At 40.0% G+C, this 128,452-nt stretch overlaps 1 protein-coding gene across 2 annotated transcripts; it reads left to right on the plus strand.

Moving 5' to 3' along the window:
- The first annotated feature begins 59,190 nt into the window (after window positions 1-59,190).
- LOC134225485 (GATA-binding factor C) lies at window positions 59,191-121,166 on the plus strand. Of its 2 annotated transcripts, none has more exons than XM_062705593.1 (7): window positions 59,191-60,415; window positions 87,730-88,554; window positions 102,283-102,434; window positions 105,119-105,253; window positions 118,429-118,600; window positions 118,686-118,876; window positions 119,188-121,166. In XM_062705593.1, exons 1-7 carry the CDS (start codon window positions 60,175-60,177, stop codon window positions 119,209-119,211), a joined length of 1,740 nt encoding a protein of 579 aa, XP_062561577.1. In that variant the 5' UTR covers window positions 59,191-60,174; the 3' UTR covers window positions 119,212-121,166. The 2 variants fall into 2 exon arrangements, with proteins under 2 accessions (XP_062561577.1, XP_062561586.1); XM_062705602.1 differs by having other exon boundaries at window positions 59,192-60,415; window positions 87,730-88,209.
- Window positions 121,167-128,452: the final 7,286 nt, after the last annotated feature.

A 128,452-nucleotide genomic window follows, 5' to 3' on the forward strand; every position in this document is an offset into this window, starting at 1 on the left:
GTTTGATTGATCTTTGGTTATTCGTGTAGGCCTTAAGGCATTGCTCCAGAAATTCCTCGCTTGACTAAGAACCTATTCTATACACACTTTCTATTCAATGTATCTTAAAGGACTTGTACTATATATGAAACAGTCCGAATGAGCCTCGTGTAGTCCTTAAGAACATACTTACTTGATACTTGATGGGCTACAACTCTTCGATGAACCTACGCCGAATGGAGTATCCTTCTCCACTGGACTCGATCCTGGGCCAATCGCTTTCAGTCGCCTTAAACATTGAGCGCCCTCAGGTCCTCTTCAACTGCAAAAAGCCATGTGTACGCGACCTTCCGCGAAGCCTGCGGCCTCTTTCGGGTTCTCTGCTAAATATTATCTTCGCTTGACGTTCTTCCGGCACACTGTGGTCGGATATCATGAAATCATGGCATTAATAAATAACTCCTTAGGGTTGCCTCATAGAAGTTTGGTGTCTTCGACAAAGTTGTTGCATGATAAGTAGGCCTTCATATGGTAATAACAAAATAGTTCAGAACTCTCCCGCTAGGGCGGCGCTTCAGCTAACTTTTTATATGAGCATGACAGGACGATGGTGTCTTCGGCAAAGTTCAAGAATTAAGTATTTTGAACAACTCTTGCGAAGGAACCTTCTTTGAAAAGGCTTTTGATTCGGAGATACAATGCCTTTTTTGTAAAAAATGGGTTTTTTTTTCCCAAAAGTTGATTGTTTTTAGTTTATTGTTGTGGCTTCGAACAATATTTATTTTCGGATAAACTTTCTGTATCCCGGAGAGTAATATATGGTAGTGCCTGACCCGATTTAACCGACAAACAACCTTAAAAACGCCTTAAATATTGTAAAATATTTAAAATATTTGGAAAAATCGGTTAATTTTCCCACTCCCTCCTCATCCCACCGAGATTTTATCTCGGATAGAATCTTTGGTTTGTAAAGAATGAAACGGAGGGGAATTTGGTTGCAGAAACTTGCCGTAACTCTCAACCGACCTACTTTTATTTGTTCAACTGAATGATTTTGAGCTCAATTTAACATACGCCACAAATTCCTTGGATGTAGTCCTACCATTACTACCATTTATAGTACCATGCAATAGAAATTTCATGGTAATATTTTTTTCTTATATAATAGTTGTAAACATTTTAATATTTATTTAACTTTGGCATACGAACTGTTTTTGTTGAACCTAATATAAATACAAAATGTTTTGTATATCATATATCAAGAACATAATTATCTTTGTTCACAACTAGGAGCTGTTTCACAATTTCTGGTGATGTTTTATGAGAGCCCAATTTCAACGATTTAGTTTTTGAAGATGAAAATAGAATATCGCCAAATATACTGACACCAGATGGTATTTCTGACGAATTTGATCAAATACACATTTTCTAATTTTTTATGATTTGCATACTCCTCGAATTAGACATAGATTTACCGAAAACGTTAATTAATTTACGTTTTGATATGAACTAGTCAGAACTTGTTCGGAATATGGATTAAATCAAACCTTCTTGTTACGAAATCCGTCCAGAGTGTACTAACTTTAACTTCAAGGGAACCAAATCTGTAGTGCCATTTAGTGATTTCTAAGCTAAATTCTAGAACAATATATTTTAAAATAATTAAAACCAAACCCAGAAAATTTATGTGCTCATTAAAAAATGAATTTTACGGCCTACTTTGATTGAATAAGTGGCAGGTTTCCGTCAAACAAATGCGGAACTCAATAAATATTATTTATATTAGGAACGACCAGGGTAGATAACGAAAAATCCCTCTGTTTTGGCTTTTCTGGTCATAGAATTTATAAAGCGGAGTGATTCTACAACATCCGACGTTTCGACCCTTGGTTTGGGCCTTCTTCAGGGAGGTTATAGGGGTGCTAAATATTATGGCACCGTGGCAGATTTACGGCAAATTTCTGCAACCGAATTCGCGTCCGTTACATTCTTTATAACCCAAAGATTCTATCCGAGATAAAATCTAAGCGGGAAGTGGTGGGAGTAGGAAAATAAATCGTTTTTTCATCATATTTTTGAATATTTTACAAAAATTAAGGCGTTCTCCAAGTTATTTCATGGTCAAATCGGCTCAGACACTACTATATATTACTCTCCGAGATACAGAAAAAATATGTGAAAATAAATATTTCACATAGATACAAAATTAACTGAAAATAATCAAATTTTGGATATAAACTCTCATTTTTTACATAAAATGCATTGTATCTCCGAATCAAAAACCTTTCGAAGATAGTCCCTTCACAAGAGTTGCTCATAATACTGAATTCTTGATTTTTGCTGAAGAAATCATGTTCATATAAAAAGTTAGCTGAAGCGCCGCCCTAGCGGTAGAGTTCCGAACTATATTTTTATCACCATATGATGGCCTACTTATCATGCAACAACTTTGTAGAATACACCAAACTTCTATGAGGCAACCCTAAGGAGTTATTTATTAATGCCATGATTTCATGATATCCGACCACAGTGCGGCAGTTCTCCTGTTTACCTCCGAATATTGTCCGCAGCACCTTACGCTCAAACACTCGGAGAGCTCTCCGATCAGCCCCCTTTAACGTCCATGTCTCATGGCCGTATAAAGCCACCGGAAGAATCAGAGTAGTATACAGCGCGAATTTTGTTTTCGTTTGCAGACTACGGGACTTAAGCCCTATTTGCAGCTGCAATACGCCTTTTCACCTCGCGGGTAACATCATTATCGCACGTCACTAATGTTCCAAGATACACAAATTCTTCCACCACTTCAAATTTTTCACCATCCAGCACCATTTCGCTACCACCACCACTAATAAACCCACGTTGATTGCCAGCGAACATGTACTTCGTTTTGCTGGTATTGATCGTGAGTCCAATCCTCGCTGTCTCCCTCTAAAAAGGCACAAAAGCCTCTTCCACGGCACGGCGATCAATTCCGATAATATCGATATCGTCCGCAAATCCCAGGAGCATATGCGATTTTGTGATAATGATACCGCTTCTTTGACCACCAGCTCTCCTAATCGCTCCCTCGAGCGCTCTATTGAACAGTAGATTCGAGAGTGCATCACCCTGCTTTAATCCATCTAAGGTAACAAATGACGTCGATATTTCATCTGTAACCCTTACACTTGATTTCGATCCGTCCAACATTATACGAATCAGCCGTATCAGTTTTGCCGGAAAACCATGTTCAAGCATAATTTGCCATAATTCATTCCGTTTCAATGAAACGTACGCCGCCTTGAAATCAATAAACAGATGATGTGTCCGCAAGTTGTACTCCCGGAATTTATCAAGGATTTGTCTCAGGGTAAACATTTGATCCGTCGTTGATCGGCCCTCACGAAAACCTGCTTGGTATTCACCGACGAAGGACTCTTCAAGCGGCCTCAGCCTGTTGAACAGAATACGGGACATAATTTTGTACGCCGAATCAAGGAGGGTTATTCCTCGGTAATTGGCGCACTTCAGTCTGTGCCGTTTCTTAAAGAGAGGGCAAATGAGGCCTGCCAACCAGCTAGCAGGCATTTCCTCGTCTACCCATATGGTGCAGAACTTCATAGAAATGCTCACTGCCATGTTTGAGAAGTTCAGCCGGGAGCTGGTCCTTCCCCGCAGCCTTATTGTTTTTCAGCTCTTTAACAGCTTTTTTAACCTCATCTAGTGTAGGTGACTCCACAACTTGTCCCTCGTCGCTAATATTTACTCGGTTCACCGATGCACCGTCACTTCCTCCATTCAACAAAGTCTCGAAGTGTTGCTTCCTCCTGGCAGCCACTTCAGTTTTATCTGTCAGCAAATTCCCTTGTTAGTCGTTGCACATGACGGGAGATGGCGCTGTCTTTCTCCGCACGCCATTGGCAGACTCATAAAACCTCCGCATATCGTTCTGCTCCATTTTTTCCTATGCCTCACTAATAACTTGTTCTTCGTATTTTTTTTTCTTCCTGCGCTGGGTTCGTTTTTCGGCTGCTCTTCCTTCCTTGTACCGATCTCTATTCGATCGGGTACCCGACACCAACATCCGGCTTCTGGCAACGTTCTTCTCGTCTGTCACTCTCTGACATTCCATCGAACCAACCCGTCCTGGCACTATGGGGCGGCTCCATACAAGTAGGTGGCCGAAAATATTTTCATTTCATTTCTGCAATATTTCACACTTATATCGTAGATTATTGTCTAAAAGATGTGAAATACTTGTTTTGCAGGTCGTTATTACTTCTAAGGTCTCCAAACTCCGTGGAATACAGACCTTTGATCTCTATGGAATATATCCCTTTTATCTACGAATGTCTCATGTACACAGCAGTCTATAGATGTGTATTTTATTGCAGCGCAGACCTGTAGAGTTCAAACTAGAAAATTGTATACTGTTTTTATGTGAATTGAGTTGTACAGATGTTCTAAGTTGCACAAGGACTCCGTCAAATACAGGCCATTGCATCTACATACGTAACAAGTTGTCTTTGTAGGATTTTTCAGATTGGTTCAGGCTCTTAACCCGTAAAACAAGTAAAGGGAATACAATATAAAGCTCTATTAAAGCTAAACGAACTCCATGCAATAAATGCTTCAAGATATATAAGTATACTGCAACAACATTTATTTATTAATTATGTACATGAACATCCTCAACAAAATCATCATTTATTTCTTCAAGATCGATTAAAATATCTGCTATGGTCAGGGCTGGTAGCGATGAATGCCGTTCAAAATAGTGACTTTAGTGACCAACGATGACGAAAAAAGTGGCCGAATAGTGACTTTTAATTGCAAAAAAAGTGACCAAATAGTGACTTTTGTATGAAATTGTGAACAGGGTATAGAGCAACAAATTGCATTAGCATTGTTTCGGTATAATTTGTAGATTGCAAACTAGTGTCTAATTTTTGAAATCTTTATCTAGAATGAATAATATGAATGAATAATGAAAAGGCAAAAACAACAAAAGCATGAGGATTACTGCTACTGGCCACGCCCATCTTCATCATAAGGAGGGATGGAAGCAAGAGGCCAGTGATTGCGACACTCTAAGTACCTCGGAGTTAGATATAGAGGATGGTATTCGTTGGATCAGCCAGAAGCTAGCAGTGTTGGAACCTCATATTACGTAACACACCACCCGGCGTCATGGGAACGGGTAGTTAGTTACAAGTTGTGTCACAAAATTATGTTGATAATTACATCAATTAATATGAGCTCAAAGTTTTCTGTATAACAACCAACGAATGATGTAAAATGATCTAATTGATTCTTAGGCGGTGAACTATTTGGACTCACAAATCTTTTAAATCTTTGGTAGGACCATTTGTTTGAAAAATATAAAATAATTAAAATAATGGCTGAAAAGTACGATTTTACCTGGTTTTACTATGGTTTAATAATAAATTTAAATGAAGTTTTTAGATTTTAAACTCTGAATTTGGAATTCTGAGGAAAATTTCGAAAATCCAATAAAACCATTATTAGCAATCCAGCTATTCTAATGAACTTTAAATTTCTAAACGGCAGAATTTGGTATTTAGGTTGATTAAAAATGTGTGAGTTAAAAAATCTTTCAAATCTAATTAGTTTTTTGTTTTGTTTTAGATTTAAAAAAATCGATAAATTTATTCACCTTCACACTAGTTTTTTGGGTATCTATTCTTAATTGTTAATAATCAAAATCTTGTTATAAAAATTTGATATTTCTAAAATAATTTCAATCAAAAAGTTTTGAATTTAAGCAACTAAAAGTTTTAAATTTAGTGGCTTGTGCCAGATTTACTTCTGACATAACTTGTGTGGTGATCTACCACTACATTGTCCTTTACCAACTACCCGTCGAGTTAGTTTAGGATGATAAAAACAGGCAGCTCATTGACGGGTAAATAATTATGAATATTTACCTCTCGATAGTTACCTGACAATGTATATATAGCACGTAATTAGAATTAATAAATTAGAGTTAAGGTAGAGCTTGTTCTTCTCTCCACCGACCATATCACATTCCCTAGGAGCTGGAGATGGCTGAGGCCACTCCAGAGAGGACTCGGCTCGCTTCACTTGTTCAGTAGCCGTTCGATAACTGCAACGTATTTTAGATGTCAAACGGTTGTCAATCGACGTCAGATGCACTAAAAGTGAATCTGATTGGGCAGCGCAATGCAGCTGTCATAGAGGTTGACTTTTTTTAGATTAGCGGTCCGATAACTGCAAAACTGTTCCAACTATCGAATTGCAATTAAAAAGCATTTCAGTTAAATGACTTGCAGTTATCGAACGTCTACTGTTATTTAACAATCATAAACGGATTTAACAATCATAATGTACTTTCTGTCATCGACGCCCTTGTCGTTCATTACTCTCCCTGACTCTGCTGTCAGATTCACGTTTGATTTGATTGATAATAATAGTTAAATAAGATTTTTATTTTGAACTTTTTTACAACAGGCAATGCAAAAATAGTGACTTTAGTGACTTTTGGATGGAAATAGTGACTTTTTAGTGACTAGGCTCAAAATAGTGACCAAGTCACTAAAAAGTGACTCGCTACCAGGCCTGGCTATGGTATATATTTCTGTACTCGAATCTGTTGTATTGCAAGAAGTTTCAGTCACTAAAAAACTTTGAACATCAACATTCTAGATTAGATTTATTTTGAAGTCGCTTACCTAAGTTGAGGAAGCTTATCAAAGGATCCGACGAGTTCATAGCACGAATGAAAACGTCATGTAAATTTTCTTCTCTTGAGGCTTTCCTGGCATGATGAGTCCGACTTTTTTTTAGGTGCTCAAATGCAGATTTTTCAATTTTGTATGGAGTTGACTCTTTTTTTGTTTATCCACAGCGAAGCTTTGGCAGATATATTCCAAAGCTCTTTCAACGCGATCTACCTGACGTCCCTCGTGAGCTCTAAATACTTCAATGAGTTGCCTATAATTCATGATTCACCAAATAATAAGTACAAACACTTCACACGATTTACCTTCGCAATCACAGCTCACTATGCACTCAGATAGACATTCATAAATGTTCTGTTTATTTATTTCACCTAGGTACATACCAATAATTATCGAAAGATGTCCTTAGGTACAGACATTTTTGCTTCTTGTATTCACATATTGGATTTTAATTAATATCAAAATTTTACTTTTTATGAAATAATTTCAAATGAAGCCTAGAGTATTTTCGTAACCCCCAAGAGTATATTGTTTTTTTCATATTTATTTGCTTGATACTTGATAGATAATGAGTTGCCTCCTCTTGGTGAGCCTACGCCAAATGGAGTATCATATAGCTGCATAAGCTATCGTGTACACGGCCTACCACGAAGCCTACGACACTTTTCGTGTTATCTACTATCTCTATTTTAACTGTTCTTGATGCTCTTTTGTCATACGCATGGGATTTGTATCCAGCCCATCACAGTCTGCCGTGTATTATGAGAATAATTACATTTAATGTTTCAAAATTAATGACTTTTTTTTCGAAAAAGTGATCGGAATCGCAGATTTGCAGCCATAAGCAGCTGGAATTTGTTTTAATGCCTTCTGGGAGGTCCAAAGAAAGTCGTAGTGGTAGTCGCTAAGCGAAACTTTGAGAAACTTCTTTTGTATGGAACTTTTTGCATGAAAAAAAAAAAAAAAATTTTTCCTCGGGTCATTTTCGGATGTTTCACTACCTATTTTCCCATAACTAACCCGTTCTTCGCAAGTCCATGAAACAAGCTTTCAGAAACTTTTTAAAGAGTTGGAAAAGAGCTACTGTAGCCGAAGATATTGACAGTTGAATAATGCATTGATTTTTCAAGAACTAAAAAGTGTCTGGCTCTAATGCCTATATCTTGATAACCATATGGCTTAGAGTGCTGATATGCTGGGGTTTAATGCTCCAAAGCATTAGCATTTAGTAGGTCAACTTGAATTACGAATCAGAGAAAGTCGATTTTTTTTATTTTCGGCCACCTGATTCCCCATAGCGCCTGGGTCGTCTCTGTGCAGTGCCTACCATTTATCGTGCTGTTGTGCTCACCGCTCCATGGATCGACTCCCATAGATCGTTGATGTTGTCGCTAACGTTGATTGCACTTATCCGTTCGAGCTTCTGGCGGTACTCAGCCGATACTCCTTCCGCCGACAATCGCTGGATATTGTAACGCATCGTTCGCTGTGATCTTTCGTTCGATACAGTTGACAACCGTGATCGAATTTTACTGACAACGAAGTAGTGATCAGAGTCAATGTTCGGACCTCTGAATGTCCGCACATCGATAACATCCGAGAAATGGCGCCCATCCACCAGAACATGGTCTATCTGTTTACAAGTTTCACCATTTGTGTGTCTCCAGGTGTGCTTTCGGATATTCTTTCGTGCAAAGTAGGTGGTACTGGCCATCCCTCTGGCAGCAGCAAAATTTATTAGCCGTAGGCCGTTGTCATTGGTAACGGAGTGAAGGCTCCCCCTACCAATTATGGGACGGAAAAAGTCCTCTCTACCGACCTGAGCGTTAGCGTCTCCGATAACAATTTTCACGTCATGCTTTGGGCACTCTCCATAGGCTTTATCAAGACATTCATAAAACGTGTCTTTCACGTCGTCGGATTTATCGTTTGTCGGTGCGTAAACGTTGATTAGGCTGTAATTGAAGAATTTGCCCCGTATCCTCAACACACAGATTCGTTCGCTAATGGGTTTCCACCGCATCACTCGCTTCATCTGCTTGCCCATCACTACGAAACCAACTCCATGCTCTGCTTTTTCGCCGCCGCTGTAATAGATGTTATACTTGAATGCAGTGTTGGTCGTGGGGTCCACGGCTCGGAATTCAGGTTCTCCGGATCTGGGCCATCGAACTTCTTAACGTTCACTCCAACCTTCTGCAGTTCGCGAGCCAGAAGGCTCAATCGTCCAGGTTCATTTAGGGTCCTAACATTCCAGGTACCGAGTTTCCAATCATAGTCCTTATTTCGTTGCCGGGTCGGTTGCCAAAAATAACGTTCTCTTTTTCTTCTATCTCCATTTTTCATGGTATTTGAGAGGCTTCAGTAAGCTACCTTACCGGGGTCGCGTTACCTACATCGCGATGATGAGGCTGCCACCTTAGGTATAGCTGACGCGATACAGCATTTCGTTAATCAGCCGCTGAGTACAAGGCAGACGCTGTTTGAGCTGCACCTCCTAGTGAACAGACGCTCGAGGCGTACCTTTTCACTCTAGCTGATGTCAGAAGGACAACAGTGCCCAGGCTGCACTACCAGCTAAGTACACAACCCTTAGCTGGCGGTCTTTTGCCATCGAACGACCCGTGGAAGAGTGAGATAGGGACTTATGGGGACCAGAGCTCTGTTGGGCGCTCCTTCCTTGATGTCAACCCACCATTTTGCAGCCCTTAAGAACATATTTCAAGTATTTCTTGGATGACCAAGAACCTTTACTTCCAAAATGAACCATCCACGGTCTGAAAGTCTCGTAAAAAACAATAAAAAATAACTTATACACCCGATTCTGATTTTACACGGATTTTTTTTACACGGCCGTGTAATACAAATTTTTTGCAAAGTTGCTCCATTTTCCATGATTCGTCGAGAAATCATAAAACTTTTTTTACACGGATTTTCAAATTTTGAACTGAAAACTCTTTTTACACGAACGCATCCCCCGTGTAAAAAAAGAATCGGGTGTACTGTGAACGCATTTCTTTCTATGCATTATAAAGGACATATGCTATATTTGAAAACGTCCGATTGATCATTGCATTGGTAACATGTGTTGACCTCAAAGCCTTATTCCTGGGATTTCTTGGATGACTAGGAACCTATGCTCTACACCCAATCTATTATATGCATCTGCTCATCTCTAATTCTTACGTAATTAAAAATACATTTTCAACTATTATGTAGTTTTCATAATCGCATACGAAAAACCCTTTTTTTTTCAAATGTAAAATTATGGAAAGCAGGTATAATTATTTTTAATTCTGGACAATTTTGCTCTATTATTATTAACATGCTCTTGTATCAATAATATTCGCAAAGGGGAAGATTTTGGCTTAATTCGTGTCATTTTTGCTATTAACTGTGGTAACTTCATGAAATCTGTTTACCCATCAAACAAATTCATGTCACATCCTTTTGTCAAGCCCAAGGTTCAAGATACTCTAGCATTTTTATATTCTTCAAGTCCGGACAGATCGTTCATATTGTTTGATTGATAACCAAACAAACGATCCCCACGCAATCCTCGAACCCTCAATCGTCTAATCCAACGAAGACGATAATGTTGAGCTAAACGGAAACGCTCGAACGCGAGAGGCGCCAACCAGAACCAATCGCACCAAATGAGGCGTGCAGCTTTTCCGCCTGAACGGCAGAATCAAACCTGCAGCAGTGCCGCACATAGCTGCTGCCCACCCGGCGACGAATAATGGGAGGTTCTTAGTGGCATTTAGTTTTCTGGCGAACAATTAAAATTTTCAACCTCATTTGATGCGGTGTCAACATTTGCTTCGGATGCACTCCGTTGTTTAATGCTGCTGCTGCAGCCGTTTGTGCAATGCGTCTTGGCCGTAATCTCCAATTGAAAGAGAAACAACGAAAACTACGCGTCAAACATGCTGTCTGACTGTTAATTAGGGCTTCGACTGCGGTAAGTCACCGTGGCCGAAGCTGAAATGAATCTCAGCCGTCTTGAGTTTTAGTTCGTTTGCCTTCACTATACAAACGCAACAATTAAAACGCAAATTGAAAGTTTAATATGTCTGCTTCCTTGAGAATAAATTATTACGTTTGCGATTTATATGAGAACGCTGCACAGTAAGTCTTATCGATAAATTCGACTTTTTTCCGAGAACACTCTCCCGTGCAGCGGCAGGAAAATTTCGTACGGATGAGGGTTGATGGCTCACTTAGCGCTGTCGGATGGTTGGCTACATCGGATTTGGTATGCCCGGTTTGGAGAGGAAGTTTTACGAATGCACACGGCGTTGCATTCTAGCAGTGGTGGTACTGGAGGACTCCTTGCTACTGTAGCCAGCCACTGAGTGGCTGCGTGTGGGCTAATTAGTATGGCTACACGACGACGCATCCGAAGTGATGCATTTTGTCATAATATAATTGTTGTGTCGATTTATATTAGGTACACATGTTCAATTTGTGCAGCGAAACGACTTTGCTTTGCTAAGCAGCAGATTTTTCATTTGCGATTGGGAAAATGCTTAAATAAAGGAGCTGATTGCTGTCCAAGCTGCTGCAAGACATCACGGTCTATTATTCTAATACGAATTCAATTGCTTCAGCTCATTTGTGTTTTAAATCTTCATAACTTTTCAAGTGTCAATTGGTTTTACTTAAATTCATAATGAATAGTCAAATTAATTTATTGTTTTTTTTTAACCTGATGCCATAATTGAAGCATTCCGCGTGGAGAACAGCCTTGTTGTAATAATAATTCTTGTGATGAAAGAAAATGGCTCATAATGCGAGTCTGAAATTATAGTTGTCACATTTTGGACAGCGGATAAACAATTTCGTATCCCTTATGACTATGCATCCAAGGGCAAAAGTCTGTTTAGCATTAGTTAGCCTTAAAAGCTTAGCACAGTCGGTAATTGAATCATCTTGTCATAAGACGAGTTTATACAATCCCATTGAATTCCACCACTTAATTGTATCTCGACAGATACATATTTCGACCTCAACAGTAAGGCCGTCTTCAGTGTCTTGTACTTGTATCGACTTAAGTGGTGGAATTCAATGGGATTGTATAAACTCGTCTTATGACAAGTGAAAACATTCCACTAAAAAGCTCAAAATAATTTTCTTATCAAAATTGAATCATTTCAGACATCAATTAATGCGGAGGCAACATACTATCGAATTTCTGAATACTGCAGACCTTCGGTGTGCGCCACCGCCGGGGATGGTTCTAGACGTTACGTCACTGCTAACCTGTTTGCATAGGCACGCTGCTGATTTATAATTTCTCACACCAGTTCATATTTGTGGGAGTCTACATTATTAACATGTTTTATTACAATTTTCAATAATGTTTGTACATAAATAATATTCAGCACGACAAATGTTGGGTACAGCGTACCATTGGTACATGAAATAGACTCCATCTCGCGGTCTATAGCCTCTTATCCAACAACTCCTATCCCTAGCTCCTCATGGCGCTGGCCGGGATACGAGCAACCTTGGGGAAGATCGGGCAACCAACCCCGGTGGGAGCTATGGTCGTAATGCTGACAGGGAAGGGGGGTTCGCTCCTCTCCGGAGATGCAAATCTTACTGAGCTTCTATTCTCCATGTTAGGAGCGGCTCACAACAGCGTCTGCTCTCCATGTTAGGAGCGACTGATCATCGTCCGAGTGCCAGCGAGGAACTCTAAGTGAAACTGTGAACCATAGTCCACCAGAAATTAAGGGGGTTTGGTGTCAGGCCCTGCAAGCCAGCCTTTAAAAAACTTACGCAACTAACAAACAACAAGAGTACAAACAATCGGTGAAGACCACTGCGACGAAAAGGGACTAGCGATTGGAAACTCGGTTCGTGGAACTGCAGGTTGAGAATCAAAGGCCGGTTGTTCAACTACATCATAATCCGTCCATAGCCCACACTCCGGAAGCACTGATGATGATAGGGACGCAATCTAGGCGCCGCTGGAACGTGAGTACGAATGCTGGCCAAGCCACGACGTCAAAATCATCATAGGATATTTGAACGCTCAGGTTGGCCAAGAGGAGTTTAGACCGACTACAGCGCTCACGACTAATTGATTTCGCCACCACGGAGACGAGCCAGCCTAGGGCTGTTTGTTTGTTTGTTTATTAATGACACTTCACACCAGAAAGGTGCATTCGTGTCAGGCTGCGGGGTTTTGAAGTACAATTGATATGGCCGGTTGTTTCCTCGACTCGTTCGCTAATCGATCAGCCTCGGTATTTCCAATCACGCCGGCATGTCCAGGGATCCAGCAGAATCGAACACGTTTGTTGCGGACCCTCGCTTGACTTCCTGGATCCATAAAATGCGGCTTCAACAGTATCTTCACATTTCGAGCCGTAGACTACTGTCGACCTATGGAACCGGGTCGAAAGCAGCTGTTGAACAACTGGTCGGACTCTATCCGGCGGATCGCCAGCTCGCACACTTCTCTTCACATCCCACACAATCGACGGTTTTTCGTGACTGCCACACACGGTCACTCTGCCTCACTAGTTGGCCAATAGCGGGAAACGCTGTTCTCGTAAGTTCGTGTACCCGGTCCGACGCTCGTCGGATTAACGGTAGAGTGCTGTTGTTGCTGTTTTTAGATAAAATCCGAATGGCCATCCTGGAAGGGTTCCAGCTTCGGCCATGACCGAGATGATCGGGCTGGTCACGAACGCTCCGGAAGCGTAACGAACCATTTTGTTGTATACAGGAGCGAGTGTCTGCAGTGTGTCTGGCCCTCCTCGGCTCACTAGTCTCACTCCCTACGTCAACTTCGAAGTGACTAGCGCCGAGCAGACCGAACTTTGAACGATTGCCACGCAGCAGTTTTGTTCCGATCATCTGGAGAATCCGTAACCGGGAATCGCATGCTTTCTTCACCGCTGTACAGTGTGGCTTGAAGGTTAATGTTCGGTCAAGAGTGACGCCCAGGATTCGCAGACGGTTGGTTTTCGGAATGACAGTTCGATCAATGGTGATCTGCTTCTCTGGCGCTCGACACGCGTTGGGGCTACAGTAAAACGTCTGCGACTTCGTCGCCCATATGGAGAAACCAACGCTCTTCGCCCACTTCTCCACACCTTTAACCACAGTTTGCAGTTTTCGGCATAAGCCTTGTCCTTTTGGCCCTCGTACCACGAGGAGGATGTCGCCTGCTTACACAAGGATTTCGACGCCCACCGGAAGAACTCGAAAAATAGGCTGCATCGCAACGAGGAACAGCGTCACGGATAGAACGGAACCCTACGGTACTCCGTTCTCTAGCTTAGCTCAGCTTAGCTTAGACTGGGAACCCTACGGTACTCCGTTCTCTAACGGATATTCTCCGGACATGTGTCCTCCTATAGACACCTGGAAGGTGACCTCCGAGAGGAAGCTTTGCAGTAGGTTAAGCATCCGACCACGTATCCGCCAAGACTTTAAGGTTCGCAAGATGCCGTGTCGCCAGGTGGTGTCGTAGGCCTTCGATAGGTCCAGGGACGCTATCAGACAGTACTCGTCGGTGGTAGGCAGCGACCTTTCAAGCTCGGCGAAATATGTGTCGGTGCCGCGTCCTGTCCGGAAAGCGTGCTGGCGCTTGTCGAGTCGTCCACTCGGATCGCGTTCGGTGATCAGTCGCCGGTTAATGATTCGTTCAAGAAGTTTCGCCCTGCAGCTGGTGAGCGAGATAGGCCGAAAAGCATTCGGACCGGTATCGTGGCAGTTTGGCTTCGGGATGGGAACGACGATGGCATTCCGCCAGCTGGCGGTAAACTCGCCACTGCGCCAGATGTCATTCAGCAGATCAAGGAGTGTCATTTTCACAGAAATAGGAAGTCGTTGCAGCAGCGGGTACCCAATCGAATCTGGACCTGTTGAGGTACATCGCCCTTTGTCGAGGGCCTAGAGAAGTTCGCTCAGGGTGATATCGATGTTATACACATCATCGTTGTTATGCGAAACATCTATGGACCTTCGTTCAGCTGCCGCTTTCGACATCTGGAACGATGGTGGGTGTAGTAGATTAGAGATTCGACGTGAATAAAAGAAAAAAATGTTATAGAAATTATTACGGTTTATGGAGGGTTATGATCATCATCATCACGGTAATAATGAAGGCGAAGGCATTGATGATCGGGCGTATAGGAAAAAATTGATTCTATTAGCGATTTTTAGTGCGATAGAGCGTATCTGGTTTTTCGCGCGGTTGGTGAAATTGATTACCAGCCGAAGTTCGGTTACGACAGAGGGTAGCTGAAAGTCGCCGATCTCTCGCAATAGACTTTTGCCAGTTCTTCTGCCACTTCTTCGGGGTCGTCCGTAAACCCGTCCGCTCGCTTGAGCACTACCGGACGCTTTTGTCAGCTGCCACGCAGGGTATACACCGTCCGCCATAGTTCGGTCGCCGAGCTGCTTGGTGATATTTTCGCCACAAAAATTTCCCACGACTACTCCTTCGCCTTACTAATAGCTTTTCGTGTCGTTGCTCGTGCCTCCTGAAACTTCACTAACGCCTCGGGTTGGTTCGGATCACCTTGCTGTAGGCGTCGGAGAGATTGAAGGCACTTTCGCCGCTTTTGCTTCGGGGCACCACCACGGTACCGCTTTCGGTCCAATTCGCCCGCTGGTACGTGGAATAACCTTTGTCGCTGCTGCTACAATACTCTCTGTGAAGCTCTGAATATCCCATTCGGCATCTGATCGGATGGCTTCTGCCGTAAGTCGCTCATATAGCGACCAATCAGCGTGATCGTAGAGCCTTTTGCGTCGTGTCGTTCGTTGATTCGACCACCCGGGGATGGACACCGTGATCGGGAAGTGATCGCTGTTGTGCGTTTCCAACATAGTTCGCCAAATGAACCTACGGGCCAGATTCTGCTAGCAGATGGTCACATCGTTGGCCGAGGTATTCCCGGTGGCCGGGTCGATGCGGGTGTGTGAACCGTCATTTAATATGACTAGGTGGTGCGTCAATGTGTTTTCGGATATATATCGGCCGAGCGCGTTCGATTGGTGAGACCCCCACGTGAGATGGTGCGCGTTGAAGTATCCCAGAAACAGCACCGGACCTTCCAGCTGTTCAAATAACTGACCCAATGCGGCCTGAATATGCGTAAAATTCGGAGGGATGTAGACAGACACTACCGTTACTTGGAAAAGCGCGTGGATGCGTGCAGGGAGGTGCAAGGTGATGTCGATCAGCACACGCTCGAACGGTATGCCTTCTCGGATGGCAAGGCCAACCCCGTGTTGCCAGTAGTGTACACTGTTCGATTCCAGAAGCAACGTGTAGTGCCTGCCGACGAAATTTGGTGGGACGACCGTTTGGTTAACTTTCGTGTCCTGCAGTGCCACGACGCATGGCTCGAGATCGGCGATGAGGAGCTTCAATCCGCTGATGTTGGCCCTGAGGCCGCGCAGGTTCCACTGTAGGGCGAAAACGCCGCCGGAGCGGCTGTCTGTGACATAACAAGTGATGGACGACGACGTGGATGTTCTTTATGTTGGCGGGTCGGCTGTGGTAGAAAAGGATGGTGCGATAACCTCGGCAGAAACCTGAGCGATGCTGGAACTTGCCTGTGGGACGATTTGCCCCACAGTGCCAGCAGCTATCGAAACCATTACACTAGTTCTACCAATACCAACAACTGTCGGCGCTTTGTGTAATATTTCTTCGACGCGACTGGCCTTCTCCGCGTGAGGTAACTGCTGCGATGTGTTGTTGACCTGAAAGGGTTTTCGGGAGAGTATATGCACACGGGTAGAAAAAGCGAGTATTGACCTGTGGGACGTCTTGCCCCACAGTGCCAGCCGCTGCCGAAACTACTACACGATTGCTTCCAGATCTGCCGGCAACAGCCAGCACTGGGGAAAGGCTTTGTGAAGTTATGTCTACTGCTTCGTTGTTGGGTATGCCGCTTTCATCGGATGCTGGATGCTCCATACTTACTGGTGTAGGGTGGCGGCCAGGGCATAGGAGGGCTACCCCTCCTTCCTGCCGTCTGTCCCGGAATGTCGATGTCGTGATGCTGTTTGTGGTTTCAGTTCTTATGCTCGCTATGGTCGTTAGTGTAGGGCGGCGGCCAGGGCAAAGAAGGGCTACCCATTCTCCCTGCCGTCCATCCCAAGTTTCCGGTACCGTGGTGCAATCAGTGTTTCGATCGGCTACGGAGGTGAATTCGCCATCAACGGGTTGGGGTAAGACGTCCCGGATGACTCCTTCAACCTGCCGTACTTGCGTCGGAAAAGGTACTACACTTTCCCTACTTCCAAACCGATTAGTCTCGTTGTCCGTGTTCGTGCCGTGGTCATCATTGGAGCCGTACCGCATCCCCGCGGATAACGGGAACTGGCTAGCAGACGGTATATGGAGTGTACTACTGCAGCTGCTATGCGCCGCCAAGGTGGCCAATAGAGCTATTCATCCAGATAGTCGATCGGCTGACATCAGACCTGGCGGGTCGCAAGCCAGTGCAGGGCTTCAATGACTTCAATGCGTGGGCGACGGAGTGGGGAAGCCACCTTACTAACCGGAGAGGGCAAATGCTACTAGAGACCATAGCTAAGCTGGACGTTGTACTAGGAAACGCATCGAGCGATTCAAAGCAGCGAGACTGGCTCTAAACAAGGCCATCAAAGAAAGCCAGCTTCGACAGATTGTGCCAGAGCGCCAACTCGAACCCATGGGGAGACGCCTATAGGGCGGTGATGGCCAAAACAAGAGGAGCACTGGCACCTCCCGAGCGATTCCCAACAAGGCTGAAAACGATAATTGAAGCACTACTCGGGCACCACGGCCCAACCCATTGACCGCCAACAGCGAAGGTAGGAGCAAATGATGAAGCAGTGGCGAGGGTGACGGTAGAAGAGCTAATGACGGTGGCAAAGTCTCTCGACCCGAGTAAAGCACCTGATCCGGACGGGATCTCGAACATGGTGTTTTTTTTTATTATTATTGACTTTATTAAGGAGACTTTCAGCCCGAGGCTGGCTCGTCTCCGTCTCGAACATGGTGTTGAAGGCAGCCATAATGACTAATCCGGACATGTTCAGGTTAGCCATGCAGAGGTGTCTGGACGAGCGGAGATTCCCGGATATATGAACGAGACAGCGTTTGGTCCTGTTACCGAAAACTGGTAAACCACCAGGAAACCCCTCAGCGTTCAGATCAATCTGTCTAATAGACACGGTAAGGCAGCTACTGGAGAAGTTGATCTTGAACAGGCTGTCGCCGTACATGGAGGAGCTAGGAGGACTATTGAGCGAGCAATTCAGTTTTCGGGAGGAAGGTCTACTCTGGGTGCCATTAAATCGGTGGAGGAAACTGCAAAGGTCGCCATCGAATGCAAGCGACGTGGTATACGTTACTGCGCAGTAATAACACTTGATGTGCGGAATGCATTCAACAGTGCGTGCTGGATGGAGATGACGAGCTCGTTGCTTCAGCTGGGAGTACCGGTAGGGGTGCAGAAGATTCTGGGAAGCCACTTTCAGAATCGAGTATTGATCTACGAGAGAGACGAAGGCTTGGCTAGCGCCCTCATCACGGCAGGTGTCCCACAGGAATCAATTTTTGGGTCCATTGTTGTTGTTGACGCTTTAGTAATGCCTGGTACACAGGCTACAGGATTAAGGAATCCGAACCGAAGGGTGTAAGGAAAACGATCCGATCCACTTGATGATTTATTACGAACTAACTTTTCTACATAGTACGGTACAACCCAGAACAATGGATATCGGTCGCAAGAGCGACGTCCAAGATAGCTGACATCCTACAACGAAGTTGGCGAATAGAGCAGCAGCAAGCAGCCTTTACGGATAGCGGACCATGAGTACTCCACTGCGGAAGTCATGAATATATATGTCGATAATGAATGGAAACGGCAGCGTCAGCTACCGCGGGTAGCCGGAGAACGTGGCGAAACGGCTGGTTTTGGAGGAGCTCCCGCTTTCTGGGAACTTCTCGTCGGAGTAGGTTAGATCCGCCTTCGGGAACTATTCGAGTCGTTCGCGATCGTGACCAAGGAGGGAGCTGAATGGCTCAATGAATAAGGTGACAACTGAATGGCTCAAGGCAATCGAAACTCTGTTATCGGAGTAGGCTAGGCCTATCGCCGGGGACCAGCAGAGTAGATCGCGGCGTGCAAATGCACCGGCTCTGGGTCGTCGGGCACCATTGAACCGGAAGTTATCTCCACTCGGAATCCTTGGGTTGACCTCGGCATTTGTCCGGTTACCCGTTGAGACAGGTCGTCGGTTGCGAGGGAGCTTCCGGCGTCAGAGAACATACCGCCGGAGTAGGATTGATCTACCACCGGGGACTATCCGAGTAGTTCGCAACCAAGACGTGAGCTATATGGCTCAATGGTTAAGCAAGAAGCTAAAAGGCGCAGTGCATGGGAAATCGGTTAAGTAGGCTAGGTCCACCGCCGGGGATCAGTTGAGTAGATCGCGGCGCGCGAATGCACCGGCTACGCGTCGTCGGGGCACCACTGAATCTCCACCCACGTCGGCACTCGTCCGGTCACCCGTTGAAGTGAGAATGTGCGTAGGACTTGAGCGAATCTATGAACTTGCTGACCAGATGAAAGTGTAGTGTTGGTAATGTAACAGTCTTCCACGGATGCGGGTCGTCGGTATCGGGGGTGCTTCCACCGCTGGGGGACTCCCCGTCGGAGTAGGATAGATCCGCCACCGGGGACTATCTGAGTAGCTTACGAGTATGTTGAGAGCTAAATGGCATACTTGGGAGTATCGGTGACTAATAAGAAAATTCAACATCTCCAACGTTATACATCTGCAGAAGTTGGAAAATGGAAAACTCCACGAACTGGTCAAATGATATTTCGTGGTAAAGAACCTGTCAGTGTCCGCAAAGTGTGTGCAAGAAGTGGAAGAAAATCGATGAGCGAAATAAATTCTTCAAAGATCGACGGTCAAAGGAACTGGGATGACCACTATGAGACTGGATTGCTGTGGCAGAGTGATGTAATGGAGATTCCGTAAAGTTACAGCATGAGAGAGTGGCGTCTGATCATCTGGTTTGAGAGCAAATTGAGAATCAGGCGAAAATGCAGGCGAGCTAAGAAAAACAGGTTTACACCACGGAAGTTAGAGGAAAGTGATCCAAACCGGACATGGTATCTGCCACTCGGAGTAGTCACAAACCCACGGAAACCTGGGGCGGCTGCAAAAGAACAGTCACTAAACGACATGCTGCTGTTCAAGAGATCGCACTTTCTTTAGTTGTTGCCAACCGTAGTGCAGCGCTTCGCTTGCATCAGCAGCAAGTAGCGATTGCCGGTGACATTCACGAAGTGTTTTACAAAGTTTGATGTGGAGTGGAACGTCGGCAAGTTCAACATTTCAACAAAGGCAGTCAGTTGTAGAAAACCACAGGATGGCTACCTAGACAATCACGATACGGAAGAGGAAATGGCAAAGCTGGTATCGGAAGTAAAAGAAGCAGCTGAATTCGAACTACATAACTGGTGATCGAGCTTGAACAATGTTTTGCAGGTCCTGGGAGAGGAAGTGGCGGAATCATCGAAAGAATTTAATGTAGACAATAAGAACAAAATAGAACGTTTTCTATGGCCTGGTTGCCGAATGAAGACATTTCGTGTATTCTGTAACGTTACTGAACGAACTCGAGCGTAAGGGTATGCGATAAGACACTTTTTCCTAACGAAACGAAACGAAACGAAATTTAAAATGTGTATGTTGATTCGAAACGAAACGAAACGAAATATAAATTATTTCCGCAACTTCGAAACGATACGAAATCAAGGTCCATTCAATTCGAAATTTTACGAAACGAAACGAAATTTTATTTTTTTTCCGCGGAATTTTTATTGAATTGATTTTAAAGTTTACAAAATTGGTTCACACGCAATCGAGATGTATATCTCCAAAATTGAAAATTTTGTATGAAAAACTGCAAGTGGGTTTTCTATTATCCTGGTCACTGTAGTAACAAAATAAGCAGTCTGAGATAAATCGCCGCTTCTTCGTTCACAATTGGCGAAAAGGCAATACCCCAGCATTAGTGCAGTTCCTAATTTCATTTTATTATCATACTAGCGAAAGAAACCCAGCTTTGACCGGGTGTTGAAAATGTCACAATGAACTATTTGCAGCACCGCACTCTAGATCAATTTCCGTGCGTTTGTTTTGTTTTCCTCAACATCTGACCCAAAATAGTATTCTAATGATTTTTTACATTTCCCCGTTATATTCATCAACTTTTTGTATATACAAACCTTGCGGTTCCCAAAACGAATCGATTAGGGAAAAAATCTTGCAAATCGGTCAACCCGTTCGGGAGTTAAATCGTCAGGAAGGAAATCTCAACTCATTTTTATTATATAGAAGAAGATTTAAGATGTGATTCCTTCTTTAGAAGTAGACATTTTGCCTAGACTTGTAGATATAATGTCTTCAATGAAAGCAAAAACCTATCTAGGATCATTTAAAGTGATATTATCCAATTGTAGATATGATTCAATTTTTGAAATGAAGTCTGCGTCTGGAATGGGACAAAGAAATATGATATCCTTTCGTAATCAGTTTGTTTGGTATTAGACTAATATGAATGTAATTTTTTTGATAAATAGTATCCATCTTTCTGAAAATTGTCTAATATGTTCAATCGTCCTTTTTATGAACACAGCAAGAAATTTTGAAACTTCAACGACGTGTAAATTTGCAGCTTACCGCATCAAACGAATTAACATTCGATATTCAATTAAATTTGACTTAATTTTACAAGCAAGCACAGCTTAAATTTATTTCGATTTAAAAGAATAGTGAGATCGATTGAATGTTACGTTTATTTGCATGCTCCAAATATGTGCATGAAATAAAATTTAAAATCACAAAATAGTTTTATCTGTAAAAAATAATTACAGTATACGCTGATCCGACAAATGTATCGTCGGATCACAGATAACAGATATTGAGGCTGGCATCCGATACGTGTGTAAACATCCGCAACCGTTAATTCAATTGTATTTAAAATGGGAACCGCGTTTTGCAATCGATTGGAGATGGCGCAAGGATCATTTTTATTGAAAACGCAGCCCGAATGCAGCTGTCAAATACATTGGCTGAATTCGACGGTTGCTAATCCGCTGCGTTTGTATGTACTGCCGCAATCATTTGAGTAGAAGGCAGGAGTGGGCCAATGTATATCAATTCAAAAGTTTACACAGGATTTTCAATGAAATTTGTTCTAGCCTAAATACCGTGCGGGACCGAAATCCGTACAGCACCGAAATCCGTCCACCTCATGAGATATCAATAAATTAAAGAGGGTTAAAGGTAATTAATGTAGAAATAATTAATCTTATCCTGTTCAGATTATTGGCAGTAAGCTTTCAGGGCACAGAATTGGAAAGAAGGCTTTGAAATTAAAACAACAAAAATCAAAAACCAATCTCCACCCACCAAACGCGGAGTTTGTGCCGCCATTTTGTTTTCGGGTAGAGCATAATTGCACCAAAAGTAACTGTGTTTTAATTGCGAATTGCGAATCATTACATAAGATAAGCGGATTACAAATCAAAGGGATCGCTTCTCAAGGTGTGTATGGAACTATTCACAGTGGTAGTTCGGTCAATCAGACTGTGTCAATTTAAATATTTAGTTAACAAATAGCTGTACGGATTTTGATCCTTTGATTCGAAATCCGTCCACGGTGGACAGATTTTGAGTCAGAAGTAGTTGATTTAATTCATTATTTTATCATGTTTTTCGTAGTTTTTAATTAGTAAATGTGAAACAGTTAAAAAGTAGAAGCCTTCATGCTCCTGTGTCGATGCCAAATGTTTTATTTACATTCGATTCCTATTTTCTAATGACTTTTTCATGTACTAAGGTGCTTAAGTGTACGGATTTCGATGCCCCACGGTATCTGTTATCTGTGGCCGGACTAACGCGGTTTCTGTCGTTAATCCGACTGTCAAATCCGTATAAATGAACCAAAACAAAATCACAGCACAAATTAGAAAACTGACAGTATAATGCATTTAAATGGGTGTTGATTATTTTTATTCCGGAAAATTCCGAATTAGCGAGATCCGAACTAACGAGTCGTCGGATTAGCGAGGTCCGAATAAGCGGGGAGATACTGTATACAGAAAATCCTTTCATTAGTAAATAATTCCAAATCCACGTTTTACAAAATTACCTTCTTTATGTAATACTTTTCCTATAGCCACCAACAATAATCGGAATTCAGAGTTTTACTATTTCTGGGGAACTGTACATTCTGGCAAATTACGTTCTGGCAATTGGTCAATTCTGGCATATGATCCATTCTGGGGAATGGGTTTCTGGTAAAAATCATTGTGGCAAATGCCATACAATCATTGAGCTAACTCAAAACCAGAAAATGATAGATAGTAGATAGAAAATTGTTAATAGCATACATTTGCTCGCTAGACGAATCCTCTACACCTTTCTAAAACCCACAAAATCGCAAAGTTTTTACGGCAGCAGTTTGCCAGGTATGAAGAAATATTGTTTCCATTCTTATACAAAAACTTGTTACAAAAGGATATCATTTACTTCTAAATTCAACCTTTTTATATGAAGCTCGGAGAGTCTTATATACAGTAGACGTTCGATAACTGCAAGTCATTTAACTGCAATGCTTTTTAACTGCAATGCGATAGTTTCAACAGTTTTGCAGTTATCGGACCGCTAAACTTCAAACTGATCTCAGACTCAATGACAGCTGCATTGCGCTGCACATTTAGATGCACTTTTATTGCATCTGACGTCGATTGACAACCGTGTGAGCTCAGTGCGTGATCTCTCATGTTTCGGACAGCAGAACGATCGCGCGGTCGGCCAAATTATTGTGTTCTGCATTGCGCGGCCGGTAATAAAATTAATCAGTTCAGTGCGTGGTCTCTCTTGTTTCGAAGCGGGCATGGTTGTCATATGGCTACCGCTTCTGCCTCATACGCAGGAGGTCGTGAATTCAATCCCAGGTCCGTTCCATTCTCCTACTTTGTATCTTTCTCTTTATTTCTCATGTTCTAGCAATCGCTAGAACTGGAAATGGACTTCCATACCGTTTCCATTACTATTCCTATACCTTCAATTTGAGTATTCTAACAGTAATCTGCTAGAATTGGAAATGAACTTATAGAGCTCGTTTCCTACATCCAATAAGAAATTCCATCAGTTACCTTCTCCTATCTATCACATTGGCAGCTCGTTAACCAAGACGGACCTCTGCCTCTCCAACCTAACCCAGAAATTCCAACAAATTCCGCATGAACTCGTGGCAAGTGCAGAGGTATATTCGGCTTGCAGTGGGCGAGTGATTGCATCATCATTTCCTCCCCTTCCCTACATTGACTTGCATTCTGACGTGGCAGGCGCCAGTATGACCTAACAAATGAGATCACCAGTACTTGTACATTGAAGATGTGTGCTAGTCCCAAGCAAACATCTGTTGGTTCCCTGTGCAAGAACAGCTGATCTGGTCATAATGGAGTAGCAACTACGAGCAGTCAATCAAGCTCAAGCTCAAGCTCAAGCTCTGACGTCGATTGACAACCGTTTGACGTCTAGAATGCGTTGCAGTTATCGAACGGCATTCGTTAACTGAAAAGTAAACATTTTGCAGTTATCGAACGGCTACTGTACAATCAACTCGACGAACCAAGTAATAGTCTGTTTGTCCTTGTTACATATGTTTGTGCGTATGAGGCATGTAAAAATCTTTGTCAAATTAATGAGTAATGGTATAAGCCGTTCACGCCCTTACGATCAATTTGGGATTAGGAGAGGGAAATTTGTTTGACAATTAGAAGAGACCGAGGAATGCTCTGCATCTCAGTGAGCGCCACCGTAAAGGAATCTTTAGTTTGTTGAAAAGGTAATTCATGTGAAGCCTTGGTAAGCGACTAAATATTTATAGTAAACGAAGTTATTATGAAAACTCGAAGACGAAAACCGTGTTTCAAATCAATCTAACTTCGTTTAATCAATGTGCTTCCTTTAATAATAATGTTTTCATTGGGGCCTACTTAACTATTAAGTGGTGCTTAGTGAACCGCCTAAAGCTAGTTTGAGACATAAGAGGTGAAGAAGTCGGCCTTTAATAAGAAAGAGGCGCTTTAAAAATAATTCACAAATTCCATAAGAATTCACGCCATGGCTTTGCCTCTTTGACAAAGTTGTACTGATCAGATTCGTATCTGATTACATTTATACTCTGAGCCTGACGTCTTAAATATTGAGGTAAAATAGTTAAAGATATTTTTCGTTTTCTGTTTGACATTTCTAACAAAACACTGAAGACGTTTTATAGATAAAAACTAAATACGTATTTGTCGACTCAGAATGGGATTATGCAGTAACCGTTAATATGAAAATTTGTATAAAGTTAAGTTTTAAAAGCAGCTTTATGATTTTGTTCAGCGGCGCAGCCAAAATTTGATAATACAGTACCGTACGAGACAGTATGGTTTAAGTCTAAATTTGTTTCGAAATTCCGCGGAATTCCGTTAAGTTTCGTTAAAAGCTAATTTTTTCTAGCGAAATTTTTGTGATTTTACGAAACGAAACGAAATTAAGAAATCAAATTTCGCCACGCTCAGATTCCGCGAAATTCCGCGGAATTTCGAACCACCTGAAACGAAATTTTTCGAAATACCGCATATGCTTACTCGAGCGATCAATGTCAACACAAATAATTACAACTAAGCGAAGCATTTTGAGATATGTAATGAGCATCTCCAATCCACAACACTAATCAATAATGCTCATTGTTTTTTTATTGTCGGTCTAATAAGTTGTACTTGAAACATGTTCTGGATCACTCATGCAGGCTTGTTCAAGCTGTGTATCGCTAGAAATGTTTTTTCTCCGGTGTTGTAAAAAATACAGAGATTTCACTGATCGAGATTTTGTGACCGCAGAAAAGATGATAGCGTCCTTAGCCGAGGAAATTTTAAATGTCGTTGACGAGCCTGCGCTGTTCAAAACCCTCTGTTGTATATTAATTATTGTTTGAAGGACAACCCTTCTCCTTAGGAATGATTGTATCATAAAATTATGTTTACTTAAAAAAACGATCGGAATTTTATTCCAAAATAGAAAGATGACATGAAGATATCAAGCAAACTGAAATCGGATCAACGTACAGAGCCACACGCAAAGTTCAGCTGATTGCAAGTAGCTTTCGATTTTTCCGATGAGAAACCGTGTACCGTTTTTCCAGAGTTCAAATCTCCAGCGGCACATCTGGCGCAATGGAAACTCAACGGAAAAACGCAATCTATCGAGTGCAAGAAAGTCGATTCCAAAATACAGCTCGATTAATTACGTTCGAGTCGTCGTTTCATCACATCGTTCGAACACTCCAACTAAAAACATGCATTTGCTTATAACCGATGTACTTTAATCTATCGTGCGCGCGAGTGCAGTGTTTGCACTCTGCACCCAAACCGGGCGGAATGAACCTCCGCGTGTTTCCCAGATTGCATATTAATCATTTAGCTAGAACTGATACGTCGTCGTCGTCGACGTCGTCTACCACCTAAATCCGAAATCGGCGGGAAAGGAGGTAAAACATCGCCGTGGGTCCACCCCCTCTTTTCCAAAACAGCCCAAGCTGACAGGCTGCCGTAGCAGCTCCCCACGGAAAACGGAGCAAAGCAACACCCATAGGTTTGAATTTAAACGGCTTGATCAGAGTCGGATCTAGGTTGGTAAATATAAATGGATTGTCAGTGAAGAACTCATTAAATTTTAAAAAATAACGTTAATAAAGAAAAATAGTTAAACCTTTGTACATCTATTAGTGGGTGAATGAGTGAACAGCAAGGACCTATGCAATTATGCAATTGTAATCCAGATACATTGTCGAATCAAAGTGGGTGAACTTTATACCAATTACCTAAGCTCTACCATTAACTACAATACTGAATTGGATATTTTCCATTTTCAATCTTATCGAAATAATACCAGAACCACCCCTGACAGCATCAGCAGAAACTACAGCAAACGGTTCGAAGAAATCGAAAGGAAATATAAAATATTCGTCACGAAAGTGCATCTGCAAACGTAACCAGCAACATAGCGAGGTTGGAATACACATCGCCGTCGTCATCGCGGGTTCCCCATCTGTTTTGTTCGTTTGGCGTTGGTGCGCTGCACTGCTGCTGCCTGCCCTATAGCTCTGTGGGCTCGTGTATCAACAAACCACTCCACGCTTCCAGGAAAGTTTTACAAGATGCTGATTAAAAGCACATAAAACATGCAATCATGCATAAGTAATGCGCGATAAATGATTTCCCAAAGTTCCAAGCCAGCCGAGCGGGCGAATGGGAGTTTTGGATCATCGCGCTTTGATTCGTTTCGTTTCGCGTTTTGCGCGCGGATGTTCTTCATTTTGTTTTCTCAATTAAATCCGGAGGGGATACGACCGACCGGCAGCAGGATGTACGAGAAGGTACTGTACTGATGCATTTGGGGATGAAAGGATTGCACGGGATGAGCGACGGGGTATGACTACCAGGAATGGTAGTTTGGTAGATGGAGATTTGAATCCCAAGAAATTAACAAGATTCGCTGCCACATTCGTTACCGGGTATTGATTTCACGAGTGTGTTACAAGAGATTCTAAAATAGATTGAAAGTATACGTGTCGTTTAGTTCAAACAGCCAGTTTAGAATATATAAAAGTAGGGGAACTGTCCCGATTAGACCTGTGCGCCGAAGTATTTATGAACGGCGGCGGCGTAAGGCTATTTTTACACCGGCGGCGGCGGCGTCGGCGGCGTCGGCGGCGTCACGCCGTAAGCAATGTTCGGCGGCGGCGGCGGCGGCGTGAATCGGCGTGAATAATTTTGAGCTGAGAAAAAAAATTCACACCGTGAGGCATACGATGTTTTTATGAATTTTAGGGTTTTTTGTACAATTGCAAGCTAAAGTCAGACTGATATAATGTGGTGAACATTAGGGTGGCTCAAAAAACACTTATACAAATTTTTTGATGGGCCGCCCTCTCATTCGGTTCTATTTGATGCCCTGATGCTCTGGACAAAATTTCAGCCAAATCGGTCAACGTTTGGGCGGTGCTAAACTCGTTGGAAGTTTATATGGAAAAATGTATGCAGAAACATCGAAAAACAGTTATTTGCAGTTGGACGGCACAATTTACAATCTAGAATCAGGATACTCATTCAGTTCTTGTAGAATTAAATACAGAATGTTATGCTGAAAACCGCGAGAAGATTAGAGTTTATTAGACAAAGATATTAGCATTTTACTGAAGTGTTGAAGGGGTGAATTTTTTTTTCAAAGGTAAAAGAAACGAAATTTGCTCAAACTGCTATATATTATATATATAAATTAGCCGAGCAAACTCTAATCTTCTCGCGCTTTGCTGCATAACATTCTGTATTAAATTCTTCAAGATCTGAATGAGTACCATGATTCTTGATCGTAAATTGTGCCGTCCAACAAATCACTGTTTTTGGATGTTTCTGCATACATTTTTGCATATAAACATCCAACGAGTTTAGCACCGCTCAAACGTTGACCGATTTGGCTGAAATTATGTCCAGAGCATCAGGGCATCAAATAGAGCCGAATAAGAGGGCGGCCCATCAAAAATGTTGAAAAAAGTTTTTCCCATACTAATTTGAGCCACCCTAGTGAACATCCTAATAGCTATATCATGTAAATCCTCAGCAAAAGTATACATTACATCCTCCACTAGACATTGCCGCATCACAGCGCATAAATTAATTAAAGAGTAATTCGGACTTAAATCCAGAAGTTCGTTGGGAAATTTATCAAGATATTTCTCAGAAAATTCGAAAAAGGAATTCTAAGAATTAATTGAGAAATTCCTTCATTACTTTTTCGAAGCATTCCATGATTTTTTTCTGGGTATTTCTTCGGAAATTCGTTCCGAAATTTCTCCAAAAGTTTCTTTAAGAATTTCATTAGAAATTACTTCGAGGATTGCTTCGGAAATTCCTTTGAGGAGTCTTTTGGGAATTTCTTCAGAAATTCATTTGAAAATTCCTTCAAGAAATACGAACACTATTTTAGGAGTACATTCAAAAATCTCTTTAGGAGAAAACCTCCGGTTTTTTTTAAGAATTCCCAATAAAAATTCGTCCAGTAATTCCTCAAAGAGTTTCTTCTGAATCTCTAGGAAAATATTTTGATATTCTTTCGAAATTTCCCTTAAGTAAACAAATTCCAACTTCTCCAGGAATTCTTTCCGAATTTCCTATAGGAGTTCCTACGGACATTATGTAGATCTTCGAAAATTTCTTTAAAAAATCCTTTAAGAACTCTTTCGGAAATCTTTTTCTGAAAATCTTTTGGGAAATCTTCGGAGATTTTGTTTGTAAATTCATTCACTTCATTTTTTGAACCGTTGTTTAAGTGTTTTATTTTTCAATTGAAAATAGGTTTAACACTCAAAATCCCTTAGGAATTTCTTCGAAAATTCCTTTAAAAGTTCCTCTAAATTAGAATTCGTTCCGGAGTTATTCCTGCAGGAATTTTGTATGGTTTACTAAAGGAATTTACTAAGGACATTATGAAGGAAATTCCAAAGAAATTTCTGAAAAAATAAAGGCCTTTCCGGAGGTTTTACTGAAGGAATCCCTGAATGAATGTCCAAATTAATTCATGGTGACTATTCTAAAGAGATTTTCGAAGAAAGGAGGAAATCCGACTCAATTCTTGAAGGAATAACGGAAAGAGAACCTGAAACGATTTTCGAACAGAATTTTCGAGTGAATTTATGAAACAAACTCAGTTTTTACTCCAGAATCAAGACTACATGTCAAGAAAAACTCCCAAAATATCGAGATTGCGGATATTCGGATTTTCTGCTGTAGTTCCTTCAACAATTTCTACAGATTTTTTTTCGTAAATACCTTGAATAATTCCCTATGGAATATATTCAGGAATTAATTCGGTAAGTCATCAAGAAACTCATTCTAGTATACTTTAAAAAATTCCGTGAGGATTTCGATCGGGAATTTCTTCAGGAATTCCTTAAAAAAAGCCTCCACAAATGAGACCAGGTTTTTCTTGGAAATTTCCCTAAGAAATTGCTTCGGAACTTCTTAGGACCTTAGGAATTTTTTTCAAGGAATTCTTCTGGCAAATCTTTCAAACATTCACATTCACAAGATTAATTCTGACAATTCCATCAGGAATTCCTTCAGAAATTCTTTTGGGCATACTTTTAAAAGCTTCTACACACGTAGATGGGTACTCTTCCACACAGTTGTAATGGATTTGGTGCGTCAGCCCTCGTAAAGCTCAAAAAGGATTGCGAATCTATTTATTAGTCTATTGGATTACACTCTTGAAATGATCCCTCTATCTCGCGGGCTTTGCGTAAGTGTCTCTGCTTATGGGTCCGCCACCTCCGTTTTTTGCCCTTCATACACATTGCATGGAAAGCAGAATGGTAAATCAATTCGACTGTACTATTGGGTGGAGCCGTATGATGAGCAAGACACAAGCCAGGATTGTAGAGAACTACATACATATGCACATGTATACTGTTGAAAATTTCTACAAAATTCCACTGGAACTTTTCCAGGTATTCTATAAGAAATGCCATTCCCTCGGAAGTTCATCTAGTAATCCCTTCCCAAAATTCTAGGACGAATCTTAAGATATCAGATATAATTTCCAGAGGAATTATACCGATATTCTTAAATTCTTAAAGAATTTCTTTGGACAGTCCTCCAAGAACTCCTTCGGAATTTTCTCCAGGGATTCCTTCAGTAAATCCTCCAGAAATTACTGTGGAGGTACTCTAACAAATTTATTCAGGTATTCCTTCAATACTTCCTACAGCACTTCATTCTGAAATTATTTCAAGAAAACCAAGAAATTTATTTGGGAATTGTTTATCAAAATAAAGTATTGCGAATTTATTTGTTGGTCTGTTGGATTAAACTGTTGAAAGGTGATTCTCTCTATCCCGCATGCTTCGCGTAAAGAGCTGAGCAGAATGGATACGTTTGCGTGCGTTTTGACAGTTTTGCCATGTTTTGCTCCGCTCTTAAGTGTCTCTGCTCTGCATCGGAGATTCATCTAGTAATTCCTTTGGAATTTTCTCTTCCATTTCTTTCCAAAATTCTAGGATGAATTTTCGGATATCTCCGTACGAATTCCTAGAGCAATTTCCAAAAGAACTCCTAAAGGAATTGCCGACATTCTTAAATTTCTTAAAAAATGATATGAACATTCCTTCAAGCATTCCTTCGGAATTTTCTCCATGGATTCCTTCAGAAAATCCTATAAAAATAACTATGATGATAAATTCAAAAATTCCTCAAGACTCTAAAAGTTTTCTTCAGGTATTCCTTCAGAACTTCGTCCTGAACTTCTTTCAGACATTATTTCAGGAAAACCAAGAAATTTCCTTGGGAGTTGTTTATCAAAATAAATCGAAACCAGTTTTTTAGAACTATTCTGGCAATTTAAGTACAAAGAGAATTGAAGGATATGTTCAATTTAATGGGTCACGTGTCCCATTGTGCTCCAGCTCCAGAAGCCAAGTTACCATTTTTGCATTCGCATATCACGAGGCTATCACAATGATACTCCGTGCTCAAGGAAGCTTAAAAAATCCTACCAGACTGGGAATCCAAATCCACCATTCATAGCGTTGACTTGTAGCCGCGAATATAAGCACTAGACCAATTAAGACATGTAACATTCGAACCTTTACAAGGATGTCAACGATCATTCAGTAATTTGCGTTCGATCATTTAGTAGTTTGTCAATAACACATTCCAGAAGCTGAATTTCAAAATATGTTGTATGGTGGACTTCTAGTGCGAAGGTTTTTCTACAACTCTGCCCAATGGTTCGTTGTTTGAATTCCACTAGTAACGAAGTTATAGCTAAAGTTTCAGTAACTTAGACTAAATGATAACAAAATTCCTATCATTCAGTTTAAGTTACCGCAACTAGCGCTTTAACTCCGTTATTAATTGAATTCTAATAACGAACCATTGAGAAAAGTTGTAGAAAAACCTTCGCATTAGAAGTCCACCATACAAGATGATTTGAAATTCAGCTTCTGAAATGTGTTATTAGAAACTACTAATTGATGGAACGCAAATTACTGAATGATCGTTAACATCCTTGCCTTTAAAAAGATGATGAACCACCCAATGCGACCAGAATAAGGTTACATATGAGATTAGAAGTTCATCGCTTCGCTCGTTTATTTGTAAGTATGTAGCCAAGATATTTGGGGATGACTTAATGACTTAAGGTACAATAGCTATTTAATTAATGCTTGATAGGTTGCCTTGGTTCGTCAGATGCAAACGCACTGCATACTGTGATTTTTGTGTTGGCTAATCATCGGCGTGAAATACGCAATTCGGCGGCGTGGAGCCAACCGGCGTATGGCGCGCCGCCGACACCTTGACCAGCGTCGGCGTACGTCAATAAGTGTCGGTGGCGGCGGCGTGGCGCGGCGGCGCACAGGTCTAGTCCCGATCTCCAGCTCACTGAACATATATTCATCTCATCGCGAAACAAAGAAATACAGCACCAATTTTGTCGCTTCTTTTTGTCAACATGCGTGCTCACTACTGAAAAAAATCACAAAAATAGGAGAAAAAAATCACAAAAATAGGAAAAAAATCAAATTGCTTTCCATTGCTTTGTTTTTGATGTGATGAGTATCGGAGCCATTAGATGAATTCCAGAAGCAGTTCCCCTAGTAAGATTTCTGTTTTGGAAAAAAATGTTCACAATTCGTTGGAACTGAGAAATAAGTTTGTTTTTCTTCGATCGCTCTTCACAGCTCATTGGTAATTGAGTACTTCCGAAATTGTAAACAGCGATGTTTCCAAGCAAAGTTACTATTTCAACATTAGTGTATTGTATTATGGAGCTAGGGGACTCTGTTCAAAAGCTTGACAACCCCTCTTTTGGCCAATTCGAGTTATAAGGATCACCAAGGATGTGATTTTCAGACAGTGCACCGTTTCCAATAATAAGCAAATCTTAAGTTAGGTTGGGAAATTTTATTTGCTGAATTCCAAGTATTTTATCAAATTTCTTTCTCCGATAATGCCGATGATAATTTTGCAGCAAAAGCTATACCCAAGCTTTGAATATGTATACGAATTTGTCTGTAGGTACCGAAGACTGAGCTTGGCTAGCATAACCCAATGACTTTCCAAAGTCCATGGGAAATTTAATGAATGAAAACGGATCTTGTAGAAGCTCGATCAAGGACCATAGAGGAGAACAAACAACAGAACATCGAGTCGTGATAGCAGCAACAAAAATCTCAATAATGTCAATCTCTCTCTGTCAATGTCTGATCTCGAAAAGCATCTTTCATCCGTACGCAAACGTAAATAATCTGCAAGACCAAAATTTACGAGCTTTGGAGGGTTCTAAAAAAAATTGAATAGAAAAGCGACTTTGAAACAAGTGAGCAATTCAATATGAAGTACGTGAAGTACGTGGAGAGACTTGATTCCCTTTTCCTATATCCGATGTATTACAGCCAAAAATAAATAAACTTACCCGGTTTTCGCACAGACTTTCTAAGAAATATATAAATTAACTTTTCTGATGTTTATTCATTTAATCAGACTAAGGCCGAAGTGGCCTGTGCGGTATATAAGAGTCGTCAACCACGCAGTCTACGGAGGGTCCGCAAATCATCTTCCACCTGATCGATCCACCTTGCCCGTTGCGCACCTCTTGTACACGTCGGATCGTTGTAGAGAACCATTTTAACCGGGTTACTGTCTGGCATTCTGGCTACGTGCCCGGACCACCGCAGTCGTCCGATTTTCGCGGTGAGAACGATAGATGGTAAGCAGCACTTTCCACTTTCGAAAACTCCAAGTGCGCGATGGTTCTCCACTAGCATCGTCCAGGTCTCGTGTCCGTAGAGGACTACAGGTCTAATGAGCATTTTGTAGTTTGTCAGATTGGTACGGCGGCGAACTCTATTCGATCAGAGATTTCTGCGGTACTTGGCGAATGGCGAACACCTGGTCCGTGGCAAAACTTCCCGCTCTCAAATCTTGGTAATGACCCAGTGCAGCGCTCCAGCCAGTGCCTCACCACCGTGTTGCAATAGCTCTCCTAGTAGTTGGTCAACCCCAGGGGCTTTGTTGTTCTTCAGCCGGTCAATCTCCTCCTGGACTTCCTGGAGATCCGGAGCCGGTAAAATTATGTCCTGCGCGCGATCTCTCAGGTCCATCACCATACCACCATCTTCGTCTGCCACATCGCCATTCAGGTGTTATTCGTAGAGCTACCGCCACTTTTGGATCACCAAACGCTCCTTCGTATCCCGTTTATGTCCCCACATATATCAGGCTGTGACAAGTGGCCCTCATGTGAACGGTTCAATTTCTCATAGAACTTTCGTGTGTTATTAGCGCGATACAGTTGCTCAGTCTCTTCACGTTCTCAAAATTCCTGCTGGCGCCTAGTGCAGCGTTTGCGGTGCTACCAATGGCGAATCGAAGATCTCTCCAGCCATCTTCAAGAGACGCTGCGCCTAGCTGCTATTCCGTTGGGAGGGCCACTTCCAGCTGCTGCGCGTATCCTAGCGCTAGTCTACCGTCTTGTAGCCGTCCAATGTTAAGCCGCGGCGTCCGGCTTCGACGCGTGTTGTACACTGTCGAGAGTTTTGAGCGCAGGCATACTGCAGACTATCCGGTCCGATGACCGGTCTATACATTTCCTCCCTTCTTACCTGTGCGTTCATGTCACCGATGACGATTTTGACTTCCCGCAAATCCATCATATATCCACTCCAGCTGTGCGTAGAACGCTTCTTTCTCGTCATCGGGTCTCCCTTCGTGTGGGCAGTGCACGTTGATGATGCTATAGCTGAAGTAACGACCTTTTATCCTCAGCTTGCACATCTTTGCGTTGATTGGCTGCTACCCAATCACACGTTGGCTCATCTTACCCAGCACTATGAAGCCGGTTCCCAGCTCGCTTTGGCAGCAGGTAGCCGCTCGATGCCCGCTTTTCCACACTTTCTGTCCTGTCCAGCAAATCTCCTGCAGCGCCACGACGTCGAAGTTGCGGGGATTTAATTCATCGTAGATCATCCCTTCGCAACCTGCAAAACCTAGTGACTAGCAGTTCCATGTTCCAAGCTTCCAATCCACATTGGTCCAGGGAGGAGACAAAGTGGTAATAAGTTTTTCAAGCCGAACATAGCAGAGATAGAAAAAAACTTTGTTCTACAAAGTTGCTCCTAACGGTGAGGGGCTTATTGATGGTTTCATAAAAATTAGGGTGGTCCACTTTTGAAAAAAATGAAACATAAAACTTTTTCATTTGCAGAGATATGGCTATACAATGTTTCGCGAAGTTAAAGTTCAGCCAGATTCCAAGAATTTTGCTAAAAAAATTATTTCTCTAGCTCGTAAATTGACTGATTTAGAGCAATTTTCCCTAGTTTACTTAGGGTGACCCTTAAAAAAACAGTTTTTTTGCTCTAACTTTTTTGTTTCAAATTTCTCAGCAATGTGATGTTCAGACCACTTTTTGTGGACTTAGCGTTGCCATATCTCATGCGGATCAAAAGTTATTGAGGTTTTTCTTCGAAAAAAACGTTTTCTTCTAACGGCTGTATCTATGAATGGGGCAAACATTTTTTCAATCTGTTTTCTCGACCTTATTCTACTACTTTCAGGCTTCATTTCAGGGTGTTTAAATCGAGGGGATAATTGAAAATAACCCCATATTATTGCAATGAAAAATTACCGTTTTTTTTTTTTATTTTCAAGCACTAATTTGCTATTTTTTAGTGTTTTGCTTCCATGCCTTACTTCGTGATATGACAAACGCCACACCATTTTGTTAAAGAGCCTGAGCAGAAGCTAATATCTTGAAAACAGCAGTTCTCATGAACTTTATATGAATAAGAGGTAACATGACAAAAAATGATAACAAAAATTAAAATCCAAAATAAATACTTTAAACATAACATTATCAGATATTTTAATACAAAACGAAAAATAATTATGTTTTGCCTTTGATATTGTAATAACAACATATGTTATGCCTTGAATATTTTGTATATTACTTTTTGTTATTTCGTATCTTATACATGTGAGTAATTCTCGCTGAGACCGGGCCACTATTTACAGGAGGTCTTTGAAAATGCCCAAATTTATGTTCATTCGAATGCTTTCGGCGAGTTTATTAGGGATCCGAGTTAATTTTTTCAGAAAGATGGACCCCTCGTTAGTTATGGACGAAATCACTTTTATGGACCCCTCGATTTTTGTCAATTCTTGATTCACCAAAACTGTCATAACTCCAACATTTCTCAACCGATCTTAGGGATCAGCATATCGTTGGAAAGAGGAAGAGTGTATCCTCAATTAGCAATAATAACAATGGGACAGCCATATTGGATTTGGTATTGAATTAAAGTTTTGAGCCTTCCAAATAAATTAGTGCTGTAGATATGCTCTTCATTTTCAAAATATATTTGGCGTAGAATAGTGTATGAAATCAATTAACTGATGTCGTAGTCTCATATTAACCATAAAAATTATGTTCTTTCGTCAGATGGGCCTTAAAAAATAACTTGGTGAATCGCACATAACTTTTGATGGAAAATACATACACCTGAGATTTTTGAACACAAAGCTCTATATATAAGCTAAGATTTCCATCGATGTGGTGATATTCAAAATCGGTGATTGCAAATCTAGCGGAAAAATAGTTTAAAAAATAAATCCAAGATGGCAGCCAAATCAAATATGGCTGCCCCATTGTTATTATTGCAAATTGAGGATACACTCTTCCTATTTTCAACGATACGCTGGTCCCTAAGATCGGTTGAGAAATGTTGGAGTTATGACAGTTTTGGTGAATCAAGACATGACAAAAATCGAGGGGTCCATAAAAGTAATTTCGTACATAACTAACGAGGGGTCCATCTTTCTGAAAAAAATAACTCGGATCTCTAATAAACTCGCCGAAAGCATTCGAATGAACATAAATTTGGGCATTTTCAAAGACCTCGTGCAAATAGTGGCCCGGTCTCAGAGAGAATTACTCACATGTATAAGATACAAAATAACAAAAAGTAATATACAAAATATTCAAGTCATAACATATGTTGTTATTACAATATCAAAGGCAAAACATAATTATTTTTCGTTTTGTATTAAAATATCTGATAATGTTTTGCCCAAAGTATTTATTTTGGATATTAATTTTTGTTATTATTTTTTTGTCATGTTACCTCTTATTCATATAAAGTTCATAAGAACTGCTGTTTTCAAGATATTAGCTTCTGTCCAGGCTCTATAACAAAATGGTGTGGTGTTTGCCATATCACGAAGTAAGGCATGGAAGCAAAACACCTAAAAATAGCAAATTAGTGCTTGAAAATGAAAAAAAACGGTAATTTTTCATTGCAATAATATGGGGTTATTTTCAATTATCCCCTCGATTTAAACACCCTGAAATGAAGCCTGAAAATAGTAGAATAAGGTCGAGAAAACAGATTGAAAAAATGTTTGCCCCATTCATAGATACAGCCGTTAGCAGAAAACGTTTTTTTTCGAAGAAAAACCTCAATAACTTTTGATCCGCATGAGATATGGCAACGCTAAGTCCACGAAAAGCTGCGCCCTGCCAAGCACAAAAAGTGGTCTGAACATCACATTGCTGAGAAATTTGAAACAAAAAAGTTAGAGCAAAAAAACTGTTTTTTTTAAGGGTCACCCTAAGTAAACTTGGGAAAATTGCTCTAAATCAGTCAATTTAAGAGCTAGAGAAATATTTTTTTTATCGAAATTCTTGGAATCTGGCTGAACTATAACTTCGCGGAACATTGTATAGCCGTATCTCTGCAAATGAAAAAGTTTTATTTTTCATTTTTTTCAAATGTGGCCCACCCTAATTTTCATGAAAACCTTAATAAGCCTCTTACCGTTAGGAGCAACTTTGTGGAACAAATTTGTTTTCTATCTCTGCTATTTTTGGCTTGAACAACTTATTACCGCTTTGTATGCTACCTGGACCACTGTGCAATCGTGATCCTTTATTCGTCGTCGCCTAGGTCTTTGCCGATTATATCGAGTCGTATTATCTCTTATATTGCTCGTAATTATTGGTTTTTCAGGCGGCTTCTTGCCCCTGCGCATATGCTGATATGCATATGCATTGCATATGCAGCTGATATGGAGAGCTGCCAAACATCGAATTTAAAAATATTCGGGGGGAGTTGATCTCTCTTCTCGAACTTGCTTTGATATAAGTAGAACGTTGCCCTCTGATTTTTAAAATATCCTTCAAAATACGCAGATTTTACGATTTGCTGTGCGTACTCATGAACGATTTTTGTTATGGAATTCGACAGCGCATGCAATCTTAGGATTTGGGGAGACTTGATCCCCTTTTCATTATATCCATTCAATAAATATTTTTTCGAGCCAACCCTTCATCAGATCTGTCAAATCTACGAACAATTAGCCACCTGAGCCTAAATTTAAATTTTTTTGAATTTTTTCGACAAATTTTTGTACGGGTGACTAATGAGGGATCGAGTGTCCCCATACTGAGGTAATAACCTCAAATCCAAATATCCTAAAATTATGATGGATTATTCATGTTTATATCAGTACGGATCATTTTTGACTTTGTGCTGTGAAAAAATAATAGCATTTGGTCAATGTTAAGAGATTTTTAGAAGGGTTTAAACACACAAACCGTCTTGGTTAATTTGTAACGTTGTCAATCCAAAAAAATAGTCACTACGTAATAATCGTTTGTGACCTATCCAAAAAAATTCGCTAGATCTAGTTAGGGATCAAGTCTCCCAAGGGAACTCTGCAGTCGAAAGCCAATTATTTTGATGCCATCTAAAAGATGAGCTGGCGAAGGATTTTCTGGCCACTACATTCATGTCTCCGATTAGGACGCAACAGTGGGCACAGACATGCAAGTTGGGCGGCTCTACATAGGATCTTGCATTATTAGTTGAAGACTATGTAGCGTTTTGGCTCAAATCCCGAACATGGCTCATATTCTGAACACTGGAGTTTTAACGCCTTAAAACTGAAAATTTCATCAGTTTTCAGTTCTGAGGATCAAGAATACAAATAAATATAAGACCATATGGAAAAAAAATACACGAATAAAGGTAAAATGGCCATTTGAAAGCGAGTGTTCGGAATATGAGTCATGTTCGGAATTTAAGTCAAAACGTCCATCCAAGGCGCGTTCTAACTGCTACAGTCTAGTGGAGCTCCCCTTCCCAACTCTCTAAAAGGGCTGTCCTACGTACGGCCAGTTGCGACCCTTCGTTCCGCCGTAGCAGAAAATACTTCATAACAGGCCCACATCTGGCTCGAGAAGCTTCTTTTTTAAATAATTTGTTATTAAAAGGTATGGCATGGTTGCAAAACTCTCCGAGCAACTGAAGTGGAGAACCAAACCTAACGATAAACGCTCGGGTACTTATTCAAAAGGACGTATGTGATTTTGTAAACAATGATTTAAACGTCGATTTGTCCAATCTTATGGCACTCCCACGCAAATGCCAGTGGAGGCGATGGCACAAATCTCCCAAATTGAGCTAAAATGGCCATTTAACCCTCTCTTTCCCACGACTATTTTCAAAAATTTCAATTGGAAGGAATCATCTATGGAAAAAATGCTAGAACAAAAGTTGTTTGGCATAGCTTAAATTAGTGGAAAACGTAAAAAAAAGTTTTTGATTGTAAATCAATAGTTACTTGATTGTTTTCAATAGTTTCACTATTTTTACTTAAAATTGATTATACTTGCAGTCTAATGAAACTGTAAAGTTGTGCCTAATACTGTTCTTTTTATTAAAATAATTCGATGAATGTTGGACGGGGCAAAATTTGATGGAGCTCTACAGCTACCATGGCATGGGAAGGAAAGGGTTAAAAGCGAGTGTTCGGAACATGAGTCATGTTCGGAATTTGAGTGAAAACGGTACCATACTCCGTCCATCCAAGGTGCGTTCTAACTGCTACAGGCTTGTGGAGCTCCCCTTCACAACTCTATAAAGGGGCTGTCCAACGTACGGCCAGTTGCGACCCTTCGTTCCGCCGTAGCAAAAAATACATCTGGCTCAAGAAGCTTCTTTTTTTAAAGAACCGAATCTAACGATAGACGATAGACCTTACGACCTTTGAGAAAGACCAAAACCAATCGGCCGAAACGTCGGGAACGTTTACAAATAATCGTTTTTAAGTCAACAGACTGAGAAAGACAAAATTTGAATAAGTTTGTTATTAAATACTGTATCATGTCACTGGCTTCTGCTTTTGTGTCCTTTACTTTAATTGTGATTCAATGTTACAGGTGATACGAACTTTATATTCAACACGCAGAACGAATGTTTTAAAATATACGTTTGATCTGCAAAACCATTCATTTAAATTTGGAACAAAAAATTGTATTATGCATAATTTAAAATGGCTATATTGTGTGACCCCAAGACACAAAAGATTGCGCTTTCACGGCAAACAAAGGAAAGCCTTTTTGCTGTATTGACGAAATATGATCTGAAACGACATTACAAAACTAAGCATTCTACGAAATACGACATTTGTACACTGGACCAGGAAGAAAACAAAAGGAAAAAGAGTTTCAAAAGTCAGGTGCTGATTTAAATTAAATTTCCATTATTAAATCAAATTATTGATAGAACAGTGGCTTATTGAAGCAACAAAATCTCTTCACTCTGACAAACACGAAGTCGGAAAATGCAGTACGGGCCAGTTTTGCTGTTCATTTTTTGTTTTAATTATGTCGACTTTTGAGTTTTCGAGATTTTGTTTTAATTATGTCGACTGTTAGCAATGTACTTATATAGACTTAGATATGGCTTTGGTGCAGGAACCCTTATTTCGCATAAGTGACTTCTACCCCTACATCTATTGCCTACTGTTGAGCATTTCGATGTTAAGCATTTTTTAAATCATATTATGATAAAATCATGTTACAACATTTGAAAGATACCCGACTAGGAGGTCATATCAAATTTATATCAACATATGTTATTATGTTATACTAAATTTTTATAACAAAATTTGTTAAAAACATGGTGCAGGATGTTGTAAAAATTTATAAATTTCTATCAAAAATTACCCGACTGGAAACAAAAATCTATCAAATTTTGATACAATTTTATCATAAATATAACATATTTTGTTAGAAATGTATAACAGAATCAGTTACAAAATATATTACTTCTGTGCAGTTGTAATTTTTTACAGGTCTTGATAGGTCTCCAGATTGTGATCGACAATCAGAAATTTTCGTTTTTGTCTGAACAAGAATATCTTTAAAGAACATGAAACTAACAATATTACAAATTGGGCAATCTTTTCAAATTATATCAACCTTCTGAGGCTGGGAGACTTTGCTACATCTATTTTAATTGTCTACTGCTGGGGAATTCGGTGTTAAGCATTTTTCAGATCATATTATGACAAAAACCTGTTACAACATTTGAAAGACAATAGCTACTAAGAACAAAATTGTATCGAAATAAGTTATAAATATCATAATATGTTAAAATTGTGCTCAGTTTCTGTTATGCTCTTCTAGTCGGGTCAACATATCGTTTAGAGGCGGGTTAGGGTCATTTGGCATTCGGTCGAAGGCCATTGGGCCGGATGCCATTTGGCCGAATAGGTGAAATATGTTTCCTCATTAAGTGTGTGAAGTATGAGAAGTGAGATGTTTGAAGTGAGAAGGGTAGTGAATAGTGAAAAGTAGAAATGAGAAGTGAGAAATTAGATGTTCGAAGTACGTAGTAAATAATAGGAGGTAAGAAATATGTAGTGGGAAGTGTGAAGAGAAAAGTGACAAGTGACAAATGAAAAATGTGTAGTGCGAAGTGATTGATGAGAAGTGAGATGTGATATGTGAGAAGTCATAAGTGAGATGCGAGTATTGAGAAACACGAGAGATGATAATGAAGAATGAACAAGGAAAAAAACTAGAAGGGAGAAAGAAGAAGTCAGACGAAAAACCCTATTTGGCCAAGATACCAACCTTGTATGGTTCGATACACCATTTTATTTATAACTTTCAAACGCAATAGTCGATTATTATCACGTTCAAAAATGATCAACTCGGCTTTACCCCCTGTTGAACTTATTGCGATAAAATCGGTTAAGGATAACTGTATGAAAAGTTTGTTAATGTTTTTCCTAGCTTTTGTGTACACACAAAAATGGAGTCAAATGATAGACCTTCGGTATAACTTTATTGTACGAGAAAAGCAAAAAGGAAGAAGAAAGTAGTACAAAGATGGAAAAAGGAAAAAGAAAAACGGAAGTAGGAATTAGGATGAAGGAAGAAGGAAAAGGGAAAAGGGAAGAAGGTAAAAAGAAAAGGTAGAAGGAAGTAGGAAAATGAAGAAATAAGAAAGAAGGTGGAAGAAGAAATAAATAAGCAAGAAGATGCAATGCCTTCTAAAAAAGGAAGAGGGAAGAAGACAGAAGAAGAAAGTAGCAAGATAGAAGAAGAAAAGGAAGAAGAAAGAATAAGGGAGAAGGAAGGAGAAAGAAGGAAGAATAAAGAAGCATTAAGGAAGAAGGAAGAATAAAGAAACATGAAGGAACAAGGAAGAAAGGAAATAAAAAAGAACAAGAAGAGAAAGAAGGAAGATAGCAGAAGGAGAAGGGAGAAAGGGGTAAAATGAAAGAAGAAGAAAAAAAGGACGAAGGAAGAAGAAAATGGAAGAAAGAAGAAATGTGGAAGAAGAAAGATGAGAGAAGGAAGAAAGAATAATAAATAAGAGAAAAGGAAAAAAATTAGAAAAACGAAGAAAGAAGGAGGAAGAATCAAGGAAAAAAAATGAAGAAAGCAGCAGAAAGATGAAACGAAGAAGAAGGAAGCAGGAAGCATTAAGTGGAACGAAGAAACAAAGAAGAAGGACTTTTATGAACGAGAATAGAAGTAAAATGAACGAAGGGATGAAGAGGAAAAAAACAAAAGAACGAAAAGATTAGATTCGAGCTCAATGACAGCCAAAGAAAAAAAAAGAACGAAAAGATAGAAAGAAGGAATAAGGAATAATTACTCCCTTTTCAATACTTATTGCTCATTTCTCTCATCTCTTATTTCGTAATCTGTGGTATTTTTTTTTCTATTCGAACAAACGGCATAAGGAAAATGGAGTTCGACCAAACGGCATTCGTTCTGACACCTTAAAAGCAGTACGTTTTGGCAATCTCCTACCAAATCAACACAAAATCGCATATGCTAGCGAATAAGTGTACAAGATGGAGCTGTTATAAGCGCATACCTCCATTTGACTGTATGCAAAGTGTACGAATATGGTCTCTACTTTGTACACTTATTAGCAGGGATCGTAATTCTTACTTCTTTCCACGAGCAGAGAATGTTCCCTCACGCTGATTTTCGCCGAGAAATCGGTTTGTGGGAAAAGAAAAATGTGTGATGAGAGATAACCATTTCTCCCTCACTACCAGTGCCGCTAAAAGTTGATTTGCTCGTTTTCTCACCCCTTTCTTCTTTCTCGTGCTATTACCAATCACAAAAAGAGTAGCATTTATGGAACAAACAACCTGATCCCTACTTACAGTCGATATGGTGGTATGGCTTAGGTGACCGCATCCCATCACCATTTTTATTGATATTCTAGGCAAATCCCGTTGCGGTCATACATTTTTTGTAATTGCTAATCGAAAATTTTCGCGAAAAGTGAGTGAGGCATAAAAGTGATGAAACGAAAAAAGAAATTCATCAAGTAGGCACGATTTATGCTTATCTTCTAGCTTCGCTCTAGGGTTGGGAGAAAGATGGTTTTCACTACAAAATCCGAAAAAAGATCCTACTTCGACCCGAAAATCGCTTGATTCCGTCTCATCGAAACGAAAAGTACGAACCTTGATTATTAGCTATGTCATACGATGTTGTGTTTCCTGGGAAGAAGTATTCCCCGAGAGATGATAGAGATAAGTCGATGTTCAGCATCAAAAACCAAAAGGATTCATCGAGGATTTTGGAATGATTAACAGCATGCATAAGAAAGTCAAATTACTTCATCCACGAGAAGGAAAAGGACCTCTCTTGGATCTATTGATCATCAAGAGAGCAAATGCAATATTGGACCTCGAAATCCACAGAAAGCCCGCCAACACCATGAGAGTCACCCATCCACAACGAATCATTGATATCAACATAAAATGGTAGCATCTCATCACATGATCTACAGGATGCAGACGGTACCCCAGAGCGAAGAAAGAAAAGTGAAAAAAAAACAAATTTTAAAAATAGCCAAAGGCCAACGGAAATAAGGAAAATATATTATTTTTAAATTTTTGAGAATGGAAAAGAAATTTCTGCGGAAAGAATATTCCAAGAAATATTGGTGATGATGATGATGATGATGATGATGATGATGATGATGATGATGATGATGATGATGATGATGATGATGATGATGATGATGATGATGATGATGATGATGATGATGATGATGATGATGATGATGATGATGATGATGATGATGATTTGAGACATTCTTTCTTGTACAGCTTAGAGTCCATCGTCTTAAGGTGATTATACAATCAAGCCATGTGGTGAATTTCAAATTCACCACACGTTTTTCTACTCTTATTATCAAAAGTTCAAAACCAGCGTAATATTTTTTGTACAATGCTGAAATTAAAGTCGATTGCTTAGTATGAGTAATCAAACGATCTATAGATGTTGCGATCCACACGGACGTTGTTGTTCTTTCAATTCGTGCTTATGAAAAATCACAAGAAAAAGGACGTGGTTTCCAAGATGGCCGATTTGTGGCTTTGTTGTATAACCACCTTAATCGTCACGAACACTTTGGTCTTTGATCTGCAGCTGCATATCCCTCGCCAAACTAATTTTTTTTGGCAAATTTGTCCATAAAAGCAAACTCAATCTCGCAGGAACAACTCCTCGTGCCGTCGCCATGCAGAATTTTTGACCAGAAAGCTATCCTAAATCCATTTTTACGTAGGTTCCACCGTCGATGAGCAAGATTATCAACGGGAGTGTGCAGATTTTTTTCTCTCCTCTTGGCTTCTATCTGGAATAATTTTTGACTCGCTGCACGAAACACCATGAAATTTATACCACAGAAAGTGGGCGCCCAGGTGGACATGGACATACCACTGTAAAATAATTCTTGCAGCGGTCTCTTTTCGTGCCCGCTGCAATACAATAAATGATTCCGGATTCTAACTGGACAGAGCTTTAGATAAATGATTAAGATAATGAATTGAAATACATTTAATCGAATTTCCAAAAAGAAAAACGATCCGATTTCTTATCATTGATATAAATTTAAATATTTTCCATCACTATACAGCAAAAAATATAAATTAAAAAAACTGATCCTTCTAGAGCCACAATCTTGCTAAGGCATTGGTAGTGATATATAGAGCTCTATTAAAATGCAAAACATGTGATACCGCACAGATTTCAAAAGTTTCACTAGGCAACTCATATGTATCTATAGTATTCATGATTCTCGACAGCACAGGCAACAACACTCTCCGGCGATATCAAAAGTTCCAGTTTAATCGCGAAACAATCTACTAGATAGCTATACCGAACATTCAAAATTATTTCAGTAGTAACCATACAAAAGTCATTCACTACACCCAAAAAACAAATCTGACAATTATTGCATAAAATCGTGGCATACACAATTCTGTTAGCTTTTTACAGTTTCTGTGAGGATCTTATGCAGATACTTGATACTTGATGGGCTACAGCTCTTCGATGAACCTACGCCGAATGGAGTATCCTTCTCCACTGGATCTTATGCAGAACTGTATTAAAATCTGCCATCCGCTGGTTGGGTGTGCTAATCATTCAAACAGATTAAAATAAGTAATATTTTTCCAGCGAATTTTATACAACGCCTTAGTCACACACCAACAAGTTGAATTGACTTGATCGCATGGTAATGAAATCTCCCAATATCTATAGTCTTGTGTCACGGGAAAAATAATTCACACACGAAAGTCGTTCCCTTACCTCGACCATATCCCACGAGGATATTCGAAACATATGTAAAATAAATCCGATTTCGACGCATCATCACCGGAAGCTCAACCACGTTCTTATTCGACGGCAGTGATGCTCATTTATCCTGCAACACACCCTCCACGGTCTACTCGTTTGCTCTCTTCGACCCCTCATTTTTCCAGCATTAGATTTTAGGCACGCATAAATGCAAAAGTCAAAAGCGTGGGTTCGCATCTATCCGGCCAGCCACAGGGGCTAAGAGAGTGCTAAATCTTTCCATCTAAGCGTAAGCTAATAAACCATTGACACGTGTTAACTACCGCTTCTTGCTGACTAGCTATCACAGACTGAATGACTGAATGCTTCGCTTTGAATTGGATGGAAGGGGAGGAAGTCAGAGGGGTGCAGTTTTTACGCGCCTCTTGCTTTGCCACGGACACCAGGCGGATGACTTCCGCTCGACGCAAGTACCACTTTGAATTGTTTTAATCCTTTTAATTATGGACGGTATTTACGGGCAGTTATGCTGGAATCTACAATGATTTATGATTCCGTCAGCGGGAATCAACAACGAACTTCTCACCTTCCATGAATGACTGGGTGATTTTTCGACGATTTTCTTTTCGGTTTATGCCGTGCGTGCAGCGACCACCGATCGTGAGAACTCGTACGGCAGAAGCGTCCTTTCCAGCTGATTGAGCAGTGTGCTCACATAGTGCGTAATAACGAAACCATAAAATTCCAGCGTGTGTCGAAATGGTCGTTTACGATTAACATAAATAACTTATAAATTGTCACCCTGCCTGGAACTTGATGTCAAGTGCATCCCGGAATCGCAAGCCTCAACATTATAATCGATTCGGCAGTGGTTCTAGATTGGGCCTGGAATTCAAGCGTTTTAAATATTAAAATAATGTTGTACCTGAACGACAAGCTGCTACCAGAGTTACGCATAAAACGAACGATCACCCAAGGAGAAAAACACTGGTTAGCGGAATAAAGAGAAAATAGTTGATGTTGCTTTTTCCCTTATTCGGAGATGAAATAGTTGATACATTCTTTTATTTTTTTACGAATAATTCAGATGTGAAGCAAATTAATTCATGTTAAGAATACTTATCATTTGGCTTTGTATGTCTCCATACACGAGTTCAAATAGCAAACTATGCAAGCGTTGATATGGAAATAATAAAATGCAAATTGATTCAAAACATGTTACATAGTCGAGAACACATGTATGAACAAATTAACCTACAATCAAAAAAGTAAATTAATTCACACTACATGACAGAATAGCAAATTAACTAAAAAATACTTAGTTTATCGAACGCAAAAAAATAGTGCACTAGTGTAAAAACACTCGTTCTCGAGTTAAAAATGGCTCCCGTCTAGGAATTTTCCGACCAACATTTCAAACAAACAAACATAAGTCGAAAAGTTGATCGAATATTCATTACGCACCGGATGGATGATGCATATTTTAGAAGGTCCCCCCTTCTTCCCCTCCCACGTAGTAGCGAGAACCGAAAAAGTAGGTACATCGCAGAGGGATGTCGCTCAGACGGTGTGGTCCTAATTTGAGTTTCCCGGCACGCCCCATCGGCACACCTCGGGCCACGGTTTGGGAATCTATCCATTGGTTGCACGCCGGGCGTAAGATATGAACCGATGATGCGGGACGATAGGAGAGGTTCACATTTTCGGAATAAAAAAGTATATATTTTGAATGTTTTATTAGTTGCGCGTTCCTCGGGGCGGATTGATTTTGGCTAGGATGGGTGCGCGCGGTGATGGGGTTCGAGGTATTTTATGACGCTTTATAGCGGTAGACAAATTTGTCTAATGATGTCATTACTTGATCATAAAGTTGTTACTGTTTGACGGTGCTGACAAGTGAATAGTTTATGGACGCAACTCGGTTGAATCGAATTGATTATAGTGTTTAGAACTAATAGAAGTGATTTTGATTGTTTCATATGGGTTCAGCTATAGGAATGGACTACTATCATAAGATAGTATGCGGAAGCAATTCCACAAGAAAAAAATATAAAATCAAAATGTTTACCCAAGGGCATGATATGCATCGACCAAAAGATTGGGGTCGCTCTTCTGATGGAAGATCAGAATCAGGTTTGATTCAATTTTAGCTGAATTTTGTCTGAGGTACAGTTTTTGACGTTTTGTTTGGTAACTAATTTGTTTCACTATGTATTTTGCCTGAATTTGAAATGTTCACTTCAATTATTATTTTTAAAGTAATTCTTCCTGCAGTGCTCAAAAAAAACTTACTCTTCCGTGTTCGGGACATATCGATCTTGGCGATATTCTAGGCAATTATCAACCAAATTTACATGTTCATATACCCAAAACCAGGTCATGACCGGAACAAAACCGATAGTAAGCCATCATGTCCATACAAGCTTTTTAAGGCCATGCGTATGACTTTTGATTTAGAAATTATTATCGTTCGATATAATTTTTCTACCAAGTCAACCAGACTAGGTAGAAAATTGAGAGCTCAAAAACTCATCATGACCATACAGAGCTTCAGAGACTATGCGTACAGCATCCGGTTTGGACACATCGAAATCGTAAATCATGGGCAATGGCATGGTCTCTAATGGCCTTATGGGTGGGTTTGCTATCAATTTTCTAACACGCCTGACTGACCTGGTAGATAAATTGGTCTTAATTCCAGAATGATTTGAAATACTTAAAACATCGTGTTTAGAAAAAAGGAAATCCTGTTTGTTAGTCACATCTGGTTTGGACATATCCTAAATTGTAAATTAGGCCGTTACAAATATTTAATTGACTTTTTGTCCTACTGGTCTCCGAAAGGTCAAGGGGGGATGATAAAAAATAAATATTAAAATGAAAAAAATAAAAATAAACTCCTCGGATTTGTTAAAGAGTGTTTTGAAAATCCTCAAAATTATCCGAATTTTATTTTGTTGCCCCCTCAAAATATTATTTTTTGGCAAAAAAAACAAAATAGATTTCAAATATTTGTATCGGCCTTATTCGCATGGCCTTTAATGAATTGTATGGATATGATGGGTTATTGATTTTGTACCGTGTGCTATTGACAAAAAATCTGAATTCTAGAATAGCTTAGAGAATATAAAATCTGCAGGACTATTGCCTGCTTAACGTTTTCCATCACATGTAGAATGGTTTTAGCACATTTTCCAGAAATAAAAGTAATAAAATCGTAGTTGCGCGGTTTTGTGTTGCATTTTTGTCCATATAAAAGGGGCCAACTGTCGATTCATCCACCATCGATTACAGAATGTAGTAGCGGCCGATCATTAATCTGAGCTGACGATTATTTTAAGTTTATAAACATGTAAATAAGGCTAAAAAATGTTTGAGAAATTACTATGTCAAAATCGAGTTAATATGACCCGAACATCATAAGCCCGAGTTTTTGGGCACTGTAGGAAGGTTCTTCTTGATATAACAATTTGAATATCAACATTTCTATTCAGGCATAATACATATTCAAGAAAGTGAGTTTCCAAACAAAAATTTAAGAAATGTCCTTCAGAAAATATTCGGCTAAAATTGAATTAAAACGCACAAAATATTTTCGAGAAAAATCAACATATTTTAACAACATAGATTTAAGCAAAATGTGTATCTTAGGATTTTATTTTTGTTGAATACAATTTTAAAATGGTTTGTAATCTTTGTACTGAGCTAACAATGTCCGATATTCTTTCAAGATCGAGATATTTTTAAAGTGAACCCAGAATTTTGGCCGGGAAACCTTCTACTTTTCTCAATACATATTCACCTTTTTTAAAATTTATTTTAGTTTTCTTTGATTACCATTATTTTCTATTAACCCTTAAACTGCCGGGACGAATCCTGCAACTTAAAACAGCTAGTTCTCGGTCAATTTTCAACTAAAATGCAAGCGGTTTCTAGTGACCAAAGGGGAATAGTAGTTCCAGAAGGTAGATGGGTAAAATGTACAGGATGACCCTCCCTCTTTTAGAGGGATTTTGAATAATCTAGAAAACGTCTCAGTTTTTTGGTAGGGCAAAACTGGCCGTACAATGGCCAAGGTATAGGTACCAGAAACCCGAAATTCCCTGTATAAAAGGTCAACATAAAGCTACAAAACGTCAGTCTTCCAATACCTCAAACTTCTCTATCATGAGTAACTAAGAAAACACCATAGACAGGTCAACACAGAATCGTATATGATGCAACATAAATTGCTAAAGTGGAAGCGATATACGTACATATTGTATAGGGAATTACCTATATCGCCTCCACTTTAGCATCTTATACGGCATGATGTACGATCTTGTGTTGACTTGGAGTTTCTTGGTAGGGTAAAACTGGCTTTGGGATGAACACGGAACAGCTTCCGGAAACCTGGAATTTCCAGTACAAAAGGCCTACATTGAACTACAAAACAAGTCAGTCCTCCGACACCTTAGACTTCTCAGAATCTCATGAGTAATTAACTCGTGGGACCAAAAAGTCGAACGAATCAAAAATAAACAAATAGGAGTGGAGAGGGAGAAGCGTCTGACGAAAGGGTGGATCCCTTTGCCAGACGAAGTGGCCTTAACAGGTCGCCCCACCGATTGCCAGGGGCAGGTGATACAGAAGAGCGTGGCAGGTCGGAGGAGCCCCCCATCGAAATCAAGATGGACGGAGCTACCCTGACCAGGGTCGTAATCATGTCCTTTCTGGACAATGGCGGGAAGTATAGCAAGGACCTTAAGAAGTCCGTGCTGACCCTCTGCAACATGGTTGTGGAGGCAAAGCAGGAGTGGACGTCCTTGCTGCGGCAAGTAAGGAGGCGGAACGAAAGATCCGTCAACCTTCCGAGGAGAAAGAGTAAGCAGTGAGTCAAGCGGTGAAGGCCAGAAAGGAAGCCGAAGATTCGAGCCCTTGCGGAAAAAAAGCAGCTAGCAGAAAGCCAGACTGCAGAACTCCGCAGACGCATTGCCGTTACTGTAGCAACTCCAACACTTATGGGCCAAACACAATTGATACGTTTGCGTGCGTTTTGACAGTTTTCTCATTTTCCCAGTATGGCAACCGACCTGGAGGGAGCTAACGCCAAGCCGGTATTGCACGAGAAGAAGGCTACTAAGATCCGTCGGGAGAGGGTTGAGCAGGTTGCTGGCCCTAAGAAATGGAGGAAACCAGTTCCTCCTTCTACGAGGACTACCGAAGTTCGCCGGGAGGAAGGCCTGCCCTGGAAGGAAGTTGTAAATCCCAAAAAGGCGAAGAAGCGGTAGAAGAGGCGAAGGCGCCTTTGGCCAAGAAGGGGAGTGCCCGTAGAGGAAAGGCCACACCTCATAATGGTCATGGCAGGAAGGACAGAGGCGAAGCAATTATCGTCAAGGCTGATGGTAAGAGCTATGCTGACGTTCTGAAGGCTTTGCGGGGCGATAAAAAGCTCACTGGCCTAGGGGATGATGTCAACTGCATCCGCAGAACGCTGAAGTGCGAGATGATCGAGTTCCGCTTATAAAAAGTGATGCGGTTCAGGTGAGAGCCCTATCCCCATTAGAGGTAATCCAATGGCGAGGCCTGGACGAAATTACCGAAGCCGGTGAGCTGGTAGCTGCACTGAGAGATCAGTGTGGCGTTGAAATCCAGGATACCGCTATTTGGTTGCGGAAAGATTATGCTAGAACGCAGGTTGCCTCATTCCAGGTACCTGTGGCTGACGCCAAGAAGGTACTGGATAAGGCCAAGCTGAAGGTGGGTCGGTCGGTATGCTCTGTGAGCGCAAGCCAACAACCTCAGGCCTGTTTCAAGTGCTCCTATTACGGACATAAGTCATATGACTGCAAATGTCCTGATCGGAGTCGGCTTTGCCGGAAGTGTGGATATGAAGGTCACAAGGCTCATACCTGCCAGGCCGCACCGAGGTGTTTGATCTGTAGTCCCAGCACAGACAACAAAACCCCATCCGGTGGGCAGGCCTGTCTGGCCTCCAGACGGACTCGACCATGCAAGTACCTCAGCTGAATCTCAACCACTGCGAGGCAGCGCAAGCGCTGCTACAACAGTCGGTACGCGAGAATAAGACTGATGTTGCCTTGCTGTCTGAGTTGGGTTGCGGATAAGTCCGGAATAGTGACCATCTGGACTTGCGGGAGGTACCCCATCCAGGAGATAGTGTCATCTCCTGATGATGAGAGTTTTGTTATAGCAAAGGTAAACGGAGTTTACTTTTGCTCAGGCATTGCAAACCATCCCATCATTCGATCTTTTGAGCAAAGATACTGATGAAATAATGGGATATCGATCTTAGTTATCCATCCGCTCAGTAAACAAAGTGCAATTTTCTTCATGAAGAAACATTTTTTCACAACTTTTGTTGAAGCAACACCTTCGCAACGCGAACAAACCCCAAACCGAGCTGGCTATCCGGATGATCATCAAACGCTCAAATGATAATATCTTCCCAGAGTGCTCTTTGATTAGGGATAATATCTTTGCACAAGCAAAGATAATATCATGTGCTCAGATGATATTGCAATGCCTGCTTTTGCTGCTGCTACTGTCCTCCAAGATGGAGTATAGAGCAGTATACTAGTGTGTTAGAAAATCTTGTAGCGAGACTAACTGGTCTTAAACCATTAGTTGCAGCTGGTGACTTCAACGCGTGGGCAGTGGATTGGGCCTCTCGGATCACTAACGCTAGAGGTCATATCCTGCTAGAGTCTCGGTACTGAACGTAGTCCTACTGAACGAGGGCCAAGCGTCAACGTTCAGAGGACCGAATGGCGCGTCATACATCGATGTGGCCTTCTCCAGCGCGGGAAAGATGGTGGAGCCTGAATGGAGGATGGCGTACCTCGCAGTTCGACCCAGATCTACTGGAAGAATCACTACGGTGGAAAAATCGGACTCTAGGCCTTAGTGGTGATGAGTTATCTATAACCAGTAAATGAATTATCTGATCTGTTAAACAGCATGTAGCACCCAGTTCACTGGCGATCGCTTTTGTTCATATTCATACCAATACACAAAATAAGACAAACTTTTGTGAAAAAAATACTCCCTTAGGTTTAATCGGACAGCCAGAATTCCGTTCAATTCCACTTCCGTTTTCAGCAGTAGATAACACTTCTTCAGTCAAGTTTCATGATGATTTACAAGCTTGATCTGGAGAAAAGTACACCGTTGGAAAAATGTGAGTGTCACTATCAATATGCGTTTATACCCACACATGCTTAAATTCATTAAATTTGGTAGAATCAATCTGCTCCAAATTAAGTTTTGAGGAGATTGCGTTGAGAACACCTCCGCCAGACATTCTTTGTGCTAAGACGAGATCTCGGTCATCTCTAAAAAAACATTATAATCTCTACCGAAAACTTCTTCGCTTTCAACGCTTTCTGATCAACTTGTTTTAAGTTCCTAAAATAACCGAGATAGAGGAACTTAAAATTTGTTTATGTATTTCGTTCATTTTAAAAGCACTTTTCATGCGATTGAAGTTCTGACAGTATACGAGTGCTTCAGTTGTCTGTGCGTTTGATGAAGTTTTTGGTAGTTCGTCAATAACATTACAAATTTTCGACGACCAAAGTGCGTTAAGTTGACCGGAAGCATTATGTGTTGGTCGCATTCTGCATCCTCCGACTGCGTCAATTCCATTTAAGCCCCGTCTGTTGGCAGGAGCACGAAGCACAGTGAATGATATGTATGCCACGGTTTTTAACTGGTTTCAAAAACATGGCTTTTGCTGCTGCAAGCAGATCCTTATCCTGGGCGAGAAATCCAGTACGATTGTGATTAGCTTTGTTGGTGTGGTAGATAACTTAGCTATTACACGATGGAGTGTTATGATTGACATTCGTGTTGCTATTGTTTCATCATTTATTCCAATTCTTATAACTATTCCGATCATTATGGTTGTGATTATTGTTGTTTCCATTGGAAATTGTTGTTTCTGCTTTTGTTGACCATTTTATTGCTTATGTAGCTGGTATTGTGTCTTCTTTAGATTTTGAAATTGTTGTTACTGCTATTTTTGTTTTGGTCGTAGTGTCGTGTCGTTTTCGCCAGAATTGGAAGCTGCATGATGTTTCTTTTAGATCAGCGGTTCTCAACCTGGGGTACATGTACCACTGGGGGTACCTTCGCCGGGCCCAGGGGGTACCTCGGACAAAAATGCATAATGGCGGATATATTACAATTTTAATCAAAACTTATTGATAAAATTTTGATATACATATTGCCGATTTCACCAATTTGAAGAGTTATGCATAGATTGTGATTTACCCGCTTCTTTTTCTCACTCTCATTCTCATTTCGGGTTGATCGACTTTTGTTACTGAAATTTACCCAATTATAACCCATTACTCGATTCCCGCCATGATTTGACGTTTATTTGTTGTCTGATTAAGCACTCACACACAAATATTATACACGAAAAATCAAACTTTTTTTATTGTATTGAGTGTGAGAAAAAGATGACTGCGAGAAAAAAAATCTCGCGAAACTCTTATAAAGTGCAAAAAGCGCAATATGTATATTTTTTTATTTCAAGAAGGTCGGAAGCGTCCTTTCAAGAGATCCGGAAGCCTTTTTTCAAGAAGCTGGGAATCCTCCTTTGAAGAGACCCGGAAATCTTCATTCAAGAGGCTTGGAAGTCTCCTTTTAAAACGTTTGGAAACCGTCTTTCAAGAGGCCCGGTAGCCGAGGCCCAGAACCCTCTTTCAAGAGGTCCGTAAGCCATTTTTCAAAAGGCCCAGAAGCGTCCTTTCAAGAAGCCCGGAAGCATCCTTTCAAGAGGCCCAAAAGGCCCGGAAAAATCAAAATTTCAGCCAGCTTTATGGCGAGTCTTACTGGCTTATGAGTAACATTTATTTTCATTTACAGCAAAAACATAGGGGGTACCTCAATTAATTCAAATCTGTGAAGGGGTACCTCTCAAGAAAAAGGTTGAGAACCGCTGTTTTAGATCATTATGAGTCAGCTCCGGATTTATCACTGGCTCTGAGCTCAGCTCGACCATTAAATTTGGTGTTGACACCGCAGGATTCAAGTTACTACACCCCACCGGCGGTTATTAGATTTTCTAACGATTCTGTATAATAATCTAGCAAACCCTATATAAGAACTGGGCATATGCGAAATTATTAGATTCCTATACAAGCATTGTATAAGAATCTAACAATTTTGTAAGCTCTTTTAATAATATTTGTTTGGGCGCTTACATTTTTTGTAGCAATTTCAAAAGCAATTTCGCATATGCCCAGTTCTTATACAGGTTTTGGTTGATTATTATACAGAATCGTTAGAAAATCTTACAACCGCCGGTTGGGTGTAATTTCACTTTTCAGAGCGTTGACTGGGCTGGATAGCAACTTCAACTCATTCATGATGGGATCGGTTGAGATAGATTCTTGCAAGCTTTTGGCATTCGTAGCACAATGGCAGCATATATGCAAGAACTTTCTACCACACGACCCGAAACAACACCATACATGTTTGTCGTCATTTAATTGTTTATATCGCACAGTATGATTCACTTACGTAGCAATAACAAATGGTCACAACTTAAAACGCGCGCTGTTCAATTAGGAGGAGCAAAACTAATATACGTGCTACCCGGTCGATGACTAATTAATACTATATTGTGCCTTGCAACAAAACTTTCGTGATCATTTTCCAAGGCTCTCATAGATGTTTAAAATTTATCCGCAGTACAAATAGCACGTGCTATCAAAGCATTCACCGTCAGAATCCACCACGTGGCAGCCTAGTTTTCAAAAACATCAAGACAGCTTTTTTTTCTGGAGGTATGCTTTTCTTAGGCATCTGGCACTTATTTTCCGTTGCGACTAAAAATGAGCGGAGGAGTAGATTTTATTATGAGCGGTACAATATGTTAATACTAAAATATTGTCATTATAATCTCCGACGTGCTTATAGTATGTATATATTTTTCATGCGAACACAACGAGTTAAATTGAGAAAATTGTGAAACACCGTAATTAAGATTCATATGGGAATTTGCATGGCCAGTTCACGACGCGCACTTTTGCCTAACATGCAGGACAACGTCGGGTCATTATATTTTCCAAGATGTCAATCGCGATGTGCTTTGATGGACATTATAACATTCATCGCTTTGTTGTTATAGAAAAGTAAGCCGGTAAATTACTCAAAAACAAACTGCAAAACCAGATACTTACCGTTTTAACTCAAAACCAGAACAGACTCAATATTACGAACACTCGTCTCATGAAGATTTATCTGAAATACTTCGTTTTCATTGCACAAATAAAATATTTTTTTCGGCAGACGTACAGATCAAGCACATTATAACCTGAGAATTATAACTGTCCAACGATGAGATAACATTGAAATTTTGCCTTTTAGTGCATTTATGGTGGTGTTTAGAATTTGAGACATTTTTTGCTATGCGTGGCATTTGAGACAAAGTTTGGCAGAATAAAATCATGCAGTATTGATAGTTCCAATTAATAAAATATGATTATCAAGCGCTTAAACAAAAGTTCTATTCTTTCGCAACCCGATGGAAACAATTAACCTTTGAACATATTTTAATCCATGTGCCATGAAGACCTCTAAAGTGAAAAATGTGCTTAAGTGTTCGGAATATGAATCAAAACGGTATTAGTAGGTACCGTTTTGATTCATATTCCGAACACTTAAGCGCATTTTTCACTTCGAAGGTCTTTATGGCACATGAATTGACATATTTTTTATAGATCAATTGGTCGGGGTTCTGCCAAAACGCATCAAGCGCCAACAAAAAATCACTCATTTTTTTCTCAAACTTTCGTTTAGCGGATTTAATTGATCGCAAATCGTATCGAATATCCCCCAACTTCATGACTGAGGATATCATACATCAAATATACGTATGAGTTTATATGAAATGGTTCCAGTGTTACTTGTGCGAACAGAATATTACAAGTCAGTCAAAAAGCCGCTTGGTGCGGTTTGGCTGAACCCCGACCAATTGTTTCCATCGAGAAGCGCAAGAATAGAACTTTTGATACAAGCGCTTGTTAATCTTATTTTATTGATTGTAACTGAATGATTGTAATACTGAATGATTTTATTCTGCCGAACTTTGTCTCAAATGCCGAACACGCATTTTTAAAATTTATCATAAATTCCACACTTTGATTTGTATTCCGAACACAATAAATAAGAAGAATCACCATGTATCGAGTGTTCGGAATAAGAGTCTGTTTGAGATTTGAGTCGAAACGGTATGATGATCCGCAAATGCAAAATAAATCGTTCCACAAAATCTCCAAGCATTCACCAACAGGCGACAGCGTCAGTGTTGAGGAAAAAGGTGCAACGTGATCCTTGTTCGGATAGCAATCACCTAAATAACTTTTTCCAAAATCATCTTCGCGGATTCCGAAGAAAGAATTGACTATCATAGGCAAGTTTTACAACTAATCGAGAACAGCACATTTCCACCAAAAGACCAGATTTTTGGAGAATCCTGAAGCATAAATATTAAAAAAAAAATATTTACACTTGGCAGCAAGTACAGATCTTCTTCTGTAGATTATGTTTTGCAAAATGATAAGGCTCAGAATATTGCACGCCTGGTTTAGAATCGTCAACAGTTTCTGAATGGTCCCGAAAAATGTCTTACTTGTCAAAAAACCATCACAAAAAACTTCATTTAAAGTGCAAAACCTCTTGATAGACGTAATGAATAAAATAAATGCTGCAATCCATTCAAGAGGAAAATGATCAACTACAATAAACTTAATATTTAGCTTAAGAAACCTGAAAAAGTAATGTAAATTGTTAAAGTAGTTTATTATTTGTTATAATAATTTGTTATAAAAGCCACTCGACGAATTTGCATTCAATTTTTTATGGTTGCCCTTGTCTAATTTAAATTTTATATCCAAACACTAAAAGTCACATATAATTGTTATGCAAGCACAAAAGTGATACTAAAACTAGAATTCATGACTGGCCTCTTGAAGCAATCCAAACCATAATCACATTAGTAGTACAGTTGCACTCCTACATACCGACGGTTATAGACCAGCAGCTGGCGACGCGTCCCAGAAACAAACATTTCATTTAGAAGATAAACGAATTTTTACAAGCGACTCGTAAAATTTAACGACGCTCAAAGCTCAACCACTAAAATTTTCCCCGAGCTCCAGCACCGCGGGAGACCCAAAAAAATTAAAAAATCAAATTAGTCCACTTTTTATATTCATTAAACTTGAATAATACCGGCTAATACCTGTGGTACTCGTGACGCCACGCCGCTCCGTCATCATCGGAGTCGAAAAATTTGTAATTAAATGGCGCGTAAAATTGTGCCGATTATACAAAACGCTGCACGATTGTTTGTACCATTGCCGAAAGGTAGAAATTGCTTACCGGCTCGACAAAGGAACGAAAACCGAACGAAAAGGAGAGATTTTTGTTCAATTATAAATTTGGGCCCGAAAAGGCCTCGTGAACCGCAAAGTTTTATCGAAGATAGAGAGAACAATAGATACCAATCTGAACCATGCTGATCGGGCCCAAAATTAACACATTCGGCAGTCAAAACATACATTTGTAACACCTAGCGCCGACTGAAGGCTGAATTCGATTTTTCTGAACATAAAAAAAAAACTTTGCTATACGGACGAGAAAGGCAAAACGCCACTCACAAAAGTCTTATTGTTCCCATCCAAGTCGTCTTCTTCAAGCCTTCAAAGTGCATTCATTCCCTTTACAGCCGGGTCCCATTTGGCCGAAATGTGGGGGAGAAAAGTCGTCACTAAGCTGTCGCTGACACGACATGAACAAAAAGCGAAAAACGAACGAAGAAAACGTTTCCTCTTATGTTCTTATGCTGCGCTACGATGTCTCCCTGCAACTTGGCTAATGTCACTTGCAAACCATAGAAGAGTGGAAAATCATGCTCAACGAAAGCTCTCCACACCCGTTTGGATGGTGCATGCACGGGAAAAAGGGAGAAACAAGAGAAAAGAGAATAAAACAACAAGAGCGCCTGCCACTGTCTGCCTGATTTTTTTTATGCAATGATTGCCGCTGTGGCTGTATTCGACGTAGCGCACGCCTCTTCCAATGCCTTCTTTGGCAAAGAGCGATGCTCGCCAGCTTGTTTGCGATAGGCTCCGCCCCTTTTGTGTTGTGTGTTTCTCTTCATTCGTTCGTTCGCAACGTTGGCTGGATGCACCTTAGCAGGAACGGTGGTTCGCGTTTAGGCAAGTGTTAGTGTCCGGTCGATGTTGTAGTTATGCTTATGATGAGGAGGCTCGTTCAACACCGACGCAGCACCACGCAGCGGGCTGGCAAACACCCCAATCCGGGCCGTGCTTTCTCGGCCGCACAAGTGTATGGGTTTCGGCTCGAAGCCAGCAGAGAGCCCTGAGTGGGTAGGTGTATTACACAACCATAGTTCAACAATTAATAGCTTCAGTCGACCCCAGGCCGTCGTCGTGGTTGCGCGGTTTTTTTGTGTGCTGCTTCGCAGAGTAAGAAGAGAGAGATACCCACCGTGTGCTGTAGCGGCGGATTTTCGATCCCCGACCCCGTCGTCATCGTGGTCGTTCAGGTTGTTTTGTTCCGTGTGCTGTGCGTGATTCGATGCCCGATTCGGATCTTCCGTTGGACGACGGTGTGTCCTGTTCGGGGGTGTCCGCGTGAAAGCAAAACAAAGTGTGCTATAAGATTAATCTCCTCCCGGGTATTCTGGTGCCTAGAAGTCCCTAACGAGTGGCAGCGGAGATTCGTTGCCTGCCGTATTGCACGGTTGAACCTAATCCAAGCGCTCCAAGGTAGCGGCGTAGCGCTGTCGTGTTTCCGTGAGAACACAGTGCAGTGGTGCAGATTGCATCGTAGAAAAAGTGCGGAAAGCAGTGTTTGCAAGACCCGCTTGTGGCGAAGGATACTTTTTCACCGGTTTTTGGGTTTGCGAGGGAGTGACAGCAGTGCAGTGAACCAGTGATTTGATCAGGAACCGTAAGTTACGGTTTCACCACCTTTATCATGCAAAGTGCTAACCGATTAGAGTAGCGAAGAGCGAATCAAACAAAATCTATTGGCAATCGTGCCAGTGTGAAATCTTGGCAAGAATCAAACTGGATTGGAAAAAAGATTAAAATGGCTTCGAATGTGAGCCCCCGTAGTTATCAAAGATATGGTGATTAAGGTGAACGCGTATCACGGTACTGAATCTGAATCTACGCCGTGCAGGCAGAAGTTCGGACTGCCAGCCGAAGCGATTTGAAGTGACAAAAAACCAAGTGTACAAACGAAGAATTGATTAGTGCTACGCAGTATCGTCTAACTTGTTAAAAAAACCTAGTGCACGCAAGTCGTGCACCCGTCGTGTTATCAGCCAGTGTAAAACAACACCAGTGCTAACAAAAGAAAGTGAACGAAGATGATGGATGCATCGGCAGTGGAGGCCCGCGGCTGGTACGACAACCAGCGGCTAGCGGCGGAGAGTTCGCTGGGCCCGTCGGCAGCTGCAGCGGCGGCTGCGGCGGCCTCGCTCGGACAGCAGTCCGGTGCCGGAGCCGGCGTCGATACGTCCGACATGAATGCATTCTATCGGTTCGAGAACGGTGCAGCGGCGGCCGCAGCGCACCGGCGGTACTATCCAACGGGCTACGGAACGCACGGTGAGTGTGGAATTCGATTTTAAGCTGTGGGAAAACTGAAAGGTGATGCGCTGTGGAGGAGATGTGCCAGTGCGTAAGCTTCGGGAAGTGTTGAGCGTTTGTTCGTTATGAAATGGGGATAGGCGGAAGCGTTACAAGTGATGAACGATGCTGCGCTTAAGTTTCCGTATAAGTTTTTTGTTTTGTGATTAAAACACGTGTAAATCATTTGTTTAGTAGAAGAAGTCTAGCGCTAAGTAACATAACGGCGTAATTGTATTGATCGGACTATTTTCGTCTTGCGAATTGCGTTTGTTTGTCGAAGATTTTATAGTTTTGTGCGATAAAGGAAGAATGGTTGCATCTGGCGCCATAGGCAATAATTACAGTCGACACTTTTGATCCAGTTGGGTTATTAACAAAAAATTATGTCTTTGAATTGAAATTCATGAAGACAGTTATGTCCTTATGATATTTGGAGCGAGAAGTGCATTCTTGTATGAAAAAATGCCAACAAGAATGCAAAAAGAGCATCAAATAAAGGCAATATTGTATTTAATTTTGTCTGAAAAAAATAAAATGACTGTGTGATCTATTTTCATTAAAATTCATTGTTGGTATCGGACCCAAAATTAAAATATGTCTCTTGATGACTGTTTTTCTGCCTAAGCAAACCTGGGACAAACAGACTTGACTTGACTTGATTGTTTCCACTAATTTCCCGAACAAAGCTCAGTATTTTTTTTTCATTTTTTCGGAAATTATGGATGAGAATGAATCGCTTTGTGATAAAAAGTTGGAATCTCCAAAACAAACATGGGACAATTGTGCGTAGAAGGGCAGATTCATATCAGTAATTATTTACAAGAAAAAAAACTGTCCAGAATTCAAACTGTAAACAAACTCAATGCACCTCATATTTCAGAAGTTTCAATCTCAATTAAGAAACTGCGGAAAATGGTCAGTTTTTTATTTTATAATTAATAACTCGATAAAGGGAGTCTCTGAATGTGCTTCTTTGTAATTCCGAATCATGATAGCCCATGAACAGACCTGAGTAAATACTCTTTATTAAAATCTCTGTGAACATTTACAGAGATTTGCTCCAGCGCGAAAAGAGATTTGAATAAAGAATATTTACTCAGACTTATGTATATGAACTAATATCTGCTTTTGGTGATTTGAAGTATAAAATAGCTTACTTTTTCCACCATGTTTCGCCAAAGAGTATAATATGAGTTGCATAGGGGAACTGAAGCGGTTTTGGCCATGTTCCTAATTTGGCCAATTTTGCAAATAATTCCAAAAATAAAGCAATTCGGGAGGGTTTTATTAGTTCCAACAAGAGATATATCCCTCACGATTCAACGCTGCTTTTAACTGATCGATTATTTTGGAAAAATATGTATTTTTCAGGGTTGGCCAAATTAGACACTAAGTTGGCCAAAAAGGGGTGCACTTCCCCTATTGCTTATTATACACTTCTTTTCCTACCATGATACCTATAAGCAGTTTTTGAAACTTTTATTAAGGTTCACACAGCCAGACTATCTCCAAGCTAATTTTTTTCAAGATTTCTGTCAAAATAACGTTTCGTTGCTGAAATTGACGTTTCCTTTAAAATCAGCTAAAAAAGTCTTTCCTGTCGAGATATCAGTTTTTTTTTTGTTGATTGAGTAGTTTTTACCAAGCAGCAAAAAGAAAACTAAGTTTATATGGGATTTAAAAATTCAAATAATCTACTCGATGACTACTTTACGTGACTGCGAGATAACTACAGAAATAACTCCTCTCTATGTCTGCATACAATGTTTTTTTAAATGTTACTGGAATGCTAATGAGTTGAACACACAAAAAATATTGAAAATTAAACGACATGTAAAACAATGTCTAATGTAGAAGTATACTATATTTGATGTAAACACAACCGCATGTAAATTAAACTTAATTTTTATTTAAATTTTACCAGAATTTGCTTCACTTTTACACTGTGAAGCTGTTTTTTTTTAATTGATTTAGATTGAAAATTTCATCGCGTTCGTTTGTTTTCATATTCCAAATATGTGCATCATAATAAACATACATTTATATATTTTTTACTTACATTTTACATTTTTTCTGTCTGTGTATAATACATGTTCTATCACTCTTTTGAGTATCATGTTTGCACATTGGAAATACGCTACTTTCGCAAGATCATTTGACAGCTTTTTTCACAGTTTCGCGACTGCCAATCACGGAAGCAATCATCGCCATAGCTTTATCGTTTGTCGAGCTTAGTAAAACATTTATATATTGTCATAAGACGAGTTTATACAATCCCGTTGAATTCCACCACACAATTGTATCTTGACAGATACGTATTTCGACCTGAACAGTAAGGCCGTCTTCAGTGTCTCGTACTTGACTCGACCACTAAAAAGCTCAAAATAATTTTCTTAACATTTAGATATTTTGTTGAAAATTTGGGAAATGTTATAAATTATGTTACACTCAGTATAAACTTTGATTGTGTGTGAACCAAACGGCGATCACGTGTATAAAACTATTATAAATTGCTACATATAAAATATTAGTTGGTGATAATATGAAATATTAAATGGTGATAATTAATTTACAACTTGTTCTGAGGAAATCTTCGACCTTCAATAATTATTTAACGCTATTGAAGCTACGATACCGAGCTACGAAACATAATATTTATTTTTCTTCAAACCGCCTGAACTGTCTATCTGTTTCAAATTTATTATATTCAGCTAATTTGCTTTAATCTACGAACGCTGTTTTTGTTCCCAGCATTTTCTGTAGTAGATGACAGAATAGTCCTGAAACAAAGTGTGACATGCGAATTAAGAAAATTTACTCACCTATTACTCCATCGAAAAAAAAACTTTTTTATATCATGCCATGTATAATTATATAAAATAAGTGTCAATAATAAGTCAAAAGAAACAAACGTAGATTTAAATTCGTTTATAAGCAGCCCAGAATAAACTATCAATCGATTAAAAGATGTCGACACAAAAAATGGCAATACTCAATTTTTATTCCGTAGAAAATCAGGTTTATGTTCTTTTAATATGGATATGAAATAAACCTCTATGCTATGAAATGTCATGTTAATGTATTTTAAATCCAAATTACGCTATTTTTTATTTTTCTCGAGACTACATAGAATAAAAAATTGTGATGTATTTAGGGTGTTTAGCTTTTATGTGGATTCAGCATCCATTACGCTGAAATATGGATTAATCTTTTTTTGTACACATCATGTGTGAACGCAATTTAGCGACGGTATTCTTCCGGCCATTGCAGCCTGGTGCCTTCTGTACATCAAACATTCATCGTTCAGACCAATTCTTGACTATTATGCAAAATTTTGATCGAAGATATGCTTGCTATATCACGGACGAAAACGATTGGTTTGCGTTGAAAGTATCTATCGCTATATGCCCATTTTAACGAAACACAAAACGCTTTTTCTATAAGAAAATTATTTTGAGCTTTTTAGTGGAATGTTTTCACCTGTCATAAGACGAGTTTATACAATCCCATTGAATTCCACCACTTAATTGTATCTTGACAGATACGTATTCCGACCTCAAAGGTAAGGCCGTCTTCAGTGTCTCGTACTTGACTCGACTTGACTCCAGTCGAGTCAAGTACGAGACACTGAAGACGGCCTTACCTTTGAGGTCGGAATACGTATCTGTCAAGATACAATTAAGTGGTGGAATTCAATGGGATTGTATAAACTCGTCTTATGACAGGCGCTTTTTCTTGTTTAACAATAGATGGTTAAACATTCTTCGTAATATTTGACTACATGGGGAACCAAACTAATGTTTAACTATAGGCCTCGTTCTGTTTTGGCAACATTCATTTTCGGTATCATTCGATTTTGGCAACAAAGCCAATCTACTTTGGCAACAAAACCATTTGATTTTAGCAACACAAATAATTTTTTTATTTTTATTTTGGTATTGCTCACAAACCACGTAAATCTCACAGTCCTTGTAAAATCGAGAAAAAAAAATCGCGAAAAAAAATTTATTTCAAGGAAAACGCTCAAACTTAAAAATTCTCGTAAAAAAATTGTGAGACTAAAAAAAAATTAATAAAAAATTGTAAAAAAAAAACTTGCGTTTTTTTTTCAGAGTAAACGGTTAGATTTTAAAATTCGAGTGAAAAAGTGTCACAGTGAGTCTAGTGTCACAATAGGTAACAATAAGTGAAGAAAAGTGAAACGAAAACCATTCGATTTTGCCATCATGAATGTTCTAAATGTGTTGCCAAAATCCAATGGGGCCTGTACAGCTCTTTTTCGATTACACAAATGACAAAGCTAAAAAAATCGAAGCTCAAAATATGTTTGTAAGCTTGTTGTACTTTCGTGTCAAATTCTTCTTTATCTTCTCATTGGCATTACATCCCCCACTGGGACATTGCCGCCTTGCAGCTCACATTTATGAACTTCGAGGTGTCAGCCAAGTTACCATTTTTACATTCGTATATCATGAAGCTAACATGATGATACTTTTATGCCCAGGAAATTCGAGAAAATTTCCTAGACTGGGACCGGGAATCGAACCCAGTCACCTTCAACAAGGTCTTACTTTGTAGCCGCGCATCTTACCGCACGATTAAGGAAGGCCCCTTCGTGGCATATACTCCACGCACCGCATTCAAAGAATCTTGCAGAATTCAAATAATGTTCTCTTAGCTGCTTGTGCAATCAATGGCTCAATGCAATGCTATGGCAAAAAATTGATTAGCATTTTCAGTTTTTTGTCGTGGTCATATGAATCTGTAGCCCTTCATCCTATACAAATGGTTTCAGACTAATAATAAAAGTCGTTAATAGAAGCGTTCGATAAAATAAAAATGAGATAGAGGAACTGTTCCGATTTCCATCTCACTGAACATATATTCATTCCATCGCGCATACAGCACCAACTTTGTCACTTCTTTTTTTCAACATGCGTGCTCACTGCTAGAAAAAATCACAAAAATTAGATACAAATCAAATTGCTTTCCATTGCTTTGTTTTTGATAAGATGGCTATCGAAGCCATGAGATAAATTCCAGGTGCAATTCCCCTATATGATTTGGAAATTGGAATAATGGAAATATGGAAGTGTTAATGCACATCTACAAATTATAGGTTCGCTGAAATATTGGCTTATTCTACTTTAGAGATGATGTTTTCCTTTCATACATCCATAAATAAGACACAAATGAATCATATTCAAAATATAAATAAATAAAAGAATAAAATTAATTTTTTTGTTTTGGATATTAAAAAATATCTAACACAACGTATTATAAATGAAAACGATTAGACAGATAAAGTATCGTGTAACATTATTTCATAAGTCCAAGAAATAGCTGCTCATTATGAAATATTCCATAAAAAAAAATGTTTAAAATACTGATTGTTTTAAACAAAATTATGAGGTTTAAAATTGAACATTTATCTCTCCTTCTTGTTTTTCAACATATTTTAGCAAATGCTCAAGTTAAAAAAAATATGACGATGCCAAAATAGCGTAAACTTATTTTGTGAACAAACTTTGTTTTATCGATTTTGTAGAATGCAAGCGTTGTCTCCAAAACTACCTTATATGATTGAGAAAAGCTTATTCTGTTTTTACTTTATTATGTTTTGTTTGTTATAAAAAATCATCAAAGAAATAATGACTAAGTACTCCAAGCAGACGATTTTGTTTCAGAAGCGAGAAAAAATATCAATTTTTTTTATAGAAATAGACTATCATTATGGAAAATGGACTATTTCGAGAAAACAACAATAATAATATGCTTGCTCCAATAATGATCACAAATTATGGTGAAAAAATCATTAGTGGAAGAAATAAGCACGTTCTAACATTAGGCTGTTACAAATATTTAATTAGAATTATGTCCTACTGGTCTGCAATAGCTCAAGCGGGGGGGGGGGGAGAGGGGGGGTATAATAAAATATAAATATTGAAATGGGAAAAATAAAAAATCCTCGGATTTGTTAAAGAATGTTTTGAAAGTCCCCAAAATCATCCAAATTTGTTTGTGTCCTCAAAATATAATTTTTGGGCAATTTTTGTTATTCAACTACACCCGAAGCATGCAAGTCGCTCAGAGGATGTTAGATTTGTTATGTCAGCTCACTGCATTGAACAAGTATGTTTAGTTTTCAGTTCATATTTTCTCGTGACCGGGAGCCTGATTTAAGGGCTTGCGGTTGACTTAATGCAATCTGTGCGTTTGTTGCAAATTATGGTAAACTATACGTTGAATTTATGCAGGATTGCAATTAAATTTTTATGTTTTTTCGCTCATAAATAACAGCTTTTCTGCTGCGCATTGAGATCCTCCGGATCTGCATTAGATTTTGTCGCACTTCGAAATATCTAAGCTTCTTCTTCTTCTTTTTGGCATTACATCCCCACACTGGGACAGAGCCGCCTCGCAGCTTAGTGTTCATTAAGCACTTCCACAGTTATTAACTGCGAGGTTTCTAAGCCAGGTTACCATTTATGCATTCGTATATCATGAGGCTAGCACGATGATACTTTTATGCCCAGGGAAGTCGAGACAATTTCCAATCCGAAAATTGCCTAGACCGGCACCGGGAATCGAACCCAGCCACCCTCAGCATGGTCTTGCTTTGTAGCCACGCGTCTTACCGCACGGCTAAGGAGGGCCCGAACTATCTAAGCTGCGATATTTGATTCTATCTTCTGACTGTTTTCAGTCTGAAAATTATTCAAACAGGTTCACATTTACATTGCCCGACGTTTCATCCCGTTTATTTGGTATTTTTCAAAGGAAAAGGTGTTAAGTGTACTTAAAACGGCAGACAGCTTTTCTCTTAAGAAAGACCCAATAAACGGGCCGAAACGTCGGGCAATGCAAATGTGAACCCGTTTGAATAATTTTCAGACTGAAAAAGCCAGAAGATAGAAAGTATATTTAGCACAAAATTCAACTTTTAAACGACTTTTTTCACTCTTTCCGTTCTTGATATAAATCATGACAGTAAAAACCTCCATTAATTTTTATTTATATTATTTTTATCATACCTGTTCGGTACTTCATCTCGTAGCTCCCATGTTCATCCTAGCAAAAACAAAGCAATGGAAAGTAATTGTAAACATGCGTGCTCACTGCCGAAAAAAAATCACGAAAATTAGAAACAAATCGTCTAATTTTTGTGATTTTTTTCAGCAGTGAACACGCATGTTTTCAAAACGAAGCGACGAGATTGGCGCCGAATTTCTTTATTTTGCGTTGAGATGAACAAATGGTTAGTGAGATGGATAATGGAACCGTTTCCTTACAAGACTAGCTGAATGACCAGTCGGATTCTGCTGGTCAAATATCACATCAAGCGCTGTTCGCAGCATGGCACTCTAGATTATTGGCGCGTCTGTGTTTATTTCCTTATTTTTTTTTCTTTGTTAAAGAGGTATGTTAAACTATTTCCTTCATATCCCACATGTTTATTTTCATTTATTGTTTTTTTTTATTAGTTTAAAAACGCGTTATGCTTTTTTTTTTCAAAATTATTTTCGAAAAAAAAAATCCATAAAATACAGGCTTTAGACAAAAAGGTTGAGAAAGACAAAATTTGGCAGATTTCAAATGAGAAGCTTGGCCAAAATCCGGAAAGCCGTGTGCCAGCAAAATGAAAAAACAAAAACTAATATTCCGGCAAAAATAATTGATTTTCAACAACTTTGACAGAAATCTCCGCAAAAAAAAAAAACATATTTGCTGGGGCACGGCTGTACGAATCTCGGCTAATGTTCAACATTTTGCTGAGATCCCGGTAAAAAATAAGTGTGTTTTTCCAGGATCATGACTTCCAGGACACAACTTTCAATAATGAAGAAACGAGCAGCTTTCATCTTTCTATTCCTTTACGACGCAGCAAAGCTGAAATAACGAGATGGCAGTTATTCGTTGCTTCTTTGTTGAGAATGGTGCCTCTGAAAATGTGAGGTGATTTTTTTTTTAATTCTGGACAGTTAAACCTGAATAAATTAAAATGAATGTTGACTCTCATCAAATCACTCAAAATATCTATACAAAGAATGCTGCCTTCAAGCGACTTTTTTCAGTCCTATTTTTAATCGTGTGACAATTCACTACCATTTTTTTCTAAATCTAAACATACTAAATCTATATAAGTATGTTGGCTTCTCCTGAGCAGCTTGACCGATTTCAAACAAATTCGGTACACATATGATGACACATAGGGGCCCTCCTTAGCCGTGCGGTAAGATGCGCGGCTACAAAGCAAGACCATGCTGAGGGTGGCTGGGTTCGATTCCCGGTGCCGGTCTAGGGAATCTTCGGATTGGAAATTGTCTCGACTTCCCTGGGCATAAAAGTATCATCGTGTTAGCCTCATGATATACGAATGCAAAAATGGTAACCTGGCTTAGAAACCTCGCAGTTAATAACTGTGGAAGTGCTTAATGAACACTAAGCTGCGAGGCGGCTCTGTCCCAGTGTGGGGATGTAATGCCAATAAGAAGAAGAAGAAGAAGATGCCCAAGTAACATTTTAAGTTTTATAATGCTCTTGAAGACCATAATTTACTCTTCAAGAGTGTTATAAAACCAACATGAAACCAAAATGTTACTAGGGTGATGACACATATGGTAAAAATGTTGATGGTTAGGAGGAAGTTCATTGTTCAGAAAATTAAAAGTTTCTTTACTATGATTTCCTGAACATATGTGGCGATTACAACACATATCTTTTAAACTTGAAAAGACCACCATAGAGAGAGTGGAAGAATTAATGGATAAAAAGGAAAGGGGATTTTTTTTTAAATTGAAAATGATGACCAAACGATATAATATCGAAACAGAGGTTATTATTGAACCAATAAGTGAGAGTAAATGATTATATGCATCACGCCTGTTAGACATAATTGACAAAATTTATCTGTCTTTATAAATTACTAAAAGAATCGGCCCGATCTGGCTCGTGTTTTTTTTTTTATATAACTGTCAATCGTTTATTTCATTGCAGCGTGACATTCTAGATCGATTTCAATTTGAGCAGAAAAAATTCTTTAAAACTGATTAAGGTCACTCCGGACGGAATCCAAGATTAAAAGTGCTCGCGTTTTCGGGGGCACACCACTCGATACGGAAGCAAAGCACAACTGTCATTTTTATTTTTTCACGCATGCTGCGATGCAGCAAAGCTAAATCAACAAAAATGACAGTTGTGCGCCGCCTCTGAATCGAGTGATGTGCCCCCGAAAACGCGAGCACTTTGGAACTTAGATTCCGTCAGGAGTGACCTTAATACGTTGTATTTCGACAATTTTTCAACTTGCCATCGAATATACCAACTTTCCGTTGCCTTAAAGTTAATGTAAACTCATTTTTATATATAAACTAGTCGACCCGGCAGACGTTGTCCTGCATAGTAGACGAAAATGCGCGTTGTGATTCCAATACGATTCTTAATTTTAGATTTTCACTATTTACTCAACTTTAATAATGATTTCCGCTTAAGGAAATATTATTTAAACCCGTCGGAACGTAACTGCTGAAAGAATGAAGAAAACCCATCCAGCCGTTTTCGAGTAATGCAGATACAGACCACAGACAATTTCATTTTTATTATATAGAAGAATAAGATAAGGATACGACTAGTATATCGGGCTCTACGTTACTCAGGACTGGCATTTTTTCTTTTAAAATGTCAAATATTCAGCATCGCACTCTATATCGATTTATGTACAATCGGTTTGAATTTCTCCACTACTCACCATTCGTTCTCATTTTTGTGATTTTCTAACTATCTTGTCTTGTCTTGTCTTGCATTTTCTTCTCTTAGCACATACACCGCCAGTATTGAAAAGCATCCTGGAAATGTCGGCAGTCAAATATTAAAACGGCCAGACTCATTATGCAGGCTTAAAATTGGAATAATTCATCGGCCGTCAGAATAATCAGTAATGAAAAATATAAACAGCGAAATGTTTTGAATTCACGAAATGAATAATGCCTATGCTAAAGAGCCATTACTTGCTCTCTGAAGCAAGATAAAATAAAATCATAGAAAATAAACATAGAAAAAAAATCACAAAACAAAATTTTAAATTTACCTTGATCACGAAATTGTATCCTAATCGTAGGTAGACAAATTTTAGACGATACTTTTATTAAAATATGATGTAATTTGAAACAAAAATATTCAATTTCAGCAGTAATATATTTTGAATGATAGAATACGGTAACCAGATTATTGTTATTTAATTGCAATAATGAAATCTATGTTAATAGAATTAATTATCCTTGATTTACTTTGAGATACTCTGCCACATTGGCCATTTCATTCACATGCCATTGTTACAAAATATTGAAAACAAAAAGTGTAACTCACCACCTTTGTTTAATAAAATTTTGATTCAAATAAGAATTTAGAAGAATTTAGATAGAATTTAGAATTTTGATTTGACATGCATGTAGAATAAAGTCGATGATCAAAATCGATTTTGAGAATCGTAACTTCTGTATTACACTAATGTTCCGACCTTTCCAAGCGATATTTTTAAGCAAACGAATTAACTTTTGTGATAAATACACACTGCGGTCATTATCAGTCACTATACTTGAAAAACAGCTTTCTTCCAACAGTATTACACATTTGGCGATGAAGAAAACAGATCACAGAAAACTATTAGCTCAACGATACAAGCTGACGAAGGCAATCCCGAGCAGCACAAGTCAGGCAAATCTGGTTGCAGCAACTCGAATGCGACTAAATCTGGTCACATATGAGTTGCAGTAACCTATGTGTAATATGTGTGCTGCTAGGGATGGAACTGCTGTTAGGAATGCCTGTCGCGATTGAATCTTATTATAATCTACCTCACAAAAAGTTCACAAAAGTTCAAACAAACATTATTTTTGAGATCACACTATATTCAGCATGTATGAATTAAGATGTTGGCCAGAGAATACCTATCCGGATGTACAACATAATGCGTTACCAATTCAGTTTATAAGTAGAGAAGTTGTTCCTTCTTGTGTGATTTGCGCGTTAAGTCTGTTAGTCACCTAAGGCCCGCCACAATCTCCATCACGTAATTCAATGTCCGCAGAAACAGCATTTGGTAAATGACTATAGCACTTGTTTTTAATTTAAAAAATAAGAATCCACCTACGTTGCGGGGCATTACTCCTTCTTGGAGCAGAAAGCCCTATAACTCACGACGATCATATGTAAAACGTATCTTCCTAGATGTAGGTTTTGGTGAATCTGACCTGTACATTGCTCATATTTTATTGAAGGTTTGATTATAGTTGGATTAATAGAGTCAATATTACCTGAAAATGGTTCTCGACAACGATCCGACGGGAACAAGAAGGCGAGGTGCACAGCGGGCAAGGTGGATCGATCAGGTGGAGGACGACTTGCGGACCCTCCGCAGACTGCGTGGTTGGCGAAGTGCAGCCATGAACCGAGCTGAATGGAGAAGTCTTTTATGTGCAGCACAGGCCACTCCGGCCTTAGTCTGATGATAAATAAATAAATTACCTGAAAAGCCAATCCACCGATACACCTTTCACTAGAAACTCAGAATGATCAACGATAAATCAACGTTCTCGTTTTATCAATGCGCAATGTTTACATATAAACGCACTAAATCCTTCCTTTTTCAACAAAATACACAATTATGTTTTAATATAAATATTTAAAGAATTAGTTCAAAGTAAGGAATATTGATATTTTCAAAAATTGGTGGATCGTAAAAACAGTGCACCCATCTGCTTACGTCGCACCTTTGATAATTTCCAACTGTTCCTTCGAATATACATATATGTGTTTGCCTTTCTCGTAGACAAAGTATACGTAAAGGGCAGGGTTCGCAATGTTCACACCCAACCGGTGATTGTAAGGTTTTCTAACAATTCTGTATAAGAACCTACCTTGCCAAAACCTGTATAACGAACTGAACATATGCTTGATTCTTTTATAAATATTGTATGATACAATTGTATGATAAATATTGTACAACACAATTTGCAAGCTTTTCTCATAATATTTGTTTGTGAGCTTACATTTTTACATTTCTCGTATAAAAATCTAACAATTTCGCAAATGCCCAGTTTCTACACAGGTTTTGGTAGGTTCTGATACAGAATTGTTAGAAAATCTAACAGTCGCTGGTTGGGTGCACTCAATCTCAGAAGCACAGGATGCTCCCTGACGAAATCTTTCGGGATAATATCGCTTTGCGGGAAAGAAAAACAGTCTGGAGAGTGATTATTTTTCTTCTATATATAAAAATAATTTTTCATTTCCTTTGATGCAATATAACTCAAGGTACATGCGACATATTAGCAAGAAGCAGGGAACAGATAACCAAAGTTTGATTATAACTAAAATTCAGTAGTTCGAATGTTAACATAATTTCAACAGTATCAGCTAACGCCGATAATAGTCACTATCATTAGTAAAAGTAACTATTGTTTCGTGTTGAATCTGATCAGATATTAAAAAGATAGAATTTGATAGCTAGCTAGCTAGCAACTTTGCACAAGAGTACGGCTAGTTGAAAATGTATCCCACGACTCTGCGTAGTTCTATTGCTAACGAACTGTGAATTCAATGAAAAGTTTATTTAAATAATTCCCAAATAAGTAGGGGAACTGTTCCGTTTTCCATTTCACTAAACATATATTCATCTCATCGCGAATCAAAGAAAAACAGCACCAATTTTGTCGTTTTTTTTGTTAACATCCGTGCTAACTGCTGAAAATAATCACAAAAATAGGTAACAAATCAATTTCCTTTTCGTTGCTTTGTTTTCTGTGGGATGAATATTGGAGCTATGGGATAAAGTCCGAAAGCAGTAAACCTATTACTTAATAACAAAATACTTATTCAACCAGTCATTTTGTTTTCAACTTTCAAAATCTTCCATTAGGTCTCTTGACTTACACATGAAAATTTAAAATCGCGCGAGAAAAAGTGTTAGCTCATTTAGTTTACAATGAAATCGTTTCTACATTTCCTCTCATTGCCAACTGCATATGCTCAAGAAACTGCACCAGTAGAATCATACGACCTTTCAGTCCTTTCCATGGTACGGTGGAAATTTGTTCGTTATAGTTAGATTCAGGTATGGGAAAAATCGGTTCATTTAGCGTTAATCTTTCACTCACCTCTACACACAATCGCAAATTAGACAAACGTACACGAGCCCTTCCAATATTTTCGATTTCGATTGTCTACCGTTTGGCTTCAGTTAGTAACGAATCGTGCCAAAAACAAACAGACAAAATTCATCACCGAATCTTTCCCACATATAGCAAATTATGCATAGCCGAGTATTTGTTTACATTCGGTTCGTAAACGAATGAAATCGCAATTGAGTGGTGAGTGAGGATTCGGCAGAAAGATTCAGCCCGCAAAACGAATCATTGAGTCTAAATTGAATCAATCTTCTGAGTCCAACTCAGTATTTTCTGCTGCACTCACTACACATTGGTTTATCCTCATCTCTCGATTTCTTTTCGCACTATCTTTGGTTTCACTTATTCCTGCTGGGGAGGCACTCAGTAGGTATGAATCGTTTGTTGGTTCGCTGTTGGGTTGAGTAGCATTCATTTTGCAATCGTGTGTTCGCTGATGGATTGGGATTTTAAATCTGCGTGGTTCGTGTGAGTGAGTGAGTTTTCCCATAGCTGGTTAGATTATTTGGAATACTTGCTATTAAGATGTCGACAGTGCGCAATTTATGTTGACAATAATTCGTTGATGCAATTAGACAGCTGTTGGTCGCTCCAATTGATAAACCGACCTCGTTTGTTGATATGAGGTTGAGAACCAACTTCATTCCTCGTAAGGTCTGTCACATTTGGTGAATTCTGAATTCCGTAAAAATGTTTGAAAAATCAGTCCATTTGCTTTTCATTCATATGTTTTGGTTGTTGATTATAAGAACGGTGAATATAGAAAAAGGGAAACAGTTTCACGACCCTAAATAAGTTTGCATCTTCATTGGACAGCAGATTACAGGCTGCGTTAAAATGCGCAATGTCATCCCCCATTTCGTATCAACAACCGTCAAAAATATTTCTACGACATTCCAACTTTCTTTGAAGAGTTTGATACAATCGTTTATAAATCTTTCCCTTTGTCCCCATAATACTTTTCGGAGCTAAAACTTTGTATTGTGATTTAGCTTATATAAATTTACCGAACTAACTTAACTAAGTTGAACAGGAATCACATTTCTCGTAGCTGGAACAAATGGGTACCTATGCTCTAAGACCATCGAACTAAGAATTGAAAGTTATAGAAATGGCGCCCAACCTATCAAGCCGATGCCTTCGTCTGTTATTTTCGTCATAATGGCCACCCCAGAAATACCACTACCCGAAAAAATGAAGTCACTGGTCATCGTTCCCGGTGATGGACGACCGTGCTCGGAAAATCGTCCCTCAACCATCAGCAACGGTAGCAATTGGATGGGACCGGCACAGTGCTGTGGGGGTTTTCCCCTCGCAGCCCACAACAAAGTTACAGTTTTTTAATACCCATATTTTTCGTTTCTCATTGTTGCCACGCTGCTCTAGTGCCTTGGACGGCGCTGCTGCTGCTGATGATGATGATGATGATGATGGGGGTGCGTGACTGGACGGTTCCTTCGTCGATAATCATATTTTTCTGTTCACCTCCTAACGTATATGCTACTGCTATAGGGCGGCTACCTCCCTGCTTGTTTGCGCCGTCGTCGTCATCGTCGGCGCTATCGCAGTCGGTTGTAATGTAATAGTCACACATCGGCCACCTCACGAAACTGCATTTGTGTGTTTGTAGGTGAGGAGTTTGGTTTCGGTTGAATAAATTCGGTTACGTGCGGCCATCAAGATGCAGATCTACCTCACGAGAAGCGAGTTGCCGACTGCCGACTGTCCAGGAAGACAACAGCAGCAGCAGCAGCAGCGGGGAAGGCCACTATGATGGGCAGCTGTGCTGGGCGGCGGTGGAACACTATTTGAAGGTTCTTCCGGCGCACCGGCGGCCAGCCGGGAGTGGATGCGTTGCGGGTACTTCAACCTTAAAGCTGATTTTAATTGTTTAAGTGCAACAAAATAATATCACTTCAGAACCGTTCGCCTGGATGGCAGCTGGATGGTTGGTTGAGCGCACTGGGCAACAACGCAACGGTGGGGCTGGTTGGACGGGGTCGGTACAGATTGCGTTTGACGTTCGAATTAGTTTAGTAAAACTCAAATTGAGCACGCAGCCGTGAAGTGCCGACACGGAATTTCACTCAACGTAAATCTTGGTGCGGAGCTGTTAGGAAGATGCACGGAATCGTAACTCTTCTCTCGCGGGAAACTACAATTTTGTTGATTTTTTTAGAGAGTTCAGGCTTCTGGTTGGCATGGTGCGGAGAAATTATGATTATGGAATGTAATCATGTTAAGATTGGGGTATCGAGTACAGCTGAGAATTTTATTTGGCACTTCAAACACAAGACCTTGAACTAAAATGATTGTGTCGACAACAATTAGACCGGCCCAGCATTATACTCGTATCGAATCAATTTTAAATAGAGATTCTCTTTGACTTGAAAATTTTCTCGACAATCCTGCGTTCCCAAAGAAATGATTGTGCTCAACATAAAAATATTCAAATTCGATCGACTAATTCCCTAAATCAGTCTAACGAACACACAAAAAGGTAGCGAACCGTTACCGATGGGAATTGGGTTTCGTAATTAGTAATTTGTTATGTTTTACTGAAATTTGAATGGCCGCTGTTTTTACCCATGATGGAGGGTGCTGCTCCACACGAGAAGTACAACAGTTGTTGATGAAGGAATGGAAATGAAGGTCAAGCGAACGAAACGAACAGTCAGTGCCAAAAATTTCCTGCCCAAGTCCAGCACTGACCGAAGGGAGAAACGTCAATTCAACGTACCAAGAACCATAGCTTTTCTGTATTATTGCCCTCCCTTTGCCATTATCGTACGGATGATGGTGTGGCTTGGGTGCGTTTGCCGTTTCTTATGTAGATTGTAGAACTGCCCTCTAATGGAAGAAATATGCTGATGAGATGGTGTGTGGACTGTGGATCCCGCAGGCTTTCCATGCCCAGCACACGTAGCTATAGCAGCGTGACCAACAAAGAAAGCTCTAATTGTTGGATATTTAACGCATTTTTGAGATTAGCCCCGGCGAAGTGGACTGGACTTGTGGTCATCGGCGGACGTCGACTACAAACAAATTGAGCCCGATAGGGATCATTGTTTCGTTTGCTTGGCCGAGGAGAGGGCGGCTGCCGCCCCTCTTATCTCGATACCCGAATCAGTACACGACCGGCTATTGCGCCTATACGGACGGTACGTGCGGTAAGCCATTCGTCGAATTTGCTGATAAGCCCGGGAACATGACTTTGATTGGGTGTTTAGCACCCAATTTCATAGCGGGTGATTTCAAACCAAAAATAAAACTGATTGTGGCAGCGCGATCGCTCACGTGACCAGTCAAAACGAACTCGAAATTCTTAGAGGTAAGCCATCCGATTTGGCATACTTTCAAAGTTTTGAATCCTCCCTTCGCCGTTGTCATTGTCCTTCGGGTGATAATCCATCCTTTGTGGGCTTTGTCTTTAAAGTGCAAAGCTGCTGGCTGGCTCTAACTGTCTGGAGCAGGCTCAAAGCAACTGCAGAGAGGAAATTTTTGGCGCCAGCGCTACTTACTGCTAATGATGTTTCTATGCTGACTGCTGGTGCTGCTGCAGCCCAGCAAGGAATCCCGTTGAGGTCCGATTTGTGTGAGAGTCCTACGGTGCTGAAGGGATGGTGAGGGGTCGGATTACTGGGTGGTTTGTTTCCCCTGAATTTGAGCCATGCTGTGAAGGGATTAGGCAAGGAAGTACTTGAAATTCAAGTGGTGTAGGATGTAGAGCAAAGGTGCGAGAAAGTGAAACGGTGGATAATGCCCGCAATGGTTGCTAGAAGAAGAATATGGAATTCGCTTAAGAAAGGATTGAATGGAGGATGGTAAACAAGTGAAGAAGTTGGAGTTTACGGTAGCAAACATTTGTTTGCAGTGAAAATGTTTTCTTTAGGATCTGCTGTCATTGGCGTTGTTTGCAATGCTTGAATTGAAATAATGTTGCCGGTTTTCGCGTATGGAAGTTACAACACAGATCAGATTTTCGGAATTCACAATTTATTGATCGCAATCTTGGTTGCACCAAATCCAACATCAACTTATTTGATCATGATGTTATTTATGATCATCGATTGGGAGGGGCAATTTCCAAATTATCGGGTAATCGTACCCTTAGAAGAGGTAACACCAATAGTGGAGTTGGTGGGATTTTATAGAGCTTTTTTATAATTAAACACTTTACAATAGCTTCAGTTGATGCGTCGTGCTATAAATATGCTGTTAGTACCAACTTACCCTTAGATTTCGCTGGAAAAAGTATTGGAAACAAAGATTTTCCTTCATCAAATTGACTACCTTGTATCTATAGTGGAACAACTGTACCCTTAGTGGCGAGACTCATAAGAAATCAATGGATAGCACCACTATAGGAACCAAATTATTTTTATCACAACTAAAGGAACAGTGTATCCATTAGCAATTTTTGATAGTTGATGATGTTACATAACATCAATCTAATTTTTGTTAGCAAAATGTTTATCTATCGACTTAGAGTTGAAAATTTCACATAAGGCCGTTACAAATATTTAATTAACATTATATCCTACTGGTCTCCGAAAGGTCAAGTCAAGGGGGATAATACGGAAAAAATATTAAAATGAAAAAATTCAAAAAACTTTTGAAAATCCTTAAAATTATCCGAATTTTATTTTGTTGTCCCCTCAAAATATTATATTTTGGCAAAAAAATCCGGGGCGGAAGACAAAATTGTTTTTAAATATTTGTATCGGCCTAATGAATTATTGGCAGTGGCTGATTTCCTACCCACCGCTACCACATCCAGGCGCTATCGTATATGCGCAAATACCCAGCATGAGTTAACCACCAGAAATTTGTATGGCGAAAGACATCTAACGCGGGTTTTCTCAATATTAGGAACTTTGCATGAAAAACTATTTGGTACCGGTTATGTAGGAAGGTGTCCGCTACTACGCCTACCAAATATTTTTTCGATGAAAGTGCTTAATTTTGAGAAATCGAACCTTAGATGCCTTTCGCCATACTGATTTCAGAAAGTTAACTCCTAGTGTGCCGCTGTAAGCACGCTCAAAGCAGGCGATTCATTGGGCCGTTACAAATATTTATTGAAAATTATGTCCTACTGGTTTTCAAAATCCCAAGTGGGGGTAAAAAGAACATTAAAATGAAAAAACAATCCTCGGCAAATGTGTTTTCCGGCCTTTTTTCCTGGAAATTTTATTGTTGTTGTCAAATTATTAAAAAAATCTTTTATTTTTGGCGAAGAACGCGATTCGTTACCGGCAAGAAGGTCTCAAAATTTGGAATCAATCGATAATCAACGTAAAAATATTGCATATTTTGAATAGAATTAAAAGCACAATTTTTTTGGTAGAGCTTTTTATTAAAACAGTAACGGTAAATGCTTTTTAATAGGTTATTATTTTATTTTGAGGAAGGGTCGTTTGGCCGAAAGAGATTCGAACACTTGGCCGACCGAAACGGTCATTATAGGCTAAAAACTCCGAACCTGTCATATGGCCAAATAAGAAATTCACCACCATTTACCCAAATGAATCATTCAGCCGAACGAGTCATACGTAAAAAAAAATAGTTTCCCGAACATGTCTTTTGACCGAGAATGCAGTTTGACCGAACGAGTCATATGGCCGACGCCTCAATTTTTTCACTGCTCACTTCTTTCTTCACATATCCAGCTGCTCACAGAGAGTAGTGGGAAGTAAACTATGAGCACTTTCCTACTAACTTTTCGCTTATCGGTTCTTAAAAAATACTTTAATAAGCATATCTAAGAAAAGAAGAGTGAAAAGTGAGGAAAGAAAAGCATGAAATGTTCAATAAATCAATTAACGAATTATTAGTAAAAAGTGGAGTGAAAAACGGTTTTTTGGCCTCGCATTTCTCACTTTTCTATTCTTATTCTAACTGTAAAAGTGGTGATTGTAATGTGTCTGATTCTATTGGTCCAATTTTTTTTTGGCGAAACGTGTCGATGTTAGCCAAACTTCATTATCGATCATATGACCCGTTCAGCCAAATGATCTGTTCTGCTAATCATTCTGCCAGATGAACCATTCGGCTAAACGACATTTTTTCCGCATATAACTTGTTTGGCCAAACGACATTTTCAGCCATATGACCCATTCGGCTTATTGACATATTCGGTCAAATAACTCGTTCACACTGCGTGGATGAATGAAACATTGAAGCTGAGTACAGATGCTTCAACATCGAAAGCTCTCGCGCCGGAGGTAGCTTCAAAACAGTTTCCAGGCGACTAATGAAGAATTCTTTCTCGTCTTTATGTGGCATCGCCGGAAGAAACAGTTCGAGACCGAAATCACATTGAAGCTGAAAATATTTAACCGTTTGGCCGAATATGTCATTTATCGAAAACCAATATGGCCGAAATCTACATACGTCCGAAAATGGCGGTTGGTTGAACAGGTTTTTTGGCCAAAACATGCCATCTGGTCGAATCTGGGCTAAAGGTACCGTTTCGCCAAAAGGGCTGTTCGGACGAAGGGGCCATTTGGCCGAACGGATCATACGGCCGAAAATGTCATTTGGTCGAAGGGGTCATAAGACAGTCAATGTCGCATGCTAAGGCGTTTCCTTTCTTAATTCTCACTTCTCACTCCTCATATCTCAATTCTCACTGTAAGAAAACTTCTTACTGTGAAAAGTGAAAAAGCGATGTGAGAAGTGAGAAATTAGAAGAAGGAGGTCTCACTTTTCACTTCTCATTTCTTCCCCTCGCAATTTTCACATTTCACAGTGAGAAAAATGAATACTTTTCACTGTGAAAAGTGAGAAATGCAAAGTGAGAAATGAGTTGTCAGTTTAAGGCGAAAATGAGAAATGAGGAGGTAGAAATGAAACGTCTCACTTTTCATTACTCACTTCTCAATTTTTCTTCGCACTTCTCACTTTTCACTATGAAAATTGAGAAGTGAGTCGTCTCACTTCTCACTTATCACTCCGCATTTTACAATTATCACTCCATATTTCTCAATTTTCGATGCACATTCCTCACTTTTCACAGTGAAAAGTGAGAAATGAGCAGTGATAAGTGAGAAAAGAGACGTTTCACTTCTACTTCCTTATTTTTCACTTTTAAATTCTTATTCTCGCTTCTAAATTCGAGCTTCGCGTTTCTCACTTTTCACTGTGAAACTTTTTTTTGTCTTTATTAAGGAGACTTTCAGCCCTAGGCTGACTCGTATCCGGACTGTGAAACTATTTTATGATAGTTTTTGTCAATGGGAATACAAATTTCAAATAAAGAATTAAAATTGGCATAAAATAAGTGCCACGGTTAAATGCGCGGTTTAAAAGCAAGACTATGCTGAGTGGTTCGAATTTCCTGTGCCGGTAAAGGATATTTTCGGTTTCGGAAATCGACTTCCTTGGGCACTAAAGTATCATCGTGTTATTCTCATGATATACGAATGCAGAAATGGTAACCTCGCGATTAATAACTGTAAAAGTGCTGAATGAACACTAAGCAGCGAGGCAGCAATGTCCCAGTGGGGGATGTAAAGCCAATAAGAGAAAGAAGTGCCACATTTCTCACAATTTAATCTAAAAATAAAAATTAGCACTTTGAAAAAAACACATCCAAGTTTTGTAACTTTTTTATATTTTTTATTGACTTCCCGTCGATTTTGCTGTTTTGAATTTTTTTATGAGAAACGTTCAAAATTTGATTTTAGCAGTGGCTACTTTGTTGGCCTTGTCGGCCCTGAAGAATTCAAGTAGCCATGTTTGCAATGATAGGAACCGGGGAAGGGTCGTTTGGCAGAAACCCATCTGGCTGAAAATCATTTGGCCGAACGGGTCATCTGGCCGAATAGGTCATTTGGTTGAATAGGTCATATAGCTGAATAAGTCGTTTGGCCGATTAGGAAATTTGGCCGAATAGGTCATTTGGCCGAATAGGACATTTAGTCGAATAGGACATGTGGCCAAAAAGGACATTTGGTCGGATAAGAAATTAGGCTGAATATGTCATTGGACCACAAATAGACTGCCGACTTCTCATCTTTCACCAAAGACATTAGATTGCCCTCAACATAGAAAATTATTATTGCCTTTGCTTATGATCTTGTGTCAAACACTTTGTCGTCACTAGTTCAAGGTTTCGGATCACTCACCGTTTGCCACAGATCGACACTAATAAGCATCATCTAAACCTTCAGTTTCCATGAAGTATGTATTTATCTTGTTCGAACGTAACTTTCGCTGCCATTGCTGTTCACTTCTCTACATTAAAAGAAAGTTCAACAAACGGCCCACCAGAGTCCAACCAGCTAGGGTTCCACAAAGACCCAAACGATTGTTCTTTTTAAGCTCCGTGGCCGATTTCCACGCAAATCTTTAAAGTTCCTTGCACCTAAACTGGACCAATAGCCTGTGTCATAGCCCATCAGAACATACCGACGGGGTATTTCGGACGCGTAAAGTGGACGGATAAAACAAGCGATTCGCTCTTCGCGGTGGTCGTTTTAATAAGAACGTTTGTAGTCTTCCCAGAAGAAAAAAAAGGGGAGACAAAAGGTATGTTATAGTAATTTGAAGCATGCAAGAATTTGTGGCATGTTTAATGTTTTCCGGACCGAACATGACTCCAAGGTCGAAATACGTATCTGCAAAGATATCTAAATAATTGGTGGAATTAAATGGAGTTACTTAACTCGTATCAGACGGTTGAATCTTCTTCTTCTTCTTCTTATTGGCATTACATCCCCACACTGGGACAGAGCCGCCTCGCAGCTTATTGTTCATTGAGCACTTCCACAGTTATTAACTGCGAGGTTTGTATGCCAGGTTACCATTTTTGCATTCGTATATCATGAGGCTAACACGATGATACTTTAATGCCCAGGGAAGTCGAGACAATTTCCAATCCGAAAATTGCCTAGACCGTCACCGGGAATCGAACCCAGCCACCCTCAGCATGGTCTTGCTTTGTAGCCGCGCGTCTTACCGCATGGCTAAGGAGGGCCCTCCTTAGACGGTTGAATACATTCCACTAAAAAGAGCTTAAAATATGTTTTCTCCAAGGCATATTTTTGTTCATTCCGGAGCGAGCAGGACCTTGAGTCACTTTTTTGTTGATTCCAGAGCAAGCAGAACTCCGAGGCATTGTTTCTTTATTTCGAAGCGAGTAGGTCTCCGAGACGCTTTTTGGTTATTCCGGAGCGAGCAAAGCTCTGAGGCATTTTATTTAGTTCATTCCGTAGGTACTTTTTATTTAGCGAAACGAACAGGACTCCGTGGCATTTTTTATTATTCCGGAGCGGGCAGAACTCCAAGACCTTTTCTTATTTATTCGGAGTGAGCAGGACTCCAAGATATTTTTTTATTGATTTTTATCGAGCATTACTCCGAGGCATTTTTTATTATTAGCATGCAGGCATCTGTGGCGTACTTTGTTTGTTCCGGATCGATCTGCATTTGTTTTCTTTATTACGGAGTGAGCAGGACTCCAAGATATTTTTTATTCATTTCAGACCGAGCATGACTCCAAGGCATATTTTGTTCCTTCCGGACCTTGAGTAATTTTTTGTTTATTCCAGAGAGAGCAGAACTCCTAAGCATTGTTTGTTTATTTCGGAGCGAGCAGAACTCCGACGCCTTTTTTTTGTTGTTTTATCCGTAGCGAGCAGGATTTCAATGTACTTTTTTAATTATTCCGCATTGAGCAGGACTCCGAGGTACTTTTTGATTATTCCGTAGCGAGCAGAACTTCAAGATATTTTTTGTTTATTCTGGACCGAGCATGGCTCCAAGGCATTTTTTTAATGGGCATGCAGGCATCTGTGGCATGTTTTGTTTATGACGGAGTGAACAGAACTCCCGAAGCATTATTTGTTTGTTTCGGATCGAGCAGAACTTCGAGACATTTTTTTTTGTTTATTACGGAGTGAGCAGGATAAATATTTGTAAGCAGGTCTCTAAGATATTTTTTTATTTAGGGGGAATGACGGCTTTGGCAGGTTTTGTTCTATTATTGGCAGGGGTTTTTTTATGACTGACTAGGCTCAAATTTGGCCTAAACATTCTTTGCATATCAAAGAATATTGTGGCCAAATTTCATAAAATTTGGTCGACAAAAACCCCCCTGCCAATAATAGAACAAAACCTGCCAAAGCCGTATTTCCCCCTATTCCGAGCTCTGAGGCATTTTTTTGTTCATTCCGTAGCGAGCAGGTCTTCATTTTTTGTCATTTCGTAGCGGGCAGGATTTCAAGGTACTTTTGATTTATTCCGCAGTGAGCAGGACTCCGATACATTTTTTGATTATTCCGTAGCGAGCAGAACTCCAAGATTTTTTTTGTTTATTCTAGACCGAGCATGACTCCGAGGCAGTTTTTTTTATAATGGGCATACAGGCATCTGTGGCATGTTTTACCTATGACGGAGCGAGCAGAACTCCCGAGGCATCATTTGTTTTTTTCTGGATCGAGCAGAGCTTTGAGGCATTTTTTTTTTGTTTATTACGGAGTGAGCAAGACTCCAAGGTATTTTTTGTTTATTCCGGACCGAGCATGACTCCAAGGGATTTTTTGTTTATTTCGGAGCGAACTCTGGACATTTGTTTATTCCGGAGTGAGCGAAACTCCGAAGCATTTTCTGTTCATTCCAGAGCGATCAAGACTTCGAGGCACTTTTTGCTTATTCCGGAGTGAGCATAACTCCGAGGCATTGTTTGTTTATTCCGGAACGAGCAGAACTCCGATACGCTTTTTTTTTATTCCGGAGCGAGCAGGACTGTCATGCATTTTTTCTTTATTCAGGAGTGAACAGGACTGCAAGGTACTTTTTGTTTATTCCGGAGCGAGAAGAACTTGGAGGCATTTTTTGTTTTGTTTTTTCGGAGCGAACAGAACTAGTTTATTCTGAAGCGGGCAGGACTCTTTATTACTTTTTTCCCGAAGTGAGCAAGACACCAATATATTTTTTGTTTTTCTGTACCGAGCATGACTCTGAGGTATTTTTTGTAATCCCAAAGCGTGCAGAACTCCGAGGCACTTTTTGTTCATTCCGTTCTTTTTGTTTATTACAGGGCAAACATGACTTCAAGAATTTTTTTTGTTTATTCTAGATCGAGCAGTCCTCTGAGGCATTTTTTGTTTATTTCGGAGCGAGCAGGACTCCTAGGCAATTTTTGTTTAGTCCAGAATGAGCAGGACTCCAAAGTATTTTTTTTTGTTTTTTTACGGAGCGAATAGAACTCCGAGACATTATTTGTTCATTTTGAAGCGTTCAGCGGCATTTTTATTATTCCGGTGCGAGAAGTACTCCGAGGCACTTTTTGATTATTCTGAAGCGAGCAGGACTCCAAAACATTTTTGTTTATTCCTGAGCGAACAGGTTGACTGTGTGATTCTGTGATCCCGCCTATCTTAGCTTAGAACTGGATCAAACTGATTTGATTTCAGACAACAATATAGACAAGTTTTGTAGTGTTGTTCGACAAACGACTGATTAGCACAGTTTGTCAAACGACTCTGCAAATGATCAAATACAGCGTCAGCTTGTTTATTTTTCGGGGTGGAGTCACTGCCCGTCTGTGCTGGATCGTGTATGTGCGGGATTCGACCCTTCATACAGTCAAATTTACCACAACGTGGGTACAGTGCCTATAATAACAATGCAATTAAGTGTCTAAATTAGAATAGATTCATCTGTCAGTTCCATTGAAATGCGTATTCTAAACTAGTAGGAGACCTGTCAAACGTAATATATGGCAGTACTCTTTTTCTAGGACTCTATGCGATAATTATTTATTTATCGCACGTCAAACATATTGAAAGATTATTTACCTAGTTGACTACTAACTGACGCCCTACATTGCCATATCTTGGGTACTTATTCAAAAGGACGTTTGTGATTTTGTAAACAAAGATTCAAACGTCGTTTTGTCCAATCTGATAACACTTGTACGCCAACCAGACAGGTAGGGAAAGCCTTCGGCTACCTGTTGGTGCTGTTGGTTTGCGGGGGAGTACTTTCAGATTGGACAAATCGACGTTTGTTTACAAAATCACATACGTCCTTTTGAATAAGTACCCGAGAAATGTAGAATCGTTTGCACAAACCAAGATACACCAAAAAGAATCAGTATTTTAATAGGCTTCTAACTACTTTTTCGTCGATACGACTTTCACCATATTCGATAGTGAGATATGGATGAAAAACTACAATTTTTCCTTTACATGACAGCAGTGTTTCCAAATCGTTGGCAATAAAAATCATTCAAATTTTACTTTCGGCAGCCTATAAAACAACCCGAAAACAAAATCCTTCCCAAAACCCATTAGCCAACTCCTCCGCCTCGCTAATCCTCCCCTCTGCTACGTCGCGTTCGTCGTGGGTGCTTCAGCCTGATGTCTTAATTGAAGCTAATTACCACTTTACAGCCAGCGAAACCGCATATAGGAATCGCTTTATCGAAGCTGCTGCCCTGGGCCCGGTCATGCATGTCGGCTCGATCGGCGCGGCGAACGGCTCTGGTCTTGGCCGTCCCGATACCTACATGAAGGCTGACGGTGACGGCGACGGCATGGCAGCAGCAGCAGCATTCGAAGAACCATGTCAAAGTCAAACTGTCTACACATCAAAACCGAAGGAGTGCGCCACCGAAATATTCATCCCGTCCGGTGGGGAATCGATCAAAATCTTCGTCGCTCGCAATCTCCATCATCATCGTCATCATCGTTGCCATCTCCATCACCATCATCATCGCGAGCCAAACAATCAAACTGTCATAATTCGATTTAACCCGGAGCTACTTGCTTACTTCTGTTTATCCAAAACCATATGTGTTGGCTTAATTGAATGGATTAAATGGAAGCCGATCGCGCGAAAGCTTATAGCAGCCGCAGCAACAGCCGTCCCATTAGCCGATTTCGACTGACACCGACCGGGGGAAAACCCCAAATCGAAGGTTGTTGGTGGATTTGGAGAGATTTTGACCGCTCCACCTTCCTGCTTACTCCCGGTCCGTTCTTGGTACTGGGGGAGTCCACCCGCGAAATTACAGGTCCAGCTTAATAGACGCATTAAAACAAATAGGTTTGCTGGTCGGTGAACGCTCATGTTCCAAAACACGAACGAAATTGGAGCAGGCTGAATGTGTGCTTCGTGTTTGGAACAGTGGTGACCAATTGATATCAACCTACAGGATAATATGTCATGCACCGTGAGGACGTCCTCTGAATCAACCAGAAGATGAACCTACTGTGAATTGTGACTTCCGATACCAGGAATTGGGAACCACTGTTTCACTAAATCGAATCCGATGGGCCTCTTGTTAATAACAAAGTAGGTATTGTTTGATCCAAATATAACCAGCCATCAGCCATTAGCCGCGGCACGTTTCGTGTTAATCCACTAAAAGGTTTTTACTCTCCTAGCGGGCCTCCGACGTTGGGTGGCTGGCTGGCTGTCTGCTGTTTATTAGGGAGTAGGTACCGGCTTCATATTGGATCTCACCTTGCTCCAGTGATGATGGCCTTCTTCTCTTACCTCTTATTTCCTTCGGACGGCAACGACCAAACCGAAGACGTCAAGTTTCACTACCAACACATCCACGAAGTGGGTGGACCACCAACTGCCGCGGCCGAATGCCTTTTTTTCCAAGGAAAATATGGTCCATAAAAAGTTGCCAAATCATGCTAAATAAAATCGAATTATGTGCTGCAGCCAGCAGCAGGCAGACACCGGCACCGTCGATCGAAAGCGAAGGGGATGAGCAGGATCGGGTTCGTCGTCTGTCGATTTCCTTGATGTGGATGGGAGTCACTCAGCTGGCGGCGCAAGGTTCTAAACTGAGAAGTTCTTAAGGATGCAAGAGCAGCTAATTTTGAGCGGTTGTCATGAATGCTTGGCTAATGATGAAGGCCTCCAACCATTTAGCATTACGTAATGTTTTGAAATGTGTTGATTTCCAGAAATAGACTGACTGATAATGAGAATTTCTATAAGCTTACCTTTTTAATTTCACGCGTTGATTAACTTATCGTGGACTAGAACTTAGATCGCCGGAATTATTTAGCACGAACTTATCTCTTTCAACTATTTCTAATACCGTTTTTTTCCTTTCTTCATCTCCTCCCACAGCCTCCCGGATGTCACCGCACATGACCCCCCAGGTATGCCGGCCGCACTTTCCCAGCCCGCTGTCCTGGTTCAACGAGTCCACGAAACCGTTCGCGGCCAGCGGCAGCTGGAGTAGTCCGTTCAGCTGTCCCCAGGACCCGCAAGACGGCAAGCAGAGCCAGCTGCAGGCCAGCCAATCTGCTGCCGCCGGTCAGCATTTGTTCTCGTTCCCGCCCACTCCGCCAAAGGACTCGACACCGGACTCGGTGCAAACGACACCGACCGAGTACCAAACCACCCTGAACAGCTTTATGCACCAGAGCCAGACGTCGTCGTCCAGCGGGCTGAACGCGGCCGGTTCCGGTTCCAACAACAACTCCAGCCTGTCGTCCCAGGCGGACAACTGTGGAATCGACGTGAAACCCTGCCTAACTGGAGGATCGCTCAGCGATCGGACCGGAGTGTCCGACGTGGAGCAGAACCAGCCAAAACATCGGGAAGGTACGAACGGCAATAGCAATAGCAACAACAACAACAACACCAGCTCCGGGTCCAGTGCCAATAGTCATGGGGGAAGCAGTAGTAGTGCCACCAGTGGGGCGTACCACAATGCTGCCAATTCGTTCGGCATGTTCGACCAGACGCACGGCAGCGGCGGGTACGACCACACCGGGGGCTACGGGTTCCACCAGAGTGGCCACGGGATCGGTGGGGGCGGTAGTGGTGGCGGCGGCGGCGGCGGAGGTCTCGGTAGCAATGCGGGATCGTACCAGCAAAGCTCCCGGCCTCCGCTCATGAACAGCTCCCACATGAAGGCGCAACGGGCCAAAGTGAAATCCAGTGCCGGTAAGATATGGACACGGTGTGGGGTTATTGTTTATAGTTTTAGGTTTGTTTGTGTTTGTGTTTTGGTTTCGGTTGTAATTTTCCAACTTTTTTGTTTGATAATTGGTATATTTCCACAATCGATGTATTAGCTTCACCAACATTTGTTTACATAATTTTGTATAAATCATATTTAGAAATTGCTTAGCTCTTCTGTTGCTTCGAATATACAAACTACTAACGTTACTAACAAAGAGGCTACTTGTGCTTTACAATGATTGATCTCGCTCCTTCGTTTATATTGATCGAAAACTGATTATTAAATGAATAAAGAAGTCAATTTTCTTTAATCCATTAATTGAATAATTATTTCAACAGGATTGAATAATTATTTCAATTTCAATCACTGTAAAGCTTACACTGAAGTGTATGCGATTTTTAATATAAATAATAAATAAATAAATCAGTAAGCAAAAAAATAATAATTTCAAGTCTCTCATATTGCAACTCATTTGACTAAAACTATGCTTTTATATTTACTCCTCTAAACATCAAACTGCTCCGAGTACATCAAAAGTTATATTATTTTATCCAGAAACGATTATAGACGTATTATTTTATGAAGTATGATTTCTTATTCACATTAGTTATTGTACGTCTTTATTTTACGCACAACGTGTCTATATCTGTGTGTTGGAGCAACTCTATGTAGCAATTAAACACCGAAGACGTCAATGGTATTTCACTGGGGAGGACACCACACGTCTTACAAATAGTTTGGTTGATTATCAACGCTTGCACTATAGTCTAGCTTCACAGTTACAGTTACAGTCAATGTTTTTTTTCTCTTCACTGTACCATAGTTGTGTCGCACAATTCGCAGTTTACTGATGAAGCCCAACATGTTTACTAACGATCGAGTGACCAATTCACATTACGCAATCATAATGACTTTTGAATTCTTTACATAGTGTTGTAGAGGATATTACCGTTTCGATCAAGCTTTGCTGAATTCATCAAAGACTAGATCGTTTTGACCAGTGTATAATTCTCTCAATAATGCCACAATATGTTATTCCAATAGTTCCAGACTCTATTTTATATTTTTTTCAAAAACCTTACTAAAAAAATTGAAAAAAAATGCATGAAAACGCGTAAGAAACGTCTCTCAACGTTTTTCTGGAAATAGATCATTAGTTTATGATATTTTTCAGGAATTCTTCCTTGAATAAATAAAACAATTTTTAGGAATATTTCATATATTTACCATAACTGTTTCATTTTTTATTACTACCTTAAAAGAACCAGGAATTTCTATAAAACATTTCTTAAACGTGTAACCAAAGTTGTTTCAAAATCCGTCGATGTTTTTCCTATTTTCTAAAATAAAGTATTCAGTATATGGTTTGTTTTCTGAAAACCCTTTATGGGGGATTCGGAAAATAGACATACTGATTTTTTCCACAGCTCCTTGCAACGTTTTCTCAAAAAATCATCTTAATTTATCTTTGAAAATTGTTTCCTTTTGATAAGTATCAATCAAATTAAATGCTGCCAATCGTTCTGCCAGATGCTGCTAAAACTCCACTATAAATATTCTCTTAAAATTATTCCTGATATTCCTGAAAAGCATTGAATAAAATTCTCTTGGATTTGTTCAGAGTTTTAATCAGTAAAACCTGAAAATGTTTTTCCAAAGAGCTTCCAATTGAGTCTTGCACATGCATTAGAATTTATAACCGCATTTGGTTCAATATTCAAACTTAATGGGTTCTATAATCTGTATTAGAACCAAACAGTAGGTATAGTAAATTATTCTTATTCATTATTTCGGTACTTTGAAACCAAGAAAAGAAAACTCAACTAATTTACAGAACCGAGCATTCGTTGCACTGAGCCAACAATTTGTTAATCAATACTCCAATACCGAATAGTGAGCCATCTGCGAAAACCCCGTCCTTGCATTTTTGCCCAAACTGGTCAAAACTCTGTGACTTTTGAAGGTTTGGAACTGATTAGAAAAGTATTTCATACAAATTCCTTAATTTCTTAAGTTCGGTCTTTTCTTCGGTCAATTCTCGTTAAAGCATCAAACCCAAATTTCGGTGATAGTTTCACCAGTATGTTGTCGTGTGGGAGCCAAAGCAAGGCAAGTTTACCAAGCGCCTCATCATTCTTACTTGAACCGAAAGTAAGTGCTATATCATTTATGGAATGGGCAGTACATTATTTTGGGTATTGCTGCAATTAGAGCCTGATATGTCCAAATTTTAAGAATTCAATTAAGGATGTCTTCACTATAACAGCATCCTTCCATCTTCCTTCTAGGCTTTTCGCAAGCTAAAGTAACTTTTCTAGTTTCATTTTCCACTTAAGAAGACGAGACGAATTATAAGAATTGGCAACAAACCTACTATACGTACTATTGGACAACCTTCTGACATCCTCCATAAATGTACTGTAAACCAAGTGGACCACTCTTTATAACCACCATGAAGGCTTTATTAGAGGTATTTATAATAACAATAATCAACGGTCTGTCAAAAAATAGACCTTCGCCTGTCAGGTGTTTCTGTTGGGCAATAAAAACCAACAAACCTCATTGCAGAAAAAGAAAGGTATTTGGCGCAAATGGAAGATCCTTTCGACCTGACCGAGCCCGTTTTGGTAATGCCATACTTTAACCGATTACCTAGACCAGTGATCCCCAAAGTGCGGCCCGCGGGCCGCATGCGGCCCTCCAAGCCTTTTCTTGCGGCCCGCGAAGAATTTCAGAGAACGCACTACATGTGGCCCATTGCACTATGGTCCAGGATACAGATTTACGTGAAAAGATGCATTTTACGCCAAAACTATATTTTTTAGAAAAAACTGTTGTTCTACAAAATTGTTCGAAATAGTAAGGCCATCATTATGGTTCTACCAAAAAATAGGGTGGCGCATCATATAAAAAAAAAATATGAAAATATTTTTTTTTATTTCTCGGAATATTGACGGAATGTTCTACAAAGTTATAGCGTAGCTTATTCCAATCAATTTTGCTAAAAAACTTTTTCTGTAGCTCTTAAGTTGGCTGATTTAGAGCAATTTTACCTAATTGGATTAGGGTGTACCTCAAAAAACAGTATTTTTGATCTATTTTTTTGTTTTAGATTTCTCGAAAAAGTCGACTTCAGGTGACTTTTAGAGCTCAAAAAAATGCAAATGGGTAAATATGCTTAATATCTTTTTCCGATCAAAAGTTATAATCGTTTATCTGTCAAAATTACATTTTTTTCATAAGTTGATATATCCGGTTAGGGCAAACCAAAAAAATATATTTACACGGCATCTGAAAGAGAAATTAATATTCTTTATTATGTCAAAAAATTGGGGATTTGTTATTTTTTTATCACAAGTTTTACCAATTTTACTAAAAACATGTTTTTTTTTTTAAATAAATTAATATAACTCGACAACGGAAGAAGATACAGACGATATTCTTATAGCAAAATACGCGTTTTGAAAAGTCCCAAAAGTCTTCAGAAGATGACATTCGTGAAAAATAAAAAATGAAATGAGCAGATCGTAAATAAAAAAAATAGCTCAGCATACTTTCTGCCAACTGATTCGAAAAGAAGGTGATGCAAACGAATCATCTCCTGTCAAGTCTTAAAGAGCGTGAGCATTAGTTTCGACTCATAGTTAGCTATGGCGATAAAACATCACTTAGTACTAAGCTTAAAATTTTTAATAGAAATGAAAAACAAATATATTGCAAATATACTGCGGCCCGCTTCAACAGTTCAAAATTGCGATGTGGCCCTTGACAGTGAGCATGCTGGGGACCACTGACCTAGACTATCTACGACACAAATAGAAGTATTAGAAAAAAAACCGTTTCTATTAAAATTATATACATTGATGTTTGTTTATAAATCTTTACAAATCATTAACAAATTTAGATGTTTTGATCTTTATCTTGATGACCATACATTTTCACGCAAGAAAAAAAAACGTGTATTTTTTCGGGAACAACACTCACGGATTCGGGAATACAGTTACGTTTTCTTGAACGTTCTGGAAAACGTGACTGGTTCTCGAATTCGGGAACGCTTTTTTTGCGTGTCTTCATTGCTACTCCGTGACAATGATCAGAACAATTGTCATTGCACAGGGAACCCATGGATGGAGCGTGGGAGTTACTTTCCAACCTCAATGTGCACAGTCCGAGAGCTCTAAACTTTTCAATGGTTAATAACGGCGCCGGCCTCGTCCTTACGGTCATCGGGGATGGTGAGGAAATGAGGATGCTATCACGCACTCATAGCATGAGATGTGAGAAGTGAGTAGTGAGTCGTCTGTTCTGTTCGGTCAAATGTCCATTTCGGCCAAATGACCTATTCGGCTAAATGACTTAGTCGGCTAAATGGCTTTTTGGGCCAAATGTCCTATTCGGCTAAATGACCTAGTCGGCTAAATGGCTTTTTCGGCCAAATGTCCATTTCGGCCAAATGTCATATTAGGCCAAATGTCTTATTCGGCCGAATGTCATATTAGGCCGAATGTCTTATTCGGCCAAATGTCATATTCGGCCGTATGTCTTATTCGGCCAAATGTCCTATTCGTTCAAATGTCCTATTCCGCCAAATATCATATTCGGCCGAACGTCCTATTCGAAGAGTTTCATCGTGCTTGCAATGAAAATAAAACAAATAGGCTTTGAAACATCGTGAACGAAGAAGATTCAATTTTTTTAGAGGATTTTGCAATTATGAACCTTTTATTAGTTCATGAAAATATTTTAAAAGTATGGGATCTTGAGTAATAATTTGCAATTTGAATCTAGATTCCAGCAATGAAAAAAGTATTATTAGGTGTCAATATCTGAGGCATAATATTATGTCAAAATTGACGCTCGGTTAATCACAAGAAGTCCCGTAGGCTCCTCTTTGCCTATACGGACGTGGTGCTCGTTACAAAATCTGGCCGAAACTCTACTGTGCAGAATCAGTTTTTGCCAATTACGTAGTAGAAATTGAAATTAAATCAATATGCTCATTATATTTGAAAATAAAACTTCAATACTTCAACTGATGGACTTTTTCCTAATGGGCGTAATAGATTTTCACCATAGACTTAGCGATTGGAGGATTTCTCCGAGACCCAAACCCTAGAAATGTCCTCTTCATTCAGTACAAAAAAAAATGATTCCGTACTACTTAGTAGTCTCAAAGTGTCTCAAGGTGTTGTACTTTTTACATCGCAACGTGGCTAAGGTTAACATGCAAAGTTTGGACTTCTGTCGCACAGATTACACAACATTATGCGAGGTAATACAGTCTTGAATGGTTCCCTCTTGCATGAGCTGCCGGTGTGGATAATGCGGTAGATTAGTTCAACAACCTGGTGATTTGAGCCCTTGGCAGATTATGCTATTTTTCATCTACCGGATCCGAAGACTGTATGGTGTAAACCTTGATTCAGTTAAAATCTGAACGCGCTGCTTTAATTTTTACAACACTTTAGTGTTTTTTATAAGCTTTTGACAGCAGCTTTTGACTTTCTGTAGAAAGATCTCTTTTTTCAGTGCTGGAAATTTTGTAACGATCCGTAAACATTTAAAAAAATATAGCAGATGGAAGCCGATCATGTATCTTATGACATCGAGAGACATCTCAATGAATTGGATTTGGATGAGATTTGAATCGGATTTGGATTATTTTTCGAATGGATTTGATTCAGATTTGGATCGAATTTGAAATGAATGGATTTGGATTGGATTTGGATTAAATAGACTTTGAATTAGAATTGTATTTGGATAGGATGTGGATTTAATTTATATTAGACTTAGGGAGAATTGGAAATTGTTGTTTAGTTTGTTTTGAAATGTTCTTGAATGAATGGCTTGTGAATCTTATATCCCTTTTTATATTCTTGCGCCGTTCGTTTAATCTTTTTATTTTACAGTTCAAGCATGGTGAAGAAAGAATTGATAACGAGAATATTTCTATATAGTTATTCTTTATTCATAACAAGTATTAAAGAAACATTTCGTGTATAAGGCCAAAGGGTCCACTCGCCTAAATGACCTATTCGGCCAAATGTCCATTTCGGCCAAATGACCTATTCGGCTAAATGACCTATTCGGTAAATGTCCTATTCGGCCAAATGTTTTGTTCGGCCAAATGTCCTATTCGGCCAAATGTCCATTTCGACCAAATGTCCTATTCGGCCAAATGTCCATTTCGACCAAATGTCCTATTCGGCCAAATGTCCTATTCAGCCATATGTCCTATTCGGCCAAATGTCGTATTCGCCCAAATGTCCAATTCGGCCAAATGTCCTATTCGACCAAATGTCTCATTCGGCCAAATGTCTCATTCGGCTGTATAACCCTTTCGGCCAAATGACTTTCGGGCTAATGGTCTGTTCGGCTTCATGGTCTGTTTGGCAAAATGGTATATTCGGCCGAACGGTATTCGGACAAACAATCCTTCCCCATTTTGATATGCTGATTATGAGAAAGAAAGGAAGACGAATAACTACAATTGCTTAGGATTTCTTCGTAGATTATTTTCGTACGAACAACGTATCGTTTGCTCAAGAAACGCTTGTACCATTCATTGCGTAAAAATTCGTTTCAAAGCCAGACAGCAAGAATAGCAATTGCTTGGCCGAACTTGGGGTTTTCTTCACTTTAGTTGTCGAGTCTGTGCGGATATCTGGACATAATGAATTGACTTGATTTGTACCTTCAGGGAAAAACATTATCAGTCTTATTTCGTTCTGTACTGATAGAACAACAAGGTTTTTTGAAGCATCATGCATCATTTTTTATTTCAATAACTGTTTGAGTCACTTCTCCACTACCTATTTTCCGATTTATAGAAGTTTTTCCAATATTTCGCGATTAGGAGAATCCTTACCCTAGAATGATGGATTAAAGGTTTTCTCGATGAAATCAGCCCTATTTTTCGTCCTTCAGGGTGTGGTCCGACTGAATGAGAATTTTGGACTTGTTTACCACATAAATTGGAAAGTTGACCCCAAGATGGCTGATACACATAACATTCGAGCGAAAGGTATCCGATACGGGAGGTGTTTGAAAATGACCACGAACCATGGAAGATATTAATATCAATACATTAATATAAACCGCCAACGAACTGCTGTTTTTCACGGTAGAACCGATTTACCGAAACTCCAGGTGTGGCATTGCGTATTTCATCGATTCGAACGAAATTCTATTGAATCGAGCGTGTTTGGTATGACGGCTTTCGATTCGATCTCGAAAACGAATTACCGTTCGAGAAGGTACAAGAATAGCGAGATGTTTTGGCATAATGCCGCCCTTTTTGTGAATCGAAAGCGAAAACTTACTAATCGAGAGATTCAATTTCAGATGCGCAACCACTCCACGATGGGATACTTCCGACTCTCCAGAAGTGAGTGGGACAAGCTATATTCGGATGTACTCTTGGTTCTGATCCGATAACCCATTAGAAACTTGAGAAGCTGAAGAAGTGCAAATCAACTTGTTTGGTAACTGCATCCGGTATTAGTATCACACAGCCCGCGGAACAGACGCAAGCAAGAGTTGGATCACAACTTTTACTCCTTAGTTCTTAGTTTTCTCCTTCACATAAAGAATAATATTCACTCGTTTTAAGCACATATTGCTAGAGGAACTGTCCTTGTGGCAGCTTCTAGAATTCTCAGGGCTAGACTGTTATCATCGCCGAGGAGACTGATAATGATTAAAACAGATGTAAGCTCGTTAAATAATTTTGAATCATTCCAAATCTTTTTATTTTATTTCAAATATTTTGAACCATTCAATAAAAGTTTGAAGTGTCTTCCCTGTTTTACTACAGATCCGATTTGCAACTGTATGAAATATTTGTAGAGCAACATCAAATCAAAACATTGAGCATTATCACTTGTTTAAATGCATTAGAAATTTCTATTCCAGTGATAGTTTATTCAATTGTGTTTATTCTATGATGTCGTGACAAGGACGAATTTTCCAGACTCGACCGTTCGTTGCAACAATACTCAGCAAACTGAATATTACTTCACTTTAATACGATCATTCCGAAATGTTTACATAGTGGTATAAGACCTCTTTTGACCCCGGAACCAAAAAGCTCTGTTTCAGAGGCAGCAAACCCCAGACTGCGGGTCTAGAGCCAACGACAGCCCTTGGAGTGGGTACTCAAGACCTCTTTTGGGGTTCCGGGTCTCAGGACGTTCGGACGCTGGGGAGCTTTCGGACTACGGGAACCTAACTTACGCAAGTTACTTACGGTCGGACTGGGTTTTATTGAGGCAACCGTGGCGGTGGATTCGTTGGTGTCGGCATGATTTTAAAAGAGTATGCGGTTGAGAAGAATACGTCTCGAATGAGATCACATGCTGGCGATCGTCGTACAGTGTTACAATACAACGCGTTGCAACGGGAAGTCACGTGGAGTTCTGTGGTAATCCACCGAGGCGAGCCAACGCACTGTAGGGAAAAGGGTGGCCATTAATCGAAAAATTTACTATCTCCAATCTGTCTAATTAATATATCATATGAAAGTCTATACCCTAGATAAGAGAATCGGAAAATATTGAAGCACTGTGTTTATTCAGTCAAAAGATAGGGGCTGGCGACGGGAAAAAAGCTAATGAAAATAAAAAATCATTCCTTACTTTGATTTTCATGTTCTGAAGTCAATTTTTATCCAAATATAAAGTATTATATACCATTTCAAAGCTTAAAACCTTAGCTTTGAGATAGATCGCAAGGTTAAAAAAAACAAATTTCCATTTACTTCCACTATAATAGATTAGTTTGTTTTACACGCAACGAATAATATCAAAAAGTTGTAGAAGAAAAACTTTAGTTATCTTAATTCTTTGCTATAAAATGGTCCAGCAAACCTAATGTCCCCAAATGTCCCCTCATCTGTAAATGGGGGATTAAAATATAACCCTAGTACCACCTTTTTGTGAGTGATTTGCTTGCGCATATTTGCGCGTTTACGGTAACAGTGGATTAAATCCAATTGCCTCGAATTATAAAATTGCTCGCTACACTTTCATTAGTAATACTTTACAAAATATAATACATATTCTAATGGAAAATTAGATGAATTGCAAAGGCACGTTTAAGTGAAGAGAATCAATTTTGTTTTATTCCTGTAATCTTGTAATCTTGATCTTATACGCTAAATATTTCCCATCCTCTACTCTAAGACTTGTTATGAATAAATAATGACTATATAGGAATATTCTCGATATCAATTATTTCTTCGCCATGCTTGAACATTAAAATAAAAAATAAAATTAAGCGAACGGCGCAAGAATCTAGAACAGGAGATAAGATTCTAAAGCGATTTTATCCAAGAACATTTAAAAATCAATCCAAATACAATTCTAATTCAAATTCTATTTAATCCAAATCTCACCAACATCTGTTTCAAATTTAATCCAAATCTGAATCAAATATAATCCAAATCCTATTCAAATCTAAACCGAATCCAACTCATATTCAATCCAAATCCACTGAGATGTCTCTCGATGCCATAACTTTACATGATCGGCTTCCATCTGTTATATGTATTTTTTTAATGTTTACGGATCGTTACAAAATTTTCAACACCAAAAAAAAAGATCTTTCTACTCAATTTGATTATTATTTATTTATTCAGACTAAGGCCGAAGTGGCCTGTGCGGTATATAAGAGTCTTCTCCATTCGGCTCGGTCCATGGCTACACGTCGCCAACCACGCAGTCTACGGAGGGTCCGCAAGTCATCTTCCACCAGGTCGATCCACCTTGCCCGCTGCGCACCTCGTCTTCTTGTGCCCGTCGGATCGTTGTCGAGAACCATTTTCACCGGGTTACTGTCCGACATTCTGGCTACGTGCCCGGTCCATCGCAGTCGTCCGATTTTCGCGGTGTGAACCATGGATGGTTCTCCCAACAGCTGATGCAATTCGTGGTTCATTCGCCTCCTCCACGTACCGTCCGCCATCTGCACCCCACCATAGATGGTACGCAACACTTTCCTTTCGAAAACTCCAAGTGCGCGTTGGTCCTCCACGAGCATCGTCCAGGTCTCGTGTCCGTAGAGGACTACCGGTCTAATGAGCGTTTTGTAGATTGTCAGTTTGGTACGGCGGCGAACTCTATTCGATCGGAGCGTCTTGCGGAGTCCAAAGTACGTACGATTTCCAGCCACTATGCGTCTCCGAATTTCTCTGCTGGTGTCATTTTCGGCAGTCACCAGTGAGCCCAAGTACACAAATTCTTCTACCACCTCGATTTCGTCACCACCGATGCAAACTCGCGGTGGGTGGCTCACATTGTCTTCTCTTGAACCTCTTCCTATCATGTACTTCGTCTTCGACGTGTTGATGACTAGTCCAATCCGCTTAGCTTCCCTCTTCAGTCTGATGTAGGCTTCCTTCATCTTCTCAAAGTTACGTGCCATAATATCTATGTCGTCGGCGAAACCAAATAGCTGGACGGACTTATTGAAAATTGTACCACTCGTGTTAATCCCTGCTCTTCGTATTACCCCTTCCAAAGCGATGTTGAATAGCAAACACGAAAGACCATCACCTTGCCGTAACCCTCTGCGCGTTTCGAAGGGACTCGAGAATGCCCCTGAAACTCGAACTACGCACATCACCCGATCCATCGTCGCTTTGATCAACCGTGTCAGTTTATCCGGAAAACCGTGTTCGTGCATTAGCTGCCATAGCTGGTCCCGATCGATTGTATCATATGCGGCTTTGAAGTCGATGAATAGATGATGTGTGGGCACGTTGTATTCGCGGCATTTCTGCAGTACTTGGCGAATGGCGAACACCTGGTCCGTGGTGGAGCGTTCGCCCATAAAATTGATCAATTTGATGTCAAAATCAAAAACAGAAGCGGTCGACAAAAAATGGCACATCTGCCAAAGGCTTGAAGGCTTGAACTAATCTACAGCATTAGCCTTCGCAAAAGAGCGCCATTCAAGACTATATTACCTTTGCGATGTAAAAAGTACAACACCTTCGAAAAAAGCTTGCTTTTCGTGCACAACAGAGGCCGGACTGAGTGAGTGATTCAGGACTATGCGAATCCCGGAAGGTTAAGAACGTTTAAGAATTTAGTTGGTAGTGGATTGGTTAGTGAGTCGACATGATCATGGAGGCGTATGGTTACTCATCATGTTGTGTGTATTGCCAATCAATGAAATATTATTTTTTATTTTTTACAAATCGTATCTCCAAAACGACTAGCCCGACATATATAGTTTCTTGATATGTTATGTAAAATTGATCTTCCAACTAAAAGTGTAGAAACAAGTAAAAACCATCATGTATTTAAGCTCTAACTCTAATTATGCCACAAAATTGCTTGATTACTTTTGGTTATTACATTACGACAAGTAATCAAAAACAACAATAATCTGCACGATCTATCATTTAAGCCATCAAAAATTTCAAACCAAATGGAATTCATGTTCGGCAAATTTTCCTAATCTGAGCACTGATAGTGAATGCTTTTTCATCCCATGATTGGTGCGTTACTATAAATCGTTTGTAACCCATTGCCTCACTCCATATAAAACCTCCATAAAAATCCTTCCAATCATTTCTCCTCAACCAATTTTATTGCAACAAATTGTATTCAACATCTCGGAATGATTACCATTAAAGTGATGTGACGAACGACGAGCTGAATCTGCCACTATCGTGCAATTTTGATTTTGACAAGTCCAATTGTCATTTTTTACTTCAGAAAGCTTGACAAAATGTAATGCTCAACAACAATGGTCTCGATTTGCAGGAGAAAAAACAGCTCTATTTCGAGATATTTTTTCAAGAAGTCTCAAACGTCCCATGCTCAAGAGAATTATTATGACATTCGACTAACATTGCTTCCTCGGCAACAAACGATGCCTCAACGCTTTTCCTGAGGATTTCTTAATGAAAAATCTATAAGCCTATGACACAATTTTACTACGTTAACCTCTACAAAAGAATCTAAATAATTGACTGTGCAAGTTGCAGATTAACAGAAATCCTTCAAAGTGCTTTGATGAGAAGCTCTAAAGCATCTTAAAAACTTTCAAAGAAAAATCCGATGAAATTTGGTATTATGAAATTTCAGAAGCAGTGGCATTTTTTAAGGATTTTTGGTGGTTCTGAAGTAACTACCGGGCGAGTCCGAGATGAAAAATATTCCAGGAAGTAAACCAGCTTAGTACAATAACAAAAATAACAATCGTTTATGATTTTTATTTTGTTTTAGCTGTATTACGAACACAAACTGTTTTAGGTTTCGAAAGACGAGCTTTGTTGGGTAAAACGCATCAAAACCTTTTTCATTACAATCATTCATTAGCAACATGTGTTGGCTTTCTGCAGAAAACACTTCGTGGCAAAACGGTCAACCCAATGTATGTATTCGAAATAGGGAATCGATTCCCATGTACATGGAAGATAAATTCTCCCCCCATAATATGGATGTTTCAAGTACTGTCCAGTCAGTTTTATAATGACAAGTCGAAGATGGTGATTTTGCCACAATCGATTATGATAATTTCGGTTTTTTTTTCTGCTAAAATCCTTTTGAATCCCACAAAAAATATCATGTTCGATACTTTTTACCGTCGATGATATAATTAGTTGAACCAGACTCTTAATTTGCTCCGCGATTTTCTGTGAGTTTCACAAAACACTCAACAGTGCAACTGTTCGGTAACTATTTCACAAATTTGCTTTGGTTTGACATTTTTCAATTATTGAAATTCACATAAAATTTGTGATTTTATTTTTCTTTTTCGCGCGAACTTATATTGGCTTATTAGTTCTTCAATTTGTAAATAAATTTCAGTAATCCATCATGGAGAAATCATTCCAGAAACCACACGTGCGGAATCAAATGACAAACTTGAAACTAAATTGTGCCAAGGCAAGTTATCCAAACAGTGGCCATCAGCGATGCGTTGCCGATACGTTGTAAATATTTTTTCACAGATTAGAATTCATTTTTATTGCAGCTTTGATGAAGCATCAATATAACTCTATGCTATAAATCACTTGGAAGTACCTTCCACTTATAAATTTTTAAAACTACCTGCAAATGCTTGTTATCTTGATTTCCGTGAGCTCGGAAATCATTACATGAAGGTCTTCCTTGGATTAGAAAAAACACAAAGCTTCTCATGGTAGGCATATAAAAAACATATGAAGGTTTCAATCAAAACAGATACTGATCTAAATTTTGAAAATTAAGCTCAATCAGACTATAGATAGTTGATTCGATTATGTATTGCGAGATGTGAATTTGCCAATTTAAAAGAACTTGAACTCTTGTACCGTCCCTCAAAGTTTTATGTGCACCGAATGCAATGTTCAGTCTCTATTGAGAATAAAAGCGAGCTTTTTCTGTTTATGCAACTGGTGATTATCACATTCATGTGTTTTTGATGCAGTATCAACCTTCCAATACCCTATAAATGCCATCAATCCTCAGGAAAACCTTCCAATTCCGGTTTCAAGTTCTCCGTAATGCACACCTGGCCACCTACACTGCTGACTGTTGTAACACCCCAAACTAACACCCGTAATCTTCCGTCGTCGCTGCTGCCTGGTCGTCATTGACCGCACAATTGTGCAATCTTTCTGCCATCGAATAACGCCACCCATAATCACCTTGACTCACTGGCGGTTTTCTTTCTTCCATCTTCTAATTCGTTTTCCCGTATTTCCCGTTCCACAGAAGGCCGAGAGTGCGTCAACTGCGGTGCCACCTCTACGCCCCTATGGCGGCGGGACGCCACCGGTCACTACCTGTGCAATGCCTGCGGGCTGTACTACAAGATGAACGGCCAGAACCGGCCGTTGATCAAACCGAAGCGGAAACCAGTTACCGTAAGTATCGCCGCGCTATCCGTGCGGGGAATCGATAGGAATCCATCAAACGTAATGCGCCAAAGTACGAAATATGCAAGCATTTAGGTTCAAGGTGTGATGTGAGGATGTTCAAATTGTTCATTTTTTTATTAACAATGGAGTGTTGCAGTCGAATACTGTAATCAAGATCTGTTTAAATTGTTAGGTCCCAGTGAAATTGATGATGACTCACAACCAAGTCAAACGCATCCCTCCCGATGATCCCCCGATTTCTATATGTGAGAAAAACGTCCGAAGCGAGCAATCCATTTCTCGCACCAGAGTCTTCCGATTCGATTCCGTGCGTGCCCTTTCGGTTAACGAATTGCCTTACGGAGCAGCCTCGGCATCAAATTTAACAAGGTTTAGCCCCTTTTTCCCACATGAACGAGCAACAGAAAGAAAAAAACAACAGGCACTGGTTTGCGGATTATGGGATTCTGCCCAGACCAGATTCACCGACAAACGAGACGCCCTTTCCAGTCAGTGTCGAATCGATCGATGAACCACGCAGAAAGGGGGTTGGAATATGCAACAATTGGAGTTGCGTTATTCGGAATGGGAAATGCTTTTCGAACAGAGGCGGTTCGTACGAATAGATCATTGAGGGTTGTTACATCTTTTGTAACCTATAAGTAGACCATTTCGATTTTAAATTCCAACAAGGTTATTGCTAACAGGATACCTTCCTATGGCGAATGAGATTCTTATTCAACATTTTGAACTCCTTCAAATCCCTATTGGAATTCCAATGAGATTGCTTCGAATCCCGAACGGGATTGCTTGAATCCCTAAAGGGATTGCTTCGAATCTCGAATGGGATTGCTTCGAATCCCGAATGGGATTGCTTCGAATTCCGAATGGGATTGCTTCGAATCCCGAATAGGATTGCTTCGAATCCCGAATGGGATTGCTTCGAATCCCGAATGGGATTGCTTCGAATCTCGAATGGGATTGCTTTCGAATTCCGAATGGGATTGCTTCGAATCCCGAATGGGATTGCCTCTAATCCCGAATGGGTTTGCTTCGAATCCCGAATGGGATTGCTTCGAATCCCGAATGGGATTGCTTCGAATCCCGAATGGGATTGCTTCGAATCCCGAATGGGATTGCTTCGAATCCCGAATGGGATTGCTTCGAATCCCGAATGGGATTGCTTCGAATCCCGAATGGGATTGCTTCGAATCCCGAATGGGATTGCTTCGAATCCCGAATGGGATTGCTTCGAATCCCGAATGGGATTGCTTCAAATCCCGAATGGGATTGCTTTGAATCCCGAATGGGATTGCTTCGAATCCCGAATGGGATTGCTTCGAATCCCGAATGGGATTGCTTCGAATTCCGAACGGGATTGCTTCGAATTCCGAACGGGATTGCTTCGAATCCCGAATGGGATTGCTTCGAATCCCGAATTGGATTGCTTCGAACCCCGAATGAGATTGCTTCGAATCCCAAACAGGATTGCTTCGAATCCCGAATGGGATTGCTTCGAATCCCGAATGGGATTGCTTCGAATCCCGAATGGGATTGCTTCGAATCCCGAATGGGATTGCTTCGAATCCCGAATGGGATTGCTTCGAATCCCGAATGGGATTGCTTCGAATCCCGAATGAGATTGCTTCGAATCCCGAATGGGATTGCTTCGAATCCCGAATGAGATTGCTTCGAATCCCGAATGGGATTGCTTCGAATCCCGAATGAGATTGCTTAGAATCCCGATTGGGATTGCTTCGAATCTCGAATGGGATTGTTTCGAATCCCGTATGGGATTTCATCGAATCCCGAATGGGATTGCTTCGAATCCCGAAAAAGATTGCTTCGAATCCCAAATAGGATTGCTTCGAATCCCGAATGGGATACCGATTCGCTGTTTTGAGAATCTATATTAGGATTTCTTAGAATTCCGATTGGCATTCTTTTGAATCCCGATTAAAAGCCCCAAATAAGATTATCTACAATCTGGAAATATTTTACTCCTAATTCCTATTAAGTTGAGATAAGAATGAGGCAGAATGAGCCATCCCAAATGAAATTCATTCGAGTAAATTATTTCTAATCAAACCACGAACTTTCCTTGTTTGGCTCTCTTCTCCACATACGCCCACGTATCCGATGCTTTAGCCGTTCGATAATTGTTATTGCTATTGTCGTCGCCGTGTGAAAAGCGTGCGCGAGAGGGTCTCGTTTCCGAACGGGAGGGCGCCTCCAGAGGCTTAGCATTTTTGTGCGGAAAATAAAAGCGTTAAATTTATGAAGCTCGATTTCGCACAGCTGTTGGTCTTGGATGATACCGGCAGCGATGTGTGAGAAATGTTTTATCGAACGCTTCGTTCCCACCGTCGTCGGTCGTCAGCGTTCGAAACCTATACAGTGGGAAGGTACGTGACTTTCGGTCAGAAAACCGCCACTTGACACGAGATGCTGCGTTTTACCGAAAGTCTGTCCTCCTCTCCCGGGCGTGTGTGTGAATTGGAAAGTTGGGGAAGTCTCTGGGTCGCCTGTCTCTAGCCCGAACGAACACTTGAACGCGAACAGAATCCCATCCACCGAACGAACCGCATCAAGTACTTTTTGCGCGACCAAAATGTAATTAAAATTGTCTCACTTGTCTGGTTTCTTCTTCTTTTTCGTTTGATTTTGTTTTATTTCACGCGCAAAAACAGTCCCAGCAGAGTGCTGCCCGGCGGGCGGGAACATCGTGCGCCAACTGCAAAACTACAACAACTTCGCTGTGGAGGAGGAACCAAAGCGGAGAACCAGTTTGCAATGCCTGTGGACTGTACTACAAGTTGCATAATGTAAGTATGCCCCGCTGGATACACATATTTTCATATAGGTACCTCCGTACAGATATTTCAGCAGTCGTCAGTGGTAGTTGCATTCTTTGCGCGGAACAAAACGATTCCACACGCGCACGCGGCGGGGTCTGGTTCGGGGACGCCTTGCGGTCGTACTTTGGGAAGAACCAACCAGCTCGCCATGGTGTAACGAAGATCGACGCAGCTACTACGCAAGTGGAGCGTCCTCGAAATGTTTCGCCATGAGCGGATATTGCGGCGCGGAAGGTCGTTGGACACGTCGCTCGTTTGGCGTCAGGAACGCGCAGCAGCTGTGACTGCGCGCGTCCATTAACTTGAACGTTTTGGGGTCTGCAATTGCTTCGGGTGGGTGGAGTTGCAGCTGTTTGAAGTTGTTTGATTTGGCGGTTTGTACTGGCAAATTGCAAAAGAAACGCCTGGGGACAAAAATGTTGCTGCATTGCATTGGGATAAGTGTTTCATTTAAAGTATAGGCAGTTTGTGTTGTGAACCTTACCTAGCTTTTAAACCAAAGCTGCTAAATATGAACAATTGAGCTAACTGAGGTCAGTGACAACATACATCTGAATTGATGGAAATAAGTGACAGCAAAATAATCTCAGTTAAACAGGGCAGTCAACTCTAATTCGAATGCATTAAACATCCTTTAACATTCGGGTTCGTGAAACAAAATTAGCTAATATTATCTTATTTTTTCCTTCTAATTGAATCAGATTAGATGGACCCATTCTTACCTTCCTACTTTTAGCGAGCGAATGTTTTTAGATTTTCTAATAATTCTGTATGTATACTGGGCATGAGCAAAATTCCTAGAACCTTGTACAAAAAATGTAAAGAAAAGCTTGCAAAATTGTAAATTGTTTTATAATAAATTGTTTTGTGTAAAAATCAGAAGGAAGATTGCACAAAAAAAGTTTGTAGTCGGGAAGATTCAGCTGAGCCCAAGATTGTTCCACTATGTAACTATCGTGAATAACATTGTATTTTGAACTATTTAAAGCAAAACGCTTATTTAGAAAATTTTGGATTTTTTACTAAGTTACATCTATCAAACGTTTGCAATCGTCGTAAGGTAGTCAATTATTGCCTTTACGTATCACACTGAGGCGAAGATTAACGATTGTATCAAGGAAGGCAAAAGTTGTGTAGCACTCCTTCGAGTATTTAGCACGCTTGGTAGTTCAGTGCTGAAATCGGTATGCAGTGTAGTTAATCCGATCATCAAGCTATGTTTCGGTCAAAACGATCAAATCATATTATTTTTCCGAAACAGATAAGAAGAATGTATCGATTTTTGTTCGTAATCCGCTTGTATTCCGATAGTAAATTTAAGGGTCACTCGAATCGAAGGACAATGTTGTGGACTAAGGTTCGAAACACCCTCAGGAACCGAAAGATCAGAAACATACCCGCTTGTAGGTGCAGACCGGACGCTCTCGATACTAAACACGGCTGGGTCGGGAGTGACAGGAGGCATGAAAGCTTTCTCAATGCCTGTTTGAAGCTGTCCTGGGTCCGTTGCAGTATCGAACAAGGAGACAGTTTCACGTTTACTGCCCATGGTGAATTGATGTCAAAAATCGGCAACATATCTTTTTTCGTGCTTCGCATTAGTGGAACTGCTCTAACCTAGTACTGTAATCATAAGAAGAGCGACCAAGAAAAATCTACTTCAACTGACCAAGAAAATATTCTCAAATTGACGATTTTTCTTGCAGATTTAAGGTGATATGGTTTTCAAAATACCGTGCAAAAAGACAAAAATTGACAAGAAATAGTCAAGCAATGATTCCGCTATAGACATTCCGTGAGCAGTACGCAATCAGTTGGCAAGTAGAGCGAATTTTGTAACACCACTAACGCCTGCTATGCAAAGATAAATGGATCTGTCACTTTCCATCGCGGAAGCATTTCCTTTCCCGGCAAAGAAGCGGCGGTAAATGAAATTAAGAATTTTACTGAGAAAGACTATACGCCCGGAAACTTTGTATTTAAACTTATCTGGAGTCTATAATTCCGTGTCATCGTGAAGTACACTCTCGAGGTTGAAATCTAAGCCGACAAATTTAGCGAAATAGATAGGAAGGCGTTATTATTGGTGTACAAGAAGTCTTAAGAGGTTCGAAAGCAATGCGTGAAAAAATAGCGACGCCCAAAGCGAAGACAGTTCTCGCTTAACTTTTCAAAAGGACCTAAGTAACATTTTTTTCATGAATTAATTTGAATACTGCAATCAATAGCTTTCATGTTGTTCTGTTGATTGCAGTACTCAAATTAATTCATTAAAAAAATGTTACTTAGGTCCTTTTGAAAAGTTATGCGAGAGTTCTCTTCCAAAAGTTGCCTGATCAGGAAGCAGATTGCATGATTGCATCTCGAGGAAGGCAACTCTTCTGCAAGTATTTGAAGACCTAATTTGAAAGTTGCGTATGAGCATCGATCTTTGGAGAAAAACACCGTTTGACAATGCACGAAGATCCAGTAGAAGAAAAACCGTTGAAGTTAAATTGGATTTTTCGGGTGGAAGAGGTCACAAATGGACATAACATATGCGACAAAAGGCCAAACTTGTAGGAAAGGGATTCTTGTAGAAGCCAGGATTGGATTTTGATGATATTTACGCTCCAGTTGTTAAGTTCAACGAGAAGTTCAACCAGAAGCTGTTAGAACTGGGATTCGAGCGTTCAGACCAAATTTCTTGTTTGTATACAAACATTCGCGCCGAAGACGAAATTTACAAATTCTTTACGTGGATGACCTTCTTATTACTGGAAAGAAATCAATAATGAAGCAGTTGAATCCACAGCACATTGAGACTCCACTTAAAGTTTGAAAAAACTAAGAAAAACTTCCGTTGAAATCCAAAGAGTTTCTCGTTGAAATAGAATTTTCGAACGGAAAAGGGTCGTTCGATAGAAAGCTAAAGGCATTTGACCAAACAAACCATTTAGCCGAAGCCCATCTAGCGTAAAGTTACTTCGCCGAAAATGTCGTTGGGTCGAACAGTTCCTTTGGCTGAAAAGATCCGTTGGCCGAATAGCTCAATTTACCGAATTGCCTGTTTGACAGAATGGGCCATTTGGCCGAAATGGACGTCCGGCCTAAAGTGTCGGAGTGTTTTGAAGAAAGGTCATTTGCGGACAAAATGGCTCTTTCTGCAAAACGACCAAACGGTATTTTCGGCTAAATGATGTATTCGACAAAACAACATTTTCGGCCAAACGGCAGTTTCAGCCTAAAGGGTTGCTAGGGCAAACAACATTTTGGCAAAATTGAGAGCTCGGCCGAATGTCGTTTTCGGGCGAATTACATTTTCAGTCAAACCATTTTCGACTCAACAACCGTGTCGGACAAACGTTTAATTCCGCCAAATAGAATTCGGCCTACCGTGTTATTCAGCCAAGTGGCATTCGAGCAAATGGCTTTTCGCCGATTAACTTCCTACCAAACGACAGAAAGCGCCATCATTAGACTCATCTGGCCGAAAATGCCATTTATTTGTTTATTTGTTGTTCAAACCTCATCTGATAGTGTTCTTAATGAGGGCGTAGATGTGGAAAAGTTCTTTTGAGCATTTCACTGATGACATACTCAACAGGACATAAAAACCACATATCTTTTCCAACAAACATAAAATCAAAACAATCATAAACATAGTCAAAATTTTGTTTCTTAAAAATAAAGTGTGGTCAAGTATTCAGGTATCCAGTCCGTAAGGTACGATCATTGTCGTCACTCGTCGTGTTTTTCCAGTCCACCGAGAGAGAGAGAAAAAATACCAAGTAGCAAAACTCTGACAATTGAAAAGTGATGACAGAAACTCACCTTACTGTTGCTGTTTCAGACGTGGATTGAGTCAGGTTGAAGATGCAGCTGTTTAAGTCGGTTTTTGAAAACAGATGCAGAGATGTTGTCAAAAACCGACTTTAGCCGAAAAGGAAATACGGCCCAAAATATCGTTTTGTCATTTGGCCAAAAAAATCGTTTGGTCAAATAGGTCACTTGACCGAAAAAACCGTTTGCCGAAAAGGTCGTTTGGCCGGAAAGGTCATTTGGCCAACATGGCCGTCTAGTTGGAAGGCCATTTGGTCGTATGACCTATTCGGTCAAATGGCCCTTTCTGTCAAGCAACCATTGCGACCAAACGACATTTTCAGCCTGTTGACTTATTAGGCCAAACGACTTTTTCGGCCAAACAACCTGTTAGAGACAACGGATTTTCCGGCCGATTGTCGCTTGAATTGTCGTAAACCCGTCCCAAACTCGACCCAAACCCGACATAATTTAATTATTTAAGTCCGCACTAAAGTTTTGCCCGAAAGCTCGTATATTTTCTGTTTTTTAACCTTCCGGGACTCGCATCGTTGTAAAAAGTACAACACCTTCGAAAAAGGCTCGCTTGTCGTGCACGAGTGGTCCAGGACTATGCGAGTTCCGTAGAATCGAAAAAAATTTAAACCCACACAAAAAATTAGGCTCACTATTAAAAAACTGAATAAAGTGTTTTATTTCTTAGACTCGTACCCGACCCGAACCCGATATTGTACTAATTTTTAAAACCCGAACCAGACCAAAAGTGCGTAGAAGTTACTCACTCGAAAGAAACGAGAAAGATTAATCTGGGTTTTTAACTTTATTACCGTGTTGTACGATTTCCGTTGAAATCCAAAGTGTGTCTCGTTGAAATAGAATTTTTGAACGGAAAAAGGTCGTTCGACAGAAAGCCAAAGGCATTTGAACAAACAAACCATTAAGCCGAAGGCCATCTATATAGCCTGAAGTTATTTCGCCAAAATGTCATTTGGTCGAAAATGTCGTTTGGGCCGAACAGTTTATTTGGCTGAAAAAATCCGTGGACCGAATAGCTCACTTGACCGAAATGGTCGTTTGACAGAAAGGGCCATTTGGCCGAAATGGACGTCCGGCCAAAAGTGTCGGAGTGTTTTGCAGAAAGATCATTTGCGGACCAAATTGCCCTTTCTGCAAAACAACCAAACCGCATTTCCGACTAAATGATCTATTTGACAAAACGACCTTTTCGGCTGAACGGCAGGCTAGGGCAAATAACTTTTTTAACCAAATGAATAGCTATGCCGAATGTCCATTTTACCGGCCTGTTGACTCATTAGGCCAAACGACTTTTTCGGCCAAACGACATGTTGGAGACAACGGCTTCTCCTGCCGATTGTCGCTTTGGCCAATTGAAATTTTTGGCCAAACCGTTCTTCATTTATAACCATTTTGCGGAAATGGTTTTCGGCCAAACGACCCTTTTCCGTTTTTTAGTAATTTTCTGAAGAATTTTCGTAGAATTTCCTATAAGCAAAACAAAGAACTTTTCGTAAAAATTTAATATTTGAATGTTTAACTTTAAATTCTGAAATGGTTTAGTGGAAATTCCAAAAAAAAAGCTTCGGTGATATTTTGAAGAGTTTTCCATACACGCAGAAGAATCTAGTAGGATTAAAATAATTGTTTGGTTTGTTGCTTTATTCAAACGAACTTTATTGTTTTTTTCAATTCTGCATCGTATGACTGAAACAATAATAATATCGTTCTTATGATATACACAGCGCCGTAGCGTGTGGTTGGGCAGGTTGGCCCCGCCAAGGGCGCCAGGCCTTAGGGGGGCACCGAAATCAAGGATTTCGCTAAGGGTAATGATCACAAATTATTCTCAATTTCACTGGTTCAAAGTAATTATTCATTTTCAAGCGATTAGATGATTTCCTCGGTAATCAAAGATTGTTTAATCAACCGTTTGACTAGTATCCAGAGAGCCCCTTCCCGTATATAACTCAATTTAGGTGATTTGGGCCATCGCCTTAACTGTCTTTTTCATCATTAATTTGACGGTAAATTTGAAGTAAAATCAAAATTATAAGCACAGGAAATGCAAATGGAAAGGAGCATGGAAGTTTTTTTTTTTTTAATCTTTATTAAGGTGTTTTTTTAATCTACAGACTAAGTTCAACAGAGCATGGAAGTGGTTTCTGGGGAGGAAGCCTTAGAAGGGGACTTTTCAATACCCTAAAGCCAAAACACAGAGAAAGCTTGTGTGAATTTGAGACAAACTATTTAAGGTCCGAGAACCATCGCATTTGATCCAGTGATACATATTTCCGATTTCATTAAACCAGAAACTTGTAGGTTTTCCTTGATACGACTAGGTCCAATCGTTATTCCGACCATCTACCAATTCACTGTCCTGTCCTGTAGTTCCTTGAAACCACCGACCAAACAACTCTAGAGTTGATTTTTTTCACAATCAATATGGAGTTTCTGAAAGTAATCCAATCCACTCCATAAAAAGGTTTTTTTTTATTTGTCTAGGTCCAATATAGCTTCAAGCTCCGACTAGCACATTTTTTATTGGCTAATTAGATCCACTAGTGCGTGAATTCACAAAAAGGAAGTTCGGATTTTTTGTCAAGAATCCGCAAACTACTAGTTCAAATAATTTTTTTTGCGCAGAATTATTGAAATCAAATATTCGAAAAAATTTCAAACGGATAGGAATTTTAGTAAGGGAAAGTAATGCTTACTTCCAACCTCTAAAAGGTTATCGAAGCTTGAGGAATGCATTACACCCCGCAATAAACTGATTTTATACCTCCCTGATTTTAACGCGCTCTTTGTTTTAAACATGTGCAAGATAGCGAAGCCCCGGGAGGCCAAGCTACGGCTCTGGATATACAATTTATAATACGGAAAAGTTGTATAAACTGTTCAACATAAATCATCACGAGGTAAGCAAGGAGAAGAGATAAGGTGGATGACTGTCACTCGCCATGTTGCTAGTTCGATTCTGTTGTAGTCACTTTTTTTTTTTTTTGTTGATGTCATCATATTGTCGATAAAGTAGTTTCGCAGCGATTTTAAAAGTAAAGGTAAACCATGAATTTTGTGTTCTGATGCATTATTTGCAGGGTTCGTACTTTTCGTTTCGGTGAAACGAAAACAAGCGATTTTCGGGACGAGGGAGAATCTTTTTTTGCAGTATGTGGCGAGAAACATATTTTACTCGCTATTTTTTTTCTCTAGAGCAGGCCTGGAAAATAAATCGTTTCTTTAGAAAAAATATTTAAGCTCTTTTAGTGGAATGTCTTCAACTGTCTAAGACGTCGACTCAAGTACGAGACACTGAAGACGGCCTCACATTTGAGGCTGAAATGCGTATTGGTATAGATAACAAATCGTAGTGGAAATAAATGGAAAGTACTAAACTCGTCTTATACAGTTGAAATCTTGCCTACTTGATGATTTTTTTTTTTCGTTCATCATTCTCACGCCTCACTCATTTTTCGCGAAAATCTTCAGTGGTGTTTTAAAAAAAGAAGACCACAGCGGGATTCGAACCCAGAACCCCAAAAAAACTGGCATTGGGCTGCGCTCACTCTAGCCACTACACAGTATAAAAATGTTACAGCATATATGATGTAACAAAAAGGCTCCGTTCGACTCATTTTTCCAACACTTTTTAAAATTACAGGTTGTCATTACTATGGAGCTTGCGTGCCGTATTGTATACAAGAAAAAGTTGGATGTAAAATTAAATGTTATTGAGCACAAAATTCTGGGTTCAGATAATTCCGTAGCGTTTAAATTTCATCATTTTTAACTGTGTAGTTGACTGCAAATTCCATTATTTTTTTATGGAGCATCCAAACAGTTTTCCGCGGAAACTCTGAATAATTTTTCGTGAAAACTCCAAAACTTCTGATTGTTTGGCTCTTTGTTCTGCGCAACATTCGAATCAATATGGAAGGATCGTTTGACTGAAGCTTACTAAGCCTGTTTGACCCAATCATATCATTTGGCCGAACAAATCATTTTGGACTGACACCCATCTGGCCGAATGTCATTTGGTCGAAATTCACAAACGGCTGAAAATGTCGCTCGATTGAACTGATCATTTGCTCGATAATGTTGTTTTGCCAAACAGGTACTTCAACCGAAAAAGTCATCTGGCCTAAAATACCGTTTGACTAAAATGGACGTTTGGCCAAAAACGTCGTGGTCAAACAAGCCAAATGGGTGACACTGTCGGTTTGCGAAAAAGACAAACGGTCGAAGATGTTTGGTCGAACAGTATTGAATGTGAAAAGTATAACATTTGAGAAATAAGAAATTAGAAATGAGAAATGAGAGGTAAGTAGTGACAAATAAGAAGTCAGACGTCTTACTTCTATCTTCTCATTATAATCAGTGAGAAGTGAAAAATTGAGCAGTGTGAAATGAGGAGTGAGAAGTTAGAAGTAAAAGTGAGACATCTCACTTCTCATATGAAGTGAGAATTGGAAGTGGGATGTCTCGCTTCTATCTCATTTTCTTCGTCTCAGTTGTCACTTCTCACTTCTTACTGTGAGAACGAAGAAATTAGAATTGATAATAAGAAGTGGGACGTCTCACATCTATATACCACAATGATTTCTAAAGCAAACCGACAGCTTCGATTCATCTCAATAATATCCAAGGATTTCACGGATCCGCACTGTTTTAAAGCACTCTATTGTGCTCCCGTGCGACCAATTCTGGAAACGGCTTCTGTTGTTTGGGCGCCGAACGACGTAACGTAAAGCTTACGAATTGAGCGGGACCAGAAAAGGTTTTTACGGATTGCTCTCAAACATCTACCATGGCGTGATCCCGCAAACCTTCCAACGTATATCGATAGATGTCAACTACTTGGCCTCGGAACCCTTGATCGGAAGCGTAAGGTGCAGCAAGTTACATTTGTTATCAAATTGCTCAACGCTGACATAAATTGCCCCTGTCTTTTGTCGCAGCTCAACTTTAGGACTTTAGGAAGAATGCTAAGACAGCGATCTCTGTTGCAACCGAACTTTCATCGCACTCTTTATGGATTGAACCAGCCAATTTGTGCAATGATCCGCATGTTTACTTCCGTTGAACATATGTTTGACTTTGGTATGTCGACATCTCAATTCGTTTACACTTTTCTTCATTCACTATCCAGCTTTCTAGGCTCGGTAATGGCGGCTTGTCGGTGTGTAAAAATCAATCGGTCACTGTACTTTTTGACACTAGCTGTAAGAAAACTCACTTGCGAAAAGGCCTTTTTTCCCTCCCCCTCACCCAGGAACGTCAGTGAGCTTTCCTCCAGCTAGTGTCAAACAGTACAGTGACCGATTGATTTTTACACGGCGCCATTACCGAGCGTGGAAAGCTGGATTGTTTTGCCAAACGACATTTTCGGCCATATGACCCGTTCAGCAAACATCAGTTTCAACCGCATGAGCCTAATAATCGTTTCGGCCAACTGCTAATTCAACTAAAATGGAAATCGGAAAGATCACTTTCAGCCTAACGTGTCATTCAACCAAGTGGCATTCGCTAGAATATCTTTCGGCCAAACGATCCCTCCCTTCACGTGGAGATTTGTAAAATTTTCTCGTGAAAAATTAGAACATTTTCCTGGCAAAACTTTGAAGATTTTTTCGTGGAAACCAACGCAAGCCTGACGCCGAAAACGCCACTGCCACTGTGAAAAATTGCATCAAACGCCACCAGCCGCCAAGCATTTTTGAACCGACGCCCATTCCTCACCACATGGTGGATAACGCATTGCGAAAAAGCCCTTTCAGCACGGCTTTGCTCAGAGAGCAACCTAACAACTGTATTTGTCGCAGTTTGTATCTCTAACCAACTCCCAAAAATTAATCGATCAAACGCAAAAGGACGATTTGGACTGCTTGTTTGCCTAATAAAGTAGCTTTCTGATTTCCCAATTTTTGCTCATACGTTATTTTAGCATTCAAATTAAATTCACAATTTTCATTAGTATTGCGAAACGATTAACTGTTTTGAACAATAATTAGAGCACTCGTTGCCAAAAAAAGCTTACGATTTTCATTTGAAGCAGCACACTATAATTCTCTATCTTACGGCTTTTACAAACGATTTATAGTAAATAATGCACCAACCTTTCATAGGCTGAAAATTTTTCAGCCTGAAAAGCATCACTGTTAATTTTGGTTAATTTCATTTCAAGTAAATTCACTAGATGTTAAGTTTAGCGAAGACACTGACAGGTCACCAATCGAACAGTCCTTTTGGGATCCAATCGAACATGACGCTTCAAATCGGCTCGAATCAATGGAGAGTATTGAGATAGTTCTGATAAATATATTAGAAAATTATTCCAAACAATTAAAATGCTGAAGTCCAAAGAAAAGGGTAAAGGAATTTGGTCTGGGATTTACTTGTTGAGCAACAGCAACACCAGATGGAGAAATTTGAGAGGGAGATAGAAATTTTCTCTAAAATGTTTTTTATTCGTATTATACTAGGTGTGATCACTTTTATCATACCCAATTACCCATAATTATTCCAATTCAAAGTAATCAAGAGGCTCAATTCTCTGGAGGATCGAAAAGCTCCGGATATTTCCCAGAAATCATCAACGCAGATCGCTCATCTTGGGCCTTCTGTGCTCCACCCCCTGGTTCCGATACGATCAACATCGAATCAACCGCAACCACCCCCGTTCGCGTTGTATTCGACAGCGGGCACAAAGATAATAAGCCCTCCGCTAGTCAGCGATGACGTGAACGTGATTTTTACTGCTTTTCATAGGAAAAACGAAAATGAAAATTAACTACCAACTGTGTTTTATGCGCACCCAACGCCACCGCCCGGGCGGGCGTCCAATTGGGCGAGCTTTTCCCCAAGACTCATTTGTTACCCCGTGGTCGTGGTCATTGTGCCACCGGGCATTGCCGAAACAGCAGTAGGTAGCAAGCGGAGAGGAGGGAGAGTTATTGTAATTCCATCATCTGCACAAAACTATAAACCCAATTTTACGAGGTCCACCACCGACGACGACGACAACGATGCCATCAAAACCCACTGGGCTAAGCAAAAATTTAATTGCTTTCGGGTATGAGCACATCTCCCCCGCTAGGCACCCCCGCCGTCGATATCATTGGGCCGGTATGCAATGCAATGTGGCACAGTAGCTGAAACTTTTGAAATGGATAAATCCTACTTCGTTATGATGATGGCTTTCTCAGCTGCTCGAAGGCACTATGTACATCATAATTTCGCATTACGGTTCAATAGGATGCAGAAACAGTTCACTACTTTTGTTCACTACCTGCAACCACGATTGTGAAAAACTTCGCATAGTACTTCGATTCGTACTTTTCTGTACTGTACTTTTCTGACACAATACTTTTCCGAAGCACAGAATAAGCAAAAGAGGCTACCGAAATTGGCGCACAGGAAAATGTCAGTTATCCCCTTCAAAAGAAAGCTATTCACTAAATGTAATAATGGTAATACACAGACCCACGCCACCGACATAACATCGCACAGAGATCACCCAAAACCCATCAGCAGACCGGGGACACACTCAAGGGACCAACTAAACACGGGGAGAGACCGAACATAAAAAATGTGTTCGACTGAAAAATTCAAAAAGGGAAAATGTGCGGTGTTTTCCATTCATTAAGCACATCTAATGGAAAAAAATATTATTCAAATTTATGCAAAACTGCTATTTGCTCGATTCGGTCCGTCGTCGTCGTCATCATCATCGCGCGCCATCCACTTCGTCATCGTTCGGACCCGAAACCTCGCTCCAGCCCAGTTAGTCAGTCCACAGGCAGCGTGCTCGCTATGTGTGTGTGGTATGAAGCATTAAAAAAATTAAAACTTCATCAAAATCGAATCAGAGAGTGGGAGCAATGGGCGATTTTGTAGGCAGGGAAAGCTACCTCACCGCGGTGGTCTGTGCGGGGCGGCGGCGATTGTTGTAATAACAATAATGGCAACAATAGCACAATGCGGAACTGGAACAAAACTTGTGGTCCGGTTTTCCACGGGCGTATGGCTGTTGGTCTCTGTCACTGCGCGGCACCAGAAATGCAGGTGAAGCACAAAAATGAGTTATCGGGTGTTTTAATTATAATGGTCGTCAAATAATGTGGCTTTTGAATAATTCAAAATGGTGCTGCTGGGGTGGATCAATCTGTGAGTTCGTTATGGTTGGCTGGGAGACGGGCACGAGTGCGGGTGGCGACCTTGGCGGGTTGTGCTAACATGAAATGTGGAGATAAAGAATGGAAGAGATGGTCAAGGTTCTGGAAAATAGTTTTGAGGTTACAATCAGAGACCAAGCCAGAAAACCATGAACTGTTTGTCCTTATTCCCACTAGCTGAGGGCAAAGCCTAAATTTTTTTTTTTTTGGACTTTATTAGAGTGATTTTTAAGTTTGACAAAGTTCATCACTACAAAGCCTAAATGATTATTTGTTCTACCACCATAAAATAGTCTTGGCTTTTAATACTCCTAACAATACCCGATGATGTTCTCATCACGCCCTAAGAATCCTTATGCCTTATGAGCAAATCAATTCAAAATCAATTCCAAATCCACTCATTAAATTAAATTCTTCGTATCCAATGGTACGAGTCTGATGCTCCGAAATTAATCTCCATAATTTAATATTCACTAGCTTTTCATATTTCTCCGAATCCGATCATTCGAATCCTATTTTTTAAATAAAAGCTGTAGCACATTTGCGTTCAATAACTCAAATAGCACAAGTACGCCTATCTTGGCAATTATTCCGCGTCACACACTTGATCGATCCCTGCCCGCTGCTGAGTCTGCTGGTGTGGTCCAATTCTTCCCTAATGAAGCTAAATGCTCCGTACGAAACGCCAATTAATCTCGTCGTCTGTCATCGCGTCTCATCGAGCACTTCCATCACATTGCCGCGGCAGATGCGAATTACTGCGCAAGCGGCAGCCTCACCCAAACGCAACGTTAGAAATGTTTCATACCGAGCGCAAACAAACGAACCAACGGGATCTGATTTGCGGTCCAAGATTAATTTCAGAACATTTCATCCGTTGCTAACTACTGGGATGGGGCTGGCTGCCGGCTGGTTGATGACGACGGTTTGTAATCTTTCCCGGTTGAATCTTTGGCACTAATTATGCGACCGAAAATAAAATGGTTTTCTCGAGAAGTGCATTCCATCGCGATAAGGAAACTGAAACAAGGGGGACGCGAATGAACCATTTTAACTATTTCTAAAAGTTTTGTAAATTAATTTACATCATCTACAAATTTCTGAACATGACTAACAAGAACTTTTGCTCTGTGATTCTGCTACTTGCAGGTGGACCGACCACTCACGATGAAGAAGGAAGGCATCCAAACGAGAAATCGCAAACTAACGGCCAAATCGAAGAAACGGAAATCGACACCCGGCTACAGTTTTTCTTTCGGTGATCTCATGAACCCCCTGGACCACAACAAGTCCTTCCCAGGAGCGTTCCCAACGTCGATGGGTAAGTTTCCATTCGTCCGAATCACCGTTCTTCAATTCGGAATTCAAACTAATGAACCATTTTCGTATTATCTTCTTGTAAACAGGACAACACGCCCATCTGTCCGGTGGACTTCATCCTGCCCATTCACACATGCACAGCGGATGGTACACCACAGGACTGGGCTCGCTCGGCTCGTCCAGCAGTCTACAAAATGGTTTTAGCAGCGCGGCTCCACTTGGAGGGGGAGCTGTAGGGCATCCGCAATCCGCGTACCACCTGGGGCTGAATTCGATGGTAAGTTTCTTTCTCTGTGCCTAATATTCAAAACACTGATTTCCCAAAAACTCGATGCAAACCATTTCACCTAATCCAATCATCTATTTGAGACTCCAGAATCAAAAACGTTAATTGTTAGAAAACACCGAATGCGAAACACAAAGTGCTGTGTAAAAATACCAAAAGTAGATTCATGCAAAGATCATTTATTGAAAATCCAATAGGCCATAACAGTAAAATAAATTTGAATTATTTCGTTTTTTTAATTTTAGTTTTAACACAAGATACACTGTATCTAATTTCAATTCTTTTCTCCTTGTCCATTGCAGAGCTGGCGATCGGAATACACGTGACTAATGGGCCAGTAAACCCGGAACCGAAATCAAAACCGTACCACCACCGTCACCGCTTCTCAAGGCCACGACTGCAGTCCAACGGGGAGGCATGTCGCCATTTTTTCTGGTGGCTGCGATCAAGTAAAGAGAAGCAAACCAAACACGGGTTTTCCAACACACACAAACACTTCAACATACATACTTGGCTTCTGATTATACCCGAGCGATCGGCCAAGGACACGCGCAGCAATACGTTTGATATTAGTACAATTTTAGATTTTCAACTAAATCCCTGGAACCATTCCTCGTCCCCCGTCATCACCCCCAAATTCCCGCGCAACCTACCAAGTACCAACGATAATTACCGTTGATTTATGACCGACCGCTCATCAGCGGTTCCAGCAAACATCCCCCACGCCGGATGAGCGAACTCCTAATCGCAAAAATATCGCACTGACGGTAATTGAAGCTTTGGCACTAACGAGTGGGTGTGGCGCTTTTCTCTGCTCGGAAAGCATGTCTTCGGTTGCTCACCTATTCCATCAATCCAGCCAGGAAATGAGCCCGGCAGATCACAAATCACGAAACGCATAAACTCCTGCGCTGCCAGCGGTTCTCAATTTGCTTTTTCTATCTGAAACTTGAATCACTTCTTGGCCATGGTCTCGTCAAGAGTAATGTGTTTCAATTCAACAGCTTGAGAACCACTGTACAAACTGCCAAAGACAACCACAACCTAAATCAAGCTCAGTCAAGTAGAGCGATGGAGCCTGATGAAAAACCGTCTATCTGTTCGTTAGCGCCATCAACGGAAAAACACCCAAATCTGTCAAAACAGCTGCTAAAAATGTGCACTTATCAGATCGCTGAATCGCCTAAATTACGCGGTGCGCATTTTTTGATAGATAGAAGAGTTATGACTCCCCGGTATCGTTCCCCCACATCCCCTCCTCCCGACTGTGTCCCATTTCCTGGTTTCATGACGCCTCATACCCATCAGCCAGCCCACTTTCAAACTGTACAACCAAATACAGAAGAGAAAAAAAACCTGTGAAGGAAAAGTGTTTGTAACATATATAAATAATAACCACCAGCAACCCACCGACCAGAAGAAAAAGGGAAAATACAAACGCGAACCGTGGCCCTGTCACGGCTCGCTGGGTTCGCTGTCAAAAAGTGCAAAGATTTAGATAGTTTAGACTCATCTTAGGTTCATTGTCGTGCAAGCGATCAAAGTTTTTATTTTATTATATTTTATTTTATTGCCTAATATTATGAACTGTATTAATATTATTGTCTAAATATTATTATATTATCATCTGTTGTAGCTCGAAATTGAGTTAGTTAGCACAAATTGAGGCAGAGACAAATGCAACAAGCTAGAGAAATGAGAACCGAACTGGTTTGTACACTAAAAAGTCAAAGACTGTTGCATGGGAAAAAGTTTAAACTTTGTAAAAATATTTGTATAAAATATGCGAAAAATGAAGAATTTATAAATAACAAACAAAAAACAGAAAATAAAATCAATGGTTCACATTGTAATAAAAAACTACTTGTACAAAGTGTATATTGAATATTTGAATGGACAAATAGCTACGTAGGATGATGTAAATACAAACTAAATAAAGAAAATCTTATATGAATGGAATGAACCCTTAATGTATAGACTCAGCGCTCAATATGGAACACAGAAAATATCCAATTTTAAAAATAGACCTACAGAACAGAAAAACCAGATTCAAAAAATGTATCTAAAAATAGCATGAAACAATGAACCCTTTTTTTCTTAGTGCATCAGTTTGTTTTTTTTTTCTATCATGGGAATATCGACTTCTCCTATAGTAATTGGAATGTGAACCCACTGCCATAAAGAAAGAAAAATTATTTAAATAATTGTTGTGATCTATTGTGATAAGGAGGCATACACACACATAAATAAAATCGAAAAATCTGTGAATGATAAAAAAAATCGTGTAAAAGCGAAGATGTTTTTCGTTTAGTGTTGTGAGGTATCACATCATGGCAATCCAATCTAGTCCCTTCGTCATGTTTAGGTATGAAGGTTTCGTCAACCAAAATTCAACGCTGAGTTTTTTATTTTTGCAAATCTCCGAGCCGAGCGCTAACAAAAAGAATAAATTTCCGAATATCTCGGTAATCTTAAATTTCTCGAATGCCAGTTTTAGACATCATCTGTGTTATATTTGCCTGCACACTACACGGTTTTCAATAGAGTTCGAATGCATTTAAGTGCGTGAATCAATCTGTGGGCTTCCGAATATTTCGATGACTCGCCCCAACCGCTCTGACTCGTGCTTCCATGTCGATCTTAATTTTGCCATCCGATGATATCGGACTTTGAAAGATATTGAAATCCTCCGATCGTTCGGCTACTGCAAAGTTTCAATATGGGGAATCAGGTGGCCGAAAACCAAAAATTCATAATTCATGTTCACTTACTAAAAGCTAATGCTTTGGAGCAATAAAACCCATAATATCATCACTCTAAGCCAAATGGTTATCAAGATATAGGCATCAGTAACAAAAAGGTTTAAGTTTTCGAAAAACCAATGCCTTGTTTAACTGCCAATATCTTCGACTACAGTAACTCTTCTCCAACTATTTAAAAAGTTTCTTGTCGTGACGCTGATTGGCGTAATCCAAATAACCAGCCAATCCACAAAACGGAACGCGTGCTATCGCTTCAAAAATCGCCAACAGAATGGAGATGCGGTACAGTTCTACTCACATAGTCGAACGGAAACATGTTTTTAGGGAGCATCATCATCCCATCTTTTTCTACCCCACACTCATCCCGAACTACGCATTTCAATGTTGGTGCGTTTCGAATTTTTATTCGAACCAACATTCATAACAGCAACTTTCTCTCTCTCGTATATTACAACGCCAATAGTTCGTCCCTTTCTTACCGTCAACATCATAGTCTTCTTCTTATTGGCATTACATCCCACACTGGGACAGAGCCGTCTCGCAGCTTAGTGTTCATTAAGCACTTCCACAGTTATTAACTGCGAGGTCTCTAAACCAGGTTACCATTTTTGCATTCGTATATCATGAGGCTAGCACGATGATACTTTTATGCCCAGGCAATTCGAGACAATTTCCAATCCGAAAATTGCCTAGACCGGCACCGGGAATCGAACCCAGCCACCCTCAGCATGGTCTTGCTTTGTAGCCGCGCGTCTTACCGCTCAGCTAAGGAGGGCCCCTGTTAAGACATATTTACTCATTTTATTATTTTATTTACCTCAGACTTCATTCTACTACAATATCCGCCTTCTCTACTCTACGAATGTTTTATTTTTTCATTATTAAAATTCAATCCAAATCCAATCTAAATGTGATCCTAATCTAGTATATTCAACATAAAAAACCTGATTCATAACCAAATCAAATTAAAATTTATTCCAAATTCATTGCAAATAGCATATAAATCCATTCAAAATCCAATCCATATTTAATACAAACCCAATTCAAATCCTATCCAAATTCAGTTTAAATCCAATCCAAAACCATACCGAATCCAGCCCGAATTAAATCCGTTTAAACAGAAATTCAATTCAAACTAAATCCAAATCGATCCCGATAAAATCTAATCCCAATCCAAATCAAATTCATTTCAAATGAAAATCAAAATTTTAAATCCATTACAATTAGCATCTACATCCAATCCGATTTAAATTCCAAATTTGATCCAAATCCAATCTAAACTCATTCCAAATCCAAAACCGATTCAAATCCAATCCAAATCACGTCCAAATCAAAACCCATTCTAAATGCCATCCAAATAACATATAAACCAATCCAAATATAATCTCAATCAAATCCAAATCCAATCCAAATTCAAGCCAAAACCAATCCACACACGATTCAAATCGAATCCGAATAAAATTCAATCCAAATCCAACCTAAAACCATTCCAAATCTAAATTTAGACCAAATTAAATCTAATTCCCATCCAATTGAATTCAAATCCAATCCAAATTCAGTCCGAACCCAATCCAAATCATATCCAATCCTTATTCAATAAATCAAATTCAAATCCGATTCAAATTCAATACAAACTCAAGCTAAATCAAATACATTTGGAATCGAATCCAAATTCAATCCAAACACTATCCAATCTAAACCCATTCCAAATCCCATCCAAACCCAAATCCAATCAAAATCTAATCGAAATCCAATCCAAAACCATGCAAAATTCAGTCCAGATTCATTCAAAATCAAAATGCGATTCAAATCTAATCCAAATCCAATCTTAATCAAACTCCAAATCATATTCATTTAAAATCCATTACAAATAGCATCTAAATCCAATCCGATTACAATACTAATTTGATTCAAATCCAATATAAATCCTATCCAAACTCAATCCAAATCCAAATCCGATTCAAATCCAATCCAAATCCCGTCCAAATCTTATCCAAACCCAATCAAACAATCCATTCTAAATGCAATCCAAGTCCAATCAAAATCCAATCCAAATCGAATCCTTATCCAATCCATTCCAATCAAAATCAAATGCAAATCAAAATCCAATCCAAATCTAGTATGAATCCAATCCACATCAAGTCCAAAGCCAATAAAAATTCAAGCCAAATCCAATCCAAACACGATTCGAATTGAATCTCAATCCAAATCAAATTCAATCCAAAATCCAATTTAAACCCAATCCCGAAAATCTAATCCCTTCCGAAAACATTACAAGCCCAATCCGAATCCAAATGCAAATCCATCAAATTAATTTTAAATCCATTACAAATTCGATCCAAATCCAATTGAAGTACAATCCAAATTCAATATAAATCCAATTCAAACACAATTCAAATATGAACAAAAACTTAACCAGTTTCAAATTCAATCTTAATCTGTTCTATCCAAATTGAACACAAAACCATTCAAATCCAATCGGAAAAAATCGCGAATCCGATCCTAATCCAAATCCATCCAAAACCAGTTCGATTTCAATCGAAATCAAATTCAAATCCATTCAATATTCAATTAATCCAATTCAAACCTATTTTAATCAAATCTAAAACCAATCCAATTTCATTCCAAATTCATTCCACATGCAATCTAAATCAATTCTGATCCAAATCCAATACAAAATTATTCCAATTCCAAACCAAATCCGTTTCAAATCCAAATCCAATCCAAATCCGGTTCAAATAAAATCCCAGATCAACGAATTCAAATCTAATTCGAATTCGATCCAATCCGAATCCATTCCGAATACCTTACAAATCGAATCCGAAACCAAAACAATTTCAAATTCAAAATAGCATCCAAATCAAATAGCATCTAAATCCAATCGAAATTCAGTCCAAATTCCATCCAAACCCCTTTCAAATCCAAATAAAAAATCAGATAAAAATCTGATTCAAATCCAATTCTGTTCCTCATTTCATTTCATTCATTTATTTAGTGTACATCTAAACAGATAACACTGAATCAACAATTTGACGCCACAATACACGGTTCGAGGCCGCATCTCTCCATCCTCGGATACGCCCCACGCTCGCCAAGTCGTTTTGCACCTGGTCTGCCCATCTCGCTCGCTGCGCTCCACGCCGTCTGGTACCCACCGGATCGGAAGCGAACACCATCTTTGCAGGGTTGCTGTCCGGCATTCTTGCAACATGTCCTGCCCATCGTACCCTTCCAGCTTTAGCTACCTTCTGGATACTGGGTTCGCCGTAGAGTTGGGCGAGCTCGTCGTTCAGTCTTCGTCGCCACACACCGTCTTCTTGCAGACCGCCAAAGATGGTCCTAAGCACCCGTCCCTCGAATTCTCCTAGTTCTTGCAACTGACGTTGTCATCTCCTCCGCTGCCTTGACTTTCACTGCCTGTACTCTCAGCGCCATTCAAATGTTCCTCATAGTGCTGCTTCCACTTTTCGATCACAACACGTTCGTTCGTCAAAATGCTCCCATCCTTATCCCGGCATATGTCAGCTCGCGGCACGAAGCCTTTGCGGGAAGCGTTGAGCGGGTTAGGGACAAAAGGTCGAAACGACAAAAGGTCGAAACAGCAAATGTCGAAGGGACAAAAGGTCAAAAAGGACAAAAGGTCGAAAGGGACAAAAGGTCGAAAGGACAAAACGTCAAACGGGACAAAAGGTCGAATGAAAAAAATATCAATAAGATTAAAAAGACGAAAGGGACAAAAGGTCGAAATAGACAAGAAACTGAAACGGAAAGAATCAATCTCGCAACAGAGTTGGCCTACACAGTTGACAAAAAAATCTGCTCTTTTATTTTTCATAATTTTTAACAATTAGATAAAATTCATTCAGTGAGTACAACTAATAAATGGATGTTTGAGTTTTATAAATGTCACTTCGATTTGTCAAAATGGCGCACGCCGCACATCAAATACACTGGCGTGTATTACACGCCAGTGTATTTTTAATGCACGCGTCTGCATGGCTGAGGCGTGCACTATTTTGACAGATCAAAGTAACATTCAGGAAACTTAGACATCAATCTATTATTTGCACTTATTGAATGAATTTTATTTAATTGTTAAAAATGGTGATCAATAAATAGCAATTTTTTTGCAACTGTATAGGACAACTCTGTCTTGTGCAATACAGGTTTTACTTCAGCAATCTTTTTTATCTCTAACAGAACCATCTAGATATTCATAAAATTGTGTCATAGTCATTACCCCTTTTTGAAAATGGCTCATTCTTCAACTTTGATTAATGTGATGAGTGTGTAATTTCTGCTTGTAATTAAATGCATTTCACAAATTCCTTTGGAATACTCAAAACTTATTATCAGCTTGTTCTTGATCGATCTTTTGCCCTTTCGACCTTTTTGTCCCTTTTGACCTTTTGTCCCTTTCGGCCTTTTGTCTTTTTTGACCTGTTGTCCCTTTCGACCTTTTGTCCTTTCGACCTTTTGTTCTTTCGACCTTTTGTCCTTTCGACCTTCTGTCCCTTTCGACGTTTTGTCCTTTCGACCTTTTGTCTTTCGACCTTTTGTCATAGATTCGCGTTGAGCTTCTGATAGACCTTGCGTGTTTCTTGAGAACGGCACAGCTGTTCCATCTCCTCGCACTCCGCTTCTTCCAGGCGGCGTTTCTTCTCCTGAAAAAGGTGGGTCTGCTGTCTCCGCTTCCGTCTATAACGTTCCACGTTCTGCCGGGTGGGTTAGGGACAAAAGGTCGAAAGACAAAAGGTCGAAAGGTCAAAAGGTCGAAAGACAAAACGTCGAAAGACAAAAGGTCGAAGGGACAAAAGGTCGAAAGGACAAAACGTCGAACGGGACAAAAGGTCGAAAAGGACAGAACGTCGAACGGGACAAAAGGTCGAAAGAAACTAAAGATCAATAAGATCAAAAGGTCGAAAGGGACAAAAGGTTGAAATGGACAAGGAACTGAAACGAAGAAAGTCAATCTAGCACCAAAGTTGCACTACACAGTTAGCAAAAACTCTGCTCTTTTATTTTTCACTATTTTTAACAATTAAATAAAATTCATTCAGTGAGTACAACTAATAGATGGATGTTGAGTTTTCCAAATGTCACTTCGATCTGTCAAAATGATGCACGCCGCACATCAAATACACCGGCGTATGTTACACGCCGGTGTATTTTCAATGCGTGCGCCTGCGTGGCCGCGGAGTACACTATTTTGACAGATCGAAGTGACATTCAGAAAACCTAGATATTCATCTATTATTTGCACTCATTGAATGAATTTTATTTAGTTTCCAAAAATAGTTTAAATAAAAGAGCAACTTTTTGCCAACTGTATAGGACAACTCTGTCTCGCGCAATACAAGTTTTATTCATTTCCAAAATGAACAATCTTTTTTATCTCTAACAGAACTGTCTAGATATTCATAATATTGTTTCATAGTAATTACTCCTTCTTTGAAAATTGCTCATTCTTCAGCTTTGATTGATCGACCTTGTGTCCTTTTCGACCTTTCGTCCTTTTTGACCTTTTGTCCTTTTCGACCTTTTGTCCCGGTCGACCTTCCGTCCTTTCGACCTTCTGTCCCTTTCGATGTTTTGTCTTTTCGACCTTTTGTCCTTTCGACCTTTTGTCTTTTCGACCTTTTGTCTTTCGACCTTTTGTCCTTTCGACCTTTTGTCATAGATTCCTGCCGGGTACCTTGCTGCAGCACGACCGCCCGCGCTGCGTCCTTCTCCTCCAGAATCTGTCTGCACTCTTCGTCGAACCAATCGTTCCGTCGACTTAGACCCATATACCCGACGATGTTCTCCGCTGCGTCGTTAATGGCTGTTTTGACTGTATTCCAGCAGTCCTCAAGAGAGGCCCGATCGAGGTCATCCTCTTCCGGCAAAGCTGCCTCGAGATGCTGCGCGTATGCAGTGGCGACATCAGGTTGCGTCAGTCGCTCTAGGTCGTACCGCGGCGGTCGTCGATACCGAACATTGTTGATGACGGATTGTTTTGGGTGCAGTTTAACCATCGCCAGATAGTGGTCAGAGACGAGGTTAGCGCCAAGATATGTCCTGACGTCGATAATGTCGGAGAAGTGCCGTCCATCAATCAGAACGTGGTCGATTTGTGATTTTGTCGGCAGTGGTGATCTCCAGGTGTACCAATACGGAAGGCTGTGTTGGAAGTAGGTGCTGTGAATAGCCATATTCTTAGAGGCAACGAAATCAATGAGTCGTAGGCCACTTCCGTTCTTCAGCCGGTGGGCGCAGAACTTCTCAATAGTCGGTGTAAACTCCTCCTCTTGGCCAACCTGAGCGTTCCAAATCTTCTATGATGATTTTGACGTCGTGGCTTGGGCAGCTGTCGTATACTCACGTTCTAGCTGCGTGTATAATGCGTTCTTATCATCATCAGTGCCTCCGGAGTGTGGGCTATGGACGTTGATTATGCTGAAGTTGAAGAACCGGCATTTGATTCTCAACCTGCACATTCTCTCCTTGAGCGGCCACCACCCGATCACGCGCCTTTCCATATCGCCCATCACTATGAAAGCTGTTCCCAGCTCGTGTGTGTTGCCGCAGCTCTTGTAGATGGTATGATTACCTCTAAACTTTCGCACCATTGATCCCTTCCAACAAACCTCCTGCAGCGCTACGATGCCGAATCCACGAATTGCAGTTCCACGAACCGAGTTTCCAATAGCTAGTCCCTTTTCGTCGCAGTGGTCTTCGCCGATGGTTCCGGTCCGTACTCTCTTGTTGATTGTTCGTTGCGTATGTTTTTTAATGGTTGACTTGCAGGGCCTGACACCAAACC

The sequence above is a fragment of the Armigeres subalbatus genome, chromosome 1 (assembly GCF_024139115.2).
Source record: "Armigeres subalbatus isolate Guangzhou_Male chromosome 1, GZ_Asu_2, whole genome shotgun sequence".
NCBI lineage: Eukaryota > Metazoa > Arthropoda > Insecta > Diptera > Culicidae > Armigeres > Armigeres subalbatus.

Excerpts from the sequence above, each read along its gene's own strand:
- LOC134225485 (XM_062705593.1), top strand. The coding sequence starts at position 60,175 with ATGATGGATGCATCGGCAGTGGAGGCCCGCGGCTGGTACGACAACCAG. Across the intron at positions 105,254-118,428 it reads TGTACTACAAGTTGCATAAT|GTGGACCGACCACTCACGAT; the intron begins GTAAGTATGCCC and ends TGCTACTTGCAG. Across the intron at positions 118,601-118,685 it reads AGCGTTCCCAACGTCGATGG|GACAACACGCCCATCTGTCC; the intron begins GTAAGTTTCCAT and ends TCTTGTAAACAG.